Consider the following 144,179-nt stretch of genomic DNA (forward strand, 5'->3'; position numbering starts at 1 on the left):
TAAAACTTTTCACAAAAGATCCGGTCTCTGAAAAATCCTTTGAGGCACTCCTCACAGGGAGAGTGGCAGTCAGCGTTGTGACAGTCCGTTGTTTGGTGTTACAGCTGCTCTTTATCTAAAGCAGAAGGAAAGTGAAGAGTTGTAAATGCCTTTTGATAAGATCCCCACAAGGGCCTATTAAGGACACTTAATTTTGCTCCTCAGTTACTGTTGACAGAAGAGCCAAATAGGAAGAATCATTAAGACGACATCAACTATTTCCCAGGTGGAACAACCACATTCCAAATAGCAGCTGTGGAGCAGAGAAGAACAAGTGGACACCAGCTCAGCAGGCACTGGGCCACGCGAGGCTCTGTGCTGCACAGCTCAGTGCTGTCCTGCTGCTCCACCAGAAAACTGTTCGGTGTGATGTTAGGAGACCCAGCAGCATCTGAACCAGAGAGTTCTGCACAGGCTGGGACCTGTAGTGGCCAGAAAATCTCCCAAGATTTTCAACTGCAGCATCACTGGTTCCCACGTTATCATTGCCATGGTTTAATTATGTTTAAAAAGGGGCCCCAGAACTCACACTTTGTCCTTCAAAAGTGTTCCCTTATGTTACCATCAGCATCTTTCAAACAAGCCCAAAGTGACACAGTGGGGCTGCAACCATGGCAGATACCGAGGAAAGCCCCCCACCAAGCACTGTGTGCAGTAACAAAATGCCTGGAGGGGACTGGCTCAGGTTACTGCTCTGTCAGTGCCCACCTGTACATATTTGCCTCCTAAACAAACTACTCATTCCCTCTGTGGCTGCTTCCATACATTATCTCAGAACGGACTGCTGGTGTGTGATTCAAGACATTCTTCTCTCAGAGCCACCTCCAGGAGCTTTGTAGGTGGCACACCGGGATAGAAGACTGCATCCACTGACTCACTGCTCACTCTGAAGCCATATAGAAGTTACTTCAAAGCAGCAGAGGCAGGAGCAACAGGCTCAAGGCAAGAGAGTGAGAGGCCCTCGGTTGTATTTCCTTCCAGAATTGGATTCCTTCTCAAAGAGATGTTTGTTCTCACTGGAGTCCCCACCACAGGGCCACTGCCCCAGACTGCTCCCCTCTCTGCTCCCCACACCCACACTTTGTTTCCGCTTCTCTCTTGGGCACAGTGCAGGTAATTCCTTTCTCTGATCACACGTTCACCCCCAGTTTTTCTTTTTAAACATACATAAAGAGTGTGACCATATTTTAAAGCCCTCTGTCCCAAATTGCCACTTCTTGGGAGATGTGCCACCCAAAGACGGAATCTCTCACTCTTTACTGGGACACCCACCCGCTGCAGACAACGCTGTCCCCTGGGCAGGTGCACAGTGGGACCAGCTGTGGATGTCCAGAGCCCCCCACATGTTCTCTGCAAGGCCACATCTCCCATCTTCCTCAGCAGTGCCAAAAACCACACTCTTTGCTCAGTTTTCTTTGGATCTGCAGCCTGTCTGGATCAGAGATACCACCAAGGAATCAGGCAGAGCGCTGACAAACAACTCCAGAAATCCATCAGCCCTCCTGTTCCTTATCACAGCTCTGGTTATGATAAGGAATGACCCTGATATTGACAAGGAACACCACAGTGTTGCCGATGCCAGCAGTGTTGGGGCTCACTGTTCCAGGATGCGTGAGCACCTCCAGCCCATGCCGCCCCTGACTGCTCGCCCACTGCAGGGCACGACCACAGGCACTGATGCAGCACAGTGCACTCAGCACATACCCAGTCCCTACAGGAGCAGCGGGGTTTCCCCTGCAGAGCTGTTCCCTGAGCAGAGGGCTGTGCTGTGCCAGACATCGGCGGTGCTCTGGCAGAGCCCACACGTTCCCCTGGCACAGAAATACCTCAGTGTGGGCTGAGCTGTGTGAACACTCCCATCCAAGCCAGCACCTGCACTGTCACCAAAGGCAAACAAGGAGTAAAAATAGCGCTGTGAACCCTCACTGCTGTTTCTCTGCATTCTACAGCGGGGCTCCGGGGTGAGCAGTGCTGGCAGCATCACCAGGATAAGCCCCAACATCAGGCCCCAGCACCACAGCAGGCTGCTAATCTGGGCTATGAGGGGCTTATAAAGCAAAACAGAATAGAAAAGGGGGGAGAACTGTGTTCCAAAAAGCTTAAAAGCTGGCATTGCATTTTTGCTCAGAGGCAGAGTGCTGAGCCTGCCCAGAATCTTAGTGGTAAAGCAGCAAGGTCTGAAGCCAGAAGGAACGAGGCAACAATGCGGGACAACCCCGGTACCAAAGCATATACGCAGTCCTCTGCAAGTCTTTCTCTCGTGCCACCCCATTCCATTGTGACCTGCATGGTTTGAAGACATTGCCATCTACATCGAGACTTCCCTTTGCCAAATCACTGCCAGCACTACTGCTGCCCTGGCACCGGGGAGGATGGGGCAGCACCTGCAACCTCAGGGATGGGGGGAACCAACAGGACCCCTGCAGACCCTGCCACAGTCTCCATTCCTTGAGCTGGGACCACTTCTCCCTGGCGGTCAGAGGCAGGGGAGCAGCCGGGTTCTTCCTTGCCACTCCCAGTCCTGGGCCTCCTGGGCCACTCCTCAGCGCAGCATTTGCTGTGGCACAGAATGTAATGACAGCACTGCATTGCGTCAGTGGGGATACATCAGTGTATCCCCTCGTGCACTACTGGGTGTGGTGCTGCACGAGGCTCCTCATTGCAGAGGTACAGCAGCAATCTTCTCGACGTGCAGCTGGCACCAATGTCTCCGAAGATCAGTAACTGCCGGCACTGTTTGCTCTGTACCACGCAAACACTAAGCAGAGACAGCACTTCCTAGGCTCCATCTGCCACCATGCAACATCAGCTCCTGTTGTTGTTTACTTGGAGGGGTGAAGGCAGAAATATACAGCAGCTGGGTGGGTAGTCATGAAGGGAAAACGCAGTGGGAGCAAAGCAGAACCAAGCACGTGATGCCCTGCAAAATGTGTGCCAACTGTGCTGGGATAGCAGCAGGCAGAAGGGCTGTCCTGTCTTTGTGCCCCACTCAGCAGAAGGTTGGAACTCTGCTGCTGTGTGGGCAGAGGTAAGAAAACCTGAGCTGGTGTCTGAACAGAGCCCGCCAGCTGCCGCGCCTGCAGAGGTGACGGCCATGCCCACATCAGCTTTTGCCATTCCCTGCAGTGCTATCCCAGCAGCCTGACCAGGCACACAGTTTTCAGGGCTTAGAGGGGCTCATGTGCCATCCCATTTCACCGGCCTCGGAATGATAATCACAACGCCCAGGGTTAGAAGGGGCCCACAGGGACCATCCGATCCAGCTCCTGACTCCACTAGCACTGTGGAGTAATGGGAAAAAAGATACTGCACATTACATTTGTCTCTTACATGGGGCAAATAAAAAAATGCATTTCAATATCATTTAAAACAGAATTCAACACAGTTCCACATCATCTTAGCAGCATCACAGTAATAGGAAGAGCAACACTGCAGATTTCAAACCAGCATTATGGGCAGCATTACGTTCAAACCAGAGAGGCCCTGTGTCTGTGCTGTGTCACATACAGTCCCTATTTAATGACTGCAAAAGTTTCACAGCATGCAGCCAGCATGACATGCAGGTGGGCTGCACTGAGCTGCTGGGAGGGCTCTGCTGGGTCAGAGCTGGAGCACTCTGAGAAAGCTGCAAGTGTTTTGCTTTTGCTTACATTGTTACTTCGTTGTTTGTTTAATTACAAAATTAACATTCTCTTAGGTGTTCTCACAGCAGCTGATTTAGGAAAAATAAAAGCTCACTGCCCTTGAACTGCCCGGCCCCTTCCCCCTCAAGATGCGGAAGCAATGAGATGAAAGAGTAAAACACAGCAGGGTCACAAGAGAAAACCCCTCATTCCAGACAGGGAAACCAGAGCTGAGTAAGCAAAGCAGCATTGGTTTGGCTAGGGGAAGCAAAAGGCTTCAGGCTGCAGTTCCAGAGCTGAGTGCTAACCAGAACCAAGACCTCAGCAGCCATATGGCCTCCCCTCAGTTGGGGAACAACAGAGCAACATGAAAGCAGGATGCAGGAAGGTTGAGCTGTTTTCAGCTCTGTGAATCATCAGAAGCTTAAGTGCATGAAGTAGCTTTCACACCAGTGCACAAAACCACATTGCAATGGAGCTCTGTCTTCCTACAGTCCATTAATTCCCCAAAAACCCAGGAGCTGAGTTGCATTACTGTAGAGAGTTCTACTGTCAGTAGTTCCCTTTTATGGGGATAAGAGAGAATCTAAAAAAAGCTGTTCACAGAAGCCATGCAAAGCATCAGCACTAAATCTGTATTTGTCTTTCTCTCAGAGGAGGCTGCCCAGTCCGTATCTTGGGACAATGGCTCCTTTTTGCAGCCTCTCTTTTCCCCTCAGGGGAACAGATGCACACACACGTACACCTTTACCAGCAAGGATGGTCCCAGGCAGTCCAGCACAGCCCCACGAGCACACCCAAACACAGCTGTGCTGACTTCGCATCGTGCCAAGAGGTGCAGTAGCTGCCTTCTTTTATCCTTATTTCTCTGTCTGCAGCAGGTGCTGCTCGTTGGCTGGCACTGGGCTCATTGCACTTCGTTGCCCAAGCCTATCATAAAAACTACTTGAGATGTCTGCTTATGAGGGTTGTTGCTTTCTCCTTTCCAGGTTTGCCTTTCTTTTGAGGAGGGGGAGGGGAGAGTTTGGAGCCAATCTGTATAGCAGCACTTTGAGAAGGGATTTCACGGGTGTTTCTGTTGCTGTGCCAGCCCAGTTCCCGGGGTCTCCCAGGATGTTATGTGTTCGGCCCCTTGGCTCGCTGCTCTGTCAGAGCACACTACCTGTGTGGGCTGCACAGGGTAACCACGAAGGCTGCGGAGCAGTGTCACTGCTGGGCACAGAGCTGTGCTGCCTTGGGACACCCCAGCAGTGTGCCTGTCCTTCAGGGCAACGGCAAAGCTGCTTAAACTGAAATCCATGTGATGAGGGAGTGACTGAAACAAGAGGAGAGGTAAACGTGTTCTGCACTGTTCCTGATGAAGCAGCAGGCAGCAGAGCAGGTGGGGGCTGGACACGTGGAGTTCAATGAATTTTAAAATTCCTTCAGGTTCTGGGACTTTAAAGGTCAGACTTTTTTTAGGGATGAATACTCCAGACTGAGGAAAGAATGGATGTTTCAGAGCTATACAATTACTGTCATTTGAAAGTTTGTGCATAGATAGAGCAGTGGATACTGTAGCTTGAAAGGATGGCATTATTTCTAATATAACTGAAAAATAAGGGGCTGCAAGGTCATTAATCTGCCGTGAGATGTCTACACCAGGCACTGACAGCAGCATGCTGCATTCCTCCTTATCTCATGCATTTCTGTCTCTGTAGCCTCTTTGGGAGCATGTTTGACATCTATCATTGTTGCCTTGTGTCAAAGCTGAACCAATCTGCCTCAGATAGCATGTATATATGAGAATTTAGAGAACACTTCTGGAAAGTGTGTGGTATCTCAGAACGTGCCCAAGGGTTGAAGGCTTCCCACTGCCCCAGCACCGCTGCTGAGTGGCAGCACAGGCACACAGCTGGCAGTGCCACTGCCCTGCACCCAGCAGCCATGCTCCATGATGCTCCAGAAGAGCTCTGGGCCACCTCCCCTGTGTGCTGTCCATGCCTGGGAGCTGCAAGCCCTGCTGGGAATTCTCCATGTCTGCTTGGCTTTATTCCCAGGTCAGGCTGTTTTGTTTCTGCTTTTCATAAAATTGCCAATATTAAAACTGTGTGTTTGATCTCTTGGTCTTCATCACTGCAGGAAAAGGAGTTCCTTGTGTCTGGTGTCAGTGAGCTGCAGTTGTGGCAGCTGAAGAGCCACCTCCAGTGCAATGCAATATTGGGAACATCCACTTCAATGACAGCAAAAAAACATGGGGAGATGTTTCCACATTCCCATACTGTTCTCAGAGTTCTCATCACTCGTTTGGTCAAAAAGCACTTCTGGAACATTTTGAAGCTACCCGTGGCAAAGGTAGGAGGTGGTTCCTGCCCTCCTGTTCCCTCCTGGGCCATGAGCTGCCCCCAGACCCCTGCAGGGATTGCTCTGCTGGCTGCTGTGCTGGGGAGGCAGCCTGGGGGGCCACCTGAAGACCCCATGGCTGCAGCTTTGAAGACATCAGAAAATATAAAAAGAAAAAAAATGTCAAATGTTGTTCCAAGAGTCTGCTAAACTCAGTCTTGTTTAATACTAAGGAAGCACCCTCGACACCCACAGCTGCTCTCCTCACAGCTGTGTGCAGAGCTGTGAAGATGACGCTGTCATGGATGCAGCAGGACGGAGGCTTATGAGGAGGGGCATAAGGAACAGGAGGCTCACGGTGCACAGCAGTGCTCCCAGGGGCGCTCCTGGCCATGCTGCAAACCAGCCGTGAGCCATCAGGGCCTCACCATGGCAAGCAGAGCTGCACCCACTCCCTTGGCTGCAGCACACGTGGTGGGGCATAAAGGAAAGAAGGCCTGTGCCAATGCAAGGGTACGGCTCCAGGCTTCAGCAAGTGATGTGCACACGGCCAGTGCAGATAGGAATCCCTGCTGCAGATCTGCTCCAACCTGGGCTGCTCGCAGACAGTCCTGAGCTGCTTTTTCTCTGACTACAAATTTTTCTTCAACTCATTTTTCTCCCACTGAAAAAAAAAAAAATAAATAAAAACAAACCAAGACACAAAAACAGCTGAACAGGACTGTGGTAGGTCTGCAGATTTCTGTGAGAGAGGAGCTTAATTCCTGAGCAGCTCTCCCTGGTGCACCACTGGAGTGCAGGAGCTGAGCACAGGCACCAAGGCTGCCAGCGACCATCCTCACCGAGGGTGCTCTGGGCAGTGGTGATTGGGCTCACTCAGGGCTGCATGCTCATCTTTTCTACCCACTCTGATTTCCACTGCTCTTCGATGCCTGCAGATGCGCTGTCCTGAGCGTGTGCTACTACTGATGCACTCCTTGCTCTGCTGGGCACAGGGGTGGCTGTGAGCACTGCCCAGCCCTGGGGGACATCAGGGGTCCCTCAGCCCGTGTCCCACCACCCATTCGCACAACAGCAGATAAGGCAGCATTGGCCAGGGCAGCACCTGTTGGGTAAAGGCAATGCTGCTGGTGGCCCACTTACTTTGGGCTTCCTCAGCAGCCAACATTCGCTTGACTCTTCACTAAGCATCCAAATTCTGTCTTTCTTCAGCAAGTCATCTTTGCTTGTTGGTATGATGCTGTTCCTCCCCCCTTACTGTACAGATGGAATGCCATTAAGCCATCCTGGCTGAAGCTGTCCCGCTGTTGATCCAGCAGCAGACTGCTGATGACAGTGTGCAGCTGGCACACTCTGCTCCATAGACATTGTAGGTTTTTGCAAAACCTGATTCACAACCTCAGCGAATCTGACCACAGTGACACACAGATTTCTAACTAACACTGAGCTGACAGGTGGAACTTACCTTGACAATTAATTAAAAGGACATAAAAAAGAATCAGCAAGGGAAAAGCAGCTCCACTATGTGCATGAAAGCTTGAAATTGAAGTCATCAAATAAGAGTAATAACAGCATTAAAGGGAAACGAAATCCTGAGAGCTGATACAGACTTTGCAGGAAGAATGTTGAGCTTCTTGTTTCATTAGGGCTTGAACAGCTCTGCAGCCCAATGCAGAATGTCCAGAGGAGAAAAGCACCTCTCATTCCTTCCCTGAATCTCACTGCACATTGCTGGGTGTCCTGCAGCCCGTGCTGCCATCTGCTTCCTGGGGGAAAGGGCAGCGGTGCTGCAAGGCTGGGGAGGCACCTGCATCTGCAAGGTGTGAGCAGTTGGTGACCTGTTTTCATCAAACGTATTTTTGAAAAGTGGTTTGTTTTGGGCTCATCCTTTTTCGGAAAACCCGACTGCTCCGTGCATTACAATCACCTGCTGTGACTGCAATCCATGTAAATTCAGGCTGTGTGCGGTGCCAGAAAAACCTCAGACAACTAGAGCCTGAGTCCAACTCCTGAACACGCTGCTGGGTGTCCCCTTAGCACACCCACACTGCCTTCCTGCAGGGTCCCACCCCAACCACTGCCCCCAGCTCTGGAGCCCAGACCCGGTGTCTCCTGCACGCCCCCAACCCCAGGGTGAGCCCTGTGCCCACTGCTCAGCCCGGCGGCACCACAGCCCAGCCAGGGGCCTTCAACCTGCCCCAGACAGCCTCATCCAGAGCCCACGGTGCTCTGGGGGCAGCTCGGAGCAAGCTGGGGAGATGCGGTTGTCCCTGTGTGACAGCTGCTGCTGTGACTAGTTGCTCTTGGGAGGTACGACAGGGCAGCAGAGCATGGGCAGCAACATCAGTGGCCCCGCTGACAACACACACACACAGACCAGCTGTCCCACAGAAGCCATGCTGAAGCTGGCTGATGAGTTGTGGTGTTTGCAGAAGTGACAATGATGTCTGGAAGCCATAAAACTCTTAGTGAGAGGGAAGGAAAGCAAAGCTCTCGATCCTGTTTGAGAAGCGAGATGTGATGGGAGGACCCAGCAGTGCTGCACAGGACTGGCAGGGGCTGCAGTGCTATGGGGGGGAGGGCTGCAGCTCTCCGCTTGGCCCCTGGCTGCCCCCATGCTCCAATCCCACAGTACAGGGCATGGCTGGCACTGCAGGAGTGTGCGGTGCCAACACCCGGCCGCATTGGGCATCGCTGCCCCGAATCAGGCCAGTGCCAGCTCCGTTGTAGTAAAACATTTATTTGTTACAGTGATGTAAGTTACCATGGTTACAGTTTGTGAACTCACCACTGGCAACGTTTGACACAAGCGGTACTGCAGCTGTTGCCACCCAAGTTTTCATCGTTAGTTTTATAAAAACCTCAGACACCAGAAAAAAAGGTATTTAGACTGAATGTGGCGGATGGAAGATGGGGAATCTGTGAGCTGGGAAGGAATGTTTGTCCGACACTGCCGACCTCCACAGCCTCCTGGCCTCAGCTGTGACTTGAAGAAATTGTCTGGGCAGTGTGTGAGCGCGGCGTGACGTCAATCCTTGGTGCATTGGGGTCGCTTTGTTTTCTGCCACGTAACCACGTCGGGGCTTTCAGGGAGTGGAGCAGTGTGGGTGTCCTTCAGGTCAGCCCCAGCTTCTGTGCAAAGAGAGAACAGAGACAGTGAGGGTAGCCCACAGTGCCCAGCGCCGTGCTGCGACCACCAGACAGACTGACTGACACAGACTGACGGACAGACAGAGGGACAGCAACACCCATGGCAAGGAATGGGAACATTCACTTCTCCATAATTAGAGAACTCCCCACTCTCCAGACTTGCTCCTGACTCCCCGCAGGCAAAGCCCTTTTCTACGACAGTGATTTCACCTCTTTGTGCAGTTTTGGAAGCGTGCACAGAGGTGAAACACCAACATGAAGCAGTGGATGGGCACGAGCCCAGCATTGGCCCTTGCCAGGCTTACATGCAAGTGAAAAGTCACCATGCAGAGAACATGTAGCGTGTGCCCATCTGTCCCTGAGCAGCCACACCGCTGTCTTGTCCCACGGGAGTGTGGGGACCTGCAGCTCCACAGGGTGATTGCAGCCCTGCACCTCACTGCTGCTGGCCCCACGGCCCCACTTACCTCTCAGCACCAGACACAAACCACAAAGTGTGGCCATGGCTTGCTGCAGGACACAGCTCTCCAGCTGTCTGCAGCCCTGCACCGGGGCCTGCAGGACTCCCTGCCCACCACCTTCTGCCCAAGTGAGCATGGGGAGAAGGGAGCTGTACTGGAACCGTGACACTTTTTCTCATTTTCCTGTCCAAATTGAATTCCTGTGCAAGATAGGCACATGCACACATCCCCATGATGCAGGGAGACCCAGGCAGCTCCAGGTCCCATGCTCCCCTGGGCTGCAGTGCTGCCGTGTGTCCAGAACACAGCCCTGTGGCAAGGCTCTGCACTCAGCAGTTGCCTGTGTGGCTCCACAGTGTCAGGACATGCTGCGGCAGCATCTCCACATCACTATTAGCCCCAGCAGCTCCCAGCAGGTGTGTGCACGCCATACACAGTGCACAGTGAACATTCTCCTTGCCTGCCCCACTCTGGGTACCAACGGAGGCAGAAGCAGGAGAATGCCACCACTCTCCATCCCAGCACCACTCCTGAGCGGCTCTGCAGGGCTCTGCAGGCCAGGGGGACCCAGAGGTGCCAGCAACCCTTCCCAGATGCTGGAAGTCCCAGGGACAGCACTGACCTGTCCCTGCCTGCAGACTGGTAGCAATCCATATCAACTGATAACAGCTGTCAGCAATCTGAAGGCTGATACCAACCGAGTAACAACTTCCAGTGACCTGGCAGACATGGCTTGTTCCAGCATGACAGAGGCAGTAGAGCTCATTCTGTTTATTTTCATACAGACAAAGCTTCAATCTCGTCTCTCTGCAGCCAACAATTTGCCATGTTTGCTTTTTTCTTTTTTAGATTCTTTCCTTGCAAGCTAAGCTTCCTTTTTGCCACAGCATCAGCCTTCACGCCTGGCTCTTATGAATAAATCAATGGCATTAGCACTCACTATCAGCAAGATCAGAAAGCTTTGCCTTTTGGCTCACATTACTGATGCAAAGTGTGGGTGCTTTAACCCATTCCAGACTCCTTAGCCTGCACACTTGTGTTCCATCCATGCTGCCGTGAAAGCAATGCCACAACCACATCCAAGCAGAGACAGGCAGAATACGGCACATTTGTTCTTATTTCCAGCACTGCCTTTGTCCAATACTCAGAGCACACATGCACAGCGCAGCACAGCTTGGCAGCAGGCCTGGAGCCACTGTCCCTGCCTGCCCTGCAGTGCTGCTGTTCCTGCGTGCCCTGGGGATGTGCCAGTGGTGACGGTGCTGCGGCGCAATACTTACCTGGGGCTGCCTCTGTGGGTCCAGGCACCCCACACAGGTGAGGCAGCACAGCCACGGTGCTGATGCTCTTTTAGCAAAGCACTGATGCTCTGGCTGTTAACATTGGTTACATACAGGAAAAGGGTTTCTGCATACAGTAAGACCATTTTCCTTTAAAATGATGGTATGCGGCCACGTGCATCACACTGTGACAAAAGAGCACGCTTGTGCATCTGCACAGAGGGCAGGAGATGCTGCTGCAGCACTCAGCAAATGCAGGGGCAGCTCAGTGCAACCCTTGTATCTGTGTCACAGCCAGCACTGAACTAAAAGGCATGCAGAAAAACGTCTGCAAAGAGAAAGCATTGGATGCATGATCTCAGTAAGCAGGACCCTATTGCTTTTGCTGTGATTTGTTGTTCTTTTTTTCAAACCAGAACTTTGACCTACCTTAAAATTACTTCCTAAATTACCATGGGAGAGGCACTGTGTTATTCTGTTACTGCTGCTATTGTTCCTTTTAGAGGGTGAGTGCACATCACTTGTTACAACAGCACCTTAAAGGAACAGGACAGTACATTTTCTTGAGATATTGTAAGTCTGACAAATGCTGCCACTCTGCAAGCAGTACCTCCAAGGCTCCAGTTTCTCCCAATTAGCGAGAAGCAGTGGTAAATGACAGCAGCTGTGACCATCACTTCTCCTTGTTGGGTCAATCACTGAGGATAAACACCCACTGCCTCTCTGCATAGCGCCTGCTGCGGCTCAGGGTGCAGGAAGAGCCACGCTGTGCTTTTTCAAGGACACACGAGCAGTGTGTGCTGGCAGCAGTGGGACATGGGGACAGGCGGCTGCAGGACACACAGACACAGGGACAGCCGGCTGTGGCAGAACTGTCATCCACCACAGCTTGGGCTGACGTTACTCAGAACTGCAACATGCAGGCACAAGGTGGTGACCAGCAAAATTCTGGTGTACTCTGAGAAATGCCAACATTTCTGTGCTGCACGGAGCAGAGCTCAGCCCCCAGCAGCTCCACAGGGTGCAGTGATGGCTGCAGGAAACCACTGGGCCCAGCGCTGACGCCGTGCTGCACAGCAGACACGACTGCTGGAGGGGCTTCACCACAGGAGAATGGGAATGGGCCCCACCATCACCTGCTCTTCCTGCAGGGCCCTGTGGGATGCGTCCCTGTGGTGACACACAGCAAAGCCCCCGTGGGACAGCACTGCTCTGCAGCACTGGGGGCATCGCCCGCCCCACACTCGTCCCCATGCCCCAACGCCTCTTTTACTCATTACTGCAGATCTGCACTGGTGCCTGGGGAGTTTTCCAGCAAACCAGAGCACGTTGGCAGAAATAAAGTCACATTCGCACCCAGAACTGAACAGTACCATATATTCACTGTCAAGAACATGCCCAGAACATCAGCAGAAAGGCAGCACAGAGAACAACTAACACAACCAGCTTTTCACCCAACAAAACCCTGCTTCTCCAAACATAACTTGAAGCAGCCCTCTTTAACAGAAAGAGCGTGCTTTTGAAAAAGGGCTAGGAGTGGATTTAAGGAACATGTAAGAGAAAGCGTGTCTCAGAAATCTTAGTACAAATAAACAAATTTCCGATTTTTTTTCTCCTTGCCTGGTGCTTGTGAAACAGAGACCCTCCCAGAAGCAAAGTGTTGGTGACTGTGTTCATAGAGCACGAGCAGCAAGGTGCGGCCAGGGTGCTGCACACTGCCTCGGGGTGCTGCACACTACATCAAGGTGCTGCACACTACATCAAGGTGCTGCACACTACATCAGGGTGCTGCACACTACATCAAGGTGCTGCACACTACATCAAGGTGCTGCACACTACATCAGGGTGCTGCACACTACATCAAGGTGCTGCACACTACATCAAGGTGCTGCACACTACATCAGGGTGCTGCACACTACATCAAGGTGCTGCACACTACATCAGGGTGCTGCACACTCACTCGTACAGCCTAAAGGGGCTCATCTCAAGGACAGCAGCTCCTGGCTACCTGCTCTCCTCCCCAAGGCCTTCCCGGCATGACAGCACTGCGTGAGCACAATGGGGTAAAGCCTCATCTGGGATTCTTACATGAGTGTTTTGGTTTCCAAAGAATTAGAAAATTTCCAGCACATCACTGAACAAATATTTCAGTGTCACTTCTGATCAAGAGATACCTTGGCACTTTTTTCTGCATCTATCTGCTACAGCTCTGGTTTTGCAGAACAGAAAGGACAGAAGATTTCCCCCTTCCCAAGGCTTCCCACACTTGGAATGAACCAGGCCTGAACAAGATGGAACATCCCGCTGTGTGTTCACCCCCGTGGCAATGGCACAGAATGAACACCCCATGCACACCCAGAGGATGCTCCTCTCCGATGTGAGCAGAGCCCTAAAGCCACCCAGGTCTGCAACGTTAGTGCAGAGTTAAACAAAACACGGTGACATATGGTCCTTCTAAGCTGCTTATACAAACGTACTGCAGACAGATTACTCAGCTTCAGCATTTAGAAAATCGATTCCTTTGAGTAAGAAATGAAAAATATAAAAATTACCCCCTCCCCCCCCCAAAGCTATTAATAGTTCAGCACTTTCACAAAACATCAGACACACGTCCAGTTTTAGACAACACACAAAGCATTTCCATCTGATGTTTTCAAAACGCACAATTAGGACAAGTATCTCGGCAGAGCACACAGGAAGGTGCCTCCTTACCCATCGCAAGGTGAAGGTACCGGCTGCAGAGATCCAGCTCCTCCAAGGACCATTACCCCCCTTCGCCCAGATTCACCACGCCTTCATTTCCAACCTTCCACAACTTGGACAAACACATGGCTAGCTCTGACGGTGCGCTATGAGCTTATTTCTGTCCATATGCCCCCCTCCAGAAGATTGTGGTCTTCCAGAGAAATCTGGAGGGATTTTTTTTTAGCTTTTCCAGCAGGAAACGGGGATTCTAATTTTGGTGCTTCATTTCCTTTCTGGTCTCTGTACTTCCAAAGGGAAGGAAAAGGGCTTTCTAAAAAAGAAACTGCCTCTTCCTTCCCCGCGCTTTCCAGCACCGCCTCCAGTTACCGGCTCCTGCAGCCGCTGGAGCAGAGCACAGCCACGACCCACAGGCTCTGCACGCCCAGCCCTGAGCGCAGTGCCATGGGGATGCACTGCGTGTGTGTGTGCCTGAGAGCCAGAGCACCTGCACACAGCCGCTGGGCTGTGCTTCCTTCAAGCACAAGCAGGCAGAGTGTAAAATTTAACTGTTCTATCACTTTAGTGGTCGCAAAGCCCATAAAAAACCAGCGTTTAGCATCTGAGAATGCGCTGAGATGGCTCAGTTAAGCTGTCTTTGATTTAAATGTGATGACCATATGAGTTTAATTAGTATTAATTTTCAAATTTTCTTCAGAATGAGCAGAGCAGCAGAAGCACATTTGTCACCCTCACAACAGGGGTGTTTGAGTTGTTACCAGCTTCTGCCATATGCTCAAGGCTGACATTGTGACAGCATCCCAAGGGCACGGCAGCCAAGCAGCACACCACTGCTAAGGTGTGAACATCTCCCAGCCACTCTGCAGGGACTACAGATGCAAACCACACTGCTTACAGGAGATAGGCCCCTAAAAGCCTGGAGCGAGTGAGGTTACTGCCCCCAGCGCTGCCCTTGTCTCCGCACACTGCTGCCCCACACTCCCCGCTGTCTCAAGCTGCTGGCACACACAGGAGCTCAACACGTTCCATTCCCACATCGCAAAGCAGGGAGCCACCGATCAGGCACCGGTCTTGTTGGAAGGCAGCGGTGTTCCCAGTCGTGCACCGACACTGCGGCGCGGGACAGGAGGGGACCCTGAGCCCAGCATCCCCTGCACACTGCTGGGCGCCCCGGGCAGTCACCGCCAGGCTGGCTGGGTGTACCGAGTGAGTATTTTATTTTACACAAGAGAACAACACAGCGTTGTTGCTTCTGTACAGCATCTGCCTAAAAACAAAGGCAACACCATTATCACGGAAAAGAAATATACAGTCTGACCATTTTAAAAAATATCATTTTACTGATTGATCCAGAAGTGGTTATTTGTTAGCTTGGAGGAAATTTCATTTCCTTTATAAAAGGCTTTTTCTGTGAAAACTCTCTCTTGTGTTTTCTGCTACCGCAGAACCAGGAAGCCAGTCCTAGAGCAGGGAAGGCACTGGTGCTGTTTCATGCTTTTTTTCACCCTTTAACCTTTTTTTTTTTTTCCCCTTTTTTTTTTTCTTTTTTTTTAAACTCTGAATGTTGCCTTCTGTTTGGATACTAAATAAAACCAAATGGAAACTAAACAAAACCCTGTGTGCACTGGGTGGCTTATAGAGAACCCCGCATGGACAAACCATCACTCAGTGAGACAACGGTGGACTTCCAAATCCGATTCCCCAGGAGAGGGAACTTCACACAACGTTTGGCATTTTGTTTGTCAGAGAAATAAAAGGTAAACTTAAAAAAAACCCCAAAGGCAGGTCACACAGTGCTTTCCAATATCCACTCAGAGCTCGAGAACGTCGCTGTTCCGCCCTCCGCGCCGGAGCGGCCCGCCTGCGCCAGCATCCCATTCATGGAGAGGCTGCGCCGGGAGCACAGCCCCGCGTCCTGCTGGCAGCGGCACAGCAGCAGCTCGCCGCCCAGTGACAGCCTGCGCTTGGCTCTGGACGTGGTGGCCGGCAAGGTGAGGAACTTACTTGGCTTGGATTGTGCTCTTTTGTACGTGGGGACCCCTTTGTCGGAGTCGGGGGGACGGCTAGCTAGCTGCAGAGCAGTGGAGTTATTTCTGTTAGTGTTTTGGGACTCGATACTCGTGGCAGCTTCGCTCTGCGGCTCGCTGCTGGGCTTTGGCCCCGGCTTCCGCTTCGGCTTCTGGGCAGCGGAGGTGCCGGCGGCCCACGCGTGAGGAGAGGGCGAGGTAGTGGTGGCCTCCGGGCCGGGGCTGGGCTCCGGCGAGGGTCCGGCGCCGTCGCTGGCGGCCCGGCAGCACTGGGCGGCCTCCTCGTGCCCCACCGCCTGCTTGGAGGCAGACTGGGACAGCGCCCCGCCGCAGCCCTGCACCTGGGCCCCGTTCGTCTGCGAGTAAACGTTGCTGACCTTGGTGGCCTTGTGCTGCCCGTTGTTGTTGCACACCTTGTACCGGATCATGAGGATGATGATGAACACGAGCACCGAGGCCACGATGATCCCGCCGATGATGATAATCATGGTCCCGCCCAGGAACTGGGACTGCATGAAGTGGCAGCGCACGTAGTCCTGCTCGGTGGTGAACTGCGTGCAGCCCACCACCCTGGTGGCGGTCAGCGAGGTGATCCCATCGTCGTAGATGGCCAAGACGCACAGGTCGTACATGGTCCCAGCAGCCAGGTTGTTCACCAGGAAGGTTTTGCTCGTGGGAGGTATCATCCTGGGGGCGAGGACATCGGCGTTAACAACCCCGTGTTGCCGCAGCCCCCTCCCAGCCCTCCTGCTGGAGCCCTCCCCTGGCAGCGCAGCCCTGCCCTGGCAGCAGGAGGCACCACGCTGCCCCCACAGCTTGTCTGGGCAGAGCTCTTCCCGAGAGCAACCGTAGAAGAAATTAAGAAAACAACAGTTCTGAAAGGTGTGACAGTTACAGCCCAGACTCAGAACAAAGCCACCCAATGCACAGTCCATGCTCACTCCTCCCAAGCATCACCGCCACGCCAGCAGGGTGTGCTTGCAGAAACGTGCTCGCAGGCAGCACTGTCCCCGTGCTTTCATTAAACCGAGCGCGTTAAGATCCACTTAGCTCATCTAACTTCACAGTCCTTCTGCTAATCAGATTACTAAAGAGGATCAGAGGTCTGTTTTGGATTCTCTAGAAATAACCCAACCCACAGCCATTTCCCAATCTGCGTTACCCCCTCCACCAGCCAAGAGCCGTGCTGTGGCCAGGTGGTGCAGGCTGACAGCCCTCCAAGGAGTGGGCAGCAAAAAGCTTGCACCAGCAACCAGTGTGGAGCAACAGGGAGGGACTGGGCTGGGCTGGCTGTGCCATACCTGTACACCAGAGAGTCATCATAAGTGCCATTGTACTGGATCTGGAACATGCGTATTCCAGGTATGTTTCTTTGAAAATTGAATTTCAGCAGAGCAGTAGATGACGTCGCTTCAGCAACAACCACCTTCTTGTCTTGGCTGACTTTTGTATCCCCATTGCTGCTGCTTGCATTGGAGCCCGACTTGGTGGACGTTGAGATATCCGAGGAGCCAGGGTCAGGCTCGTGGATGTGGTTAGTGCTGTTCAGCAAGTGAGGGAGTTTGATTATGTGCAGGTCCACCGTCTGCGTGGCTTCCCCTGCTGGGTTGGAAGCGATGCAGGTGAAAGAGCCCGTGTCCTTCACCGTTGTGATGAGGATGTCGAGTGTACCATTGTCATACACCACAGACCTTGTTGCGTTAGAAATAAGTTTGCCCTCAGGTGAAATCCAATGAATTGCTGGTTCTGGATCCCCCCGGGCCTTGCACCTCAGCGCTGCCCTTTGGCCCTCCAGCACCCTCAGCTCGTGGGTGTGCCTGGTAATGAGAGGAGGTTCGCACAGGAACTCCTCCTCGGGGATTGACCAGAAGTACCGGCCCGACAGCAGCTGGGGAGAGGCACACGTCTCCAGGTCGTCTTCTCTGGAGAGACGCCTCAGCCACAAGAGCTCACAGTTGCAATGCAAAGGGTTTCCACCAAAGCTTAACGCAAAAGTAGAAGGGCTGATAATTCCTGAGGTTGCCAGTACCTGAGCTCGCTGAAAGAGAGGATCAGGTGGTAGCTTCTGCAGTTTGTTAGACGTGACGTCTAACCTGGTCATCTTGTGGAGGTGGGAGAACGTCCCCTTAGGAATATGATCAATCATATTGTGGTCCAGACTGAGGGTGTGCAAGCTAACCATCTTTTCCACAGCATCCCAGGGGATGGTTTCCAGGTTGTTGTAAGACAAATCCAATTCCTCAAGAGCTAAAACATCATCGAAAGCTGTGGAAGAAATGAGAGTCAGCTGGTTGTTGTTAAGTATCAAGTGATGAAGATTGGAGAGCCCACTGAACATGTCATTGGTGATCTTAGTCAATCGGTTGCTGTTCAAATGCAAAGCCCGCAAATTGCGCAGGTCAGCAAACGCGTGAGGTGTGATAAAACTGATTGTATTCCTGGACAGCGTCAGGTCCACGAGGCTGGTCATATTGGCAAAGTCTTTCCTCTTGATATTTGTAACAAAGTTGTCTGCCAGCCGTAATTCCACGGTCCTCCTGTCAATGTTTGGTGGAACAAATAAGAGCCCTTTCTTGGCACAAAGGGTCGCAAGGTTTGGAGACAAAATCTGACAAACGCAGCGCTTTGGGCAGATCTGAGCTCTCACTGCTATGCCAATGAACAGCAGAAACAAAAGCAGTTTTTCCATTGTAGATCAGGTTCACGAGCCTGTAAGGAAGAATAAATGTCTGTTAATGCCCGCAAGATTAGCAAGCATATCGTAACAGAAATCATAACAGAAGCAGAGGAAAACTGTCTATGATTAAATCACGAAACAGGTTCACAGAGCAGAATTTCTCTCTCATCTCATTACCAGATGTCTTGTAACTGTCCATATCCTGACAAGAAGGACAACTGAGATTTTTGTATGTATGCGTACACACACACATATATGCACATATACACATCATGTGCAAATAACAGCGCGGTTTGGAAGCATCTGGTGGCTCTGTGCATTGCAGCAGCGGTGCCTCCCATCCAGCACCTCCATCCCCACCACCGAGTTTTAAACCGACCCTTTGGCCTCATGATCTGGAGTTACTTTATGATTATGCCATTTACATACTGGAAAAAGGGATGTTTCATGTACGCTTTACTTGCTGAGTTGAAACCCTCAGTGACCTCTAAATCATGCAATAGCTTTATAACCATTTCTACTGAACATTTAAGCTCCTAATGCTATTTTCAGAATAAACCCAGAAGGGGCTAATTTTATGTCATTCAAAAACCAATAATGTGCACAAAGAAAAAAAATATCACGAAAACTCCTGAAAACAGGCACCAGAATAGTAGTGGAATATGGGCTAATTTTAGAGCTTTGCTGTTTCCCCTGATGCCACAGCAGCACCGCGCTCCTATCCCAGAAACTCTGACAGTTCAATTATCCTTATCTTCTACATTGCTAGATCCAGGAACTGCACAGAGTACGAAAACAAGGAAGATAACAGCCATGCCCAGAGAAGTTAAATGCAATCATCTATCAGCAACTCCGTTAAGAACTCCACGAGGGCTACACGGCCCATTTCTGAACACCCCTTCGCCACCCTGCCTCCACTGCAGCACACACCGGTGAACGGACACAAAGCTGCAGCCCGTTTGCCTCCCTTCCAAGAAGTGAGATGTGGGCGGGAGCTGAACAACACTGCGAGTTCTAGGAGGAAAGCTGTGCAGCAGTAAACACCTGGCTGCAGCAGGGCTGCACAATGGAAATGAAACAGTCAGCTCCCTTTGGGACTGAAGAACTGTTTGTATACAGAACACAGACACACCACAGAAACACAGAATCATAGAATCACAGAACAGTTTGGGTTGGAATCTTGGATCTTCATGGATATTTAATGTCAAAATAATAATTATTTCTCCTGTTGTCCAGCCATCCATCTATGCTGCCGTGAAAAAGTAGTTGCAGAAAATTGCTGTGAAAATGCCAGCCCCTAAAACTTGCCTTTCGGCACCACTTTTTTTTTCTTTTGCTAATACTTTTCATGACTACTGATCCTAACCAGTAAGCCCTCATTAAAAAAAATAATACAATAACATTAAAAAGAAGTCTTCAACCATCAGGTTTAACTTAAATAATGACTACGTAGACCACTGAAGGCACAGCCTATCATTCCTGTAGTTTTGGGAACCATCCCAACCCCCCTGGTGAAATCTCAGAACATATGGCTTCCTGATGAGTCAATCCATCCATGCTAACGTGCTGCAGGCTGCAGGCATTGCACTCCCGTGGCCCTACTGCCCACCAGCACTGCACAGCAGGGCAGGGCACAGTGCCACGTGGGGCTCCTCCCCGGGGAGACGGCAGTACCTGGATGGGGACTCCCACCATCCACCCCATGTCTGTCACATGCCAGCAACACTTGCTGAAGACAATCCGTATTTATCTGACAACTGGAAAAGGATATAAAAACAAATTTCCTTTTTACAGCCAGCTGAGAGTGCAATTTGTGTGCTATACAATCCAACACGGCATCAATTTATATGGGACTCCTTCAGCGAAAACTGGCCATCCTTGGGCTGTAAATGCACCAATTAAATTGGTTCCCTTCCCTGTTATCCTCACGGGAGGCAGCCCGCTCTTGTCAGGAGCTGTAAACTTTTAGAACGAAACCTTTTGCACCTCTGCTGGGAACAATTTTTTGCATTAATTGCAGCAGAAAGCAAACCTCCCGGGCAGCATTTACATACATTTGCAGGGTTACATTCCACACCTCTTGTGTCAGCACTGTACACCGCACGGTTCTGCAGGTGCAAACAGGACAGTTCTGACCCTGACCAGAGGATCCCTGCGCCCTGCAGAAGTACCTGCCCCAAACGCGCCCCGAGCCTGCCGGGACCCCAAGGAGCCACCTCCCCAAGCAGGTGCCACTGCTCTAGATGGGATTTTCTATCTCACCATACATTTTGTTCACACAAACTCAAAACAGACTTCACAGCTCAGGAGCATCCACAGCTGGACCACGGACCACCAAAGGCCCTGGTCACCCTGGCTTGGGAACACCACCCTCACTTAGGTTTGCTAATACAGTACCACTAATTTAGATTTGTAGCTGCGATTAAGGAAATGTGCTCAGCACTTCTCAGATTCAGCCAACACTGTTTTCAGAAGTAGGCAAAATTAAAACAAAGTCAGCAAGGCGCACTTTAGCACTGTAGAGGGCAAAGCTTCAGACAATTCTGTAAGACTCGGTTGACACAGTGTCAGAAGCAGATACAAATTCGCAGCCTGCACACAGTGACCTCCATTCCTACACTGCCCAGCACAGCTGCTGCTGGGCAGACAGCAGGGACCCTCCTCACCCTTCCCAGCACCTGGGCTGCCCACAACAGAGGGAACCAAGCCCTCGGACCTCCTCCCTCCATCCTCTGTAGAGCACACAGTAGCACACAGCTCTCCAGCTCAGTTAGTGGGACACACTGTGCCGGCGGCCCTCCATCACTCTTGGAGCTCATGACAATGCAAATAAAATGCTGCCCCCGTGCCTGACATTAGGAACAGGCACAGACCCTTCCTACCAAAGGCTTTTCACCCTTAATTAATGACTCACTGCTGGAACAAGGCTGTAGCTGCTCTCTGCCACTCTCTGGAGCTGGCACAGAGACTGTGGTGCTCCCTCAGGGAGCTGCCTTGTCCCTTAGCTGCAGCCGGGACCAGAACTTCCCCACGGGTAAAACCTGATGGAGGAGCGAAGGGTGACCTCAGACAAAGCAGAGAAGCTCCACTGACCTGTGACAGAATCCTCCTGGTAGGGCTGCCTGGTCAGAGAGGCAGCTGCAAGAGTCACAAGTGGATGGTACTTGTGGAGGGGACACCAGACCACAGAGCAACACTGGGGACTGCTTCCTTCTTTTGTATTCCCAGGGACCAGAGAGGGAAGCCCAGAGAGCATAGACAGTGAGTCCCATCTTGCACTGAGCAGCAGGCAGCACAGCACAGCACAGCACAGCACAGCACAACACGGTGCAGCACAGAACAGCACAGCACGGTGCAGCACAGCACAGCAAGGTGCAGCACAGCACAGCACAGCACGGTGCAGCACAGCACAGCACAGCACGGTGCAGCACAGCACAGCGCAGCACAGCACGGTACAGCACAGCATAGTACGGTGCAGCACAGCACAGCACAGCACAGCACAGCACAGCACGGCGCAGCACAGCACTGCACTGCACAGCACAGCACGGTGCAGCACAGCACAGCACAGCACAGCACAGTGCAGCACTGCACAGCACAGCACAACACGGCACGGTGCAGCACAGCACAGTACGGTGCAGCACTGCACAGCACAGCACAGCACAGCACAGCACAGCACGGTGCAGCACAGCACAGCACTGCACAGCACAGCACAGCACAGTACGGTGCAGCACAGCACAGCACGGCGCAGCACAGCACAGCAACGGTGCAGCACAGCACAGCACAGCACAGCACAGCACGGCGCAGCACAGCACAGCAACAGTGCAGCACAGCGCAGCACAGCATGGCGCAGCACAGCACAGCATGGCGCAGCACAGCACAGTACAGCGCAGCACAGCACAGCACGGTGCAGCACAGCACAGCACAGTGCAGCACAGCACAGCACAGCACAGCGCAGCACAGCACAGCACAGTGCAGCAGAGCACAGCACAGTGCAGCACAGCACAGCACAGCACAGCACAGTGCAGCACAGCACAGCACAGCACAGTACAGCGTAGCAGAGCACAGCACAGCACAGTGCAGTATGTTACAGCATAGTAGCAGAGCAGCACCCAACACCCAGTGCCAGCTCCCAGCACCCTGCACCCCAGGCAACCAGGTGTGGGCAGGGAGCACTCCACGTTCCGTGCTGCGCTCACAGTTCATACAACCATGGAATCATTAAGGCTGGAAAAGACCTCTTAAGATCATAGAATCATAGAATCACTCAGGTTGGAAAAGACCTTAAAAATCACTGAGTCCAACCATCACCAAACTCAACCCACCACGCGCTCTAACCAACAAGGGGAAATGGCTTCAAGTTGAGGGAGAGTAGATTTAGATTAGATATGAGGAAAAAATCTTTTACAATGAGGGTGGTGAAGCACTGGCACAGGTTACCCCGCGGTGTGGTTGATGCCCCGTCCCTGAAGACTTTCCAGGCAAGGCTGGATCAGGCCCTGGGCAACCTGATGGAGCTGTGGCGTCCCTGTGCACTGCAGGGGAGTTGGACTGGATGGCCTTCAGAGGTCCCTTCCAGCTCTAAGGATTCTACGAGTCTATGACTTTAACCAGGGCTGAGCTAGCACCAATATGATCATTTAGCACCCTGCCAGGTCTGTCAGCTCTCCCATGCTGCAGCCTGAGAAATGCTGTTGGCAGGTGCTGGGGAGATTGGAGGGAGCAGATAAAGGCGGGTGCATGGCTCCCCTCCAAGCGTGGCACCCATGAGAGGTCTGTCCCTGTGCTCAGATGGCCCAATCAGACCTGGAGGTGCTGCAGGATCCTGCTGTTGCCAAGTACCCAACCGCTCCTGTAAAACTGTTCTTTATCATTCACAGAGTTTTTGTTGTTTTTTTTTTTTAGGAGCGTTAAGTAAGTTGCAATATAAATGCGAGCAAAGCTTAAAATAAAGCTGTGTGTTTGTACAAGTGCTCACAAGCGCTCTAAAAGCTGTGTGTCTTGCATAGATGAACTGGTATTTGCAGCTGAAGCACAGCACATACATTTATTTCACTTAATAGGAACAGCCAACCCACACACGGCATTGCACTGCACAGCCTCAGCTGCCACCCGTGTGCTCCCAGCACTGAGCAGCTCACCTGGTTCACAAAGCACTGCCTAAATCTCACTGCTTGCTTAAAGCATCAAAAAGAAGGAAAAGAAAACAAAGGAGCAAATGCTATTTCCTACCAAGGTATGCAGTGCTTTCATCTAGTGCTTGGTGTTTGCAAAGAGATGAGGACCATCAAGCTCCTTGTGCGGTATGTGTGATTTGAGTAAAAAAGACTCTCAGAAGAGAAGTTTTAGATGAGTTCTGTTACAACGTTTTTTGAGTTATTCAGCGCCTACAAACATTAACTGTGAGTTACAGTTGGCTCCAGAACTCACTGCTGTGCAGATGCTACGATGGTGTCTCCCAGGAGTGAACAGCCCTGTCAGCCTCCAGCTCTCTGCTCTCACCAGGATCACAGCACCACTGCTTCCCTCTTAATGACCTGAAATGATTACATGAAGGAAGAGCCCCCAAATTACTGCTTGTATTTCAAAGCAGAGAAGTTCTCCCCTTTAATCACTTTTTCCAGCTACAGAGAGGTTTCTCCCTTTGATAAAGCCCATGAAGGAAGCCTTCATGCCCCCGTTTAGCACTGTGGGATGTGCACCCCAGGAATGGTCACAACAGCCCCATGCCTGGGACTGTCACACTCTCCCTGTCCCACACAGCTGGGGCTCAGGTGCCAGCAGCTCCCATGCTCGAATCAAAGGCCTCAATCAGCAGTGTGTTGTGAAAATAAGTGAGTGCCCAACACTTCACGTACCCACTTGAGGTCATGGATAGAGCTGGTGAATTTGAAATGTCTGCCTGGAGTTGAACCAGGGGACACAGGAGCAAAGTGACTGCACTGCTGTACTGAAATTGCTTCCCTTTTCCTATGTGTGGCTTACTGACTTTTTTTCCCCATCTTCCCTGGGAGCAGTAATACATTTTAGGATATTTAGTGCAGCATTTTGCAGATTTGTCCAATGCTAAAACGATTCATTTCATATTGAGAACTGTGTGAAAAAGGGAAGCAGCAGGATACAGGATGCAGTAAATTATTAGCAAACTACTTCGCAGCATCCATCCTGTTTGGATTGTAGGTGCTGCACACGGTGAGTGTGTGGGGAACCTGAGCACAGCACAGCGCTGGCGAGCTGCAGCCAGCTGCTAATGCAGTGCCTGCCTCACACATAATCTGTCATCACTAAGGTCATGGCAGAACCTGCTGACTGCATTTCCTACCCCTCCCGGCCTCTGGAGTAGCTGTGATTTTCAAGGACTTTGCAAATGCAATTTCATGGTGGGGAATAAATGTCCAGAAGCTGTCTGTATTCACCTGCTGCAGATGAAGGATGGGGAAATAACTGGCATGAGCCTCGAAAGGCATCTGGCAGCCACACTAATATGGGCGCATACTTAAGCGGAAAATGCAGAGCTTCAATTTCACGAAGGTCAATGGTTTGTAAACACGTCTGAGTGTTTTTCTGAAACAGAAGCACAGCACCTACAAACCAAAACACTCAGACCAACCCGCCATCCCTGGGGAACCCCATGGCTGCACAGCACTGCGGGACCACAGGCAGCTCCGCACCCAGGTGGTGCCCACTGCCCGCTCCCCACTGCCCATCACCTGCACCCTGAGAGGCCACGGCATGGTGGGCAGCAGCCAGGGCTCCTCCTGCCCACCCACTTGATAAGCCTTCCTCGTTTTCCTCCAGCCGTAAGCCTTAAACGATACAAACTCGAGGTAATGCATTTTGGGAGGTAATTTTTTCTCCCCATAATGAGGTCTAAACCTGCAAGATTAAAGCGAAAAATAATGTCTGTTTTAAAAGATTTCTAAGGAAAGCAGAGCCAGTATTTGTAAGACCAGACTGCACTTCACATGTGCTGACACCTGTGAGCACAGCACTCACTGTCTCCATAAGCAGAACTCAAGGCACGCAGCCAAGCAGAGGCTGTTGTGGGCTGGGAGGAGAGCACAGCCATCAGCCTTGGGCTGGGAACTGAGTGTGGCCACCGGCCCCTGACCCCGGCAGACCCTCAGCTGCGGGGCAGGGGCTCAGGAAAGGCACAGCAGAAAAACAGAAATAGGAAAGGCTCAGAGGAAGGCGGCAAGGGCGGCTCGGGTGCACTCAGAAGGGTATTTTGGTTTCTCTGCCCCTCCCACGCAGCAATCAGGGCAGAGACAGAGCACTGGGTGCTCCTTGTGCCCCTGGCACAGCCAAGGTCAGGATGGAGAATATCAGTGCTGTCAGTCCCTGGTTCTCTCCCTGTTATTGGGCCTACTCTGCCCAGAAACCCTTCTCTTAAGGGCATTTGCTCAGTGACTGAAGAAGGACAACGGCATGGGGCACAAGCCACTCTCCAGCTCTGCATTAGGCCTTTGATCAGCATTCCTGGGCATGAGTGACGTGGGACACCCTGCAATACCCTAATTCCTGTGCTCGCCCCTGCCACGTGGCAAACACGTGGCACTACATTTTATTTATACGGTTTTCAATTAAACACGCTACAGAAGAGTAGCAAATCGTACAGCAACAAGCGTTTCCACAGGGAGTTGGCCAAGTGCTGCCATTTATACACACACACAGAACCATGACTCCCCACCAGCTCTCCCAGCTGAACCCGCCATTTATATTCTCATGACATTCAGGACAGTGGTGTTCGCTCAGATCACAGCCCAACCAGCACAGAGGTCCAACCCCTCTGCTCTGAGCTGAGCAGAAACAAAAACCTGGCGATGGCGGGGTGATGAGGGCACCAGGGCAGCACTGCAGGGCCCTGCTGCCAGCACCATGCCCGCTATGCCCGCTGCCCACCCGTCCCCTCCTAGCACTGCCTTCAGCTGCTGCGCCCGGAGAGGGGCTGTGTCTTGGGCAGCATTAAAGGGAGCCGAATCCATTATTAATGTTCAATTTCACACAGTTCTCAGTTGTCACTCTGCTATGGAGACAGACAAGCAGTAAAAAGAGGTTATGTGCCAGCAGAGGACTGAGGTGTTGCAGCAGTTTGGCTTTTTATTCCCCAAAAATCTGGGGAATAAAAAGTTCATCTGTTTCATGAGCAACTCTATTTCCTTAAATTGTTTGTAATCTTCAAGACAATTTGCAAGTTGTTATTTTCACTTATTTTGCCCGCTTGTTTTACTATAACCCAAGAGATTGGTGTGTTCTGATAAAATACTTTGTTCCAAGACCTCATCAATGTAAAACAGACAGAGGATGCATCAATGATGCCAACGCAATGCACGCTCTCCCCCTTGCCAGCACCCTGGCTGTGAGCCCTGTGCCTGCTGCCCCCGGGAGCACCGCCTGCGCCCGGCTGCTGGATGGGGCTGTGGGATCACTGCAGGCAGCCAAAGCAAACACCGGCATCATGCACACCCCCACCCCTCAGGACAGAGCCACACTTTCTCAATGCTCTTAACTTAGCCCTCATCCTCTGCTGCGTGGGATGCGATTATCTCAGCCTGCAGTGCCACTAATGATTTTAAAATTGCTCATCATGCCTTAATTCCCAGTCTCTCGCTGGTCGCTGACCTCTTTGTGCAGGTTGTATCACTGCTCTGGGTAGGAAATCTCCCTGCGTCACCACTGTTGCTCAGGCTTACTCGGGAGATAATGGGAAGTGACGCAAAGAGTGATTCCCTGATGATCGATAAAGAATTGCCAGCAGCAGCCAGGAAAGAATGGACACTTTGGGGGCACTGAGCTCCTCCTGCTGCCAACACAGCTCATTCCTGAAGGAGCCAGTGAAGCCCCACAGTTTCTGCAGCAGTCCCGGTGTTTTGCCAGGTGAGGAAGATGGGATGTGGGGACTGCGGGAGCCCACAGGCACCGCAGGATCAACAACGCAGGGCTGAATGCTGCAGGGCTGAGTGCAGCAGAGGCCCCGTGCCATATGCATGTGGGTGACACCAGGATGGGAGCGGCTGAAGCAACAAGGCACAGAACCTGGTTTGCTTTCCCTTCTGTTCTGCTCCCCATCACTTGCTCGCTCTCTCCCTTGCACACATTTCCCAGCAAACTGATCTGAAAACATCCGAGAGCAGAGCTGCTCCACCAGCTGCTGCCAACTCACTAACAGAGCTGACAGGGACTGTCATCCTGGTGGCTCTGCATGGAAGCCATGTGGTTGCACCGCACGCTGCACAACTCTGTGCCACTGCTGCTTGTACAGCTCCAAGACCACGGCCAAGCACAGAGTGCTGCTCTGCCACCACAATCCCAGGCTGAAATTCATGCATCTGAAATTCAATAAATTCAGTGCTGATCGACTCATACAGGAAGGAAAGCTCAGGAACAATGTGCTGAAGCGAGGCAGCTCATTAGGCATTTGTAGCACAGAGAAGGAGCCGAGAGTGATACATGGCATGACTCAACACAGTGGTGTAGGAACAAGGCTGCAGCTATGTCAGTTAATAATAGCTCTGCCGTAAGAAAATCTGGCGAGGCAGCCGCCCTCGGGCTCCGAGCACTCCAGGCTCCAGAAGCGTCTCTCACAGCTCCATGACCGGCCTGAGGAGATGGGCATCTGACCTGCACACAGCATGGGCTGCTGCTGGGCAAGGTGCTGCTGAGCACCGCAGAGATGGTTTGGGAGGGCCCACTCCCAGCAGCCCTGCCTGCAGGGCTCTCCAGGTGCCCACAGGAGGGGCAGTTCCCTAGGGCACAGGGAGAGCAGTGCTGCCCACAGCCTGGGCACAGGGCAGCGCTCAGCCCAGCACAGCCCCAGTGGCGCAGTGTTGCTGCTGCCAATTTAGAGCACTTGCATCGAGCCTCGGTACCCTACTGCAAGATGCCATGGCACCCTGTGAAGCTTCTTCACTGCTTCATGTCTCCTGCCAGGCCCAGTTTTGTACAGGTTAGTAAATGTGAGGCCAACCTGTTGTACTAATTCCACCAGCTGAGGAACACCCAGCCAAGTGCCGGTGTCCCTCCTGTATTCCATCCCTCCAACACAGCTTCTGGCCTGAGATGCTCAACCTGCAGATGAAATGGCCTCTTGGTTTCATTCATCCTGATGAAAAACAACGGGTACATTTGCACTCCTGTCTTGCGCAGCATACAGCCCCATGAGCTGCTCGGGACAGCGCTGTTCCTTGGGTTCCAGCAGGCACAGCTGAGGGTTCTTCCCTTTGCATTTTTTCCTTCTCCTTGGAATAGGAAGCACCAGTAACACACCCAGCAGCGGTGCTCCCAGGGAGCCACTGACTTTCTGAGGCAGGTGTACAGGAATAGCTACCTGCAGGCAGCATGTCCCACCTGAACTGCCCATCACTCCTGCCTGGGTTTGCCTTTCTGCACTTATTGGAAGCAGTGTGCATGGATTGATGGCAAGCAGCAGAGATCTGCAGACGCAGCAGGCACAGCACTCCTCTCCCCCATGTCTGTACAGAACCTATTACAAAACCTTTATTTTCTTTGAGCCAGCAGTAATTATTCATGTGGCAGTATGCAACGGAGGAAGCAGAGCATGGTTTCTTTTATGACTGTTATAATAATACATCGTACTCAGAGGAAGTTCCCATCCCTTAGGTGGAGAAGGGCAAGGAAGTACATTCCCCTTAATGGACCCCAATCCGTATGGGAATTCCCTGTGCCTGCAGATGAAGCTGTAAGCCTACTTCTGCCACTCCAGAGCCACGGGTCCGGCCAGGACAGCATGGGGAGCCAAGGAGTGAGCACTGCAGAATGTCAGTGCTTCAATCAGGAACACACAGTGACTCCGTTCCTCAGCTGCTGAGGTGCCACCGTACAAAATGCTACAGAAATATGCTAGTGCCAACTGCGATATCTGCATTAATTGTGCAGCTGAAAAATGTGAACAGGCCTAAGCAAATACAGTGAATAAATGCTTAAACAAAACAGCTTTTATCTTATCAAAACATTTGTATTGAATCAGACTACGGCGGGATTTTCAAAACTAAGAGTTTTTGCAACATCAAAACACAACAGAATTGTGAAAGGACTTCCTTTGATGCTCCTCTGTCACAAAGTTTGCCACAATCGGTGCTCTGCCATGCAGTGTTCCAAAGGCCGTGCTGCTGAGCAGAATCCTGCCCCGCATTTCCTTCTGCCTGCACCGCCTCCACGGCACGAGCACCCTGTGCAGCCCCAGGGGCTCACAGCAGGGCTCTCCCACCCTGGCCTCCCCCAGACTCAGGACCTGCCCGGCTGCCCCAGGCACACTGCACCCAAGGCGGGGAGCCAAGAAACCCACCCGAATGCAGAGAGGCTCTGGATGGCGGCAGGCCGGGGGGAAGCAGAGCTGCCACAGCTGGAGATGGCTGAGCGGCGTCTGTTCCCCAGCCCTGCATGCAGCCTGCACGGACATGGCCTCGCCACGAGATCAGCTCTGAATCGGCAGGGCATGGACTCTCCTGGAATCCAGAATCGGCAAGGTTGGAAAAAGATCACAAACTGTCACACCATCCCCACCGTGCCCACTAAACCACGCCCCTAAATGCCACGCTGCCACGTTTTTTGAACGCCTTTAGGGATGGAGACTCCATCACCTCTCTGGGCAGCACGTTTCGATGCCTGATCACTCTTTGAAAGAAGGAATTTTTCCTGATGTCCTCTTGGCACCAGCTCACAGCACAAACCCTGGGACTGTCCCAGAAGGGCTCCTTCAGGGGGCCCTTCATTAGCTGGAGGTATTCTATCCACAGGGAATGCTTCAGCCCAAACACAGCCCAGACACTTAAGGTGCAAAATTATTACAAACTAATGAAAGTATAACATCTGGAAATGACTGACAACTCTTCTAAAAGCAGTCACGAGGCATTTCTGTAATACAAGACATTCTTGAAAAAAAAAAAAACTGTTCTTGAGAGACCAAAGACTTTTGTCAAAGCTGCAGATCAGTTCTGCTAGAATTTTAATTGCAGGATGCAAATTTCAGAAGTAAATTTAACTAAAAAGTCTTCAAAATAAAGGATGCTGTTTTTCTGAGTTTTTTTTCTATTTTAGAAAAGAAGCCTTTTGCCAAGCCCTGGGCCCTGGCCCCAGACACTGCTGTCTCAGCCCGGACAGCCCAGTTTGGGCATTTCCCACCTCAGCAGCTCTGGCAGCAAGCATCCTCCCCCAAATCCAATTTTCCCATGAGGGAAATCTCATTATTTTTTTTTAAAAAAAAACAACAACAACAACAAAAAAACCTGACTTGCCATTCAGAAAAACAAAACGAGAGGTTTGGTTTCAGCATGTTTTGACACTAATTGGAATATTTCATGCTGTCAAGCTCCCCTGGCACATCTGTCCAAGGAAGGCAGAATCCCAGACACCTATTTAGATGTCTCAGTGCAGCACTGCATTCCTGTGCAGCCGCACACAGCTACACACTGCTTCAATTGCTGGGGGAAGGCAGCACTCCGCTTGGTGCCAACAGTCCATGTGCTGGCAACTGATGTCCTGGAGAAATTTAGCGCTTTGTTACTTCTATAAAGCGCCTGAGCACGTGTGAGCAGCCTGCACCGCTGTGGGGACGGCTCCCAGGACAGAAGGGTAACGGTGTCCTTCAGCAGTGCTCAACAGCTGCCCTGGTGTCACAGGGTTCACTTTGAGTACCGAAAGCACAATGTGCTCCCACAGCAGCAGCCCAAGCCGTCTCCGTGCCACAGCAGATGTCCTGCCTGCCTTCTCCAGGCATGTCCTGCCTGCTGTCCCCTGTCCCTGCCGGGCACCAGCTCCCTCTTGTCCACATCACCCAGTGCGCAGCGCTGCGCTGCAGCTGGCAGACAGATGGGCAAACAGACAAGACGTGGACAGATGGACAGATGGATGGACATACAGGCAGACAGATACACAGGCGGGCAGGCAGGCAGACAGGCAGATGGACCGAGCAACAAAACCCTACTGGGCTCCACACTGCACCTGGGCAGGTTGAGGCGGCCACAGGAACACATGCTCAGAACTCACCTCACGGTACTTTTTGAAAAATTTGGCCAGCATTGATAATCAGTTGCGATTAATCAGAACACGTTCTCTATGCACTACACTGCTAAATGAAAAAAAAGAAAACCTGTCAATTATATTTATCTTTCAATAGAGAATGCAAGGACCCATGAGAAAGTGAGTTCCTATGCCTTAAGAGGAGGTCTGAGCACACAGCAGAGGCCTGGAGCGGGCAGCAGCAGTGAGGAGAAATCAAAGGATTTCATACACCTGGAGTGTGTGAGCTGTCCTGCCTGTGGCTGGGCAGGAAAGCGCTCCCTCAACAATGCCTTCAGCTTTGAACACCTGAGCTTCACCCTGCAGCTCCGCTGCACACGCAGCCAAGCTGTGCCACGTACCTGAGCTCCATCATGCACAGGAGCTCAGCTGGGCAGCCAGGCTCCAATGCAAGTATAATCCATCACATACCCACATCCCAACACACGCCTCAGCCCCATCACATAACCATGCCCCTATTCACGCCAGCTCCAACTCACAGCTCAGCTCCATTGCACACCCCAGCCCCATCGCCCACACCTGCTGTGCCTCACAGGAGTGTGGCACCGCGGCCTCAGAAGGGCCAGAAACGACCTGGGCTGTACAGATGACGCGCGCGGTGCCCTCTCCCCTGTGCCCTGGCCAAGGAGGGTGCAGGCACTACAGCACACCCGTCCCCAGGTCAGGGCACCTGCAATCACAAGGGGTGCCATCGGGCTGCCCCAGTGCTGGCTGCCATTCATGCTGGGTGGGATGGAGCAGGAGCCAAGGTCACCAGGACAGGACAGGACCCAGGGCAGACAAAGCAGCAGTGCCAAAGAGGGAGGTCCTTAGTGTGGTGCGGGAAAGCAAAACTGGGGGAGGTGGGTTAATCGTAATTGGATTTCCAAGCCTAAGCAGCCTGTGGGTTATATTAAGTGCTGTAAAAATAACTCATTTCTTCCACCACCTCACTTATGCATAATCTACAAAACTAAATGAAAAAGAAACTAACAGTGATTTACTCCAGATGGATGTTTATTATCTTAGTAATAATATCTCTCAATCGTCTCAGGATTAACTGAGGCCAACTCTTTTCTTAGTCACCGTACTCTTAGATGAACATAGAGTAAATTAAATGAGCCTCAACCAGATGAGCATTTATTAGAGTTGCCTCTACACGTGCCTCTATGTCACTTGAGGATACAAGCCATAAAACATACGCTGGAATTTAAGTACCAAAGTTTAACTTAACATTAACTGATACCAATTGCGAACTGCAAATCTCTGAAAGAATACCTATTCAGAATTCAGGTCTGTGCTAGCTAGTATATCAAAACGGATACGGTTAAATTAGCTGCTGAAATGATATGGGATGTGCCACGTCTACAGCAGTCTCAGAACTTCAAAGACAAAATCAGGGAATCTTGCAAAGATAAAACATTTTTATCACAATAAGGAACGATGTGCTCAGGCAGACCACATGTAATAAAAAAGGACAACAAGAGCTGAAATGGAAATTTGTTTTCCAGAAGCCAAGAATAGTAAATGATTTATATGCACTTATTTTAATTTATTTTCAGGCTGCGCACAATTTATCTAAAGTCATCAAAAATTAATAGGCCATACAGAAAGGAGTTTTAATAAATTCAAACTTAGGGGCATACAGCGAGTGTATCTCTTCTCAAGTGCTATTAGCACTTAACTATCTAATTAATCCATTGCGTTATCTTGCCTGGAAGTCCAAGCAATTCCCCTTCCCAGGAGCCGCGAAATCACAGCAGCGGCCCCAGCAGAGCCCTCCCATGCACAGCAGCTGTGGGAGCAGAGCCCGGCTCTGCCATGAAGCGGGACGTGCCGCAGGCACCTCTCTGTTCTGAAATAGCTCCACGTCCTGGAGGTAAAATCAATTCAAATGTAGTTCAGTGCTGAGGTGGCCTTAGGGCTTAGATCAATTCAAAGAGCAAGTGCTGAGAGCTCAATGCGACTCGCTGGCTGCTGGGATCTAGCAGTGAGCGCCAAACCTCATCTGGATCACCCCGGGACACCCCGTGAGCTTCAAGGCAACCAAACCGATTGTCCCCCACTTGCCTCAAGCCACTGTTCACAATTACAAACCAGAAGTGAGCTAAATCACCCAGGGGCTCCCAAGCACGCAGTGCACAACAGCTCCGTACAGCAGTGCGGGACACGGGGCACGGCCTGCACCCCCCGCACCAAGCAGCTGGGCGCTGCACTGAGGGCACCCAGGGACACGGGGCGAGGTGAGCAGCGGTGTCTGCCTCCACTGAAGGGAGGGCAGGAGAGAAATTGAGGGAATTTGGTTCCAAAGAGCTGATGCTTGGCTTCAGTCAAGCCCTTCCCTGTTCTGATGCCAGGCGCATGCACACCATATGCGCAGAGGAGTACAAGCACAGAAAGGCGGTGCTCAGATCTCCCAACAGCTCACAGGGAGCACTGAGAGAGGACACAGCCCCAGGAGCAGGGCCAGGCAGTGAGCCTGACCATGGAGCAAAGCACTGCCCGGCCACGGAGCACAGAACAACTTGGCCGTGGAGCACAGCACAAACCAAGCATGGGAGCTCAGCTGCAGCACGGAATGGGTGGGCCTTTGTTTGAACCTAGATCCAAAGGAAATCAATGGGCATACTAAAAAGAGCATTTTCCTTTATCTACCAAAGATGACAGTTTCTGTGAAATACTGGGACCAATATTTTTTAAAACTCCAGATACATCTGTCAGGTTGGGGAAATTTTGCCCAAAAGAGAAACTTTCAACGTGCCATAAGGGAGAAACTATTTTTGCAGACTTCCCTTTGGCTCCAAACCTGCTGCTGGGATTTTTTTGGGAGGCAGTGCTCCGCATGTTTGACAAAACTGATGGCTCTGAAATACATACTTACGGTTTCTTGAAATACAGAAAAGCAACAGAATAAAGTAAAGATGAGCAGCATGGAATATTAGCAAATTAGGATCACTGACAGATTTAGGGGAAAAGCAGAAGCAGAGAAATTGCTCAGGTACAGCAATTAGGCAACTCGGCAAAGAACAGCACGTGGCCACTGGGCTCACAAAAGAAAGAACTGACACCCTCGGAAAGGCTGAGGAACGAATCTGCAGAGGACACAGCACCCTCCTGAAAGTCGTTACACCCATCTCTGTAGAATAATCAAGAGATTATAGTGCAAGCTCGTCCTATCAATTTGTATCAGTTCTTCTGAAATTGATGGCATGCTATTCTAGCCACTGGAATAATGATGCCAAAGGGCTTAAAAACCTGGCAGACAACATATGAGGTCACAGGGTATAGGAAAATGTACAGGGAAAACTGTGTCAGATGGGATGCAGATAGAAAAAATTACTGAACTTTTGAAACATAAATTTTCCCCTCCAGCAAAGGCCTGCGAGCAGAGACCAGGGCAGGTGAGAACTGCCCAAAAGGCCCCCGCACTTCGGGACAAGGAAAAGCCTTTATCAGTGCCCTGCGCCTGCAGCGTGTGTGCAGCAGCTCAGGCCTCCAACAGGTTGCAGGCTCTGTCATCGTTAAGCAACTGTCAGTCAATCAGATGTGGAACTGCTCAGAACGGAGCTACGGCAGCTAAGGAAGGACCTGTTGTGAAAGGCCAGGGGGTCTGGACGTGCTCCACTTCCCGCTGCTGGCCCAGAGCTCAGGCTGGGTCCTCGCACCCAATGGGATTTTGTGCAACTGGCAGCTGCAAATCTCCTTCCTGAGCCTGTAAAAATACAGTAAAATCTAACTGTATTCAGAAAAAAAGGAAAGAGGAAGCAGAAGGAGAAAGGGAAGGAGAGAGGGAGAGGAAGAGGGAGGGGAAGAGAATGGGAAGGAAAAGGAAAGAAACAATCAGAGCTGCTACCAGGCAAACCTGTGGACCCAGACCCAATCAAGTGTAATTTTTTTTATCAGTTTTTTTCATTAGCCCTTTCCCATTCCACTGGATTGTCAACAGTGTTCCAGGATTTGTTAAAAATAAACCTTTGCTGTCTCAGCGAGCTACTTGGCCAATTATTTTAATACTCTTGGGTACCAGTTATCCAGCTCTGCCACTTTTAAATGCCTTACTTAAACTGTCACTTTTTAACCTTTTTCTTAGTTCCCACAGAAGTAGAAAATATCTCATTGTCACTGTGAGTTTGCATTTTTTTGCTTCTTGGCAAATGGCAAACAGAAATAATTACTGAAAAGTCCTTTCCTTTTTGCATCGCCATTGAGAATCTTCGTCATTTCTGTCAATTCCTGTCTTTGCCAAGAGTTGGGCCCAGTCCTGTGACAGGCTTTTATTGGCTTCTAAATGTAAATCTCCTTCTGCACCTGGTTCCTGACCAGGGAGATTTAGTATTTTAATTAAAGCACTTCCTCTGACGTCAGAAAGCACATCTATACGCATGCACAAAAAAAAAAACATACCCTCGGTGAACAGAAATTATTCTGGGATAGGAACAAGCCATAGAAATGTGGTCTCACAGAAATGCAGCTCCCAGAACAGCACTGGAAAGGGCAGAGCCTGGAGCAGAGCCTGAAGCAAGGACTGGGCAATGCCCCAGGGCTGCTCTGGGCAGGGGTGCCCGCTGCTCCCAGCACAGCCACATGCGGGCAGATGCTGATGGAAGCACCTCGTTATTTCACATGTTAATTGGCCATCTTGTCCATAGAGGTGGTGGATGCCCCTCAAGATCAGGCGGAGCACCTGATGGGGCTGTGGGTTCCCTGTTCATTGCAGGGGAGTCGGACCAGATGCTCTTCAAGTGTCCATTCCTACAGCGATTCTATGATTCTCTTCTTTCTCGCCATCCCAGATAGCTTCACATTAATAAGCCCCACTAGTCAGGATTGTGCACAAATGCTTACTGAATATTAGTTAACAAATAAAGCCTACAACTTAAATCAAAGCTAGTTCTTCTAATAACCCCCAACTTAGAATTTAAAGAGAAACTAGATTAGGGATTAATAGCATCACTGAAACACAGAGAAGCTGTACAGCGATTATTTTTGTGACCTTACCTCATCTGTGAGTTACAGTTTTGAACAGTTTCTGAATCTAATTATCACAGACCATTTTAATTAATCTGGGAATGGCTTACAGAGCAGTGCTGAATCTTTTTGTCTTTTCCCAAAAGACAGATAAGACATACTGTAGGATGGAAGACAATAATAATAATAAAAAGAAAACAAAGCAGATTTCCTTTCAACTGAACAAATTCAAAAACATTTTATAACAATTATTGGAAAAAGGGAAAAAAAAAATTCTTAGCTTGACTTCAGGGCTTCTAGCCCAGAAGAATTGTTCTAAAAAGTCGTTTCCCTTCTTTTCTGCATCTTAGTGCATAAAGAAGATACCATCAAATCTGCAGCACGAGATCAAGTAAATTTGCAGGTTTCAAGCTATATCTTCCGCGCCAGATAATTTAATGGGTCTCTTGGTCTTAATGTTCTTAACTCAGCACTGTGTCTGAGCATTTTAGATAAGAGACAAAGCTTTGGCAAGAAATTCAGATTTTAATTGCTGTTTCAAAAATTCATCAGCCATGCTTCTGCTGCAAGATTTCTGTTGGTCTCACAAAATGACCACTTAATAGACGGCCACCTACGACCCCCCAGACTCAAATCCATCAGCTTATCAAGGCAAGACTCATCCTGGCCACAGCCACCAGAAGCAACCAGCATGTGCATCAGGAAACCATTTCCCACAGCTTCCTGCCTGCCTCTGTGGCCTTCCAGCTCTATCTTCACTGCTTCCGGGAGTAACACAGTGGGCTCCAGACTGAAGGTAAAAGGCAAACACCCGTGCTGTATCAGATGTGAACAAAACTAGCTGGAATAGCAATGCAACTTGCAATTTGCCAGCTTGAAAAATGCAAGCCTACAGCCCCTCATGGCACCCTACAGCCCCTCATGGTATCCCTACAGCTCCTCATGGCACCCTACATCCCTTCATGGCATCCCTACATCCCTTCGTGGCATCCCTACATCCCCTCATGGCATCCCTACATCCCCTCATGGCATCCCTACATCCCCTCATGGTATCCCTACATCCCTTCATGGCATCCCTACAGCCCCTCATGGCATCCCTACAGCCCCTCATGTCATCCCTACATCCCCTCATGGTATCCCTACATCCCTTCATGGCATCCCTACAGCCCCTCATGGCATCCCTACAGCCCCTCATGTCATCCCTACAGCCCCTCATGGCATCCCTACAGCTCCTCGCAGGGAGCAGAAGGGCAGCACTGAGCTCTGCTCTCTGTGACAGCCGCAGGGCCCGAGGGAACACATGGAGCTGTCAGGGGAGGGCAGGCGGGGGTGAGGGCAGGGCTGTGCCCCACAGGGCGGTGGGCATGGCACAGCTCCCAGGGCAGCGGGCACAGCCCTGAGTTGCTGGAGCTCAGGGAGCGTTGGCACACTGCTCTGACACTGGGTTTGGTGCTGTGTGATCCTTGTGGGTTCCTTCCAACTCCAGACCTTATGTGGTCCTATGGTGACCTCACCACGCAGCTCCTGGTGGCCCTGGCACCGTGGCTGCCTGTAGCACCTGGCCCTCAGGAAAGCTTTCCTAAATCTCTGATATTTTCATGGAAAGAAACCCATGCAGTTCTCGAGCACCTCTGTAACACGTTCCGCATTACGCTGTTCTGTCAGTCAGCTGCAGAAATCCCAGCTGCTGCGGATGCCTGTGCCAACCAGTGACCATGCCAGTGATTGTAATCTGGAGTTTGGGCTGTGTTCTAATCTTGCTTATTTTGCACTGAATACACAAAGGTATAATCTGCTTCTATCTTAATTAACATCAGGAACATTACACCATTCTCTTTTCACAAAAGGAGAAAGAGAAGCATTATGCAGGAAAAGACTTGAAGAAACAGGAAACCTCAAACTTTTACTAGGGTAAATTAGCGTGACTTTACTGAAGCTAATTGAGTTGTCCCTAAATTATGCACAGAAATCAAGGGAAGCGCTTTGTTCTCCCTAGAAGGCTGTCTGTAAAAATGCACTGCTTTTTCTCTTTTTAAGATTTTCTGCAAAATTACTTCTGGGGAACCCGAATGTCTCCAACTGCCAGGAGACCACCAGCACTGACAGCTCCTGTGGCACTGAAGGCAGCAATGCAGCCATACAGCAGTGCAGCCATACAGCAGTGCAGCCATACAGCAGTGCAGTCATGCAGAAATGCAGCCATGCAGAAATGCAGCACTACTCCTTGGAGTGCTCAGGTGTGTGACACAGCAGTACATATCTGCTCCATGCAGAACCAATCATCCTAGGACAGGGTACTCAGAAAGTTGGCCTGAGTTAAGGAAAAGCCATTGAACTTTAAACATTTGGAGCACGGCACTTTGTATTAAAAAAAAAAAAAAAGCATTTTTAGCAAAAAAAAAAAAAATAATCAGAAGATTTCCAAGTTATTTCCTTGTACACAGGCTGCAGAGCTCACCTGGTTGAACCTTATCACAGAATCACAGAACGATAAAATCATAGAATGACAGAATTGCTCAGGTTGGAAAAGACCTTAAGGATCATCGAGTCCAACCACAACCCAGCCATCCTACCCTACCTCTAACAGCCCACCCCTAAATCGTGGCCCTGAGCACCACATCCAAACGGTTTTTAAGCACATCCAGGGATGGTGACTCAACCACCTCCCTGGGCAGCCCATTGCACTGCTTAACAACCCTTTCTGTAAAGAAACTTTTCCTGGTATCCAACCTAAACCTCCCCTGGTGCAACTTGAGGCCGTTTCCCCTCATCCTGTCACCAGTGAGAAGAGACCAACCCCATTCTGCTGCAATCACCTCTCAGATTCTGGAAGAAGCCATAAGGTCTCCCCTCAGCCTCCTTTTCCCCAGACCAAACAGCCCCAGTTCCTTCTGTCTCTCCTCATAGGCCACATTCTCCAAGCCCTTCCCCAGCCTTCTTTGCCCTTCTTTGGCCCTGCTCCAGCACCTCCATGTCCTTTCTGTACTGAGGTGCCCAAAACTGAACCCAGCACTCGAGGTGAGGCCTCACCAGCACTGAGTACAGGGCAGGATGACTTCCCTGGTCCTGCTCACCACACCATTCCTGATCCAAGCCAGGATGCCATCGGCCTTCTTGGCCACCCGGGCACAATGCTGGCTCATATTCAGCCGACTGTCCATCACTACACCAAGGTCCCTTTCCATCAGGCAGCTTTCCAGCCACTCCTCCCCAAGCCTGTAGGGTTGCCTGGGGTTGTTGTGACCAAAATGCAAGACCCAACACTTGGCCCTGTCGAAACTCATATAGTTAACCTTGGCCCATCGATCCAGTCTATCCGGGTCCCTCCGTAGTGCCCTTCTCCCCTCAGGCAGATCAACACGCCCTCCCAGCTTGCTGTTGTCTGCAAACTCACCGAGGGTGCACTCAATCCCCTCAAATCACAGAATCCCCACAGAATCGCAGAGCCCCACAACCACAAGGGTTGGAAAGGAATTCTGAAGATTCCTCAGTTCAACCCCTCATTAAAGCAGTTCCCCAGGGCAGGATGCACAAGACAGTGTTGGGGGGGGGGAGGAGGGTAGGATCTCGCCACAGAAGGAGACACCGCCACCTCAGTGCCAGGGCTCTGCCACCCTCGCACAGAGTTCTTCCTCATGGCCATACAGATCTCCCTGGCTCCAGTCTGTGCCCGGTGCCCCTTGTCCTGGCACTGGGCACCACAGAGCCTGGCCCCATCCCCAACCCCGCCCTGCAGATATCCACCAGCACTGCTCAGGTCTGCAGTGCTCAGCCTTCTCTCCTCCACCCGCACGGCCCCAGGGCTCTCAGCCCATCCCATAGGGAGGTGCTCCAGGTGTCCCTGCCATCTCTGCTCCCTGCTCAGGGCTCTCCCAGCAGTTCCCATCTGCCTGGTGCTGGGGAACCAAGAACTGGTTGCAGTGCTCCAGCTGTGGCCTCCTCAGTGCAGAGCAGAATGGAGAATGGGAAAAATTCCCTTGCTCTGCTGGCCACGCTCTGAGCAATGCACCCCAGGGTACCAATGGCCTTCTTAGACACCAGGGCACACTGCTGGCTTGTGGTCACCCGGCTGACAAATAAGACATCCTGGTTCTTCTCCACAGAGCTCCTTCCAGCAGCTCCTTGTCTCTTCCAGCTTGTCCTGAAGGCACCTCCAGCCACCTCTTCCCACAAGGGCAGCAGTAAGACCCAGGCTCTCAGGCAGCACAGCCACAGCTTGTGCCTGTGCTCATCCAAGGACACCTGAAGGCTGCTCTGTCAGCAGAGCCCATCCATGCCCCATGCGAGAGCAGAGGGCACTGCTCACCCCAGCCTCACATTGCAAGGTTCCAATGCACACAGCTACAGGGTGCTGTGAGGCACTGCAGAAGCCTCACCTTGGAGCTGATGGGTGCACATGGGTACGACAATGTCCCTGAAACGGGGCAGTGTGCAGGTCCCCAGACTGGGGGCCAGAGAGCCACTGAGAGCATCAGTCATAGAAGAGACCTTGTAAAGGTAACAACCCTCAACCAATGTGAAGGAACCCTCAGGAGGGGAGAGCTTCCACCCACGGTAACATGTAACATGTTGATGTTGTAACATGGCGATGGTGACCATTTCTGACACAGCACAGAGGCACAGACACAAAGCTGCATGTTGTGATAGTGTGAATGCATCGTTCCCACAGCTACCCTGAATGTACTGCCATCGTTTGCCAGTGTTACAACTGCTACTGCTGATTGCTGTTTGCTCCTTTTACCGTACTAAAGAAAGCAACAGAAATGCAAAAGCAACACTGCTGGTCCATCCTTATCACTCCCACTGCACTGAAGGCTCCAAGATATGCAAATATTTTCTCATACTGAATTTTTTGCTGCAAAGAACTGAAGCTAACTGACTTTCTTGTAATAAAAAGCCTTTTCCTGAAAATCAAGTTTTATTTTAAAGAATCCAAAACTTTCTTGCTTTAATTTCCAGTTTTGCTATCACAGTTCTCACTTTTCCATCTCTTTTTTTTCTTCTTTCTAGTCTTCTCGTTTAAGTTTGCAATTAAAAATAAGAGGGAGAAAGATGGAGAAAAATTGAGTATTTTAGAGTCCCAGTACTGGGACACATTAGACCATGGCAGCACTTCAGTGCTCCCACAGCTGGAAGTCATTTCCAACTTATTTTGCCACTCAGAAGTACTGACTTTGTGAGTATGCAGCTACAGCTTTCCCAGAAACAGGGCTTTTATGTCTTTGGAAAGATAAATGACTTCTATATATTGCAGTTATGCTTTCCTGCCAGGATTGCACATTTTGTGCATCAGAGACTTCTTGTGGTAACCAGTGCAGCTGCACTGCTGTCCAGTTACTGGCCATGTGCTGCAGTGTGGAAGGAAGATGAGCTCCTTCCTGGCCGGACCAACACATGTCTGTGCCCTCCAGGCTGTCAGGCTGAAGCACTCTGCAGGTCTGGGTGCTGCTTCAGGGCTGCTCCCATCTGGACACTACTCATGTGCCAACTGCATGTGTCTGACTTCTGTGTGCAACACGTGCCACGGTGGGACTCCAGTGTGTGAGTGTTCATATTCTGCTCTACATCAGCACATATATTTTGAGACTGCAAGTCTCCAAACCATGGACACAGCCCAGCCACAGCTCAGCACTGCACATCTGCTGAAGGGCTTCATCTCTCCGCCTCTGCCACTCGGCTGCACTGTGAGAGACTGAGTCTCTGAGCACGGAAACTTCCTGGCTTTTCTTCTCATCAGACAGAATGTGGGTGCTGCTTTTAAATGTCACCTCCCAGAGAGCTGACCGGCACTGGTGTGCAGCAGCAGGGGAAGCCACCCCCGGTCTCTCTCACTCCCACATCTAGCAGCCAGGCGTAACTGCTCTGTACCATGGTTCTGCTGCACCATGTCTGCTCCACACCACAGCTCCGCTGCACCATGCCTGTTCTGCATCACAGCTTTTCTGCACCACTTCTATCCTGCACCACATTTCCACTGCACCATGGCTGCTCTGCATCGTGGCTGCTCTGCACCATGGTTCTGCTACATCATGCTCCACTGCACAACAGCTCCACTGCACCATGGCCTCTTTGCATCACAACTCTGCTGCATCACAGCTCCACTGCACCACGGCTGCACACAGATCTGATGCACCACAGCTGCACCACAACTCCTCTGCACCACGGCTGCTGTACACCACTGCTCCTCTGCACTGTGGCAACTCTACACACTCTGCTGCAACACCAGAGCAGCACCACAGGGATTGTGAGGCCACAGCAACTGGAGGCGTGGGGATTTCATGGGGATAAGTAACTGCCAGCTGCAGCACAACAGGCCACCACAAGCAGCCACGATGCTCCCAGTATCCAGCAGCTCCCAGTAATGCCTTGACCCACAGCAGCAGCTGTGCAACATGCCACATCCCTCAGCCCTGGGACCTGCTCAGCTCTGGCAGTGCTGATGGGGGAATAGCATGGGTAGCAACCCAGCAGCACCCTGCTGGTGGTGAGCCTGGAGACAGCAACAGCATCTCCAGCACTGCCCAGCCACGTTGGTACCATGCAGAAGCTGCTGGGAAAGCAGAAACAACAAATAGGATGGTTAGAAACAGCAGAGACAGCAGCTGCCAGGATATCACCCAGACAATGGAATGGAACCTGTTGTTCTCAGGAGAGATGCCCTTAAGGCAGGAAAATACTCTTTTTAATCCGAAGTCAGCAAATTCCTGGAATCCTGTGACGCAACCACTGCCCCTGCCCTGACCCCCTCTGCAGACTCCATCCTCACCACGGCCTTCTCTGGGATCCAGGCCACAGCTGAGTGCTGATGGCAGTGCTTGTGAGCAGGCAGCCACACCATGACTGCATGACTGGCTGCATCCTCTCCATGGCACAGCAGTGGTCAGGGGAGCTCAGTGATGTGCTGAAGATATGGGAACGGCACACAGCCCTACCTGACAGATATCGTCTGAAGATGACGAAGTACGGAAATGGGTTTCACATAAAGCAGGGCAGTGAAGCCCCAGCATGAGACAGCCCACAGAACCAGGAAGGAATATAGCAATGCTTCACTCTATTCTACCCATTTAAATTAAGGAAATGTACTGCTTTGCTATTTGAAATCAGTTAAACTCCCATTTACATATGCACAACAAACAAACAAACAAATCCCAAAAGCACCGAGCAACATCTCCTCGTGATACCACGTCAGCCTTCTACTCAATCTGTGAATGAGATCTGACCATCCTTATTGCATCTTTTCAGTGTAAAGAGCTGTCTTTATGTGCAATTTCCTTCCGACACTCTCAGCACATGCACCCACCACAGCACAGCTGGAAATATATTGGAAAAGACCTTTTGCAAAGCAAAGCAATTCCATTTGGAAGCCCGGTGTCCCTCAGTAGCCAAATCTAATGAAACAGCGGAGGCAGAAGGGCTCAGCCATCAGCTCTGTCCTCGGTGATAACAGGCGGAATCCACTGATATAATCTGAAAAATTGGCACTGCATGGGACAAGAGCATAAACACTTGAGCAGAACCTACCAGCAACCATGACCTGACCGCATCTTCAGTTGAGAAAGGCAGCACTGTGCGCATGCTGAGCTGCACACCGCGCACCCACAAGATGTGCTCACTGCCTGCAGGCAGCACTGCTCTGCCTGTCTGCTCCTCTGCCCTGCCTGGCATAGGCCAGCAGCACGAGCACTGTTCCTCCCTGCTCTCAGCCTGCAGACAGATCAAACCACAGGATCACAGACAGTGGCCGAGCCTCTGCTGTCCCATGGCAGGATGTGCCACACAGACGGCCCCAGCCCACAGGAAGCACTGCTCAGAGCAGGACGAGGCATAGAGCGCCCGGACACCAGGCACAGGCAGCTCCACAGCTGGCTCTGGTTGGAGCTGCTGCTGTGGCACTGCAGAGACGAAGCCAACACTACAAAGATGATAAAGCCAACTTCAAATCACGTTGGTTCTGTAGGCAGGTTGTAGTTTCCATTCCTGTCCTCATTTGCAGAAGAACTGATTTTCCTTCCATCGTTTTTTTCCCCTTCATTAATTTGTAAAAGGTATCCTCCTTCCCCTCAGTCCCTCCAACCACCATTAACTCATTCATGTGCCATTATCTTTTCCATGCAAGTGCTGGCTGGTAATTGGGAGCGCTGCAGAGACCATTGTTCCAGGATGCCCAAAGGTGTAGTATTTGCAATTAATTTCCTGATGGAACAGCATCCGTGCATCAATATGGAGTGACATTTAGAAGTGTTTAGATACCATCTCACTGCAATGTGATTGTACCATATTAGCGTACTAAGTACTTTATGGGAATGAATGCCATGCCAAAGTTACAGCCTTAGAGGGAAGCAACAGGGCACAGGTAAATAGAAGATAGGACACTGCAGCATAACAATAAAATAAAAGTGTCTAGAGAGCTGAGCACTGCCAGCCCGTGACAACTCACACTAAGCATCAGGGAAGAGCTGCTAGGCTGTGACTGACCACAGAGATCCCAAGCTTCCACTTTTGCCCTCCAAGAAAACAGGATCAATCTTACAATTTTGGGAAGGATTTGTAGAAGCTCCTGGAGCTTCTGTGAGTGCAGCAGTGCAGAGGGAGGTGTGCAACATTTCAAGCACTGCAAGAGTAGGGGCACCAGACTGCTGCGAGTAGGGGCTGAGCGCCCAGGGCCCTGCACCAGACAAGGCTGGAAAGGCAGCCCCAGCAGGTTGGGGCTGCATGGGCTCTCACTGCTCCTGCAGCCTCGTCGCATGGGAACAGCACTGGAAGAATGGCACTGGAAGGATGGCATTGTGAGGATGGTGTTGGAAGGACAGCATTGGAAGGATCATAGAATGGAGCCACAGAATGGTTTGTGTGGGAATGGACCTTTAAGATCACCCAGTTCCAACTCGAGCTACAGGCAGAGACACCTCCCACAGCCTAGGTTGCTCACAGCCCCATCCAGCCTGGCCTTGAATGCTTCCAGGGAGGCATGCTATAACCTCATTGAGCAACCTGTTCCAGTGTCTCACCATCCTCATAGTAAAGAATTTCTGCCTAATATCTACTCCAAATCTGCCCTCTTCCAGTTTAAAACCATCTCCCCTCATCCTGTCACTACCCATCCTTATCAAAACCCCCTCCCCAGCTTTCCTGTAGGCTCCTTCAGATCCTGTAAGGATGGCACTGGAAGGATGGTGTAAGGACAATGTCGCACAGACAGTGTTGGAAGGATGGAGTTGGAAGGACAGTACTGGAGAGACAGTGTTGGAGGGATGGTGTTGAAACCATGGCATTGGGAGGACTCTGTCTCTGCTGGTGAAAAAGTTGGGAAACCTGTACCCTAACCCTTTGTCTTTGAAGCCTGGTTGCCATGGTTACTACACAAAGGCCTTGCAGCAGCTGGAAAATCAGCATTCATCTCTCCTTTCACCCAAAAAAGTGCATGCTTTTTCCCTGTGCCACATTTTTGCTACAGATTTTATGATATAGTACAAAGTGCCCGGACAGAGACGCACACTGTTCCCAGCTGCAGAAATCTCCATGCTGGGCTTTGGTGTCCCAGCAGCAGTGCCAGACCCAGCTCAGCAGTGGGCACCTTTTGCACTTCTTACCCTGGCAGGGGAATGGCTCACTGCCAGGCTCCCATTTATTTTACCCTGGGTGCCTCCCGTGCTACAAGGCCCTCTGCTCAGACACCGGCAAGCTGGGGTCTTCCTTCTGACAGAAAAGTGCAGCTGAGAAAGTAAGTGCCACAGAACACAGGGATGGCTTTGTGCCATTCCTCAGTCCTCAAAGTTGACTCTCCTGTGCTGCCAGATGCTTACATTAGGCCAGCACTGACAGGCTACACAAGTCCATTTTATGTCTGCATTTGCACACAGGTGTGTATATACACCCTACATTTGCAATTAACACATAACAAACTGGCCATTGCCTGATCTGTGCTGCAAATTACCATAATTTTGTCATGGAATTGCATGGGAAAAAAAAAAAAACAACCAAACAACAGAGTATGTTTTTGGACAGTGAAACGTTCTGGTCCTTCTGGAAAGTTCTGGCAGTGCAGAAACACCTTTTGCACCCTCCTGGCCCCCGCACACTCGTGTTGGGCTGACCATGCTGCACAGCATGGCCCTTCCTGGGAGCACATCCCCACTCAGTTTGGTCAGGCTGTCTTCTGAGCGTTACCCAGCTGAAACCACATCAGAAAGGAGTGCTAATAAAAATCTTAACAAACTCTGCTGTTCTAACTACCGCTCAGCAGCAGCCTCCATAGCTACGCACATGGAGCCGTGGGTTTGTCCCTCCAGGCAGCAGCAGGCCATGCAGCAGGGTTCCCTGGTGAGACAGCTGTGGACATGCTGGGTGCCCCACTGCCTCCGCACTGAGCCACGAGGGTGCTGAGCCAGCGGCTGCAGACAAAGAGGACAAAGCTGCTTGGGGCCAGGCTGGAGCTCTACCTGTGCTCACTCCATGATAAGGGCACAGCAGTACCCTGCAGGGCACCTGCCCCAGCCTTCCCCCAACGGGCTTTTGCAAGGCACAGTTATTCCCTTCAGCTTTTGTCATTTTGGTCCAGAAGTCAGAAAGCAGACTGTCGCTGAGCTGGAAAGCAGAGCTCAAGACTCTGACCTGGCTGGCATCCACATCTTGACATCGTCAGGTCAGCCTTTCACTAATTGAATTATACCTCCATTACTTAATAAACAAAGAGTACTCTCCACATTCTAACGATGTAATCCTTTAATTGGTTTATGAGCACCAAGTCCCACGGGGAGTGTCACAAATCCATCAGGATGCCCTGAGCACTGCGTTTCTGAGCTACAGAGATAAGGAGTGTCACGGCATCTCCCAGCCTGGGCTAAGCCTGCATGTGAGCAAGCCTGCACCCGCACCACAGCACCCAGCTCCAGCAGCACCCAGTTCCACCCGGACAACCCCCTGCTGCAGGGCTGTCCCACCACGGGCACCCAGAGCTGCTCCCCGAAGTGGCCGTGGGGCAGCACGCTCAGCCGCGCTCTCAACGTGCTCCAGTCTCTGCCCCCGTCCTGTCCATCAGCCCTACCAACGCTAGCCCAGCGCAATCCCACAGACACACACAGTACAGACATCACATCCCTACCCACCCAGTGTGTCACCTGAAGTGCCCTCCTGTTGCCCCCCTGCCACTCACCAGTGTAAACACAAACCAAGATGAGTCAGGGAGGCTGAGCGTGCTCTGCCAAGGCAGCGGTGTCTTGTCACAGGGAGGCTACACTCAAAGCACACTGGGCAGCCTCCCTCGTGGTGCCCTGCTCAATTCTAAGGTCAGAATCAGCCCTCCAATGCAAAAAATCTACTTTCACACCTTCATACTCGGCACTACTTACAATCCCTGCACCTCTGATCACAACAGGAGCTGAAGAGGATGCAGCGCACAGCAGCAGGCTGCTGTTCCCATGGGCTGACACAGCCTTCGAGGGGATGCGGCCCAACGCACCGCTGCCCTACAGAGACAGTTTGGGCGTCCAGCAGCAAAGGAGAAACACAGCATACCCTCAGAGCCCAATTCCTCTGATTTATGCAGTCATTGTAACGCCTGTGCCCTTCACTCTCCTCAGCTCCCTTCACATTCTCAGTATCAATCAGGAAAGCATTACTGACCGTCAGGGAACCATCTGGGAATCTGATTTCATCTGCAGCCTGAATCTCAGTCAGCAGTGAGGGTGCCCGCATTCCAAGAACCTCTCTTTGTGACTGCCAGAATTTTACTCCTAATTATTGTCATTTCTTTCTTGTCATTGTTTTAACTTCCCAATGCACACCAAATGCACTCGCGCTGCCTGTACACAGGTTTCTTGAACGCTTCTTGACTAAATTAAGCGTGTTGAGCTCAGCTGCCTGTGTCCTCCCATGGAAGACAACAGCAGGACGGACGTGAATGGCACAAGGCTGCAGTACTCAAACAGAGCTAACAACAATCACGTGGCTCATCAGTGCAAGTAATCAAAGGACGTTTTCCTAAGCAGTTTGTCTTCTACTCATTTTCATGTGTTTCACAAGGCTACCCTAGGAACATTCGTTTAGAAACTACTTTTCTAATTTCCCATAGAAATTCATACAACTGTCATTTGTATCGAGCAGTCAGCTGTGACTACCCACCTTGATCTACTCTGCCTTTTCCCATGGTATATATCACGTTTCCTTTCTATAAGCAAGGAAGGACATGGGGGTGTTTGCTTGAAGACTACTTCTTAAATAAAACAAGTCAGGAACAGAGTGTCTGACCCAGGACAGTAAGGGGCAACGAGGAATACAACAGAAATGTGAGCCTTGAGGGAAGCAGCCTCCCATTCCAACAACTGCATCAAAGTATCTACAGGTCAGGCCATCCCAACACAAAAGCAAACTGTAGTGTGCTCTGCTTGTTCGCTTATGGTCGAGCAACCAAAGCCCCTGCATGAGGTCACACGGCCTAAAAGGACTAACGCCTGGTAGCACAACTCCTGCACTCACCGTGGTGCCCTGGGTGATGCTGTGACCAGAGGAGGGCTCTAAGCCCTGTATCAGCAGTGGGGCAGGGATGAGTTCTGCAGGTGATCCCAGTATCCACCATCTGACATCCACAGGAGAGATCTCTGGTGCTCCGTAAAGCAAGCAGCCGGCATTGCCTCTTTCTTCCCTTGCACTCGTGGCCACGGGACTGAGACCAGAGCGAGCGCAGCCATAGCGAAGGGCTGAGCCCACGGCTCCAGGTCACACCAGTGCACCAGGGGCAAGTGGCACATGTCTGTCTTGCACACATCCCTCACTATAACTGTATCCTCACAGCACCAGGAATAAGTCACTGCTCCTCCATATTCTATGCTAATGGCCAACACTCATTTAATAAAACCACCATTTGAAGAAATGAAAACTCCTCTTAAGGTGGCAGCCTCTGCAGAGATGTATACTACTGTAAATCACCCCAGACTGCATGGCACTGTGATTTATTTTTAAAGACCAATATTTCACAGCATGCACAACTTTTGTACTGTTTCTAGGAGATTCTCTATGCAGAACAGGTTCAGGAAAGTCTTTGTCTGCTGCTGCTCAGGGCAGATGCCAGCTCCACACCGCACTCCAGCAGAGCACCAGGCTTGTTGCCACAAAAGCACAGTCATGTAGGGGATGCTGCACCTCCAGTACAGTTAAGCATGACCCTATGTCCCTGTAGTAACAAGGCTCACAACAGCCAGTGGGGTCCAGAGCCAGACAACCCCCCAGGCATTTGCTTTCTCTAGCCTTCAAACAGTCCCAACTACCCCAATCGCATTATGCATGAGCACCAGTCTGGAAGATGGATGATGCTGCTGACGCACTGCATCTCAGTAAAGGGTGCAACAGGACAAGAAACCGTGCTCAGCTCTGACACCAGCATAGTCTAACTTAGTTCCAGTGGAAGTACATTTTAGGTTTTTTTTGGAGCTGGAACATGAGAATTACGACTAAAGTGCTGAAGAGTTCTGAAAATTTAATAAATAAATAATATAAAATAATAAAAGACTCCATTCTGCCACAAGAATTGCTCTGAAACTTTTAATTGCAAAAACAGTTAGGGGAGCTGGACTGAACAGCCACGTACAGTGAGCTACTGATGGCTGCTCATTGCAGGAAGGGCAGCAGCGGGGGCACAGTAGCTACCTGTTGCCACACGCATGCATATCTGTATTTTCAACAAATGATGAGCTGAAACATCTTTCTTCTATCTGTAACGTCAACAAACCTCTTTGTCTGGAACAACCGAAGTCACACTTTGGGAGAATAACCATATCCCCATGGGCACTTCCACTAGACCATAATGGGAGGGTTTCTTGCTGCTTGCAGCCATAGAGATACAAAGATGGGGAAGCGTAAGTGAGGCATCAGTGATGTTCACCAGAAGTTAGAGTGAGGGCTCCATGCAAGAGAATAAGGAATAACTGAAAAGAAGGCTGTACCCCAGAACAGGCAGCCAAATTGCAACGATTGCCACATCCTTGGTGACAGAGTCACATTTGTTTGAAGCAGCTCAAACCATCACTGTTACAGCCAGGCATCGAATGATGAGGAGCCCAAAGAGCCCTTTACGTGACTGTGAGTCTACTCTCCTCCCAAAATTTCTCCCATAAGCAGAATCACAGAATCACACAATAGCTTGGGTTTAGAGGGACCTTAAAGCCCATCTAGTTCCAACCCCCTGCTGTGAGCAGGGACATCTCCCACTGGATCAGGCTGCCCAAGGCCCCATCCAGCCTGGGCTTGAGCACCTCCAGAGATGGGCGCTCACAGCTTCTCTGGTCAGCCTGTGCCAGGGCCCCACTGCACTCCGAGCAGAATTGCAGAATTGCAGAGTAAATAATGTCCCCTTAATACCTAACCCAAATCTAGTCAGTTTAAACAATGCAAAACTGTTACCCTTTGTCCTATCACTACATCTCCGAATAGAGTCTCTAACTTTCCTGTAGACCACCTTTAAACACTAGAATGCCACAACGAGGTCTTCCTGGAGCCTTCCCTTCTCCAGGCTGAACACCCCCTGCTCCATCATCTGTCTTCTTAGAAGAGGTGCTCCAGACCTCTGAGCATCCTCATGGACTTCTGCATCCCTCTGGACCCACTCTAACAGGACATGCACAGAGCCAAGGTACAGCGGTGAGTCATGGAGTTGCAGCATGACACTGGCTGTGCATAGAAAGCTTCCCAGGAACCCACTCCGTAACCCACTGGATCTGAATGCTGCAGCCCCCAAGCTGTACAGTGAGGAAATGATCCACGCGCACCACGTGCCCAGCCCTGCCACAAAAGGTCCCTGAGCTGAGCATGCCGGGTGTTACTAAAGAAATCCCATGTCTGAATCTTAGGACCAGCAGCATTGACACCTTTCTGGGTTTCCTATCTGTCTGACTTTTTCTACCACGCTGTTGTTTACTTGAAGGTCTTCTCCTTACTGCTGTACTGCTGGTGGTCAGCCTTCCTCCTGCAGCAGATACTGAGCTGTTGCACCTCTTGCCACAGTCTGTGTTCTCTCTGTGTCCCTCAGACAGGCACAGGGACTATGCAGAATCAGGAGTTATAAACTCAGGCAATACCAGATACGTGGCAACGTAACAATGCTTTGGCAATGAAAACAAGGCATTCAACTTTTAGTTAGCTAATTGTGTGCTCTCATGGAAATGATTTGCTGAGTTCTTGTTGAGAAACGTAGATGGAAGAGCAACCTCAAAAAGAAAGCATCAGACACAGGTTTTGCAGCACTGGGAACCAGCTACGAGCACTCCGAGTTTGCTGGCCCCATGCTATGCAATTAAAAAGGCCTTCACTGAGGTTTCCCATTAGCCACCGAATTAGCCATTTGACAAATCATCTTTTGCATTATTCAGCCCGCTCAGGACAAACATTATCTGTAGAGCGATTTAACCCACAAGATCCTGAGAGCTGCTACACCGCCTTAGGCCAGCAGAACAGCACCAGCCCCAAGCACAGTCAGCAAGCAAGGGAGGCACAGCGGGGCAGAGCCCTGTGGCCAGTGCTGCCATCCTTCGTGCCAGGCACTGCCTCGACGTGCACTCAGACAGGGACCTTCCCCTAGGTCTTACTCCCTTTAGGCACCACAGACTTCATTACACCCTTCTAAATGACAGGATGATTTGGCAGCTAAGACAGCTGTCACTGAAATCCGTGCTTCCGATCCATAACAGAGCACTGGGCTCCCCTGGCTAACATAGTCTGGACCTCAGATTGTCCACCTATGACTGTAGTAAGGCCACAGCACAGGCTGTCCAGAGAAGCTGTGGATGTCCCACGCCTGGAGGTATCCAAGGATGGTCTGGAATGAGGCTTTGGGCAACCTGGTCTAGTGAGAGATGTTCCTGTTACAACTAGATGATGATTAAGAGCCCTTCCAACCCAAACCATTCTATGATTCATGGGCTGGAGATGGCACAGTGCCTGGGCATCGGGGAACCAAACACCAGACTCGAGACCTTTTCTGAGAATTGTGCGTTCAACTTCTCCATGGCCCATTTCAACATCCTATAGCTACCAATTGCTCTCAATTCCCCTACAGCTTTTCTTAGTCCCCCAAGAACCACAAGCAAAAGATGCCACAGAGAATTACCGTTATTACTATTCCATCATAGCCTAAAGGCCATTCGGACAGCCACTGCCATTATCACTACAACCCATGGAGGGGATCCTGTTTCTTTTCTGGGAGCACATCAAAGGTTTCCAACCACCTTCAGGAGCCCTACTGGCACCAGAGAAATGCACGCATGGACACGGAATCACCAATGCAACTACTTTTGCAGCAGAGTTAACTGGGAATATTTACAACAGCCTGGAACTAGGGTATCATCTTTTACCCCTGGGTCTTTAATGCCAGTTCCAAAACTCTACCTGGACAGCAATTACTACTGCACCACAACAGGCAGTGAGATCAGCCCCTCCAGCAGCAATTCCTTCCTGGTGCTTCCTTTGGGGCAGCATGCAGCCCAGCTCCACTCACCCAGACCTCAGGAGCCCACAGATCAGCTAACCTGGGCAGGAGAATCCCACGCTCCTGTCCTGCTGCTGTGGACGAGGGGTGGCCCCAGCAGGAGCACCACTGAAACACTGCTGGCTGCCTGGGCCTGCTGCACACCTGCAACAGACAAGAAGGGGCTTCTTCCAGGGTTTGTTTCCAGAACGATGTCTCAAACTTCGGAGTACCAGAAGGTATATCTGATTAATCAGAAGCAAATCTTCCCATTTCACTGCAAGCTACACAATTATTTTATATATTCATGGAGGGAACGGCTCACTTTTAAGCAACAAAAGCCAGCAGTGGTTTGGATTTGGCCTTAGAGGCCTGAGTATGTCTCCAGTACTGCTTTGGTTCAACCATATTTCTTTTTGCTCTCCATCCGCACCAGCAACATGCTTTTACTTCCAAAGCATTTCAGGTAACTACTTCAAGAACAATTTTTATTTTAAACACACACACATATCTCTTAGCATAAAACTCATCAAATAGTGTCAGCAAGCACATTTTAATAGCATAATGTTGGAAAGTAATTTTACTACTAGCTAAGAGTCTGAAGTCTGCAGAGGATATATTTAGATGCATATAAATAGACAACAGTCAGTGATGTCTGGTCAAAGGAGTACAAATCTTTCCTAATGCATGGAATTTGCCTGGCCCCAAACGCTGCAGCAGCACTTAGACAAGCCTTTTCTACTTGGCTCAAATTCTGCCAGGCCTGTTAATAACAAAGCTATTAGCATGATTTTCTGGATGGGTTGCTTGCTCAGAGAATATTCAAAGATTGTTCTATTAAACTAGACCCGTTACCACATCTGAAAGCATAGGAAATATTGATCAACAATGGAAAGCCATTAGCTCTCCAGCACTTGACGTATCCCCATGCACCCCAACAGATGGACAAGCTCTCCAGGTACCTTCGGGCGCTCCATCTCCCCACTGCCTGCAGGCACCTTTGCTTGCCAAGACCACGCCAATGGGAACACCATCCCTATCTTTTGGACTTTCTGGGGAAAAAGCGCACACTAAGGCACCTGCAGCGGGAGCAGGAGCTCACAGGTTTGTCTGGGGAAGCTCTGTTTTTTTCTTTCTGTGCTGTTCTGACACGTTTCTTTTTGGGTTCCCATCTGTTTTGCCCCAGATACCTTGTCATTCTCATTCTTGGGCTGGACAGACAACACCTTATCCTCCTTCCTCTGCCTTATGGCCAATGCCTACCAGCATTCATAATGATGCAGCCAAATAGAAACCTCTTCAGACAAAAGAGTTGCACAAACAATTCAAAACCAACACTTAGGAAACCATCTGAGAACACTGCATCTCCTTGAGCATAAACAAAAGACGAGATTGGCGAGCCCAAGGAGTCCATTCCTGGACTCGTGTAGGTTTTAGTAAGCCACAAAACTGGTAGACCAGCTCAGCTTCAAACTCATGCTAGATGCCTCAAATAGGCAGGATTTATTCCCACTGACTGCATTGCCATGATAAAAAACTGGTAAGTGCTCTTTCTGAAAGAAGAAAAGCAAGCTAATATGCTATGGGAAGCTTCTTAGTAAGGTTTGTGACTGGAGGCCTAGCTGGCAAGCTTGGGTGTGCATTTTGATACAGTCTTAATGCATTTATTATGCATTTAAACAAATGCATAATCCCTTGAGTACAGTTTATATTTAGAAATGTAGATCTGAAAGGTGTTCGAGCACTGAGAGCATTCAGTTTCTGGTATGGTTCTTCCTGCAAAATTGAACCTGACTCCCAGACCTACAGAGAGGAATCACTGCCCCATGTTTTGCAGCACAGCAGCTCTGCCCCACCAGGAGAGATTCCAGCAGCACCACACAGCAGTGGGCTGACACCAAGGGGAGACCCGCACACAGCCCACAGCTCCAGGGATAACTCCAAGCTCATGGAAGCAGGCAGAGGCCCCACCACACCACGAGGCACACGTGGCCCCAACAGCCCGGGGCACTGCGCTCCTGGACGGTTGCAGCCAGAACCAGCCCAGCCTACGAGGAGCAGCAGCCCTCAGACACACGGCTATCACCAGAAGGCTCCAATGGCCCAGGGAGGATCCATCCATCCCACTGCTTTGTTGTCCAGCGACCTTTACTTGAAAAGGGCTGGATGCGCAGCATTCAGTCAAAGATTCTCTGAAGGACCGAGCAGACACCACCTTACTCTGGGGACACGTAAATGTGGATAGGAAAGATCAGTAACCAGCAGCACGATGGGCAAGGCATAGGTATCTTCTGCTCAGCTCCATGGGAGTCAGCCAGAGACCAGGCAGGGACAGCTCCAGCTAGAGGCTCCCAGCTTTCCCCTCCTCGGTTTGGGGGCTGGTCAGTTATGTTCACACCTGCAGCTAAGGCCAACACCCTCCTGTTCCAGATGCTCAAAGCAATGAAAAGTGCCTTCCCTGGAGACATGACAAACCAGGCTAGAGAGAGAAGACAACGGCGCAGAGAGCAAATACCGCTGCCCCGTATCGCCGAAGAAAATGACAGAGGGCAGTGGCAGTGGGCTGCAGACGCTGTGCCGATGCCAAGCCAGTGCCTGGCAAAGAGCAACACCAGAAGGGGCTCTGCGACAGCTTCTCGCCCGCCTCTGCCGGTGTTCCCCAGGTGTGGCAGCACCGAACTGCCCCTCGTGCAGCTTCCCGCCACGGCCCCTTCCTCAGCTGCGGCTGATCCCCGCAGTCGGGAGGTCTGTTTGTTCCCGACATCAACATGGCTGCAAGGTTTCGGCTGGCTCCTCAACAACTGCCGTGCTGTCTCCCCTAACGGGAGCCTTCCACCAGAAAAAAAATAAGGTTGATTGCGTCCTACATTTGCCTTCCCGCAGACCAGGAGCGCTCACTACACACGAGAAGGAGGGGAGGGGAAGGGACGGCACTGCATACAAATCCCGGGATCCCGGGGACAAGCGGCAGCCTCCCAGGGTAGAGGCGCAACGAGAGAGGCGTGTGCCGGGGCGAGGGCAGCAGGACGGCGCGGCTGACGAGAGCCTCCCGCGGTGAGGGCAGGCGGGAGGAGGGAGCCGGGATCCGCAGCTCTCTGCGCCCAGTCCCTTCCCTGCGGAGGAGCTCAGCGCTCCCCGCAGCCGGAGGAGCCGAGCCAGGCCCCGCGGGGAGCGCCCGGGAGGGCTGCGGGCACGGCCCCGGCAGCACGGGGCTCGGGCGGCACCGCGCAGCCCCGGCCCGGCCCGGCGGTGCCGGCGCTCCCCAGGCGGCGGCAGCACCGCGCCGCGGCGCGGAGGGGGCGGCGGCCGCCGCGGCATCCGCGGCCCTGCAGCACCCCCAGCCGCGGGCGGCCGCCGGCGCCGTCCCGCGGGCAGCGACGGGAGCGCGGCCCGGCTCGGCCCGGCTCGGGGCGCCCACCCCGCCCGCGCCCCGCGCGGCCCCGCGGCGACCGTCGTCCTCCCGGGAGGGGCGTCCCAGGCGCCGCCGGCGGCCCCGTCCCAGCGCGGGGCGAGCCCCGCACGGAGCCGGGCGGGACCCCGCCGCTGCCGCCCTCCCGCGCCCCTTCCCCCATGAATAAGTAACGGTGGCTGCAATGCGGCGGGAGCCGGGCACGGCCGCCGGCTCCGCGATTACCTGGTGCCTCTCGGGGAAAGACGGCGTCCGGAGCGCTTCCCCTGCAGCGGCGGCCGCGACCGGGCTCCGGTGGGGCTTCAGACTCTCGCGGCAGGCAGGCTGGCCGCCTCTCTGCCCTGTGCCATCGCTCACCAGCCGCATCCTAGAGCGGCTCCGCGGTGTCGGCTGCCGGCGGCCGGGGCGGGCAGGGCAGCCCGCGCGGACGGCCCCATGGAGCGCGGCGGCTGGGCTCCGGCTCCGGCGCGAGCAGCGGCAGCGCACATGCACACACGCACACACCGCGCCGGGCGGGCGGGAGGCGGGGGGACGGCGCGGGCGCGGGGCACGCAGCGGCGCAGCCCTCCGAGCCCGCTCGCATCGCCCCGCCGCGGGCAGCCCGCGCCGCTCCGCTCCGCGCCCGCCGACCTCGCGGTGGAGCCGAGCCAGGCGAATCCTCGCCGAGCGATGTCTCTCCGCGCCTCGCTGCGGAACGCCGGGGCGGGGGGGCGCGGAGCCTCCCCGGGGGGCGGCTACGGCGCGGCGGCCGCGCGGCGCGCAGGGGCGGCGGGCGGCAGGGCCATGCGGCTCCGCGCCGCTCCGCGCCGGGCGCGCTCAGGCGGAGCAGCCGCGGCGCCGCGAGATGCGGTGGGGCAGGGCGGGGTGCTCGGCGCCGGCGGCCCGGCCCTTCGCTGCGCCCATCCTCCGCGCCGCGCGCTGCCGCCCGGCCCCGGCCCCCGCCAGCGGCGCCGCGCTGCAGCACGGAGGCGGCCGCCGCCTCCCCCGCGCCGCGCCGCCGCGCCGGGGCGGGCCGCGGGAGCCGGGCGCTCCCCGCCCCGCCGCACGCACGGCTGAGCCGCAGCCGCCCGACCGCGCGCAGACGTGCCGCGGGCCGGGCACCGCGCCGCCGGGCGGGGCAGCGCCGAGCGGGAGCCCGGACGGACGCGCTGCCGGCCGGCCGCCGCTCGGGTCGGGCTGGGGGGGGTCGCGGGACCCCCGGCTCCGTCGGGCGGAGGTGCGGAGCGCCGCGGGCGGTGTGCGGGCTGCGCGGCTGCGGGTGCGCGAGGAGCGGAGCGGAGAAGACTGCTGCAACCGCTCGGGAGGGCGTTTGGGTTTCGAGCGGCTTTTCCGGTGAGGGTACCGGCAGAAACGGCTGCGGCGCCAGGAGGAGCGACGCGCGGATTCGAGGCGGCGTTGGAAGCCCAGCGCGGAGCTGCGCGGAGCGGAACGGGCTCCTGCCGGCTCGGCCCCGGCCCCGACACGCGGCTGGGTGGAGGAGATGAGCCCGACACGGAAATAAGAGGTTAGGTTGTCTCTGGGGTCAATAAATTCGGGAGACTTCAGGGTTTTAGAGGTTGTTACCTGTCTCCAGGGATCCTAACAGAGTGTGCATCTCTGACATTTTGAAACCTTTGTCCAGTTTTCTGAGAAAATGACAGCGATGTTAGAGCACGGTGTGCCGAGCACCACGACAAACACTGCCTGCAGAGCCCAGGAGAGGAGCCGCTGTACGTCGCCAACCTGCAGCAATCCTGTGCCTGGAAGGAGGCCCCGCACCACTGGCCAGGAACCCCGGCCCCTCAGCCACCCTCCTACGGGGACAGCAGTGGCTGCTGCTCGGCTGGCGCTATCCCCGCTCCCATGCTGCCTGCAGCCAGAGCAGCGTGGGGCCAGGATTGCTGCGTGCCATGTGGGGCACAGCCCATCGTTGTGCTGGGGAAGCCAGGGTGGATGCAACACTTTCGGATACCTTGTGTTGGGCATTTGCTGGGCACGCGCGTGGGGGGAGCACCGTTCCAGAAGAGGAGATCTGCAGCACCGCTCTTCACACCTTGCTCCAGGAGACCTTCCTGCCCTGGGATCCGGCACCTGGGGTCAGTGTGAGCGAGGAAAGGGAGTGCGGCTGTGCTCCCAGGCCCATCTCTGTGCAGCCTGAGGATGCAGTTCTTGCAACCTCTAAGGGGGAAAAGGAGCTTTGTTTCGAGATCTTCACTGCAGCTTGTGCCTGTGGCCCATCAAAGACTGCCCCTCCCAGAGCAGTGGCTGTCTCTGCCCTACCGGCAACCACTGCCTGGGGCTGGCAACCAGGCTTGGCACTCAGGGCAGCTCTCCTCTATCTATCATGAAGCCTCAGCTTCTGCTCCGTGGATCAGGCTCAAGCTGTTACAGGGGCAGAGAGGCCCAAGTGCTGAAGGAAGGGAGTGACTGACTGCTCTGCTCTCCTAAGGGAAAGGCCATAGCAGAAAATTGGCTCTGCCAGGGTTTTCTTATACATCTCTAATTTTCAGTTCTGTCATTGCTGTCCTTTAGAACAGGAGGGAGTGTGTGCAGTGTTCCTCAGTCCCATGCCCAACCCTGCTCAGCCTTAGCAGCGTGCTCCCTGGAGGGAGCAAACAGACAGGAAAGCACTCTGTGATAATGCATCTGCAGTCTTGGCTGACCTCTGCCACATGAGACAGCCTCCTCGAGCCTCTCGTTCCCAGCATTTGCTGCCTTGGCACTCCGTTCTGGGCCAGGAGCAGCAGGGCTGGCACAGTGGCAGTGCCAGCTGTGCACTGGTGCCAAGAAAGGAAGCAAATATTTGGGTATGACTTTCTTGGTGAGAAGAGAAGCTTGCTCTGAATCGGGCCCATACTGGAGGCTACCATCCAACGCAAATAGCAGGACAGGGTCAGACCCACGCTCTGAGCTGGTACTGTGACAGCACCGCCCAGCAGCTGCCTCCTCAAAGACAGCTTCAGGAACGTCCTGCACCCTTTGTTCTCAGGGCTGTGCAAGGGCTACTGCCAGTCCCAAATCCATGCTGGGCATGGGCCTGAAATGGCCCCACTGCCTTGGTAACATCGCCGGGGAAAAATGCTCTTTTCCAGAGGGTCTGGGAGCACTGAGAGGCAGGGAACTGTGGGGCTTTGCTCCCTACTGGGTGGAAAGAACTTCCCATTAGGTCCCTGTGTGTGTCAGCAGTGAAGGCTGAAGTCAGGTACTTGCAGCATTTCTTCAGCACCTGGCCTTGACTCTGGAGGGAACCATTAAAAGTCATCCAGTCCATCTCCCCAGCAGAGCACAGGGACACCCACAGCTCTGTCAGGAGCTCAGAACCCATCCCTGACCTTGAGTGTCTGCAGGGATGGGGCACTACCTCCTCTCTGGGCAGCCTCTGCAGTGCCTCACCACCCTTCTTGTAAAAACATCCTTATATTCAATTTAAATGTCCTACCTTTTAATTTGAAATCATTTAACCATTGGATGCATTCTAACAGGTCCATGTCTCTCCTGAACTGAGGACTCCACATCTGGACGCAGTGCTCCAGGTGAGGTCTCCCACTGCAGAGCAAAGGGCTGGGATCACCTCCCTCAATCTCTGGCCATCCTGCTTTTCATGCAGCCCAGGGTACGGTTGGCTTTCTGGGCTGTGGGGGCACATGACTGGCTCATGGCCATCACCTCAGTCTTTTTGAGCTGAAATAAACATGGAAGTGTTTTATACCAAATAGTACACAGAGCTGCTTTGTGAACATTCCGACCCTAACTTGGGTTAGATGTAGGGCACAGTGCTGGGGGCTGCAGCTGGGTGCTGTGCCCATCGTGCTGCCCAGCTGCTTCCTTCACCCCAGAGCCACCACTCAGCCCCAGGCAAAGTGGCTGTTTGTCCCTCATCGCTTCACACAATAACGCCACACTGGCCTTGCAGCTGGAGAACATGCCATCAGTTAGAAGAGCTGCCAAGCAGCTGGGCACGCAGGCACTTTTCTTGGGGAAAGAAAGGAGAAATACTTTCCTAAAGTTGTGTGCAAGCCCGAGGAAGTGACAAATTAGGAAGACGTCATTCTGGATTGAGCAAAATGCTTTAAATTGAAAACAAAACAAAACCACTTCGGAGTACTAATGCAGTGTGCTGTGTACACACCCTAAAGGAGACCAGCAGCAGTGCAGGGTGGCAGTAACAGCAATGGATGGGCGGCTGCAAGGTTTAGCATCCCTGCTGAAACTTTAAAGCAAGAGGGAATAAAGGCTTCTTTTTATGATAGTCTGTTGCGGCTAATCTAAAAGTGTTTGGGAACTGCGGTGTTTACTCGTCTTTACAAGAAAGCTCAGTGCCTCAGTGACGGAGATGGCAGTGCGAGCGCTGCGGGCATCGCGCTCGGGGGTCGCTCCCTCCGGAGGCAGCAGCGCGGTACGTCGGGTTCCTTGGTGTTGGTTTCCCACGGCTGAAGGTTTTTTTTTCAGTTTTATGTTCTGCAGTCCGTAAGATGGGGGAGCTGTTGCACCGCACAAGGACCGCACAAGCGGCTCCTCCCGGCTCCGAGCGGTGAGAGCCTCCCGGGCGGGGCTCACCCGGTCCGACACGGCGATGGGTCCGCGAGAGCCCTGCGGCAGCCTGGCCTGAGGAAGGGCTTGTTGGATCAGCCTCTCCCTTAGTTAAATAGCCTTAGCGCTATCAAAGGTGGGCTGGCGTTGCATGTTAGTCCACGGTACGCGTGTCGGCGTGCGGCGGCACAGAGTCACTTATTGCTCCGCTGCCCGGAGATGGCGAAGCAGTCCAGTTTTCAGGTCAGCTCGGTTCCTCGGCTGAAACTAAGCCAGGTGAAACAGATGCTTGGTTGCTGATGTGCACCTTGGGTTTTTAGTTCTTTTTAATCTTCTAAAAATCTTTTCAATTTATATTTATGATTACAGTATTGCACTGTTTTATCTTTAACAGTTTTGCTTTCTGAGAAACAAGTAAAATAAAGCACTGATGTCTTTTGGGGTGTTTTTTAAATCTCGTCTGTGATAGAATGAAGATTTCTACCAATTGGTGCCTGACTTTCAAAATCATAGAATCACAGAATCCCAGAATGGCCTGGGTTGCAAAGGCCCACAGTGCTCACCCAGTTCCAACCCCTGCTGTGTGCAGGTCGCCAACCAGCAGCCCAGGCTGCCCAGAGCCACATCCAGCCTGGCCTTGAATGCCTGCAGGGATGGGGCATCCACAGCCTCCTTGGGCAACCTGTTCCAGTGCCTCACCACCCTCTGGGTGAAAAAATGCTGTTTATACATCTCAGCACTTTTTATTTTATAGATACCAGCTGGCAGACCACCACTGGCATAAGGCCTTCTGCTGGCACAGCACCGTGGCCCCAGCACCATGCTGCATGGGGGCAGGGGGGATGGGTAGAGCACCTCAAAGTGCCTCCAGCAGCACTGGCTGTCTTTCCAGCCTGCTCACCACCAGGTGAATGCATTCCCTCTGCATTCAGGCAGGCAGAGCTGCTGGGTGAGGAGTGCATGGGATGGGATGGGCTGCACCCAGCCGTAGTGCAGCACCTCTGTCCTGCACCACTGGGCCTGCAGCCACCGCTTTGTCCTGGAACAAAACCGAGCAGGTGAGCTAAGGATGCCCTCCATTGCCCATCTTCTTCTCCCTTCTTCTGGCAGTATTTAGGTGTGCCCTTGACAGTTACTAATGCGCTCCCTTAACACCTGTACTCTTTGTGTGTTACTGCTTGCTTGGTTGTTTTTATTTTTTAATTCTTTCTTCTGCACATTCTTTCTTATGCGACTTATAGCTTCCTTGTGGAGTGACATCTCTGTAGGAAGTAGCAAAGTCAGCATCACAGCCCTGCGTGAATTGCCTGAGCATGCTTGCTGCTTCTGGAGCAGCCAGGTGAAGGACTGGTTTACAGCATGAACTGAAAATCGTTTGCTTGTCTCCCAGCTGCTAATTTAAGAGCTTACCTTAGGCCAAGACTTGCGTGGAGAAGGGTAATTCGAGCCACTTGCTCCATCTTCCTCCTGGTGTCCTTCTATTATACCCACCCAGTCAGCTGAAGGCTTTCAGTCAGCTGACAAGTGGGAGAATAAAGAACCATTTATGCACACAAGTTAAAAAAAAAATCACTTATTTCGTTTACAGTCTTTGTGTTCTTTGTGGTCACAGTTTAAAGCCTACAGAAGATCATCACTGGCATAACTACACTTCAGTGTCAAAGCTGCACCAAAGCGAGCCAACTGTTTCTCCAAAATTACTCATGAGCACTGGCTGGGTCTAATTCTTCTGATGATTTTCTGACCGGAGAAGGGATGCAATATTCCATTGGGCAGGAAAAGGAACGAGGTAGAATGACTGTTAGGCAGAAACATCCCAAATAAGTAGAAATGGAAAGATGCCAGGGTAGCTAATATTGTCAGGAACTCTCCAACGGGAAAAAAATGCAGAGGCACGCAGGCAAAAGAAGTCTTGTAATAATTCTTCAAAAGAGAGGGAGCTGGAATCTGGCATGGATCCCCATAGCTTCCAAGCTTGTTCAATTAAAATCAACACTGAATGGGTTTTCTTTCACTTCCATTACTCAAGCTGCGTTCTTCAAAGGGATAGCAAATGAGTGATATGCATATGAAAGAACCATGGAGTATGAAATTACAAAATGATACAGGGTTTGGATATTTGCACTTTGAGATATTAAATCTTCTGAAGGAAAATATTTGAGCAAATTCTGAATAAAGGACCCTACAGAGGAGGAAGGAAGAGCTGTGAGATAAATCTAATGAAGAAGGGACTATGCAATTTCCAAACACTCTGGAATTACTGAGCTTAGCCATGACACAGTGTTTCCAATGGAGGATTCACTCCCATCTAGTCAGGCAGCATTTTGAAGCCCACTTGAGCCTATTTTTCTATTCATGGCTGCCATGGGGCAGTCTGTGTATGTCACAAAATCAAACCAGAGGGGTGGGAAGGGACTTCTGGATCTCCCTCAGCCCAACCGTCTGCTAAAGTCCAAGTGACTTCATTATTTTTATTGTTAAAAGCGGACATCAGAAGTTTACTTTTTTCTGCTGTCACTTCCAGATGTGTATATATTTAAGACCGGACCCACAAATGTGTCTCAACCACTGTGTAATATAGAAAGACAGATGATCCTAGTAATATTAAAAAATAAAATGCCCTTACAAATTCAGTTCAGCACATATAGGAACATGAAATTGTACATGAAGTAGGAGCCAGATCGCAGGATATCCCCTTCCCAGAGCAGTGACCACATTTCAGAGAGCCAGGAGGAACAGCAGCAATCCGTGTGCACAGAGAGAAGGCAGTTCTGGGATCACCCTTGCATTAGGGATAACAGTGACAGAAATACCTCTCCCACTGCAGCGTCTGTGTTGCTGAGCCCCTGCCTCTCTGCTTGCAGAGGTCTGTGTGCTGCAGCTCAGCACAAATTCTGCACCACCAATGGCAGATACAGCCAGGGCAGCAGCTTCCTTCTGCAGCAGCCTCAGCATCCTCACCCAGTGAGCCATGCAGGAGCCCTTTGGTGCTGACCTGAAACGTGTTTCCCAGCCTTCTTCCTCTCCTGCTTTGCTGATCCTCTTCTCTCATAGTACTTTGCATACTCCATCAAAACCTCTTCTTGCTTTTCTTTTGGAAACCTTTGTTTCTCTGTGATTTTCACTGACTCCCAGATGTATTTCCCTTTGGTGAATAACCTTTTTTCCCCACTTCTTGCAAGTTTTCTCATTTCTTATGGCCTCTTTAAAACATTCATGCATTTGAGGCACGTTTACTCAAATTTTCCCTTTTGTGGAGGAGCTTAAATGTGCAGCACACAGCTACATGTTAGTAGGAAGGCATTTTTTGAAATCCAAGTGGGACTGTCTATACACAGTAAAGAAATAAGTACTACTGTCTCCATTTAGTTTGTTCTCTCGTGACTTCGCTCTCAGATTTCAGGCTGGATAGCAAAAGGGTGAGCTGCCAGAAAAGCTTTTTACCTTCTGGAGAAGTGCAGATACTCATGGATAAGATGTTCTCAGTCAGTGCACCCAAAAATCTTCCCACTGCAGAGCCGCACTTCGCCCAGGGACCGATTCACACAACTGTATGCTTTCTCAAAAACAAACAGAAACAAAAAAAAAAAAAAAAAGAGAGAGATAGAGGGAAAAAGTCCTCTTTAACCACACTTACCTGCTTGGAAAAACATTTCTAGGGATTTTATTAGCTCTACCTGATTCTGGAATCATTCTTTAAAACAAATTTACCATTGCAATTCGGTAAGCCTATCTACATTTCCAGCAGAAAAGCAGAGGAGAGTTTTGCCATTCCTGGTTTTATCTCCAAACATGACAGCACCAAAAGGCACAAAAGAGCACCCACGCAAAATGCATGCTCTCATTTCTGATGTAGTTCCATAAGCAACATGGATTTAACACAAAATGTGTACAGCTGCCCTGCTGGGACACATGCAGCTGCCCCAGCCCGCTGTGCAGCACATTCGGGGTGGAAGCAGACTGAGGAAGAGGAGGGTGAGGAAGGCTTCTCAGTTCAGCACAGATCCACTTCACCTTGGCTTCACCTACAGACTCCTCTGGGATGCTGAGCCATGCTCTTCCCCAGCCCTGGCTTTATTACAAGCCTGCATTCTGTCGAAAGCCAGTAATTAGACGCGTTCTTTAAATCGCTGAAGTGTTTGTATAGTAAGCAATTACCAAATTCTACATTACAATTCTACAATTAGCAATTCTACATTGTTAATAATGAATTTTAGGCTTGTGCAATAACTCTCAAGTGCTTGGATTCCCCCTGGAAGGACCACGTCTGCTCTCCAAGCACAGGCTGCACACCAGCCCGCCATAGCAGCCAGGTTGGTTGGACTGTGCTGGTCCCTCTGCCCAGCCCGAGGGCCAAGCAAGGCCAGGGAACAGCCTTGTGGGGAGTGGGGAGCAAAGGGGAAGGTGTGTGAGGCTCTGGTACTTGAGTATGGCCAGAAAGACAGGATGTCCTTCCGTAGGGGAGGGATGTGGGGAGACGCTGCAGACAACAAGCAGCCTCAGGGGTTTCCTACCCTCCCTGCTCTCCATCTGACCCAGACGAGGGGGATGTGCCCCTTCCCACAGCCCCAGCACCCATTCCCAGACAGAGCTGGTGCAGCTTGCTGAGTGTGGCACCCACATTGCAGGGGGCTGTGTGGGACACACAGGTGAGAACACCTGAAGTTATTTTCTGGTTCTGTTTTCTCAGATTTCTCAGACATTTTGAAAAATCTTCAAGGGTGAAAAACACCCGAGGGAATCCTGCTTTTCCCAGCTTCAGACTCCAACTCCTCTCGTGGCACAGTACAGCTATCCGCATGGATTTCTAGGACCTCGAGCTCTGGGGGAACATTGCTTTCTGACTCAGCTCGCAGTGGATAAATGTTACATGGGCTTTTGGTTAGAACTAATTGCATCTTCTGCTGCATCTCCCAACATGGAAAATGCGGTTACCTTTCCGTGCTGCAGAAGTAAAGCAATGACAGCCCTCATCCAAACACTAAAGAAGGTAAAGGATATGTTGAGAGGTTTTATTTTTTAATAGAACCACTGATACGGTTGGTGATGTTTCAGATCTGAAGAGCTTTTGTTTCTGAAACATTGCCAGTGTTCTTCCAGTGCATCAGGCATCAAAGCACAGGATTCTGCCTCTGCTGTGAACGTTCCTTGCCTCTGCCCTCACAGCATCACAGCCCCAGCGCTGTGCTTCAGATGGGCAGCTCTGTTTCCGACCTGAGGAAGAGCACAGCCGGTGGGGAATCCCAGTTGGTGGTTTCTACAACAGCCTCACAAAGCTGTCTCTTACACAAGAGTTAATTTGATAAGAAATCCTCCATAAGACAGAAACATTTGTGTTCTCTTGCTTTAGATTTGCAAAACAACATGCTCGGGAAGAAGTCCCTTTCACCTTGCACTGAGCTGCTGATAATGCATCTAAGCCTTAAACGTTAGGGATTGCTCTGGCTGACTACGTACTTCACACTCGTTTTAATTGCAAGGCAGGATGAAAAGTAAAAAGGCCAAAAATACAAAACGTTCCTGCGATTTTCAAAACAGGGTGCTCTAACACAGGACCTGCGACAGCAGTACACTGCACACAGAAGGGCAGAAGAGCTGTGGGTGAAGCTCAGGGAGCCTCATGACCCAGGAGCCAACACTTATTGCTGCACAGGTGTTAATTCCAGCTTTCAGTTGCTGATACAGTTAATGTAATACAAAGCACACTTTGTACCACGTAATGCATCAAACTAGATCTGATGTACTACAGACATTACATAAACTCTTACTGAAAACTTGTCCTCCATGTTTTCCCAAGGCTCACGTACCACTTTATGAGCCTCAGAGTTGTGTGTTTTTCCCATTCGGGTGTCCCCCTTCTGATTTATCTATTTTTCCCAATTTTTATGCATCTATTCAGTCTGCACTGTACAGCAATTGTTATTTATCACTGCTCCACATGCCATGACCTCTGCTTGGCAGCACCGAGCAGTTCCAGAGGCCCCATTTGTCTCACGGTTGCCTTGAAAGTTCTAAGCCACCATGGCCACTCAGAAATACACACTATTTCTTTTCTGCGGGATAAATATATATTCCAGCAAAATGAAGCATAAATATATTTCATTTTTTCCCCTCAAGTTTTGCTTAAATAAGAATCAAGCATTTGGGAAGGTTTTTTCTTTTTATGGAAAATGTCTCAATTCTAATTCCATTCTCATCTGCAATTTCAGGTCACCATTTCCCGCTTCTCCCAGTTAATTTCCATCTTTCTTTACTAGAAAGGGGACGAAAAGAGAATGGAGGGAACCTCCATCATTTCTGCCCTTTGTAGGACAGAAGGGACTGACCCAAAGACAGAACAGGTGTCTGTTTTACTGTATAACTGCCCTGAGTAAAACTGAAAAGAATTATTTCCTTTCTTTATGCTGCATTGTCAGGTGGGAATTATCGTCTGTTGGTTCTCATTTAAGAGCACTTTCTTACAGCTGTCATGAAAGCAGGACAGGTAGACAACTGATCAGCCAGAAACTGCTGGTAAGCTGTCCTCCATTAGCACTGCAAAGAGCATTAGAGTTCTGTGTCCTGTCAGATTTAAGGCACAAACTGAACTGAGAAATTGTCTATCATTGCTGAAACAGAAAGACACAAAGATGGCATGATGTTTTCATTCCTGAGTTCTGTGGGATTCAGATGTGACGTTTCCAGTGCACTGAGTGCAGTATATATATGTAGCCTGAGCTGTCCCTGGGGCCAGGCTGCTCTTGCCAGGGCTCCGGGAGTCACACAAGATACTGGAGCCCGGCTGTGTGCTCCATTCACGCGGCCACACCTCATATATAACTAAAACCACAGCATTACTGAGCATTGTTGAAATCTTCAGAATCAGATCCGTGCTAATCCAGATGTCATGGCTGCAGCAGGAGCTCACCTGCTCATTCCCACTACTCATGGGGTGAGCATCTGCAGTGCCATGGGAAACAGCAGGATGCCCACTGCAGCTAAAAACATCGCTGGGATCCATAGGACCGCAGCACATAAATAACATTAACCATACACAAGCTGTGTTATTTCAATGGTACTTGTTACTGGAGCAGAAATGCTACATCACGGCCTGAAGCAGTGATGGAGCACCTGGTGGGAAGGCAGAGCCAACCCAGGGGAGCTCAGGTGCATGTGATGTACTGAGTGATGGAAGGGCTGGAGCCAGGATCCTCCCCTTCCCAGACCTCATTTAAGGGTTGGCAGTGCAGATGAGGGCTTCTTGTTGGTGACTCCTGCCTACCTCAGGCCTTCTGAGGGTAAGCAGATTCTTGTCTTTGTTTCTGCATCCATGGCTGCTGCATTTGAGTATATCTTTGCTTGCTGCAGCCTAGGGTTTTGCTACAAGCTTTAATAACTGCACTTTCCCTCACATTACAGTTGCTGTAACACAAACCATGATTTTCCTCTCTGAAGTTGGTACCCACTATGGAGTGTTCTCCCTTTTGGAAGGTGGTGATTAACCTCAGTCTTCAGGTATTACATTTACGCAGTCCAGATCATTGTGATGCAATTCCTCACAGAAACGTTACTCATTTCCAGGTGTGTTTACCCCACCCTGTGCTGCTGCTGCTCAGGGATACCCTCACTGCCTGGGATCCCATCCAATCCAATGCCACCCCCTGGCCCCACAGACAACACCTGCTCCTGCTAATTGCAGCCATAAAGGCCTGTTGCTGTGCTGCTCTCTGCTCAGCTGGTGCTGTGGGACAGATGTGCTTTCCGCTCTTTGCAATTTGTTGTCCTGTGCTTTGGGTCCGAGTTCTCCCCTTGGGTCTATTCATAGCAAACTGTGCTGCTTGGTCCTGTGGGCAGGTTGAGCGCTCTGGGAAGTAAAAGCTATTGCTTTCCTTGCATTCAGTGCATCGCACTCAGCTGCGGGGCGCAGTGCTGGAGCTCAGGGCTGCTCTGCTGCTCCTGCTGCAGTTGGCAGGAGCTCTCACCAACTCTTAATGCAACACTTCCTTCAGTTTGTTTTTGTATTCTTAAGGCACTTTTATGTTTGATTGTTTGCATGTTGTGGTGATTTGGGTTGGGTTTTCGTTTGTATTGTTAAAAACATAAGCCTAGTCTGCAGTACAAAGCACAAGATAAATGCAGAGTTTCCCTGGAGTCTTTGGCCACAGAGACTGCAGATCATGTTTCCTCTCACAGCGTGTAGGGATGCGGCAGGGCAGAGGCAGTGCCCAGCATCACTCCTCCCCCCAGGCTGTGCTCTATGCACAGTCAGTGTTTTGCTCTGGGTGACACTGGTTGGGTGCTGAAGGAAGTGTTGTCTCTTATCTTTACTGATTAATAAAAAAAAGTTCCCTTGAGAACTTTGAGATACCTGGTTACTACAGCATATTTGGATTCCAGAAGTTTTTGATAAACTCCTCACCAAATGTTCTCTGTGAAGTAACAGTGCTGTGGGATGTGTGGAGACAGCATTTGTTGTCTTTTGTTTCTACTTAATATATTCAGTATATATTGTTCATAGATGTTAGGAAAATTTCAGCTTCAATAAGCTTGCTCAGTCGTCTTTTATCCCAGAAGAAGAGACTGAAGAGAGTCTTAATCTTTCTTCATTTGAATAAAGGAGAGTCCACAGGCCATACCCTTGTGGGGTCTCGAAGTTCTGGGGAGCACAGCGCCTTTGTTATCCCTATACCCCAGCACTAATGAGCCATTCCCCCTTTCTCCATTGGCTGAGCTAATTGGGGTTCACATTCTCCTCGATTCACCAGAGTTTGTTGCTTTGTCCAACTAGAACCATATTTGTATTCTGTAAAGTCGATCGCTCTTTGTTTTGCCCAGTGTCATGGTTTTATGCAAACAAGATTTACACGCAGGTGCTAAGCTAGCATCTCCTGCCATATACTTACAAGATAAGTTTGCTTAACCAAATCCTTGGGACTGAAACTCTTCTCCTCTTTTTCTTTATCTTGTTTTGCAGGGACCCCCTATCCTTCCTTTGCTCTTCCCAAATTTATTTTGCAAGTACACTTTATCCTTGTTTATCCTTCGGTAGATAACCTGGAAAGCTCAATACATCTGGGGACACAAAGCCTGCAGATGATTCAAACCTATGCTGAAAAACATCCACTGCTAGCAGGCTTCATCACTTTCCCTCTTGATACTCAGTTGTGTGAGGTCCTTCCTTCAGGCCTTTGTAGTGAGCTTTAAATAATCAGGTATAAATTCACCCATGAGTTCATAGTGCTGCAACAAAAGGCAGAGGGTTACAATGAACTGTTCACTGTGCATAACTAGGTATCAGCTATTTCTGCTAACAAGCAAATGCAAATGACATCACTGCAAATATCTGATATTGAATCGGGTGTGGGAGATGGCAAAAGGTGAAGTGAATGCTCAGTTTGAGGCAGTGCTGTCTGGTTTGGCCTCTGCCCTGCTCTATGCAGCCACGATTCTGCCAAGCAGAGCATCTGGAAAATGTGGTGGTGAACTTCACAGAGGACATAACCAAATGTAATGGAGTTCTTCAGCACAAGGAAGGTGTGCCTATGCAGAAGATAAGGTATTGGAAGAGGGAAGGAAAACAATTGAGAAATATTCTTCACTGTGTCTTGCAGCACACGAACAAAGCAGTGGCTCTCCTTGAAGCAGTCTCTGCTGCTTGCCTGGGAATTCATTGTTAGAAATACAGATTCCTCCTCTTCTGGGCAGGGCTGATAAACAACCTCGATGCGGATTCCTTTTCTCTCATTAGGCCTTGTTCTTTCTGCTACATTATTTATGACTTATCTGAAAGAATAATAATTGCAGGATTGTTCAGTGAATTATGTGTTGCGAGTAATGCACATTTACTGTTTCCTTTGTCCTTCCCTCTTGCTTCACTGGAAGAGCAAGTTGTTCTACCCATTTTAAATGCAATCAACGTCGTGCAGCGGCACAGTGTGTTGAGGCCTGTTGGCTGAGCACATCCTGAAGTCACTGCAGGACAGCAGCCCTCAGCCTTGCAAAACCCATCTGAGCACTGGGATGGCTGGTGGGGCAACCCAAGGACTTCTGTGGAACTTTTCTCCAGAGGTGATGGAGCCTCTAGAGGGGAAAGGGGGTGAAGGTTGAGTTGGGGTCCCATTGGGAGCTGACCCCTGCCTTCCCTGGGCTGCCCTGTTCCTTCTCAGGGCTGGGAGGGGGCTGAGGGTACGAGGTGCTGGGGGCCAATCTTCCTGCTACCTCCCACAGTGCTTCTCTGTGAGCGTTTTGTGGTGCAGCCCCAGCACAGGCCTTCCTCTGTCCCTGCAGACGTGATCAGCTTAATGAAGGAGATGCATGTTGTTCCTGGCAGGTACCATTAAGCAGTTACCAGGAATCAAAACCTGCTGTTATGGTATTTAAAAAAATAATAATTCCTTTTTATCTCACATCTGCATCCTATTTCCTGCCCCACAAAAGGCCCTCTGGTTCAGTGTTGATCCCCAACTCCAGCACAGTGCTCCCTCTCCATTAGAGCTTTCATTTATTTTTCCATTTCAGGGACTTCATAAAGATGGTCTCAGGCTTTTGTAACAAGATAAAGACAGAAAGAAATGTGGCTAATAGGAAATAGGAATATCTGAATAGAAAAAGCTTGATTTCACAAACTTTGAGATAATTGGAGACTGCATCAGTAAAGTTTTAGGCCCAGAATGTGTTGTTTTTGCAACTAAATTCATTTTTCCTGAAAAAGAGGCAAAATTGGCTGACTTTTTTTTGTGCAGCATCATTAATACTTGAATGTTACACAAATCTGGAAGCATCATGCTCTAATAATGGCTTTTCAATTGCTGTAGCAGTGCAACAAACTGCCTGTGACTGAGAAGTGGGCCTCTGACTGTGCTTTCCCATCCCAGCAGCTGTGTGTTGTTCCAGCACTGGGTTTGTGCATTCAACTCCTGCAGCCCATTAGTGGCTGCCACACCCTCCCCACCACCTCACAGCCCCATCCCTGTGCTGGCAGCGGGCTCCCTCCCTCCCACTGTTGTGTAACTGCAGATCTCCGCGTTCAGAGGTAATGAAGTCACGGGGTCACCTGTACAGAGTGCAATTGGTTTTCATAAATACAATTCATTATGCAAATTCTGTATTTGCAGTCAGCATTAAGGTGAAGTGAATGTGAGGAGCAGAGTAATAGGAACTGTGCTTTTGATATCAGGCAAAAATATTGGACTGAAATGAATTGGTAAATGATACAAAGCTGTTTAGAGAACGGTTGCATGGCCCTTTTTGGCTGAGAAGTGCCACAGCCCTGAGCAGAGCGGAGTGGCGGCGGGTGGGAGTGGGGGCTCTGCTGAGGGAGGTCTGCCCCCCCACCCCCACTGCTGAGCTGCAGGGGCCGGACCCTCCTGCATCCATCCAAGGTCACACATGCCAGTACCCACCTCTCAGTGGAGCAAATGTATGAACCGTTCAACTAATGTCATTGCAGGGATCCTGTAGCTTCATGGTCTAGAATCTTAACTGTGGACTCCACTCTTTAAACCAAACAAATGTACTGTTCTGGCTGTGGGCTTTTATTGTTGTTGTTGTTTTGGCTCTTTATCTGCTGTCTGTGGAGGAAACAAACATAACTATTTACTCAGTGCAAATGGATCAGCTGGAGCCTTGCAAAAGTGAGGCAAGCACTCCATCTCCCTCATGGCTGCCATTAGGTGTGGCTCTGGGTTCCAGGGTAGCCGTACCTCTGCACACCACTGGCATTAGGGCAGGACGTGACGTGGCTGCGGTGCAGCTGCTTGGTGGTCAGTGCAGGGCTGCACGCTGTCCCGCAGAGCCGTGTCAGCGGGGCTCTGTCCTGGCAGCCATCCAAAGGGCTGTCAGTGGGGGAGAGATGCCAAAGCCATCCCCCTCCAAGAAGTGCCTCCATTCCAGGCCCTCACTGTGGGACATTTGCAGCCATGGCCAGAGAGGGGTGGAGGCCCCGATGTTCCAGCTGTGCCCCAGGGGGCTGCCAGGCCTTTGTTCCCCTCTCTTGGAAACTACGTGGAGCTGCCCATAAATCCCACTCTGGCTGCAGTGGTGCTGCACCATCGCCTTCAAGCCTCTGTGGCCTCGAAGAACCGTGGCTGAGGATTAAAGCTACCTAGAAATCTACTTCCCGTGTTCACATATTTTTTGCCTGCAATTACAACTTCAGGCCTGACATATAAATTACTTTTTATCACTGGAGCAGAAAACATCTCCGTTCATTTTGATATAGTATAAGTGCAGGCAAGGTGGGTGCGATTTACAAAATGTGATTTTGTCCATGAGGTTTAAAACTACAGTAGCACCTCTGGGCTTTATTTAGCAGCACTGAAGTCAGGGTGTGATGGAGGTGAGCATTATCTTTTCCTCCATCAGTGAGCATGTAGCCTGAGTGCATTTCCTTACCAACCCCTCCTAATTTTATTTTAGGAATCCAAAAATACCAAACCAAAAGTGCCATTTGAAATAATGGTGGTTTTAAAACCGGAGCAGGGTTATTCTCTGTGCAGTTACCGACATTATTTCTTGCTGACTTCTAACAAAGGTGGGACTAAGAGAATCTTCTCATCACCTTTGTGGGGGATGTAGGAGCTGAGAGCATACAAAATTTTCTGTCCTTCTGACATTGAAACTGACTGTAGTTTAATAAAACTATTAGAAGTTGCACCAGAAATCATAAAATTTTTGCTTTTCTCATTTGCATTACTGACCTGGCTTTAGTAATCCCCTGAAGAGGGTTCTGGGATTTAGCATCTGCTAGGCTCTGCCTCAGCCTCCACCACTGTGGCAGAAGCTGTACCAGCATCCACCATGGCTGTTGGTCAGACAGGAGGGCGTGAAGTGACTGATGACTCAGAAATGTACATGTTCATCATGCATAGCTACCTCACAGCTACCTGTGTGGAGCACACTGCCTTTTCCCTGGGGCTCTATCTGTAAGATCCTATCACAATGAAGCAGTAAGAGAGCAGAGCATGCTATCTACAAAATCTCTAAATATAGTTCAGCGATAATGCTGCTGCTTTCCGCTGATTAAAAAATGGACTGTTCAATCTGTAACACTAATACAATCAAGCACAATCATGAGCAGCATCATTTACGCTGACTTGATTAGTGAAAAACAAAGCAGAGCTCTAATGAGGGCTATGACAGCATTTGTCTCTGTGTTTGGATGGGACGATGTGTCTCTTCTGCACTGTTTACCTCTTCTGGACATGAGGATCTTGGGAAGACCAAACCCTCTTTCTTCTCTTTGTTCGAAGAACAGTGGAAAGATGTTATGAGCAACCCAGAAGGTTTCTACTTCCGGAAAGACCGCTCCAAAACATGGAGCGGGTTAGTGGAATCATGTTCTGCTTTATGGTTCTGGAGCAGGGTGGATTGGGGCAGTTTGGAAGTAGGTAAATGAGAGCAGCAGCTGATGGTGGGGTGCGTGGGAGGGCTTCATGTGTGATCACTGAGCAGCCTGCAAACAGCTGGCACTGATATTATCAGTAGACAAATCCTCCTGTGAGGAAAAAAGAAAGAAGTTAAAAAGTTAAAATTGTAGAATTGTAGAATCATGGAACCACCAAGGCTGGAAAAGACCTCCAAGGTCATCCAGTCCAACCATCCATCTACCAGCAATATTTCCCCACTAACCCATGTCCCTTAGTACCACATCTACATGTTGCCTCCAGGCATGATGACTCCATCACCTCCCTGGCAGTCCATTGCCGTGCCTGACCACTCTTTCAGAGAATATTTTTTTTCTGACATCCAACTTGAACCTGTCCTGGTGCAACTTGAGGCCATCCTCTCTCGTCCTATTGCTAGCTACGTGAGAGAAGAGGCCAACCCTCACCTGAATCAATTAAGTTATTTGCTGAATCAATTAAGTCATTTGATGAGATGTACTAGAACAAAGTAATTACCCCCAGAAATAACTCACCTGCTGTAACCAGCCCAGCAATAGAGGCACATGCTTGGGACTGATGACAATAAGGTCAAGACAGACCTCTCCCCAGCCTGCAGAACACTGCACAGCTCTGCTGTGGGCACCGCTCCCTGGGTCACTCCTGCACAGTGCCATCCCCACTCACTGCTCTGCTCACTCAGTGCCAGGATCGCACCGTGCACCACTGCTGTCACAACAGAGTGAGGCTTCAGGACTGATTTTGTGGTGAGGAAGCACGGTGCCTCGCTATGATGATGGCTCCTCGCACATATGAGTGGCACTTCCCTGTGCATTCGCTGCCTCAAGACATGGCTGTTGTCCTTCCCCGGCTCCCTGAGAGGGGAAATGTGTTTGCCCACCAGGCTACAAGAGGCGAGCTCCTTCATGACTCACAGCTGTTGGCTGCTGAGGGCACGGCACAGCTTAACATTTGACACGTGCCTTCCCTTCAGCAGTGTATGAGCAGCAATGTGAGTGTTCTATCAGCCCAGCTGCGTGCTTGACACAGGCAGTGAGACATGGGGGGGTTCCATGGCTGAGGGTGCAAACTATGTAACCTTTGTGTGTTCTCCAGGAAAACCAGCTGGCCTGTGCAAGACCAGCACATGATGCTCTGGGCTGGAGCTGGGCCCTGAGCAGTGCAACTTGGGCATGCCCTGTAACCAGCTGCCATGCACGGTGTTTGTCCTGGCAGAGCTCATCTCTCAGCTATCACCCAGTGTCTGGTCTTCCGCTGAGGGCAGTTCTGTTTACCCACCCACAAACCTCATCTCAAGCACACTGAGCTGCCGACAGCCCTCACGTTGGCCTCAGACTCCATTGGGACAAGTGTGACTTTTTTCCCTTTTCTGAAGGATCCATCCAATTCTGTCTGCCCAAAGTCTTGATAGCAGCGCAGATCAGGGGGAGACTCTTCCCCTCTGTTAGTGGGATTTTTGCCTAGATACATAGGTCAGGATCAGTACTTTTCACCCCATTGTCAGTTGTATTTCTCAGTCTTCACAGAATTTACTATTTCTCCTGACTTTCGAAATATTCAGTTTGTGCTCTTTTCCCTTCATATGATTTTGCTCCTCTGGTGTTGTCTTTGCTTCATTATCTGTCTGATGCAGACACACGGTACTGGACAGTGGTTTACACATGGTCCAGAACTTCCTTCAGCCACTGAACCCTTCGCTCAGAACCCATCTGGGTTTGTCAGACACTTCCATCACACCACTCACATGTGCAGTAATAACAGTCTGGATCCTTTCAAGAATCAAAACTGACTCCCACTGGAAATCAATCATCAGACAGACAACAAGAGACAGGCAGGATAGCAGAGAACTGCCGCTAACATTTTTTTTTTTCTATAAAAGCTCATGAAAGCTGGCAAAATATAAATGACTTGTCAAAGACAGCTTAAGGAGAGATACTGAGAATACTGAGAATATAATTATGGCCACACAAATTGCACAGATTTCTGCCATGTGTACAAAGAAGGATGTGTGTGAAGTACATGCTGGGGGTTAGAGCTCTGCTTTGCTCCCTGTCCCCATGGTACTACTATCTTTTCATTTATATATGAATTATTGAAATCTTTCATTATTAATATTTTAATTAACATTTATGTAAGTTTTTTTTTTTTTTAATCATCTTTTTCTCCCAATCTTAGGCTATTTTCATAAGGTGTTTAACTACCTACTTACTTTCCTGTCACTTGCATGAAGAGAGAAAAAAAACCTTTAACTCTGCAGCACGTTTGGATGTCCTCAGAACAACCACTGCTGAAAACCACAGCACTGACTCTTCCTCCAAGTACTCCTACACTGGTGATTTCTGCCACTGCTAAGTTCTCTCTTGGGAAGCTTAGTACACTTTGTCCTGTCATGCTGCAATGTCTCCCATCTCCTATAGCCACCTCTTGCCTGAAGGACTCAGATCACTTTCCTTGGCTCTAAATGAGAAACACCTGAAACAGCCCCTTGCTCTGGGGCAGACCAGGTGAGAGCCAGTGGATGCCCCCCTGCTGGGGCTGAATTGTTTAGGACATCATTCTCCCAGCACAGACCTCCGAACAGTGGTAACATGTAGAAGGCTGAAGGACTTTGTCAGTACAAGCTTGGATTACTATATTTTTTCTGAAGGGGAAATAAACAACTACCATCACCAAAGCCCTGTGATTGGGAGGACATCAATGAACTTTTGCCGCACTGCAGCTCCCTGTGCTGGGGTGGCCGTGCAGCACTCCTACATCCATCACCATAATCATGCAACACCTGACCTCCTGCTTAGAAAAGCCACCTACTATCTGCAGGCAGCTCCTGCAGGTGATGCAGATGAAAGCAAAGAGAAGAGGTAAGATGGACAGGTGTAAACACCTGCTGCAAAGTAATCCTCTCTTCTCTGCTCACCACTTTACTAATGCCCCTCCTACCGACCCCAGGGTATGTCTGCCAAGCAGACACTGGTGTGGGCACAGCTGGCAGCAATGTTGCCCAGCAGAGCGGTGGGACTTTGCTGACACGTCCTGTTTGCAAGGTAGGAGCACAAGCTCACTCACACTTCCCCCTTCTGGTCTCTTTCACATCTGTTTTGTTGTGAGCTGTGGTGCAACAAGCAGAAGCTAGACTTGCATTCTTCTTGTGTACCAAAACCTGCCTGTTTTGTACCAAAACTTGCCTGTGCAATCACAAAATACAGTAGTGTGTGTAACTGAGAAAACTGTCACCAAAGAAAACAAGTGCAGTCAGGGAGCTTTCCTCTGTCTATCTGGCTGCAAATGTTCCAGCTGATAGGAAGCTTCAGACAGTGACATGGGCCCATGGTTGTGGTGTTTTTCAGTTTTTCAGTGGTTTTCTTTCTTTTGTTTGCTTGCTTGGTTGTTTTTTCTTTTTAATTATTATCTTATGGGAGACTCCATGCACTTCAATTCTCCCTCCCATATGTTGACTTCTGCCTGGAGCAGTGCAGGTGTGCCCTCCTCACACACCTGGTGCAGCTGCTCCATCAAGCAGTGGGCTCTGTTATCCCATGTTGTTTGCAGTGAAGGACCTTCCCTAGGCTGCACGTGGCTTTTATTCGTTTCAAACACTTTAATGACTACAGAAAATAATGAGTAAATATTAGGTGTCTACCACCTGCACTAAAGCAATTTTCTTGCGTACAACTTAAATTTTGTCAAGTGACAATGGTATGCTTGCTTCTGGACTCAGAGCCAAAGGCAGAAGAGTACTGCCTAACTGGGAAAAATAACAGGAAATGAATTAAATAATAGGGATGAGGAAGATATTTCATTAACTGATCACATATGCCAAGCAATTCAGCTTCAAAATTTGTCACTGTCACTTTTCCAACAGGAATTTTTAAAAAACAGTGCTTTATCGAATGTGTGAGGCTCTTCCAGAGCGAGCAGTGACTGACCACTCACAATACATTCATTAAAGCAGTTTCACACTCAAAAGAACAAATGTTGGTGGAGATTAATCGATTTCCTGTTAGCGTATAATCAGTCTGAATGATGTAGTGGAGATGCTTTAGTTACAACCACTTCATTTAAAGCAGTCTAAAGAAGTGCAGCCTTCAGTATTGTATGGGGCTGCTGAATCACGGCCTGAACCTCTGATTGACCACCTGAGGCGAGCAGTGAGTCAGCCCTGGGAGCACAGGTGAAGGCAATTCTGCTGTGCTGCAGGAAGGAGTGGAGCCTGGCTGCACCTCTCCTAGAGCCATTGAAGAGCTGACTGCCAGTGGGGAAGGGTCTCTTTTGGAGGTCTGCTCTGCTGGAGTTTATTTTGCAAGTCCAGGATAGGGTGAGTGTTTTTCTTCTTCTACTCCAATATAACAATTACATCAGCCAAGCTCGTGGATATACTGTACCATCTGTATATCAATTGATTGTACAAGTATGCTATTCATTTATCTTTTACACTAGTAACTAGTGTTAGAACAAAGTTAAGTATTATAACTGTCCAAGCTGTGGCTCCAGCTTTTCCTCAGCTTGTCCCACAATCTTCAGCTAAGAGCTGATCTTATACTAAGCCACTCCTGGTGGAAGGTACTGATGGTTCATTCACATTTCTCTGTCCCTTCAGCTCTGCCAGTTACAATTCCTACATCCCCATCTCAGCACTGATTCTCATCACTGGATGATTTCTGATGGCAGAAGAGTGAGAGAAAACCTAAGGAAGCTTTCCTTAGAGCACAATACCTCTCCATCCCCAAATGTAGCAAGTCAGGAAAGGAAGGCAGGAGACCAGCATAGCTGTACTGGGACCTGCTAGTCAAACTGGAGAGAAGCAGAAAATGCACAGGCAGTGAAAACTGGGATGGGTCCTGTGGAAAGAGTGTAAGGAAGCTGCTAGGCTGTGTAGGGATGGGGACAGAAAAGCCAAGGCCCAGCTTGAGTGAGGCCGCACCTCGAGTACTGTGTCCAGTTTTGGGCCCCTCAGAGCAAGAAAGACATTGAGGCCCTGGAATGTGTTCAAAGGAGGGCAACAAAGCTGGTGAGGGGTCTGGAACACAGGCCATATGAGGAGAGGCTGAAGGAGCTGGGAATGTTCAGCCTGGAGGAGAGGAGGCTCAGGGGATACCTCATTGCTCTCTATAACTTCCTGAAGGGAGGTTGTAGTGAGCTGGGGGTCGGCCTCTTCTCTCGTGTCATTAGTGATAGGACCAGAGGGAATGGTTTCAAGCTACGGCAGGGGAGATTCAAGCTGGACATTAGGAAGTATTACTTTTCAGAAAGGGTGGTCAGACACTGGAATGGACTGCCCAGGGAGGTGGTGGAGTCACCGACCCTGGGGGTGTTCAAGGAAAGACTGGATGTTGTGTTGAGGGACATGGTTTAGTGGGAGCTATTGGTAATAGGTGAATGGTTGGACTGGATGATCTTTTAGGTCTTTTCCAACCTTGGTGATTCTATGAACTAAACTTGCCATGCAGTGACAAGAAGAACAAGAAAGGCTTCTACAGGTACCTCAGTAGGAAACTACTTCTAGGCAGTACTAAGGTCCACAAGTCCATGGGACCTGATGGGGTGCATCCACGTGTGCTGAGGGAGCTGGCGGAGGTCATTGCCGAACCGCTCTCCATCATTTTTGAGAGGTCTTGGATAACAGGGGAGGTCCCTGAAGACTGGAGGATAGCCAATGTCACTCCAGTCTTCAAAAAGGGCAAGAAGGAAGATCCGGGTAATTATAGGCCTGTCAGCCTCACCTCCGTCCCTGGAAAGGTGATGGAACAGCTTGTGCTGGATACCATCTCCAGACAACTGGGAGAAAAGGAGGTTATCAGGAGTAGTCAGCATGGGTTCACCAAGGGGAGATCGTGCTCGACCAACCTGGTGGCCTTCTATGATGCTGTCACATGCTGGGTGGATGGGGGAAGAGCAGTAGATGTAGTCTACCTTGATTTTAGAAAGGCATTTGATACTGTCTCCCACGACATCCTTATAACAAAGCTGAGGAAGTGTGGGATAGACGAGTGGACAGTGAGGAGGGTTGAGAACTGGCTGACTGGCAGAGCGCAGAGGGTCGTCGTTGGTGGTGCAGAGTCTGGCTGGAGACCTGTAACCAGTGGTGTCCCCCAGGGGTCTGTGCTGGGTCCGGTCTTGTTCAACATCTTCATCAATGACCTTGATGAGGGGATAGTGGCCACCCTCAGCAAGTTTGCTGATGATACGAAGTTGGGAGGATTGGCTGACACGCCTGAAGGCTGTGCTGCCATTCAGCGAGACCTGGACAGGCTGGAGAGCTGGGCAGTAAGAAACCAGATGAGGTTCAACACAAGCAAGTGTAGGGTCTTACACCTAGGGAGGAATAATTGCATGCACCAATACAGGCTGGGGGATGAGCTGCTGGAGAGGAGCTCTGCAGAGAGGGACCTGGGCGTCCTGGTGGACGACAGGTTGGCCATGAGCCAGCAGTGTGCCCTCGTGGCCAAAAAGGCCAATGGCATTCTGGGGTGCATTAAAAAGAGCGTGTCCAGCAAGTCGAGGGAGGTGATCCTCCCCCTCTACTCTGCCCTGGTGAGGCCCCATCTGGAGTACTGTGTCCAGTTCTGGGCTCCCCAGTACAAAAAAGACAGGGATCTCTTGGAAAGAGTCCAGCGGAGGGCCACAAAGATGGTGAAGAGCCTGGAGCATCTCCCCTGTGAAGAAAGGCTGAGTGAACTGGGTCTGTTTAGCCTTGAGAAAAGACGACTGAGAGGGGACCTGATCCAGGTTTATAAATATCTGAGGTGTGGCGGCCATAGTGGTGAGGCCAGTCTCTTTTCAGTGGTACGTGGAGACAGGACGAGGGGAAACGGACATCAGCTGCAGCATAGGAAGTTTCGCACGAATGTGCGTAAGAACTTCTTCACAGTGAGGTGATGGAGCACTGGAACAGGCTGCCCAGGGAGGTTGTGGAGTCTCCTTCTCTGGAGATATTCAAGTCTCACCTGGACGCCTACCTGTGCGACCTGGTGTAGGGAACCTGCTTTGGCAGGGGGTTGGTCTCGATGATCTCTAGAGGTCCCTTCCAACACCTACAATTCTGTGATTCTGTGAAAAGGAAAGTCCACAAGGATGTGGTGTACCCCCACTAGTGAGTGACACACACAAGCTGGTAACAACAGGCCGGGAGAAGGCTGAGATCCAGTGAAATGGCACATAAATTCAGTCCAAATAACTGTGAGCTTTCTGCATGGGAGGGGAGTGTGTTCTTGCAGTGCTCCTCTATTCTCTTTGCAGCTGGATCCCAAATGTGCTGCTTGCAGCTTGCATTCACTTCTGTCTGCTCTGGTCTTGTGTCTCTCTGTGCATACGCTTTGCACTCTTGGTAGGGATGGCCTTTGGGCTGTTCTGTTCTGTTTTCATTTGAAGAGAGAAGTGAAACTGTTTAATCTCAGAGCTCCAGCCTTCAGGGAGCAGGCAGAAGGGCGAGAATTTGAGCAGCATGTCTTCCCATCCCACACAGCCGTGCGCCAGTCTGCAAGAACACAGCACAGCAAGCAGTGCAGCTCCAGCGCCCCTTCCGTATGGCTGTACCAGGGTCCTCTCTCCTTTGGTTTCTGATCCCAAGAACTTTACACGGCATGTCTGGGACAAAGCTGCTATCTTAAAGATTATTAGGGACCCTTCAGTCACCAGCTCAATTCTTAACTCTGGATTGCATCATCTGAAGGGGGAAAGTTCTGCTAACTCCCTAAGCAGACAGTCCATTGTAAGCCCTGGTATCTAAAGACCAGTTTGGAGGGGAGGCAACACAGCCTGCATCTCTGGTACAAACTAGTTTTGTTTTGGTTTCTAGTGTGCAGGATTGTAAATATTTTAATTGCATTAAATTTCTCCTTTAATGAACAAACAGCTGTATAATTACAGGAGCATATTCACATCTCTGCTGTAATGGTTGTTTAAGTATTTTAATCCTGCGCTATGTTTGCAGGGTTGGACTGCTCTCTGAGAAATTAGCTTTGGGTGCAGAAAGTTCACAAGCCCTTAGCTTAGGAGTGCATTTTCCTCTAATTTACCCAGGAACATTGTGAAAGTTTGGGTGTTTGCCCAAAGCCGAGCTATGTCTTTCTGTCATTTGATTACCTTCTCTGCACCTCCCTAAAGCCCAGCAGTCTCTGCAGGTGGCCAAAGCAAATTTCCACCTTCACAGAAGGCCTGTGGCTGTAAGTTCTCTGCTATTCCTTGGTAAATGACATCATTTGGCTTTATAATCACCAAATTAAAAGCACGTTGATCTGGGCATACCAGTGCTGGGCTCTGGCCCAAGATGGGCTGTATGATTTTTCATTGACACGCACAGCCACCACCACCTCCACCTAATGCAACTTCCTTGTGTCTCACCAAGTAACAGGCTGTCCTTGTCCAGTAATGTCTTTGTCTTCCTTTGCTCCTGCTGGCCTTCCAGCAGTGACCATTACACACAGCTTGCCTATGAGGGTCTGCTACATCTTCAGTAGTGCAGTGTGCTACAAACTGCACTTCAGTAAGAACGTTCTCTGGATGTGCATCCTTTCATGCCAAAACCAGTTTTAGTTTTCTCTTGTGTTTTCTTTAAATACTACATATGATATCTTTAGATACAGTATTAACCTAATTAATGAGTGTGAGAAAAGAAACATTTATCCAGTGACTCTTACTACCATAACATACACCTTTCAGCAGTTTCACATACGGGGCTGGAAGGGATCAGTGGCCTGAGAGCAACCCACATCAACAGAAAACACATTATTGCTCCATAGGTGTACACATAGAGCAGCGAAACAAAAACAGGAGCTAAAGCACTGAAGCTTATTTTTCTCTGTGGGTTGATAGCTTAAAAAATGAATGAATAAATCACCACATTTTGGAATGAAATGATGCAAGTATTATGCCATCTGTCTCAGCAAGGAAGTTACTCACAGCATCTGTTTTAAAGTGAAAATTGCAGTGACTGTCCACAAGCAGGGATAATAGACAGTTTCAGAAACAATTTGTATCTTTAGATATAAAAAAATGTTAGCCCTTCATCCCACTGAAAATGTCAGATGTGCACGTGTTGAGTTTCTTGCTCTGTGAATCTGATGTGACCTGCTAGACTGTCACAGACTGAAGCTTGTACAGAAGGAATCCCTTGCTGCCAGGTCCAGTTATTGTCAAGTCCACCAAAAAGCCTTGCTGGGCATTCTCTTGTACTACTTCTGAAGTGCAGGAATTCCCAATTTCCTCAGGTCCTGTCCAAAGCACCTGGCTCAGTTTAGCAGTGATGGTCTTTGCCCAGTGCCAAGGGATCTTGTATGCATGAGGAGCAGATGGATGCTGAAACTGGTAGGGACAAGGGAAACGGCCCCGGCCTCCTGCTATCATACTGGAGTAACCATTTATACTGCCAAATGCTGCTGAGATTTAGTAAGTGCTTAAGTAAGCAAATGACAGGAGGCACTTGCTAATTCTTCTAAAGCAGAATTATTTTCCCTCTGACTCAGGAAGCTGACATATGAGCCTGACTTTTCCCTGCTAGTTTCATCAGATTCATTTTGGAATAACACATCTAACTGAAATCAGAAATAGGAACACTAGCCATATTTCAGAGAATCCTGTGTCAGTTTTATCCTGTTTTGTTTTTTGAAAAACAAAACTTAATTTACTCATTTGGCTTTTAGATTCACGGTCAATATAACAGAAGATGGATAGGAGATGAAGTGTGGATTCATCCAAGGGGAGTTTTTCAGATATTTTCATATGAGCAGTTTCAGTGGCTGATGGAGTTACAAATAATATCTCTAGGACTAGGTTAGTGTAGGTGTGAGCATTATAAAAGGTCAAAGTGTGAAAGTAGAATGGAGACCATAGGGCAAACGTGAAGCAACTTGCTCAGGTGGACCATTGTAAGATGAAAATTCAAGGCAGTAGCTGGATCTAAACACATTCAGGCGCACTCTGCAATGACAGAATGCAGAGGTGGGTACAGAAATACTGAGATGTAAACAGCTGATGGCATAAACAGTGCTAAACTTGATTATTAGTTGACAAATACATGGGAGAGATGGGCTGGCAGGGAATCAATTGCCCATTCATTCCTCATGCTGATGGGCTGATTACTCTCGGGGCTTTTGTAAGGAATCCATCCCTCTCCATCATGCTCTCTTTTTGGGGAAACAAACTAACGAACAGGTGGGACAAAGTCTGCAAGTGTTTGGTCATTGGTATAAAACAGGTGAAAAGCAGTCTGTATAGCTTGGCAAGTAATTTTCCAGCTGGAGGCAGTATGAATTAGGATAGGAAAGGCAAATAGGATCAGTGATAGGATTATACTTAGAATAAGAAGGATTAATGCATGTAATTTTGATGTAAAATAATAAACCAGACAGGTGTGAGAGAAGTTGATGACCATTAAAGATCCCTTCCAACTCTAAGGATTCTATGATTCTAAGACCCTGCATTCATATTTATTGAACCTCATGAGAATTAATTTCCCATTATAACTATCTGGCGTGACATCAAATGGAAATTTGGGATTAAGTATTAGTTGGCATGATTTGAAACAGCATTCTTTGCTTTCTTGTGACTAATTTGACATTTTTGTGCTTTTATTGCTTTTTGTGAAAGAGGAATATTGATCCCTTACACCACGCTGCTGAATGCTGCCCTTTCTCAGGGTGATTCCTGCCACCCCCCTTCAGTGACACGTGCTTAACTTGTGCATGGGTTCACTGAGCTACTGACTCAACAAACTCCAGGAAAACACACTGCTGTTAAATTTAGATACATTTCCAGGATGGGGGGCCAAGCAGCTGGGAGCTGTGTTGTTCAGAACCTGCTGCACTGAGGTGATAACAAAACGAGCCTTTTATGGGAGGTGGTGAGGTCCTGTGCCCCTATTCTGGCTTCTGGTGGCTCCATGTGAAGGTGAAGGCAGTGAGATGTCTCTGGCAGGCACAGCAGGGCTCCCCATTGGCATAACGGCCTTCTTTGTTGTGAGGGAAAGGTTTGGGATCAAAGTGTTTGCCTGCCTGAATTTTTTTGATCTCATCTGTTGCCTGTAGCCTTGCCAAATAAAGCAACGCCGTGATTAGCCTGTGCAGGCAGTTCCACCCTGCTGTCAGGAGTTTCTTACCAGTGAGATCAGAGACAAAGATTTCAGCAGGTCTTCCCACAACAAGGTGGGAACCCTAAACAGAGCCTCTAACACTGGGAGACAAGAATTCTGACTCATCTGAGAGCTGAGTCTCATCATTTCCCAGATTGGACATCTTGTAACTCTAGACCCATTTTCAGGATTAATTATGCCAAATTTGCAAATCACTGTAAAGCGATTTTCATCTGCAGAAAAGATATTGTGTTATTTCCTCTTCTTCTCTGAGCTGGTGAAAGCAAATTTTCACATCCTCCCTCTGAACAGACATTGCCAGGAAAACACTTCTGAATGTGATGTGTGTAATTCTCCCATAATTCAATCCTGTAGCCTGAGTGCCACAAGTGTCTCTGTTATTTTATTAGGCTGTGAACTGAGATCACAAATAATGTCTCCTCATGCACTTGCAAAATACCAGAGGAACCAATGACTGCACTGTGAGTGATGAATGTGGAGCTCACTTGACTGCAGGCAATGTAGGCCAAGGGCAGTTCTAAGAAACAACTGCCTGATGCAATACTCGTCTTTCTTTGTGGAGCTGAGTTCAAAATGCTGTATAAGAACCAATGGCTTGGAAGAAAATAAATATTTCTATTCTTCATTTGCTTCAGATTTAGGAGAGAGTGACCCAAGACTTCAATTAGGGTTCCATCTATTCCAGAGCCAAGAACGAGCAAAGAAAATAAGCAAACAGGCCTGTGAACAGTTTTCTCGGGATAATGCAAAGATAACGCACATAAGTCTTACAGGAATAATGTGTCCTAAGACGCTTTCTATTATGATGAGTGTAGATTAGGTATAATAATGGGAGATTTTTAAATGATGGAGTCTGATGGAGACCTTTATATTGCATATATTTACCTCCATATTCCTTGCTCTCAAATTTCCGGTTATAAGGTTAGTTTCGTTACGTACTGCTAGGATTCTTCTGCTTGATAATTTCTCTGGCTCGAATATCCTCTGCAGTTACAGACTCAGACTTATCTGGAATAAACGAGTCCTATTTCTGTGATTTCACTTTGTGTCTTCATGAAAGAAATATGTACCGGTCTTCAATTTGTTTTAGTTTCTGCCTACAGAGGACTTTCAGAACCCGTTCTCAGATACAAATATTTGAGATTATCAGTTCTGGATATCCTGTCTCAAAAATACCCTGCAATATTAACTTAAATTTCTATGCTTCTATGAGAAGCTTTGTGTATACCTGAATTAACTGAATACTCATAGAATCACAGAATGGCCCGGGTTGGAAGGGACCTCAAGGATCACGAAGCTCCAACCCCCTGCCACAGGCAGGGCCACCAACCTCCACATTTCAGAGCAGCCCAGGCTGCCCAGGGCCCCATCCAACCTGGCCTTGAACACCTCCAGGGATGGACGGGGCATCCACAGCCTCTCTGGGCAGCTGTTCCAGCACCTCACCGCTCTTTGAGTAAAGGACTTCCCCCTGACATCCAATCTAAACCTTCCCTCCTTGAGCTTAAAACCATTCCCCTTGACCTATCACTGTCTACCCTTTTAACAAGCTGATTGTTTTCCTTTTTATAATCACCTTTTAAATACTGGAAGGCTGCAATGAGGTCTCCGAGTTACTCAGGATACGAGGACTCATACAATCTCTCCCTTACACCAGACTAGGAGAGTTTTTACTATTTATACCCACGTTGCAAGCAAGTAAGCCTCAGGTTACGCCTGTCCCACCACCTACCGCAGGGTGCCAGCTCACCAGCCTCCATTCTTCCTTTGAGAGAGATTAGAAAGCTGACGCGTACAAAATTCATCCCGTGAATTACACAAATGTTACCTGAAGTGATCCTCGCACAGTGACTTTTACATGTACGTTACCAGTGCTTCCAATAATGTGATTTACATTGCGATGGTTTTATTGGTCAATTTTTGCAAATTTGATCTTTTTTCGTGATCAAAGATTTTCCATTTTTTCTCCACAGGAGAACAGACACATTGAAGACTGCTTCTGTGTCTTAAAGATATATTGGATCGAGCTAGCATAGTATTTTCTGGGTAAATTAAGCATGAGAAAAAGTGATCTTGTTTTTTGTATTTAAAATCAGGCACATGCTCATGAGCTCTGGTGCTGTTTCCAAGCACAAGAGAAATAGTTTTATTGATTTTAGTGCACTTGATGAATTAGGAACATGCTGAGAAAAATGCTCCATTCCCATGAGTTTGGAATTTAGTTTCAAAACGAAGGGAGTGTTTGCTGTGCTTACTGTGGTATTCAGGCACCGGGTTCCTTTCATCTCTCTGAAGATCCCGCTACGTACAACTGGAGGATACAAAGGCTGTGAAGCATTTGTTGTTTGTTTTGTCTTTGCATATACTGAAGGTCTTATTTCATCACCCACTTTCATGGAAGAATAATTCAGAATTAGTTCAGAGTAAAGGAGGCCTGAACTCCTTTCCTCTATCTCAGAAGAAACCATCATTTTTGGAAGATTTGCAGAGGAAGCAGAGCGATGAAAAATGATCCCACTGAGTCTGCAGTACAAGTTCTGGCTGATACAATTCGCACAAAAATCAAAGCCAACCTTCCACAGACAGCATCCTTCGACAGAGATGAGCACTACGTGCAGATTGAGGAGCAGACCTTCACGCTGGGTGATTACATTGCTCTGGCTGTGATAAAAGAAGGCATCACCGGGAGGGATTCCCTCTGCCGGTCCTGGGGGCTGCAGTGATTCTCAGAAGAGCATCCTGCCTCGCTGCTGGGGGCTTGAGAGTGCAGGAGAGGAGTGCAGTGCAGATGAGCAAACCTATCTTATTTACCATTTCCTGTTTTGAGAAGGAATGAAAACAACTGAAAATCCGTCTCCGCAACGTTCTCATATAAATTATTTATATCAGGATTGTTTTCAGCCCTTAGAGACTGCAAAGCATGGAAGTTCCATTTGAACCCATGGAGATGGGCTGGCGGGGCGCTGCCGGGGCTCAGCTCCATGCTCCCCCAGCAGAGAGCAACTCATGTTAGACTATGAGCACATCTGTATATTCTTGATCATCTTTTTAAGAAAACTAAAAGAAATCCTACTCCTGAGTGCTCCACTAGAAATAGTTAGCAAATGAGAGGATTCAGTGTTCAGGGAAGAAACTTCTATGATCTCTGAAACAAGTTAGCATAGCACTGCAGCCAGCAGCCAGTGCTGAATTTACACGGAGAATGAGAAAAGGAAAATCTGAAATTTCACACAGCACTGAAAATAAAACTATTTTTGATATCTTAAGGCAAATACTGGGTCATGGCCTGAAGTGCAGCAATTCGGAAATAAAACAGGTCTTTAAAAGGAACAGCAGCTCTCTTTTCTCTGGAGGAAACGTTCGGTGAATCCTTTCCATTTCTGAAGGCACAGGGGTCGGATTGGCTCCTGCCCTCACTGTGTGCTTTCGGCGTGAGGCTGAGATGACTTACATGATCTCATAGGTATGGGCTGCTTTAAAGACTGCTTTATGCAGTACATTCTGCCTGGAAAAGCAAACTTTTAGTATTCCTTCATACATGATTTTGCACAGAAGGCTTCCCAGGGAGTTGAACTCGGCCTGCACTATGAATGGTTTGAACAATTTCTATTATTTAAAAGTTCTATTGTCAGAACTAAACCTGAACTGTTAATTTAGAGTTTCAAACAGAATGAACCTCAGCCACAACCGAGCATAAGTTCAGCAGAAAGAATTGCTGGCCATCTCCCCCGTTCTTGTCTTTTAAAGCTACAATAACAATGGAACAACAATAAAACGCTTTCCAAGCTTGGGAGCACTTTAGCATCAGTCTTACTGACAGGAGCACTTTCCTCAATTATATTTTCATCATCAGAGAAACTATGAGCCCACTGTAACTGGATAAAAGCCCTTCAAAATGAGAGCTTTCTTCAGTGCCTCATTCCCGACCAGAAGTGCTTCATATGGCAGCCTCCAGACCTCACAGTTGATAGCAATATAATGTCACTTAATGACATTTCTCATTGCATTTCTGTCTCACAGGGGAAGTGCATCACTGGGGGGGATGCACTAGGCTGTGTGTGAACTGACAAGAGAAGAAGAGGAAATACATCGTCACTGTTCCGTTTAGAAAAGTGCTTCTGACAAAAAAATCACAGGCTGCTTTGCTATGACTTCATAGAAAAAAAGATTTATTTAAAAAATATGAAGTAAGAGCTGCATAAGAACTTGGACAAGGTAAGCATGATTTTCAGGCTAGTGAGAATCAGGCACATTAACAGGCAGCTTCTGGTTACTGCATGCAGAGTTGATTTGCTCTCCTTTGTCTCACTTCAGGCAAATTGAGTAATAAATGATAAGAGCCAGTGGGGAGCATCTTCCCTCCAGGGCTGCAGAACCCAAACAACATTTGGCTCAGTTGTGCACACAGTCTGCCTGGATTCACACTGCTGTGAGTGCTCACCTGTGAGTGCGCAGTTCAAGTGCTTGTCCAGCTTTATTTCTTGGTGGTTAATGAAATGCTCAGTTTAGTTATTTACTTGCAAGTGCAAAAAGTAGAGATTGGAAGTTTATTGCCAGAATAAGTTTTTGAACAAAACACTGATGTTCTGAGTTAGAAATTTGAAACCATTGAAACTATTTGGAACTACTGAACTCTCGCCCTGCCTCATGTAGGGCAGCTCTGGGGCCTCGCAGCCAGTGGGGAATCTGCTGTGGAAGGAGAGCAGCTGCATGGTGTTGCTCGTCCCTGGGTCCCCCTCTGTGCTCCGTGTGCTGGGGGTACAGTAGCTGTCAGAGCACACTCCAGACCTTAACAACACAAATTACGTCCTAAACCAACAGCCAGCATCCCCCTCATTTGCAAATACAAGTCACCAAGCCCTGACTTAGCTGAGTCAGGGTCCTGTTCACAGCACTACAGACTTCTATGGAGTAGGCATATTCTTTTCTCTTTTTTTCTTCCTATTATAAGTAAGTTTTGAAAAAATATCACTTAACCCAGAGCAGAACAAAACCACGTGTTATTAGCTGTGAAGTAAATGACACCATTAAATTCACAAGAGTTTTGTTTTCTGCTTGCTCACAAGCACAGCACTCAGCACAGGATATTCATCTGCAATAAGAAAGGAACACATCCTGCACATCAGAGTCCTGCTGGGACTTGGCAGTTTATTTCCATGAGCTGATTGTCAGCAGTGGGGGAATTAATGACCGCGTTAAGAGCAATGTGCATCTGTGCACAAGCTTTTATGTTTGGCATGTATAATATCACACGTGCAATGAAATTAATTACAGAATTATGTGGAATTATGGTTATAAGTGTAGCACATTAAGCAGTCTCTTGGCAACTATTTAAGGTATGTCAAAATCTCAGTAAACTCATTTCTTCAATTTAAGCAGTTTGTGGAGTTAAAGTGGTTGACTTGTGATTGGTTCTCTGCTGATAATGGCATTTTTTTATTTTCACATCCTTTTAAACTGTTTATTGTAAAAATTTCTCCCCATTGCAGTGTTTATTGTGTCACATTTTCTTGCTCTGTTCCCTCATTACTTAACTGTCTTTCCCTTTGCATGTCCTGTCATTATATGCACCCAGAACAAACAAGGTATGGAACAGTGTCTGTGGCTAAAAATGGCTCCTGTGAGTGCTCAGGTAAGAAGTGCAGAAGGCAAGCAGCACTTGCCTCACCCAGCATCCCCACGTCTTATGAGTAAGATGAACAGTTATCTAGTTCAAACATATAGCCAAATTTAATAAAGAATTAGGTACAAAATTACTCATGGCTGCTTAAGACTGTTAGGATTTATGGGATGTCACTGGTTGTGCTACATCATCCAGCACAGCTCTGTCATGCACAGCAGTCTGCCATCTGTCTGTGTCTTACTGTGTTATGGTTGGGTTGGGGTTATGCAGGTGAGCAGATCCAGGATCCCAGCCCTCCCCAGGGGCAGCTTGGAAAAGAGATTTAGGAAAGCTTTCCTGAGGGCCAGGTGCTACAGGCAGCCACGGTGCCAGGGCCACCAGGAGCTGCGTGGTGAGGTCACCATAGGACCACATAAGGTCTGGAGTTGGAAGGAACCCACAAGGATCACACAGCACCAAACCCAGTGTCAGAGCGGTGTGCCAACGCTCCCTGAGCTCCAGCAGCTCAGGGCTGTGCCCGCTGCCCTGGGAGCTGTGCCATGCCCACCGCCCTGTGGGGCACAGCCCTGCCCTCACCCCCGCCTGCCCTCCCCTGACAGCTCCATGTGTTCTCTCGGGCCCTGCGGCTGTCACAGAGAGCAGAGCTCAGTGCTGCCCTTCTGCTCCCTGCGAGGAGCTGTAGGGATGCCATGAGGGGCTGTAGGGATGCCATGAGGGAGCTGTAGTCTGAAATGAGGAGCTCCCATGAGGGAGCTGTAATAGTTTTTCTTATCATCATAGAATCACAGAATCCTAGAATGGCCTGGGTTGCAAAGGCCCACAATGCTCACCCAGTCCCAACCCCCTGCTGTGTGCAGGTCGCCAACCAGCAGCCCAGGCTGCCCAGAGCCACATCCAGCCTGGCCTTGAATGCCTGCAGGGATGGGGCATCCACAGCCTCCTTGGGCAACCTGTTCCACTGCCTCACCACCCTCTGGCTGAAAAAATTCCTCCTCACATCCAACCTAAACCTCCCCTGTCATGTGTAGGATTACAACCTCCCTTCCTTGCAATTGCCCTAGAACAAAGATTCTCTGCTAACTCCAAGCGAGCCTCAGCGTGAGTTCCTCAGATCTGAACTTTACTTGAGGATAATCAGGGTTGTTTAATTTCTGAGCAGCAGTTTCGCTGAGGTAATTGATTTGTTCTTGAAATCACAGTTTCAGGGAAATGCTCCTTGCAATTTCCTCAGCTGATATCTCCTTGTGTAAAATTGCAACTGTCACACTGCTTTGTATCACAATATGGTTTTCAATATCACCAGCTACAAGTGATTGTTGAAGGAGAGTCTAAAAAAGGCAGAGAGAAAGAGAATTGTGGAACTGTGTATTCTGTGAAAAGCTATGGAAAATTTCACGGCAAAATACATTGAAGTTTCCCTGAATCTTCAATATACGTGGACAGCTACTGTACTAATTGAAGTGTATGGAAATAATCTTTTTTTGATGAATCATTATTCATGTACACAGAATGAAACTTTTCCAGTACAGATCATCCTCTAAGCAATGTCTGCAAAGATATGACAAGCAGATGGAGAGATCTTTGTGGTGTGTGCTAGCCACGAACACAAACTGCCAGTAAGCAACTAGGGAAACAGCAAATCGTCCTTTACCTTACAAAATCTGGGTATTAAAAAACTCACAAAAGGCTTAGCTGGAGCTCTGCTAGCCAAGTACCAAGTATCGTTACATATTTTCAACATGTATACCCTTGTGTATTTTCCAAAAGCTCCTAATTTGAAGCACTTAGAAACCAAGGCATGATGGGCACTGGGTGGAGAGAAGCAAGGCTGCGTGAATGAGTGTTGGCAGCTGGGTGAGAGGAGCAGAATGAGCATTTTAGTCCTCCCTCCAGCTGCCCTCTGGGATGCCAGGCCCTTGGCAGACGGACATGGAAGGACAAAGAAGAGACAGTGGGCACAGCTGAAGTGAGGTACATTTTGAGCACGCAGAAGGATGCTGTTGGTGAGAGGGTGGTCAGGCACTGTGCCAGAGCCCAAGGAAGCTGTGGGTTCTCCATCCTCAGTCGGAGTCAGAGCTGGATTGGCCCAGGTCTGCATTGGAAGCAAACCTCCAGGCTGGCCACATCCTAGCAGAGGACAGGAATTGCTTGCTTCCAAAACTGTTCAAACTATTTTTTGTGTGATTTGCTGTTCTTAAATATATGTATATATTACACCTGTTTTATATAACTATTTAATTATTTTGTATTTATGTATCTAGAATATATCATAGAATCACAAAACATTTTGGGTCTGAAGGGACCTTCCAAGATCATCTAATTCCAACCTCTTCAGCACGGGTTGTCATCCAGTTGTGTGTACACACATGTATACAGTGCTATGTAGTTGCTTATTTCTCATAGGACACTGTGAGTATTCTTGAACTGAAAATGTATCTGCAAAATGGAAGTATGATTGAGAACCACACCTAGATCTTTTGAATCCAGTGATGCTTCTAATAAAAGAACTGAAAGAAATCAGGCTTGCACGTCACCCACAATCTAACAAAATATGTTTCTGTCATATAAGCATCTCTAATTCTAGGGTTTAACCAGTTTCATTTAAAAGCCTGTAGCTGTAATATTTTAATACTTTCACAAGTGATCTCTTGGTTTGCTTCATTTTATCTCATTCTATTCCTCATTTCTAAACAGCGACTATAGCTCAGAATGTTTCTGATTTTTCTGAAGAGAGTCATTTGTACAATCAATTGATATACAGATGGTACAGTATATCCACGAGCTTGGCTGATGTAATTGCTATATTGGAGTAGAAAAAGAAAGTCACTCACCCCATCCTAGGCTCACAAAATAAATTCCAGCAGAGCAGATCTCCAAAAGAGACCCTTCCCCACTGGCAGTCAGCTCTTCAATGGCTCTAGGAGAGGTGCAGCCAGGCTCCACTCCTTCCTGCAGCACAGCAGAATTGCCTTCACCTGTGCTTGCAGGGCTGACTCACTGCTCGCCTCAGGTGGTCAATTCGAGGTTCAGGCCGTGATTCAGCAGCCCCATACAGTCATCATTTACTTACAGAGATTTCTGACAAATGTTTTGTTGTACAATTCCCTTTTATGGTGATTGTATGGAATGTGCATATCGCCATGATTTCCTTTAAACCATTTTGAAGAGGGTTTGTTTGAACGTAGACAAAAACTGTCAACCTCAGCTTTCTGAGTTTTGGTTGCATTTTCCTTGCTTTATTTTTCCTTTTAAGGATTAGAGTGATTACTCCCTGTTTAACCAGCATGGAAATAGCACAGAATTTGGAGGTTTGTTGATGTCTCTAATAAAGAGCATTTGTGCCTGTGTCATGCATTGCATAAAATGGTAGAAATGGGAGATGATGAATGACAGGATTTTACAGCTGATGTACCAGCTGTTTCTGCGATAGAAGGCAAAGCCATCTCAGTCACTCTTTAATATGATTGGGCATAGCAAGGTTATGCACTTGAGGAACAACTGACAGAGGGAGCACTCTTAATAAAAAGACAGCTGAATTGTTGTGTATGAAAGAAGTACGAAGCAGAAAGAAAGCAGCAAGACTGAGCCAGAGGAAAGCCTGGAGCCTGAATCTCCAGAGCCTCAAATCCCTTTTCCAGGAATGCAACTCATTTGTAGCAATCCATGCTCCAATTCAAACCATCAGCAGACACAGATGCCTTAATCACGGAGTATCTTTTCCAGACATTTCTGCAGTAATGGGACACAATTTCTGTTCGTATTTTGATGGACAGAACAGTACGTAGAACAGTCATCCTATTTAAATGAATATTTATTGTTGTATTTGCCATTATTAAATGCCAGGCAGACATTATTTTACTGCTAGATTTTCAAAAAGATGCACAAATATTCTGCAGATTAATGCAATTCAAATATAAGTATTTCAAATGCATAGTGATATTCACAGTAATCAGCAGGAAAAAAAAATCAAATCAAAATCAAGCATTACTTCACTGTTTTCACTTACTGAGTTTTCTGCTAAGGATTACAGTGTCAGAATATGACAAAATTCTTTAAAAGTCCAAAATGAACAGCCACTTGTTTAATTGCTGTAGACTTTTATGCCAGGTTAGACCTAGATTGGGTTCATAATACAGGAGCACTCCCATTCAATCTCAGACAACCATTTCATTGTGGACATTGCTCTGCATTGCAAGACCATGTCTATGCCAGAGGCACTTGTTTTCTTCCTACACATGAGCCACCTTTGGCAGTTGGGCAGTATTGACACCAGAGGCTGCTGGGCTCCTTTTTACCACAAACCACCTTCCTCAAGAGAGGCTGAAATACAGTCTTACTCATCAGTCTATGATACAATGCACAGAGGAAGAGAACAAAAAGGGAGAAGAAAAAAAGAGTGAAAAAGAGAAAAAGAAAGAATATTCTACGTGTGAGTTCTGCTCTGTGTTGCTTAATAGCACTGCTTTATCTGCATGACAGTTACTCCCAGTGTGAATGGGTAGATCATCCAGGGACAGTTTGAAATCTTACCCAACCCAGTTACCGTTAACTCATAAACAAAGCATAAATATTAATTAGTAATTCCCAGTTTTACAAGGTAAAGGACCCATCACAATCTGGCAGCATGGAGATTTCATTTAGAAACACCTGCTGTCTCTGACCAGGCTCCCATAGGCAAGGCTCAATGTGACAGCAATGTCTTTTGCAGCACTGCTGGAGGCCTGGGAAGCAGCAGCAGCAGCACTTCTGTACCAAAGTGTTTCCCTTTCCCTTTGCGTGCTTTAAATGAGGTGTAAGATAATTTGAACACAATGTATGCAAAATTTCTATCAGTTTTCAGTGAAGATTAACAGCAAAACAACATGCTACTGGCATAAATGTAAAGCAAAACTGGAGAGGGAAAGAAAACTCTTTTCAAATCCATATTGTTCTTCCATGTGATATTTGTATATTGAAAGGATTTGCATATGGAAATGTAGGCACAGAAAGAAGGTCTATTAACCCTAGGAAATAGCAGCACCCAAGCAAAGATCTGCCCTTGGATTTCAGCACAGTGAGTGGGCACACGGTTGTAGGGGCTGTTGGAGTTACTGCAGAATCTTCCAGGTCAGTGACTTGAACGTGGCCTGTCACTCACTTACCAGCTCCATCAGCTCCTTATCTTAGCAGCTAGTCTTGCTGCAGGTAGTCAAAGAAATACTTCAAGCTATTAAGTTACTACTACAATGCCAAATTCTGTGGAGTCTTGAAAAGCGAATGACTGTATAGCCCCATTCCAGCTAGAGAGATTGAGTTTGGTGTCCGCTATGAGCTAAAAGATTCATTCTCCAGATTGGCTAATTCCTTGAGTGTTGAATGTCCCAAGAAAGGAAGCAAACATACTATTAATAGCTCTAATGGCTAAAAAGCATATTATTTTCAAGTGGTTTATTAATCAGCATGAGCTCTGCCTACAGCAATTGCAATCAGTCATCTTTCACTAGTAGTAGCTAGTGTCTCAATAAGGAACAACAAGGGATTCGGAGGAGCTAAAATTGTTCAGGCTTGAAGGAAGTTAACAGAAATGATTAACCAGCTTTGCAAAAAGCCACTGAGCAAGATGGGAATACTACTAGAAGGGCAGATCGTAAAGCCTTGCTGCAAACAGATAGAGCCAGAAATGAGCTTGTGAGAACATCTGTTCTGAAGATGCTTCCCTCTGATGAAATTCTCATCCAGAGTTCAAAATGGGAAGAGGTATTTTCTTTCACAGGACATCAATAAGTATTTATGGCTGTGGCTGTGGGAGGGATCCCAGATTTGTGGTTCAGCCCGGGGAGGGAAGCTGAGCCTGGAGCCCCCTGCAGTGCTCAGTCTGCCAGGCAGGCCCAATCTAATTTGTTTGAAGCTTATTGGAAACATTTTACAAATAACAGTGCAGAGGGTTATAGATTCCCGGTGCTCGGGTGATCTCCGCACACCATGAGATGCAGGCAGTGGACAGTAGAACTCCTCTGGGCAGTACCCAGCACCCACAGCACGGGGCTGCCTGGGGCTGAGGGGGACAGCCAAGAACCAACAAGGCCCCATTGCAAAGCACAGATGGCTTTCTAGGATGCACTTTTTCTTCTGCACTTTTAAATTATTTCTTTAATTTCGGGTCTTTTTAAAGCAAATCGGAACACTACATTACCATTTTCTTTTTTTTTTTTAATTATTATTAAATTGCTTTTATTACATTCCCTTTCCTTTATTACATTCTACTACTTTCTATAGAGTAATCAAAAATAAAATAAAATAAAAAGCTTAGATTAAGAAACAGCTTTACATTTATTAGATGAATGGCATATATGAAAATGAGATTTCTTCATGAAATTCCATTAATGAACCCACAATAAGTAGAGGACCGTTTTGATGCCCTGATGTACAGAGGTGCCTTTCCAGCAAGTGGCCAGCACTGGCATTTCTGCAGTGATTGATTAGCTCAGGTGTGCAAGTACAGCAGTGATTACTTCCTATTAAATAATGCTCCAAACATTGCATTTGTTTTAATTATACAACACAGGACAGCTGTTGCCAGCAAAGAATTCCATAATATCAGACATACTGATGACTTGTCGTTGTTTGTTTGCATTTGGAGCTGAGGACTCGGAGCAAACCTATGCAAATGGCTGTGAGGAGCACAGGCAGCGTGCTGGGCTGGAGGAGCCGGCTTGGGTGGGTGTATGGGAACTGCTGATCGCGGCCTGAGCCTCTGATTGACCACCTGAGGCAAGCACTGAGTCAGCCGCAGGAGCACAGGTGAAAGCAATTCTGTGCTACCAGAAGGGGTGAGCCTGGCTGCACCTCTCCTAGACCCCATTTAAGGGATGACTGCCACTGAGGAAGGGTCTCTTTCTGGTGATTTCTCCTTGTGGAGTTTACTGCAAGCTTACAACATTGGTGAGCGTTTCCATTTATTTTGATTATCTTTCCATTGTGATAATCTTACTAAGCCTAACTTTGTACGCCTATTAATTATACAGATGGGTCACTGGGCTTTATGATAAAGTACTGTGAACAAAGGGGACAGTCCTCTGTAGGGCTAAGCGCAGGATCCTGCCCTGTGCTCCAGGTGGGGGCACAGCAGCTCAGAACAGGCTCTGTGGAGGCAATTCCAGCTGGGGAGGCCTGCACTGCACACCCAAAGGTTGATTTAATGTAGGTGAACACTGACACTGGGCCTTGCATTGCTCACGCAGTTTTAAACACACACATCTCCAAGACACTGGAGTTCTACAAGGCCACGCGCACAGGTAAAGCACTCCTTTCGTGATTCTGAGACAAAGGGAAGTTCTGTTCTAAAAAACTGACAGCTATTTGTGGCTATGTCTTTCACCTGATTGCTTTGCATCATTTCTGTGATCTCACTTCAGGATGCATTTTGATTGGATATTTGTGAGAACTTCTCTGGTGGTGCCATTCTGGGACTGTGTCCAACCGAGACCTCTGAGGAACCAAAGCCCTTAAAAGTCAGAAGTCTGGGGAGGAGATGCCGTATGCAGCGAGTGGTGGAACATCCAGAGTCAGAGCCATCATCACAGGTACAACAACAACTCCACTGCTGTTCTTACAGCCTAGATATGACTGGGGGGGAAAGGGAGGAGCACACGTGCCTCATCATAGCAGCCCCACCATCTGTACAGGTTGGCCCAGGCTTGAGCCCCCTGAACAGTGCTGGGTCTGCTGGCCTCTGACACACTCCTATCCAGGGTTGAGTTCCAGAACAACTCTGCATGAACAGGAGCCTGCCCTGGGGGCAGTGGCACCCAGAGCATCAGCAACACAATGAGAGGAGGGGTTGCTCTTCACCTGATTCTTTTTCTGGAGAAGTCTTTTTGCCATCATCTCCCAGTGTGCATTTTTTTCCACCAAAGCTATGATCTAAGTCTTCAAACCTATGGCTCTATGGGAAGGCAAGGAAGTCCACAGGCTTCTGGACCCTCCCATGCCTCCAGACATCAGCTTCTTGGACAGTCATACATGTGGCTGGGATCCTTGGGCCTGTTTCTACGGGAGGTTGCAGCACTACATTACAGAGCTGTGGCCAAACAGCTGTTTTAGGGAAACTAGCTGGGAGAAGCAGTTAACTAGTGATAGGATGAGAAGTAATGGCTTCAAGTTGTGCCACAGGAGGGTCAGGATAGATATTAAGAAAAATGTCTTCTCCAAAAGAGTAGTCTGGCATTGGAACAGGCTGACCAGGGAGGTGGTAGAATCATCCTCCCTAAGAGATATTCCAGAACTGTGGAGATGTAGCACGAAATAGGGACATGATTCAGTGGGCGTGGTGAGGATGGGTTGGCATTTGGACCTGCTGATATTAGAGACTTTTTCCAATCTTAATGATTCTATGACACGATGATTCTGAGAAAGCCTTTCCTGAGAGAAACAGCAGCCCCAGTAGTGCACTGCCTGCAACAGAGCCCTGCATGGAGGGGATGAGATGCAGTAAGTGATGCAATGAGACATTGTGTTGCAAAGCTTATGGCAGTCTTCAGAAAAGAAGCCCACTGCACCATCCGCCCCAGGGCTGTGCTGAACGGCTCTGCATGGAATGAATATTTTAAAATCACCTTTCCCTCAGTGACACAAAGTATTTGTCTGACATTCTTCGCACTCTTGTTAGCCCAGCCTGCTTCTGTACAAAGCCGTTAAGGAATTGCTCAAGACTCAAATTCTGATACGTTTAGGAGAGCAGCTCCCTCCTGCTCCCCCCAGCATGCCCCAGCCACCTCTGCTGCCTCCAGAGCTCAGGGTAGGGGCAAGCAATGCGTTGGTGAAAACTCAGCTCCACTGCCTGACAGCGGCCCTTGGCTGCTCCCTGCAGCTAGCCCCAGTTGCCAGCTGATAGGAGCCCAGAGCTTGGTTCTTTTTGTTTAAAGCCAAGATTCTTCCCTTGGTGCTCTGAGACATCACAGCAACGTGAGTATTGCTTCAAGTCATGTGGAAAAGGATTCAACAGCCTTACGAAGTCCATTCTCCTGAACGTACAAACAGGGAAAAGACCTGCAGAACATTCAGAGCCATACCAGTGCTGCGTGGTGCAGGGCAGCACGGTCAGTGCACTCAGCATGGTCAACGGGCAATTCCCAGCCCAGTACCATGGACCCAGGCTGTGCCAGTGCTCTGGGACTGTGGGAGAGGCACTGCAACGGTGGGAGCTCTGCAGAGGGGCTGTGCTGAGGGGTGTGCTGCAAGGATGGGGGAGTCGTACAGCCTCACCACATGTTGGCAGCCATATTGGGGGGAGGAGGGATTTGATTCTGCCAGAGGCATCATAGCAGGGTATAGCCCAGGTATGAGGAGACAATAAGGTGTGTGCTGCAGAAGACCCCAAGAGTAAGAATCCATCAGTAGCCATAGTAATACATCTTGCTGCACAGATTCATTTCCCAATTTTAAAATGGCATTTGTTTTGTCATGTTTCTCATCACCATTAGTGCATAATGGGACACCGTACATCAGTTTAAATGAATTCATAATGAGTGCTGTAGCAAGTCTATTGAACAGGAGATAAATAGGTGATTACTCTGACTCTGCTCTGATGAATAGGATTGCCTACAGAGTTATGTGCCACTTCCACAACCTTTTATGGAGAGAGATACCGTAAATCACAGCAGACTGACTGACCCTTTAGAGGCCATAACCAATAAAGAGGAGGACTGACTACAAGGAGTAAAACTGAAAGGACTGATAATGCCAGATGCCAGCTAGCACAGAGCAAAGAATGCAGGTGGAGTGTGAAGATGTAGTGTGGAGACGTGGGTGACCAGGACCCTCTTAAGGAAGTAATGTAAGGATGCAATGAGAAAAGGAAAAGAAACAAAGGACTTGAGACTGGTAGAGGGCAAGACTGAGGATAGTTATGAGTGCATTCACAGAAAGGTGCATCCTTTCAGCATTTGACTCTGGGCTTCAGAGTAGAAAACAGAAATGAAATTAGTGCTGGGGAAAGGAAGGGAAAAAGCACAGAGACACTGTAATCAGTATGTTCAGTTTCATACACAGGTAGAAAGAATGAAGGAGAATTTAGCAATGGTACCTAGAACATTGGAAAGTAAATGATGTGAAGTGGCCAGAAATGCATGATCACTTCCTGCGAACAGCAGTGAAATGGATGATGGATACTGTTGCCCAACATTTAGAGAGAGGGTGCAGGCTGTAAAAAACATGGGAATTTTTGTGCTGCTGAGAGAATATCAGAAACAGGGGAGAAAGGAGGACCTGAGGTCCTGGAATCAGAGATGAGAGCAGGTACCTTAGGTGGAAAGAACACAACAGACAAGGTATAATGACCAGGATGCAGTCTGACCTGCTAGCATTAAGAGAAGATGGCATGAATAGGAGGAGTGCTGGGCACAAACTGTGTGATATGTACCATGCAGGATAATAGTTCTGAGAAAATCACTTCACAGGGCGCATGTCACATTGCAAGGCATCACAGGAGACAAGTAAAGCTGCCATTCAACTACTTACAAAGAATGACAAAGATAAAATAATGAAAAATATTCCAAAGTACCCTCTGAAAGCAAAATAAAACTCAATTTCAGACAGCTAACAATATTTCATTGCAATTTCATGGGCACTGAAACAAGATCAGAACTACAATTCAACTTGGTTAAGACATGAGAAGAGAGATGGGAGTTCCTAGAAAGAGCCTGGCTGACTCACTTGCACTTTGATGCTGGAAAGAGAGTTGATACCAATGTCCAATGAGCACTTTGGGCACAACCTCTGGAGAAACAGAAAGATCAGCTTAGCTTTGATGGCAAGGACGTGCCCCAGGGAACCACCATGTGCCAGGGGAGGGAGGACTGAGATCAGGGGATGAGGCCACTTCCCACTGGGGGAGACTTGTTTCCCTCATTTGAAATATTTGAAATATTTGACATTTGAAATATTGTAATAAAAACACTAAAGTTTTTGCTGTGCTGTAATGCTCTCACACATCCCCCTACAGTGCTAAGGTTCTGCTTGCTTTTTCTGTTATCTCTGTACACAAGGAGTCCCAACAGGGTGGCACAGGAGCCCTTCCATCTCCACTAAAGACCGGCACTGGAAATCTGTCCAGGAGGTGTAGGGTGAGCAGTGGTGACACTTGGCTGTGGAGCAAGGCAGGTGCATGTATGAAGAGAAATCTTTCTCACATTGGCAATTGTGACATTGTGAGAAACTTCTAGAATAGATGGGGAATGGGTGGTCCAAATGGCAGCGTGGACTGGCTGCGGGATATGTAGCATAATCTCTGGTCCAAAAAGTATTAGTGACTAGTTGGGAAAATAGTGTGGGTGGCATGGAGAACCTGAAATTATAGAAAAATACTGAATCATGAATAGTAACTATAAATGACTGAAATGAGTGTATATAAGTGTATGAGTGTATATAAGGGAGAATTCATAAGCACATGTTAAGAAAACATGAGCGTTACTTTACAGGCCTTATTGACAATGAAGTTTGGTATATAATGCTGAAATTTCAAGTTTGAGAAAGAGATTCCCATAGGTATAAAAGTAGAGAAGGGTCACAGCTGCAGTCAGTGACTGTCTGGACTTAATGAGCCAGAAGATAGGAATGGAAGATCATCTGCATCAGCCTGATGAGCTACTGGTCAGACTCAGTATGGATCAAATTTGAGTCCCAAAGGCACCGGGCAGTGTGCATTCCTCTGGTGTCACAGGCTGGGCAAACAGCTCAGGTATTTTCTTCTGAATGAATATCAATTTTCCAGCTGCAGGATATTTCCCATACTTAAAGAGTCTGCCTGGTATTGTCTCTCACAGCACTTTTGACCAGAGATTCTGTCCTTCCCAAACACTGCTCTAAATATATGCCTGGCTCCTGACCTGCAGAGCCAGAGTGGGTCACAGTCAGACCACAGTGACACGTCCCCAGCTGGAGATGAGCAGGATCTCATGGGCACAGCAGGCAATGCCCCAGCCTGCTGACACCCTGAGAGGCAGAAAAGATGTTCAGGCAGAGATGGACAGACAGTGAAGTTGCCCCCTCAGAGACTGAATGCACGTCCCAGGTGTAAGGGACATCACAAGAGGAGCACAAGAGATTGCTTGACAAGTTGGCAGTGTGGTGCTGAAGACTGCTACCATGAACTGCCTGAGATGGAGCTCACATCTCCTTTCTGCAGGAGTGACAGATAGGATTAAAAAGAGTTGGAAGATGTACACTGACTGTGCTTTAGGGTCCTAGCAGCAAAGACTGTCCTTATTTCTGTTGTCAAATGCAGACATGTCCCCAAAGGCAGCTGGTATCTTACATACACCAAGCGCTCAAGAACGCTGCTGTCACTGTGTCATGGTCTGGGCTCGTGGAGGAGTTTCTTAGACTCTGCCTCTCTATTCTTCAAAGAATAATTCCATATCATTTACAGATGGCTTAGGAATGCCACGTGTAATGTGTGCTTTAAGTATTTGTTTATTCTTACTTGAGTGTGGCTTTTGATGTAGGTCTATCCATTACATAAAAGCCAGCAAGTTGGAAAAGGATGAAAGGAAGTGAAATGGTCTGTATCATATCATTCTGTACAGTATTTGTGTATGCTGAATATTTCATTTATTCTGTAAACTGCAGATAGTTTGAAATTGAAAAGCCAGGCTATTGCACTGGCAGCCCTTTTGTTCTTGGAATGAGTTTGGCTTATTCAAGCAAAGCAAGTGAGCACCTGATTAGAGGCAATATCTATCTTTAAGGAAAAAGGCTGTCATTTCATCAAGCTGCTGTGCAATTCCCAAATGTCTTTAGTATTGCTCTGTACATGGCAGGAGCATGAGTGGACTTCTTCCTTCTGGTGAGACACAGTCACATCCATAGCAAAGTCAAGTCCTCACTGCCCTGTTTTTGGGAGGAGCCCAGGAGCAGTGGGGGATGTGAGCACACAGAGCAATGCCCAGAGCCACAAGAATGGGGCCCACAGGGTAGGAGAGCCACACTTAAGACACGGATCTAGGAAAAACCCAGATAGTGATGTGCTGGGAGAGATACCACATGGGCAGATGAGTGCAGCCTCAGAGTGGTAATCGTCAGGGCTGGAAATGAGAGGATCTGTGTATGAAATGCCCCATCCCTGGAGACAGCTCTGGGCAACCTGATCTAGCTGTGGATGTCCCTGTTCATTGCAGGGGAGTTGAACTAGATGGCCTTCAGAAGTCCTTTCCAACTCTAAGGATTCTAAACAGAAGGACCAAGTCACAGAGAAAACAACACAGTACACAGGATGCTGGATGGGCAGGACCATAGGCAGCCCAGTGCCTTCCGAGTCTGTGGTGGTAAGAAACCCTTACTCACTGGAACATTCCTGGAAATCTGGTGCTATTTCTCTTGTTTCTAAAATGCAAAGCATGGCTGAGACTTCCTGGAGTGAGAGGAGAGAGTGCATGTTTGGAGAACAAGTGGTGCTTCCCTCCTTCCATATATACATACAAATAGCTTGTGGCCCTGAGAAAGGCAATTCAAGAATAGAACTGAAGATACATAAAACCCTTTTAATCTTAGTGGGAAAAATTGCATCATGGAGAACGAAGGAGTGTTTTTTTCCATAGCAAGAGCTTCTATTTTATTTACATATTTTGGTTTAAATGAGAAACTTGTTGCTTTCTTATTTTGTGACAAGATACAGAATTCAGAATTATTATGGGGATCAGAAACATGGTTAAAATTCAGCACAAAAATGCAGAAGATGATTTTTTTTTTTTCCCCATTGAGAGAACTTTGCACATCCCAGCACTTCACTGGAGGTGCTAACCCTGCAGACAGTCCCACAGCCAGAGTAGCACCAGCTCCTCATCTGCTGGGAGGGGCACTTCAAAAGCTCTCAGATATGGTACTGGATGCTGGGGTACAAGTAGCCAAAGAGCAACCGTCCCCACCTTCAGGATCTTCACACCCCGCACAGGGCCAAGGCACTCTGGGCTCCTCTCTCCACTCGTTGCTTCCTTGGCAGCTGGAGAAGCCAAGGAGAGTGACAGGGAGCCACATGGAACTCACTACGGCATCTCTCCAGCCTGTATGCATCAAATTCTGCGAGCTGAACCCAAGAGTAAGGCTCTGTGCAGGCAGAATGTGGAGTCGGGTAGTCGAATAGAAAAAGATGGACCATTCAGGATTAGCACAAAAGAAACTGAGTTGGGGTAACCGGGATCCTCATGAGAACCAGCAGAGTCAGATCTGGCACATCCAGTCCAGCGTGGTTACAAGAGAGGGAAAAGAGGCCAGAGAAGTCTCATTTTTAATCTCACAGGTTTTATAGGATTTTAGGCAATATCCATGGGATTTTACTGAGCAGAAAGAATTTTTACATCTGATTGCCACAGTTTAAGAGTGTTCTGCTCATATCTCATCAGACCTCTGTGTTGAGAAGTCTGATCACTTTCTGCAAGCAGATGAACTTCAGTAAAGTGAGAGTACAAATGAGAACAAACATGTCAGCTAATGGACAATGGAGCCAGGAGTCTTAGCAGCAATCAAAGAAAAGCACTGCGAGCAGCGCAGGAAAGTGACATACCCCTCTCAATATTATAGATCAGCTTCTACTGAACTTGCAGAGCTGTCCCTAGCTTTAACTCTGCTGATTTCTGCAGAGCTATCACTACTTTAAGAGAAAGTGTATCTTTCAGTGAAGGTGAAACAAGGTTCACAAAGAGTACAACTCCAAAGGGAAAGGCTGGGCAGACACTTGCCAGCAGCACTGCTTGGCCCCACTGGGTGCAGGACTGGGCCTGCAGGCCAGGCCTTGCATATCTGGCTAACGTGGTTCAGCAGACTGCTAAAGGAAAGCAGAGCTGCCCACTACACGTTCTCTGTTGTGCTGTAAATATAGAAAAAGGAACATGTAAAGCAATATCACTATCAACTAATTTCCCACTGGTGCTTTTTTATTTATATAGAGAAAACTGTCTCTAGAGAAAGGAGAAAGAATGTTTAAGTATTGACTTAACATGGAGAACAGTGGGATGGTAATACGTTTTCAGAAACACTCTTACTGGAAGGCTCCATCACAGTCAGACATCGCTTCTAACAAACAGTTGGGCAGAGTGCATTTCTCTCAGTCCTGAGGTATGAGCACACAGAGCAGACAGAACAAGACAAATTTCTCTCTAAATCCATAGTCAGACTATGTTCCAAGGCTGCATCTGACCTGTGGATTGTGTATTTGTTGTTCCCAATCTGTACTTTATTTAATTTCACTTTACCTTATATTGCTCCTGTTTCTGTAAGATATCCCAGATTTTAAAATATCGTGCTTGCATCCCTTAGTTTTGGTGTGAGAAGAAGCTGGAACTGGAGCATCTCCTCTCACTGAAGTAAGGCTCATTTAACATCACAACATATTTCCCTTCTCCCCATACACTGCACACCCACAGCATTACACAGCTTTTTTTTTTCCTCCAAGAGAGAGCACACCCAACTCACACCTCCACACCTGTTTCAGCTCCTGTATCCAGACTAATCAGAACATGCTCCACAGAAGCTAAGAGAGCAGTCAAGCATCCTGTTTGCTGATTTACACATCACACAGCCTAGCTTTGTGAAAGCAATGTTGAAGAAATATAATCAGTTTATTCGCTCTGTGACAGCTGTGTAAACCACAGAAAGGAATGTGACAAACGAAGGCATCAGTTGTGCTGTGCAGGGAAGTGTAATGTATTCACTCCAATTAACAGAGTAGCTGCTACGTTCCTTAAATAGGCTGGTACTGAACCCCAGAGCCATTGTCACGACACCACTGAGCATCCCCAGCAAGGTACTGGTTGTGAGCGCTTCTTCTGAGGACAGGCCCCAGATGAGGCAGGAACTGACAGCCATCCTGGGCCCACAAAGTGCTACCACAGGGAGGGGGCTGGCACCACATGTAGTGGTGGCAGGAGAACAGGAGCTACAGTGCTCATTACTTCTGGAGCAGTTGGGGCTGATGTAGGAAGAAACCTTTCCTCTGCCCTAGGCTGTGGGCTCTACGCCCTGAAGGGTGCTGAGAGCTGATGGGGTAAAGCCCTGAGAACCTGATCCGAGTCCAAAGCTGACCCCACACTGAGCATGGGCTGGGACACCAGTGGTCCATTCCCAGCCCTGGATCCCATGATCCTGATATCCAAGATACTCTTGTAGCGTTTAATCTGATAGGACCCATATATAAAATGATTCAGGCAGCTTTTGCTCATTAAGAGACATACTGTGGTATACAGCAGCCCTGAAAAATCTCTGCTGCCGCCTAGAAACACTAAGGGCCTCTGAGCCACTAATTTGATTGTAAAGTTACAAAGTTAAAGCATAGCACCACTTAACCTTGCTGTAAGTGGGAAGACTTCAGGCACCTCAGGAATCACGACCTGTGTTACAGACCTCAGCAGCAATGCTCCTTGGTGCTGTTAGTGAGCCCCATGACTATGTGGTGCAGTGGGCACTACGTGCCTGGGGCACTGGCTGCTGCAGCAAGAGCCCTGACCTCCCAGCAGCCACTCCCTGCCCCAAACCTCTGGCTCCTGAACCCCTCTTCATACTGCACTGTGTTCCTTCAGCTGGGACCCACAGCTCAGAAACTGTGGCCAAGAAATGACAGAGCCACACAGATTAGAAGGGACCTCAGGACATTCCCGCTCCAGCCCCCCTTGTAGAGGCCAGCAAAAGTTCTGCTCCCAAAGTTTCCATTTGCTGTGGGGAGCTGAGGAGTGGGGGAGCCTGGGCAGTGTTTCTAGAGACAAGCAGTGTATTTGAGCTGCTCACAGCAGAGAGGACCTTAGAGAGACTGAAGCTATGCAGACTCTTAGCTGCTCATTTCATAACCCATTAACTTTACAGACGCTGTCCAGACTGCCTGCTCCAGATGAAAGGTCTCTGATTATCTTTCCAGGTAAATTAATGCCTGACATATTTTGTTATTAGATTTTGAAGGGCCTAATAAATAAATTTACTAGGCAATTTCTTCATTCAGTATTGCAGTTTAAACCAATAGACAACAGCAGAGAACTGGTTCACTGAAGCTTTCTCGTTGCCATACAGCTGGTGTCACGATGTAAGTCATCCCTGAACAGTGCCCAGCAACGCTTCTTGGCCACCTTGCAGCACACAAACACAGCTCCTCACACTGCTGCCTTGGTGCACAGGCTGCTGCAGCCTCTGTGCAGCTGAGCAAACGCTCAGAACTTCTGTCCACTCATACATCAAAGCCTAAATTCCCATTAGCTGTTGAAAACTATTTAATAATTGTTCTTAAAATACTTCTTAGTTCAAAAGTAGATGAAGCAGATATTTTAGATGTCAGGGAAGACATTTCCTTATTCCCAGGGGAGATGTTATTTGTGCCTTCTAAACACCAAAGCTATTACAATAAACAATTCCATGCAAATAGGAGGTATTTATAAGCAGAGAGGCACTCATGGGAATGAAATTATGAACACAGTTTCTTATTCCTACTCTTAAAATAGTCCCTATTTTACGCAGATTAAAATTCTCCCTTGAACTATTCCTGTCCCTGTTCCGACCCTAGCACAGGTCAGGAGGAGGCAGCCCCAGGCCTCACTGCCCAGCCCCTGCCTGGCACAGCTGGGCTCCTACCACTGGATCGCCAGCTGCTCCAGGCTGCCACCAAAGCTGCTGCCTCTGGTGTGCCTGCCATGCTTATCACAAGTTAACAGGCCAAGAGAAGCTGATGAACCTGTGCTCTTGGCCAGTCTCACAGTGATCTCATGCCAGTCTCAAGTAGTAGCAGCCATAAATTATTCATTTTCAGCAATATCAGATACAGGACTCCATCTGCGTTGCTCTACACCGTGGCTGTTACTATATTCCATAAGTGCCAGAACCTACACAATTTGGCATTAGCTTTGTGTATCTGTGAGAAAGATACAAAAAAAAAAAAAAACCACCACAAAGGACCACTTCTAACTCAGAAGCTATGATTTTGAAGGATGAGTTTTAACATGCCATTGAAAGTTTTTAAGAAAACGGAACCCTTACAAATACATCATTAAAATGGACCAGGAAGAGATACTTCTAGCCAACGATTCCATTTGATTGCTTTGAATTTGGTTCTGCGTGGGTTTTTTTTTTTTTTTTGGAGGGAGAAACAGAAAAAGAGAGAAGGAATATTTAGATGAAATATCTTGAGACTATGCTTGGAAGGAAAAAAAAAAAAAAGGTACTTTGAAAGAGTGACCTTACAGCAAAGTTGCCAGTAACAGTGGTACTTCCCAGGAGACCAGCACTGCACTTGCCCCAGCTCAGCCCTGAGCAACAACTGGCACAAACAGGTCCGAAGCAGGACAGGGGATATCTGCTCTGCTGGGATCAGGCTCCCATCCGAGGGTAGCCTTCTGTCCCTCTGAAAGGGTTTTCAATTGGGCATCTGTACCTGCACTGCAGAACATGTGCTCAGCTTTGAAGTCTATGGGACAATGACTTTTTCTGCAACACAGCCATAGCCTAAAAGTGAGCATAATGTAAATAACCACGTGATCTTTGTTCTCTAAGACTTTTGGTGCTCTCAAAATTATGTTACTCACAAATAAAAGCACAGGCGACAACATCAAATTCCCAAATTGAATGAGCTCTGAACATAAATAGAAGTTGGAGGACACAAATACATCTTGATATCTAAGGACATTCCGTACAGGCAAAATAGCTACATTCCTGGGACTTGGCCATGAAAATTGCCTTTACATGGTCAACTACAGCTTTGTATTCACAGATGGAGCAACTGGACACTGCATTTCATCATGCTGGAGTGGACAAGCTGTTCTCCCTCACTGTATGCTCAGACCTTTCTACTATCGCAGTGTTGCTCATCCTGCTCTTCTCTGCTTGCCTTGCTACCCCAACACCTTGCCAGCCTGGAGATGTGTAAGAAATACTCCTTGGAGACAGTTAATAGAAGACAGAGTGCTCTCCAGTCTCACCTTCAACTTGTCAGCTCTTCCCTCTGGAAAGGGCACAGTGGGAATAGCACAGTATCTCCTGGCTGCAGGGATGCTCCTGGGCTCAAAGGGCCACCTTAACATCCAGAGCCCCAGAAAAAGGCTTGGAAGGGTCTGGCACCCTGCATCCTGTATGGGTGTTCTTCCAGGGGCAGAGAGGTGGCTTGGTTGGTGATGGTACTGCCAGATTAAAGCTCACCGGCCTTACACTGCACCCGATATGAGCTGGGGTTCAGGAGGGCCAGCCACGGTCCCCATCTCTGCCAAGTGGTTTTCCCCATTTATCTGAGCTTGACCTCTTGTATCAAGAAAACAGCAGACCTATACTGCCATGCACAGGGATCCATGAAGAAACAACGCTGGTTATCAGAAAGACACAAATGCTCTGAAGTATGTGTGCGAAATGCTAGTAAATATTTTAATAAGGTATTAGTGGTTGACTTAAAAGGCATTGTGCTAATCTACACATAGCAAGGCCGACGTGTCTGCTTACAACATAGGATTCTATGCTCCTAATGGTCCTGTAATTTTCAGCTAAAGCCTGTTTCCAGAGGATTATTAATTGTCTCTCATAGGCATTATTTGTAGAAAATTCTCAGGAACACTATGCATATTTTAGCAGAGCCTGAATTATGCAGAGAACATGCCTTGTTTTCATATCTATAGGAGTAACTGGCTTATAAGCGCGTGTCACTTGAGAAATTGTGTGTACAGGTTTTAAATTGTGGATCATCACATCAGTACCCTCCATGAGCCTTAAATGCTTGTAAACATTTTATTTAGTAATGAATCCGGCTTTAATATAAATGTTCTTCCTGAAGTTTATTCTAGGAAGAACAGAACAGGAATTCTCATAACAAAAAATAAATTGTAGGTAAATTATATCCTTAAATTTTATACACTGTTATATTTTATAATTTAAATCCTACAGATCATGTATCACATTAAGCAAATTAAGAAAATACAGATCAAAGCAGAGAATACACAAATCAAGCACTTGTAGTTATAGCCTGTGAAAGTTTAACAGCTCTCTCCTTTTTTCCTTAAGGTAGTAAACAACCATAAAAGCACTGCTTGGAAGGGCTACCAGCCTGTCCAGCTGCTCACACAAGGGTACTTACGAGCCCTCAAACAGGTCTGATAAGGCATTGCCCAGGCTCCAGGCATTCAGACTGCACTGACCTCCAGCTCCTCTGGTGAAGAGCTGGAATCACAGAATCATTTAGGTTGGAAAAGACCTTCAGGATCATCAAGTCCAATCACTAACCTGACCTACTGGGTTCCATTACTAAACAACAACTACTGCCATGTCCACGTCTCTTAAATGCCTTCGGAGACAGGGACTCCAGCCCTTTTCGGAGCAGCCCATCTCAGTGGTTGAATACCCTCTTTGAAGAAATTATTCCAAACACCCACTACAAAAAAATCCCCAGTGCAGCATGAGTCCATTTCCTCACACTCTCACTTGTCACCTGAGAAAAGCGACTGCCGCCCTCCTCAGCGCAACTCCCTTTCCGATAATTGTAGGTCTCCCCTCAGCCTCATAGAGTCACCGAATAGCCCGAGTTAGAAGGGACTGAAAGGATCATCGAGGCCAACACCTTTTCTCCAGACTAAACATCCCCAATTCCTTCAGACACTCCACCTCACAGTGTGCAGCGGCACCCCCTCCCACCAGCCCCCAGCTCCGCTCAGCCGCCCCGCCTCCGGGGGCTGCCCCTTTCCGAATGGCGCACGGAGGCGCCTCGCCTGTAGACCCGGAAAATGTCTCCAAATGTTCCAAGCAATCTGACATAGGGATTTCACAGCCAATTTATGGAATATCTTCACAGAATCAAAGAATGGTTTGAGTCAGAAGGGACCTTTAACGGCCAACTCTCTGCAATAAATAGGGGCACCTACAGCTCGGTCAGGTGCTCAGAGCTCATCCTGAAGCTGCGCGCTGCTGAAGCACGGACCCAGGACACAGAAGCAGCCCCTGTGAGAGCACAGCACCTGCAGAAAGGGATCACAAGACACGTTACGGGCACGTAAAACCATTTTGGGGCACGGAGGTCAGAAGCAACTTGCCCAGAAGCAGACGATCCATATTAAAATACACAGACTAATGCCATTGGCACGGCTGCGCCGAGCGCAGGAACCAAACCCAGCCGTCCTCCCGGCGGTGAGCGGAGCCCAACCCCGAGCCCCGCCCTGAGCGACGGGATTTGCGCCTCCATTGAAAGCTCCGGAGCTGCTGCGTTCCACCGGCGCCATCTGCTGGCACCGCTGCGCATTGCCCGGGCAGCTCCGGCTCCGCTCTAGGGGAGGTTGTTGTGACCCCCCCGAAAGACATCTATATTGGTGGGATAATCACCGCTGCGATGCCATTAAGAGGAATTTTGTCATCCAGCTGCACGTCTGTTATTCTCAGAGCACTGGGAAATCTCATCCAGTGTAATTTAAAACACACACACACACACACACACAGACCTCCACACACATTTTATCTGCAGAAGAAATCAATTTAGAAGGCTAGAGAAAATCTAGAAAAACTCTTTTATTATGCCAAGAAACTAAAATCCGTTTTGGTAGTCCCCGCTTCAAAGTCTTCCAAGAGCTGAATATTGTGGAATATTACTGCCTTGAAATGGGAAGATTCAGAAAGCCTCCAAGTTACTGCACAAGGAATACATCAGTTAGAGGATTTCCTGTGGCAGTTGGGCTCTCAGATACGCAACATTCAGGCAAAAAATACCAGGAGGAAGTGTCATTGACATACATACAGACAGCCAGAGTAATAAGAATGTTTTCCGTAAGAAGAAAAACTGCTGTAGAAGGCAGGTAGAATAGTGAAAGAAAATGGCTATGTTCATGTCAGTAGATTTGAACAAATTACACTGGATCAGGCTCAACAAATTTGTTAACTCATTTCTGTTTCTGTACGGAACATCTCAAAAGGTGTATCCAAATCCAGAATTATCTTCTCAATGCTAGCTAGTAAACAGCAAAACTATTGCATTTATCTTACTGAAAACACAGATGCAGTGCAAGTCAGCATTATGCTGTACATAGTCAGGAGATGCTACATTTGATTTCCAGCTTTTCCCTGAAAGTGTCCCCACAGATGCCCAGAGAATGCCACACTCGTAACATCAGCCATTATCCCCTTCTCCTCTTCTCAGCATAACTCAAAACAAGACCTGGCTTGATATCCTCTGCGTTCAAATAGAAACACGCTGCCTGAGTAGCGTATTTGTAGACTGTAGTCCATGATCCCCCACCCCTTTCTGCACATAAATGACAATGTCTGTTAAGATGAATGTAACCAATTAATCACTGAAAGGAGCCTCCTCCTTTACCCAGCTGCTTCTGAGAGCATCTGTATGTGAAACTCCGTGCCAGAATAACTTCATCTCACTTTATAGCGTACCTGTGCTGGGAAGCAGATGGCACATGGAGGATGTGCTGCACTGCACCCACAGAAATCCACTGCCTGTGAGCAGAGCAGATTAATGACCTTCCTCAAATTATGAGTACATCCCCATTTTCAGGTGTCAGATAGATGCCTGAAATTTTATTGCTCTAGAAATCCAACATCTATTCTATTTCCTTACACGTTATTTCTGACAAAATGTGTGATTTATGTCTTCCAAGCCAACTAAACAGCAGTGTATTGACAGCCAGCCAAACAAACATGCTGGAAAGCAGATGCAAACAGACACAGCCTTAATATATCTAGAGTTAGGAAGAAAGAGGTCAAACAAAGCCAACTGTTGCACAAGATATGCTTCATATTTAGTTTAGAAAAAGCTATGAGGAAGTTTTACTGTCACTTCATTAACTGTAATCTCCTGGGCCTCCTGAGAAATGTGAAGGTCCATAAAAGATCAGGTAAGAGCTTGCTCCTTCAGTCTTCCTGTCTCCAAAGGAAAAGTAGAAGAACATACCAAGAGACCTTGCTGAGGAAAAAATAACCAGCTGGGATTTCAATGAAAATTCTCAAGTGTACCTCAGGTTCAGGATCCTGGGCATTACTCAGATGGAATCCCAATTTAGGCAGATCACAAATCATCTGAGTTGGGAGGAACCTTTAAAGTCCATCCCGTCCAACTGCTCTACAGCGAGCAGGGACAGCTGCAGCTCAGTCAGACAGATTAATGGGCACTGGAAGAGCAAGCACACCCTGAGCAGTGGCCATCTGCAAAAGCACCATCCCAGCAGATTCAGAGTAAAACCATGCAAGACCTCCAGCTCCAGCCTACATCCGCCCTCTTGCCCTGAGGGAGGTCCAGCAAGACAGAGACCTTCACAGGCATCAGTTGCCTGTAATGTAATCAAACTTGCTGCCAAGCAAAGTATTCCAAATCTCTTAAAGTATCACTAAACAAAAATCCATCAGCACTCCATTATATATTATTTTCAGTAGAAGATGTTTTCCACACTTGACTTATAAACTCACCAGAAAACTTATGAAATATTGTTTTTCTCAAAGAGAGAATTATACCTAACACATTTGTATTATAAACAAAACAAGCTGATTGCTTGGAAATTGTGTTCTAGAATCATCTTCCAATATTGTTTGTGTTACATTTCTTTTTGCTCAGCTACACAAATACAGATGCTATTTTAAGGGCTTCCCTTCCTACTTTTCTTGTCCCCATGAATGAGCTACAAATACCTAATAATTTAATGAAACTGCAGACCATACTGCCCACAAAACACTGCAGCAGATAACATTTCAAGTGGTCACTATTGATTTTTGCTTGCAGTTACCTCTGAAAATACCTGCAGAAGCACTGCTTATCAACACACATTTGTGGGAATATATGATTTATACACTGGACTAGAAGAATAAGGTTAGAGCAATTCCAGAAAGCTAATAGAAAATCTAATAAACATTATATGAGGACAGGATTAATTCAGTAGAGGACCATTCATAACATGCAGTTTTAGAATTGCGGGTTAAGAAAAAACAGGAATAAAAACAAATTCAACTTCTTCACTGAGATCCTTACACACAACCCACAACAATTACTCCACCAGAGAAAATTCAGCAGGACCTCCAAGTGCAGAATGAACTGGGGCAGCCCCGCAACCACCATTGCTTTGCTGCAGCTCTGTTAACTCACAAGAAATCTGGTCTTGCTGACAGCTCATTGAACAAGTGGGACCAAATAAAAGAACTCTGCTTAAAAATTAAAGAAACAAAATTAATCAGTTGTAGAATATTTATATTTTTGCATTTTAAAAGGCTTTTCTATGTCATATTACTTTCATCTTATTGGTGTATGATATTCTTGTGCTCTATTGTCTACAATGATCCTTTAAGGAATTAAAAAAACATTTTCTTATTGGAAACTACAATTAAGGTCCTCCGTTATTTTCATACTACTTCCTGCTGCACACTCACCTGTAACATCCAGCACCATCCCCAACACATCCACCTATCAGCTAAAAGTACCCCAGCACTGAGGGAACTTAAGCAGTAGATCTGGCTCTTAAGTGAGCACAGCTGTATCTTAATTAGAGCTTCAGGTGCTCTACCACAGCCTTTTGTCCATAAAAGCTTCTTGCTGAGCACTGCAATAGCCATGTAACAAACACAGACTTGGCCTACATTGAAGAGAAAGGGACAAGTAAAATCCTTTTGTCTTCTACAGCATCACATAGAGACAACCCACAACAAAACCTTCTGCCACCACACAGCCAGGGCAGACAGCAATACAGCACCTGGCTAAACACATCGACCTTCCTAGTGCAAAATCACCACAGTTTTACTAAGGAAAATGCTGGACTACAAAGCTGCTGACAACAGCAAAACCACGTTTTAAATACTTAGCCTAATACTACCTGTTCTCCTTCATTAAGACAAGAAGTGTTCATTACTGGAATCAAGAGAAAGACAAGAACACTTCATCAGAAAAGCAGGGAGAGGTAATGCAATGCTACAGTGGGATGGAAAAATATCACAAAAATAATGAGGTAGCAAAGCCTTATACTACAGCAAACAAGAACAAGCCCAAATCCAACAGCCACAGAACTGAAAGAAAAGAGCTGCTTACCTTTGGAAGGCTTCAGGTAAGCAGGAATCTCCATCAAAACCCCCTCACTGCCACTGCCAACCTTAAATGAGGTCTGGGAAGGGGAGGATCCTGGCTCCAGCCCTTCCATCATTCAGGTACATTGCATGCACCTGAGCTCCCCTGGGCTGGCCCTGCCTTCCCACCAGGTGCTCCATCACTGCTTCAGGCTGTGACAGCATTTCTGCTACAGCTGTATTTCAGGAAAAGCTCTAGGATAAATACTGCATTTCCAGGGTGGATGAGTGTATGTATGCACAGTGTGTGATTCACCACAGCCACTTATTGTAGGCCTGAGCAAAGAAAGGAGCTTCTCTTGGGATGAGGGATCAGTTCTACATGGAATTTGCATAGTGGGTGCTGGTACAGCCCACCCTGGCCCCAGAAAGTGCCAGGTCCTGCTCAAGGCAGAGTCAGCAGCCCCAGAGCCAGCGCTGGGCCAGTGGTAGGAAAGGGAAACGCCCAGAGGAAGACACCAGGTCAGCTGCCAGAGTGACAGCAGCGACAGAGCGCAGCCAGCACCGCCACATCAGGGAAAAATGCTATGTGAGATTATACAGAACATTATACAGAAGTGATTAATTGAAGAACTGAGCTTTAGAACAGTAATAGTTCCTTTCTCAAAGCGTTACACTGATCATTTGATTTTAAAATCCTTATTGAATTAAATGCTTGGTGTGCCTTTATTCAACTTTACTTTTCTTCGCATTAGTCTTTGATCAGTTAACATATCTGTGCCAGAGTGAAAAGGAAAAAAAAGAAAAATGATTGCTCTGTCACTTCAAGCCTTCAGCTTTTCATTTATTCATAAACAAGTGAGGGTAGGAAAGACCTTTCTCTCTCCTCGTGTCTGATCTTAGTTTCTGCTTTTTTGTAGCATCTATTTAATTTACATTCATAGATGTATAACATATAATTCATAGATGTATTTATACATCCATGTAGCATGCTATTTAAGATGGAAAATTAATGCATAAATGCCATAAACAACGATATGTTAATTATTAAGCATTTTTAAAAGCCCAATTCATTTGCACTAAGTGAGCATAAATTATATAATAACCCTTTGACAACAAGTCATTGCTTTTCCTCAGCTTTCCTTGCATATGTTTATTTTTCTATTTTATGGCTTTACTTAAGAAGTCTATCAGTGTATTCATCCCTGCTCTTTAGATACGGAGTAAACGACATTCTCCAGAAAGCCCCACACTGACACACTTCGGAAGCACCCAACCCACAGGTAGCAGGGATCTGGGAATAAGCCATATGCAAAGCAGAGTTATCAGAAGAGTTTTAGTTTACAGATCTTAACATATTTAGAAGTTCCTCTCCTCTCCTCTCCTCTCCTCTCCTCTCCTCTCCTCTCCTCTCCTCTCCTCTCCTCTCCTCTCCTCTCCTCTCCTCTCCTCTCCTCTCCTCTCCTCTCCTCTCCTCTCCTCTCCTCTCCTCTCCTGTCCTTTCCATTTCAGAGAATGTAGGGGTCAGAGTAAGATGTTCATATAAAGTTATGTGAAGATCTTTGGGAGTTGTCTGTGAACCATAAGCAGACACCAAGTAGAGCCAGCCCTTCTGAGCTCCCAGAGCTCCCCCTGCATGGGTGCTCAGCCCATGGAAGTGGTGGGGACTCACCTCACCCCGAGCCCTTGCAGAAGGGAAGCCCAGGTCCCCTAAGCTGGGGGAGGATCAGTGCAGGGGCGATGCCTGATCGGGTCAAACAGGATCACAGATCCAGCAGCTCAGTGTCACAACATGGGCAGCAGGAAGCAGGTTTAGGTCAGCACCGAGCGCTCCAGCTGTGAGAAAATGGCACAACTAATGGCATTAATTCCTCTACCACAAATCTTAGGGAATGTGCCCTTCAACTTCTAAACAAGATCTGTTATGTAATTACAAATACCAGACTATGGTTCAGATAACCTTTTGTTTTGTTCTAAGGCTGAAGTTTTACTTTCCATAGGCACAGAAAATTCCAAAATTATTTTATACTCCTTTTTTGTGTAACAAAAAAATAATGTCATTCTGTTAGCTGAAAAACTGAGGTCTTTACCTTCATGGCTTCCTCTGTTCTTTTTCTCAAAGACGTGCCAACTGGTCAGTAACTGTGGCACCTTTTGGACAAGCAGAGCTAACGATATGTGTGTGGACACACAGTATCGTCCTTCACTTTCCAGATGAAACTAAGTCAGAATTCCTTTCTAATTTCTATTCCTATCCAGTTATAATCATATGCACACTTACTAAAATTAAATTGAATGCACTTGCTTACAACTCCAGGCCTGAATCATCTCTGCTTCACGTCAGACCTCTTCGGCACAGTACCAGGGGGTAACCAGCACTGTAGCAGCAGCACATACGGGCGAGGAGTCCAGGACACTGAGAGTGTGACCTCCCCGACTGCTTGCTGTCCCGTTACAGTGCTGTGACCTTCCTGCTAGCATGAAGAACTTCTGAAACAAGAGAATAGCTTCATTGCGTGAATAATAATCATTACACTCCTTTTTCCTCACATATTTTCCTCCAAGCCTTTAGAAATCTCCAGGCATATTTTTAGAGCATCAAGCCTAAATTCATATTTGCACAATCCATCTGCTTCAGCCAGGTTTCTTCTGTAATTAACTGAAAAGCACACAGAGCAGTGCTGACAACCTGAAGTCTTCTGACGCTCCTGTCCCATTGATCTGGACACTAAACAGGGGAAAGCTACTGCAGATATTAGTGGATTCACAGCTGTATACTCAAATTTGCCTGTGCTCAAACTCATTTCTTTGTTTGGGAAGTTGAAAAGGAATTGAAGAGCATGAGTTAAATATTTCATATTGTGCTGGAATGTATAATTCATGATCAAATCCTTCAGAAAGGAATGGATAAGATGGAGCTGCAAAAGCTTTAAATGAAGTATTTTCTTTTTCTAGCAAACAGACTGCTGAAAAAGTGCTTTCCTTCTTTTCTGTTGGTATTATGAAGAGAATTAAAAACGTGATAGAAGTAAGAAATGTGCTAAATGGATTTGAGAAGTTATTCGTTCACACACTTTGTTGATTAATGCAATTAATGTTTTATACATGCTTTTCCAAAGGTACCCCGTTGTGCTGAGTTCTTCCACATATCACAACCTCCCATAGGAATGGGATGCATTGGCCTCAACGCTTCAACAGCTCTATACATTGTTTGTTTGTTGTGCTAAGCTTGAGGAGCCAAGGGGGCAATTTAGCAGTACAGAGCTTCTGGAACCGGCTCACTCCATTAAAGCTGATGTGGTGCTTTCCAAAATCTGAACTTTCCTCCCCTTCTCTAGCTGGAAAACCCACCTCCCTCAGCCTCTCCTGATAGCAGAGTTGCTCCAACCCCTGCATCTTTTTGGTGGCCCTGCAGTGGACTGTTTGCAGCAGCTCTGTGTCTCTCTCACACTGGGGAGTAGAGGACATAAGCACAGTACTCCAGATATGGCCTCCCCACTGTGGAGCAGAGGGAAGGAGCTCTTCCCTCTGCTTGTTTTGAGCATTGAGCTTAACAAAAACATTGGGACGTGAACATTTCTTGTTTTCTGGTTGTTGGGTTTCCTTTTTGTTTGTTTGTTTGTTTGTTTGCTGGTTGGTTGGTTATTTAAAAGTTTACTTTTAAATAACAGACATTCAAGGCAATAACCACTTAGAGCGTGTGTGTCTTTTTCATACATCTGGTGGCAAACAAAGATATTTGATGAGAGATCTTCAGCTTTTTCAGCCCATGGTTCAAGAAATTTCCAGTGCAAAGAGAGCCCTGTGAGATCTGCCTGCAGCAGGTCTCTGAGGAGACAATTTGCTCTTTGAAACTGCAGATACACCTGACATAATTTACAGTCTCTCCTCTCCCATTTCTCCAAAGCATGCGGAATTCCAAGCACACCCTGAGAGCACCAGATGCTGCTTAGCTTGCCAAAAGTGTTTTGCTTTGCTCTGTTTCTATAACAGAGATCCAAATTGTCCACTGGTAGTTTACTTTGAGTTGCAAAAGCAGCAAGTTAATGCTGAGCTGCATTTGGTTTCATGTGGGAAATAATCACAGTGCTTTGACAGTGGAGCAATAGACAACTGTTTGTTGTCTCTTTACTTTCTTTGAAGAAATCTGTACCAAAAGAACACCGACAAGGTTTCCACAGACAGTTAATCATGCCTATGAGACACTGTGAAAGATTTTTAAATTGGAGTGAGTTTAGGATGACTTGATCGTGCTGCCATGGCAACAGATGTGTGCTGCATACCAAAAGTAGCAAGTAGTTGTATGGGACGTATTTTAAAAATGCATAAAATAAGGGAAAACATCAGAGAAGAATTCAACAATTAGGAAAAAAGAATGTGAATTAATTAAAAAAAAAACAAAACATTAACAACTGTGACAAAGAAAGTGTACATGAAATCCAAACTACTTGAAATAATGTGCACCTTAGGACAGGCTAAGTTAAAATGCAAGCAAGAGCATTTATAACACCAAGAGAAACAACGCGTTTTGAAAAATGTTTATAAATGCTTATAATGTTTACTGAAGTGGAGAAATGATACCCAATCTTATTGTGCAACATATCATAGTAAAAGGTTTCTGTCTCCCTGTTTGTCAGCCAGGCTCAGCCGTGCTCTCTGCAGCCACACAACGTCTCTGCGCTGCTCTTCGCAATGTGGGCAGCAGCTCCATCCATCGCTGGGTGAGAACCAGTGGTACCACGAACACAAAATCTGTACGATCGATGCAAACCATTTTTGTTTCCTGACTTACAAATTGTATGGGAACTGCTGACTCACGGCCTGAACCTCTGATTGACCACCTGAGGCGAGCAGTGAGTCAGCCCTGGGAGCACAGGTGAAGGCAATTCTGCTGTGCTGCAGGAAGGAGTGGAGCCTGGCTGCACCTCTCCTAGAGCCATTGAAGAGCTGACTGCCAGTGGGGAAGGATTTCTTTTGGGGATTGCTCCTCTTGGGGTCTTCTCAGCAAGCCCAGGACAAGGGTAAGCTTTCCTTCCATTTTTCTTTAGCATGACAACCTGTTTAGCCTAATAGCTTAACTTTTCTGTATATTTCTTAATTATAATATCTGTGTATTCACTGATTATACACAAAGCCATGATATTTATACATTTTGCAGTGAAAAAACTTGTTCACAGAAGAAATTGTAGCAAGAAATATTTTAGTAGAGTAATGGGAAGATATTTGGGAGGGTAGACTTTATTGTCTGTGGCAGGTAAGATAAGATAAAGTTTCTATCTGTGGCCAGCAGGGTAAGGGAGGTTTTGCTCCCACTTGCTCTGCCCTGTGCCAGGCACATGTGGAGCACTGCTCCAGTCAGGTGGAACTACTAGGAGAGCCCTAAGGAGGGTACAGAGATGGCAGGGGCACATGGAGCACGTTCTTGTGTGACAGGCTTAGAGCCTAGGGGCTGTGCATGTGGAGAGAAAGCTGAGGGGATCTGAGCAGTGCTGGTGGATATCTGTAGGCTGGGTCAGGAGGTTGGGGCTGGGCTCTGCTCCGTGGTGCCCAGCACCAGGACGGGGGCACTGGGTGCAGACTGGAGCCTAAGGGGTTCTGAATGGATACGAGGAAGAACTCTGTGCTGTGATGGTGTCAGAGCCATGGCACTGAGCCCAGAGAGTTGGAGGAGTCCCTTCTCTGCACAGATCCAAACCCACCTGCATGCTTTGTGTGCAGCTGCTGTAGGGAACTGCTTTGGGAGGGTGAGACTGAAGGAATTTCAGAGGTATTTCTGACATCTACAATTCAGTGATTCTGTGATAAGTTCACATAAACATATCAACCTGGGGGAGAGCAAATGAGAGAGGAAATCGTAACTCTTAGAATACCTGAATGTACCCACATGTTGTCTTTGTTCATGTCTGTGTGACAGCATGTGAGACAGATTTGTAGGGTCTTTACTGGATTTATCGCTCTACTTTCATGTTTTTCAACTTTCAGGTTTTAAAAATTGACTCTGACTTTTGAAACAGGATGAAAATCTCTTATTAAGTTATACTAACAAAGATTAATTCATTATATTGCTTTGCATTTGCCTTCTGCTTTAAATCACCCATTTGACAAGAATTATACAGTAAATGAGGTTAGTGGTATTATTGAGAGAACGTAATGAATACGTCTGCATTGCAAGACTACTTCATTGTCTGGTGTCCACACTGGAGAGTCTGGGATGAGTATAATAGGGCTATCAGTCCTGTGCTAGTCCTATGCTCAAGCTGCGTAAACATAGGAATAAACTTTCTGTTAGAATAAAAACTTAGAAGGATATCCCATTCTGAAACTGTAGAGTGCATGTGTGTTACTGCTTACTCTCTGCCTTCTGATTTCTTTTCTCCCCTATTTCTGCAGGACTGGCAGGTATCTATAGGAATACAGCCAGGAAATTAAATGTGCTCAGACATGAGCTGGTGCTGTTTCTAATGCTAAGCTGTCATATAGGGGCTACATCCTGAGTAGGGAGGCTTTATCCAGTTGCAAGCTTGGACTTCTATTTTCTCCCAGAACATCTGTTCCACAAGGAATGGATTTCATCTTCATTTTGTTCCTATTTTTACACCTGCCTTGCTGTGGCAGAACAGGTCACCCCCAGCCCAGCAGGACCAGCAGGGTCTCTGGGAGCCCTCCTGCTAACTGCCTGCTAGAGACAGAGCCAAAGTCAGTGGCCCTTCATAAATTGACCTGATGAGGATATGAGTAAATTGCCACCTCTGGGCACACGACAGCCCCTGAGTGTGACAGTGTGGTCGTTGGTGTGGCATGCATCAGAGCAGAGACTGAACGATGCCATCTGTGATCATCCCAGCAGGCTCAGAAGCAAAGGCTGTCCTAAAGTAGTGCTTCTAAAGACCCCTTCTTAATGGCATTTCTGTGCATTAATGAGCTTCTGCATGAGTATTGTCCAGGATAAAGGAATTCAGATGAAAGGTAAGACTTATCACAACTTGCCCATAGTTTCAGCAAAATGCTTATTGATGCCCGCTGTCAGACTTTTGCCATAGCCAGAAGAAAATCTTTGGCCAGCCGTGGCCCTCATCCCAGGCTTGGGAGCCAGTGCTGCCCACAGTCTCCTCTGTTGCATGCCATGTGGCGATGGGTGCTGGGCTCCAGGAGCAGCTGTGGGAGCTGTTGGATCTCTTGGAAAGAGTCCAGCGGAGGGCCACAAAGATGGTGAAGGGCCTGGAGCATCTCCCCTATGAAGAAAGGCTAAGTGAACTGGGTCTGTTTAGCCTTGAGAAAAGAAGACTGAGAGGGGACCTGATCCAGGTTTATAAATATCTGAGGTGTGGCGGCCATAGCGGTGAGGCCAGTCTCTTTTCAGTGGTACGTGGTGACAGGACGAGGGGAAACGGACATAAGCTGCAGCATAGGAAGTTTTGCACGAATGTGCGTAAGAACTTCTTCACGGTGAGGTGACAGAGCACTGGAACAGGCTGCCCAGGGAGGTTGTGGAGTCTCCTTCTCTGGAGATATTCAAGTCTTGCCTGGACGCCTACCTGTGCGACCTGGTGTAGGGAACCTGCTTTGGCAGGGGGTTGGTCTCGATGATCTCTAGAGGTCCCTTCCAACCCCTACAATTCTGTGATTCTGTGATTCTGTGATTCCATCCCATGGCAGTGCAGCGTAGCAGGTTGGCTGGGAACTGCTGCTGTTTTCAAGCTTCATCGGTTTTGCGTATTTGTCTGTCCCTACTGTGAAACAGAAAATGCATTGTATGTGCTCAGTTTGGGGAGCACTTCCCTGCTGTCCAATGAATGGGCTCTCTCCTACTTTTTCCTGTATTCCTGCTTTTGAAGGCGCATTATGTACATTGCCCCATGTAGATGCTTATTAAGGATTTAGTCTCTGTACGTAGCATTGCGAGATGCATACCATGTCTGACTCTTCAGGAAGGTATGGCCTTACGTGGCAGGGTCAGACTGGATGATCTCCAAGTCCTGTCCAGCCCCTGCTATTCTGTGACTCTGTGATTATTATTTTTCTGAACATTTAAGTACTTTGCTGTACCAAAATTGCACTGAAAGTTGAATAGCCAGGAGAAGTCAGTGAAAACAACTTTTAATTGCTGCAGCTATTAAGCATGGCTAAGCAGAGCTGTATGTAAATGAGGAGTCCCAGGTTTATCAGCATTAGGACTGAGCTGGGAATTGTGAGTGGGAGGTAAAGCACAAAGAACAACATTAATCAGCTTAGATTCTGACTCAAATGTGATGATAAATAAGAACATTAATCATCACCTGAGAGGCAAAAACAATGAAAATAAAAAGGCAAGTCTAGCTTCACTGTTACAATACTTTAGGAAACTTCAACATGACAAAAATGTCTTAAGAAATAATGTGCACAGGTGTCTCAATTACTGAGAATTTTTAGTGTAGTAAACTGTGATAATGAACTGATAATGTAATTACCAGGATTTATTCAGCAATCAGAACTGTTTTCAAGCATTTGTGCTCTGTTTGTATCAGAAGCTTGATGAGGAAATTGCTGCCTTTGTGAGGAGGTGAAACAAGGTGTGCACAACTATCCGAGCACTCATCCTTCATCTGCAGTGCTCAGTCAGAGCACACGAGGCCATGAGCACTGCATGTGCTGCTGAGCTGGCCTCACAACTCTAGAGGAAATACTTCCCGAAGCCTGCAGCATTACAGTTTGCCAAAATATATTATCCAGATCTGCGTGTTGAGAACTTGCTAGCTTAAGTGTATGCTTAAATTCCTGTGCTGCTGCTTTTTCTTCCATTTACAAGACCTGTGGGTCTGTGGCTGATAGACCAGGTAGATCTTAATTTGAGATTAGCAGGAAGAGACAAATGAGGGAGCAAAGCCCAGGAAGGAGGTTCTGATCCATTGTGACCAAAGAGTGAAGTCCCTGCCTTCCTCTAACAGGAACAGAAGAAAATCTGCACGCAACCTCTTCACCTTTGCCCTGCCCCTCTGCAGCTGTGTCTGTATGGACATATGGAGCATTAAGGTAGGCAGAACACACTATGAAAGCATAGCTTGTTTGCCTTGCTCATGCTGTTCATTTCTTCTTACAACAGTTGCTTCTTCATGGAATATTTTTTATTAGTACCCTGCTGTGCGTGTCACAGAGCTGCCTTTCTTCCCAGCTCGCAGTGAGGTTCATGCCCTCTGCTCTGAGCATCAGCGACACCACGTTCTTCCCTAGCAACCCCATGCCCAGGGGCTGGGGCTGCACACCCCACAGCTTTGCTGCAGAGCACCCACTGCCCTGTTGCTGGCTGCAGAAGCACTGTGGGCTCCATGTCCCAGTGTTGGAAGCAGCCTGCAAATCGACAGGTACAGCTGTGACTGCCACCACCAGAAATATGTAAATCTACTTAATGGGAAATGCAACAATCAAATGATCTAGGAATAAGAAGGGGCTGTTTCCATAGCAATGGAAAGCAAGAGGAAGGAAAGAGTAATGAAAATTCAAGCACTCTTTCCCATGTTAAACTAAATTTTCTCAACCTAGACCAGCTGCAAACTTGTTAGTGCCAGAGAATGGAGAGGAGATCCTTCCCATCATAAACATTTCTGAAGAATGCACATCTCATGAAGTAGAAATGTTTGCTAGCTCAAGTCAACAAAAAATGTGCCTTCCTTATTAATAACAATAAACAGGTGGAGCCTATCACTGTAGTAGGAGACAAATTAAAATGAGTGCTTGGGATTAATGAAAAGACTGTAATATGTTGTTGTTTTTTTTTTTTTTTTTTGAAGGGCAGTATAATCCAAGATAAGTAAATCCAATAAATGAAGAAATTCTAAGGAGTTTGAGTTCAGACCACTTTCACACAGGTCTTGTTGCTGTGCATGGGGTGAAAATGATTTTCTACACGAACCTGCATTAAATTGTCCCTTATGTCTGTGTAGTTATGAAGCCCTTGGTGGGTGTATTTGGTGATCTATACTAAGACCATCATAAACTTCTTTCCTTTGAAAGTGACAGCACACTGAGCTGCTGAGAGCAGCTGTCTGGGTTTGCTTTTCAGGTTGGACAGGAACTCCTCTGGGCTCTGCGTTCTGACCAAGTGAGTAACTTTACCAGATGAGTGTATGGCATAGATGCTCTCTTTTATTAAATCAATATTAAATTTCCAAGTAAATCATAGAATCACAGGATGGCTGAGGTTGGAAAAGATCTCCAGAATCATCTAGTCCAACCAGGGATGCAGTGATGCTGCCATCTGCTCTTGGGTCAGCAGCAAGGCCCTTTTGTTGCTTTGTTCATTAGCACAGGTAGGCTGTGCAGCCATGGCATTGTTCTCTTACTCTATCCACTCTATACATGGAGGAAACAGGAAGGTTTCTGTTCAGTATGAGAAATATTTGATTATCAGCGCAGATATGGAGGAAGAATCCTGCCTGCTTTGTTTCCCAAGGTGGCTGTTATTTCTGTAATTAGCCATGATGTGGCTGCCTCCATCATACCTGTATTCAAGTACTCTTGAGGTGATTTATAGGGGCTCTATTTCCTCCAGCAGCATGCTAGTGCCATTTGCACAGTCCATGCTTTCTGCAGCTGCTGTGGTCCTGCTAAGAAGCAGCCCCTGCTGCAGCCAATGGCCCTGGAAGCACATCAGCCATTTGACAGCTGCCATCTCTGGAAAGTTGTTTGTCAGGTACTGCCCTGTGTTAGGTTCTTGATGCTTTTACCAGAGAAGCAGAGCAGCTTCCCACCTCATCATTGCCCACAGCCCCTCTTCAGCTGTGGGCAGCAGCATTGCTCCCACAAGTGGCATTCACACACAGGTGGAGCAGCTGCCTCTATTGGAACAGAAAGCTCCTACAGCTCTTGTTTCTAGCTAAAAGGGAAATCAACAAGGGTTTCCCACGTGGGAAGCTATTGCTACCACTGCCCATAGAGTGAAATTCATTTGGGAAAAGTGTTCTTCTGTTTCACATGGGGGGGAAAAAATTGCATAACAGGAATGTTCCTGGTGTTTGAAAGTGCCGCTGAGAGGGAGAGGGCATGGCATCGCAGGGAAAGCTGTGCTCTGCACACACTGCAGGAGCCTCTTACAGTGAGCCCTTGTTTAACAAAGCACTGGGGCTTCTGCATTTATATTGTCTGACATTACTTACCTTTGGCCTCTTATGTCATGTTTAGGTCTTTAATGACTGGACGTTCAGTTTGCCAGAATTGCATCTCAAGATGTGGCCAGGACTGGTTTCAGTCCATGGGCTGAAGACTCAGTTCCCCAAGGAGAGCCCCAATACTCTGCATGATCTTCATGCCACCGTTGTTTACTCTCGTAATACTGCGTAGGCTTTATGCCAGCGAGGAGATGAGGTGGGAAGGAAGGTTTACCTGGCCGACCACCAGAAGAGCTGAGGACCTGCACAATGGGGGTCCTGGGCCCTGCCTTCTCAGGAGCTGGAAGAGCAGTGCTCATGTCATTAAGAGCACTGAACTTTTGAAGGTGAGTCTCCATGGCCTGTCAGCAATGTTCATGAAGGAACCAGTGCAATGCAGCCATGCAGGAGATGATGGTACCTGTATTCACACTTCCATAGAAACAGAATAGCACAGAGCAAGAGCATTTGATTAAAAATGCAAATTGTCTGTGGTCAGAACGATCTGATGTGGAAATAAATTGAAGAATCACATGATTTTGCTTATGTCTGTGACCTACTGAAGTGCAAAGATATGAACACATACTTTTTATTATAGACAAATGGAAACAGCTTGATACACTGTGAATCAGTCATGTTCTTTAAAGTTCAAATCTGTTTTCTGCTGAAAATTTATTAGTTCTTACAGCAATAAACACTACTCTTTGACATTTCTAGCTGCTAGACAAGAGAATGAGTTGGACAAAAGGAAATCATAGTCAACAAGAAATGTAATATAGCACTGACACTACTCTCATGGTTCCTAGAACAGTTGCAAGCATTCATAAATGAGAGCACACGTGTACTGGGCTTGAAAAGCATGAGACACTCCGCCTAAGACTAAGCAAGTATCAGAAGGTTGCACTTGCCCCTGAGGAATTTGCTCCAGCCCATTCTTGTTCTTGCTGTGAAGTGAATGAGGCCTCGTTAAGGCAGTTGTGGAGTCAGGTAAAGCAGCCCCTCCCCTGGCTGCTGCCCCCATAGCTCAGCATTCAGGGTCTGCTTGCCTCCTCCCAGCCCTGTGGAGTTGCTGCTTGCTGGCACGCGGCCGTGGCCATGAGCAATTGATTCTGCACCCTTAGACCCCAGGTGCTCTGAGATACCTCAGTTGTGGCTGTAAATGAGAATTTCTCAATGGTCCCCAATAGTCAGACGTCATGCTTCTGACAGATAATGATTATTCCCCAAATTACATTAAGTAGAAGAGTTGAAGTGTCTTTTGTGTATCTTGTCACGCTCTATTAACTGAAAAAGACAACAGGAAAAAAAACCAACTGCCCAAATATTAACCATTATCCATCAGCACAGATTATTAGCACCAAGCTTCATTGTGCAAATGCCTCCTAATAAAACAGCAACGTTCCTTATGTGAGACCTCACCTTCGTCTTTATGCATTCTATAGCTGTGCAGATCGCCTTGCTTCAGTTGTCAAAGCTAACCAGTGCCCCACCTTCTGCTAAAAGCATGCTTTTTAAGTAATACTTTGATAGGCATTTGTCTTATGTAAGCTTCACCCTTCCATGCAAAGATCAAAAGCAGTGCGCTGACGAAGGATTTGTCTGAAATCAAAGAAATACTCTGGCTCTCTGCTAAGTAGCTTATTCTGAGAGTTCATTTCACTTTCATTACACTTTACTCATGCAGATGCTGCTACCAGGAAGTAAGAGAACTGGGAATTCATCTCCAGAATTATTCACTGAAGTGAGATGTCCAAGTAATGGAGTGTGGTTGTGCTGCCCAAAGGGGTGCACGTGCCCTTGACAACTTGTCTATAGAGATGTACTTTTGCTCAGCTACTCTCTGATGTATTTGTCCATGTGTTGGCACACCATAATTCGTAATAATTACTCATTCCTGTCAAAATCACTGAATTATTTTTAAGCACTAAAGCTGTCACTGAAGGCAGAAGCAGGATGGTGCCATTAGGTGCAACTGTGCTGGCAGCAGGAGAGTTCAGGTGTGAGGCAGCTCCAGCCCCAGATGTGCAGCCGTGCAATTCCACCAGGCTGCAAACACTGGAAGGAACACAGGAGGAAGAGATTGCAAGAGAGTTCCAGTATAGTAAGCGTTAGAGCCAAGGCAGGGGAGCTGCAGTAATGTCTAAAGCAAAGAGAGGTGTGCTGGTGTTTGAGGAGGAACAATAGCAGTACAAGATGACAAGAAAATAGCTACAGAAAGCAGGTGCCTACTAAACTGCAGCTCCAAGAGGCTCAACCCCATGAGGTTCAACAGCTCATTTCAATTCAGAATAATCTATCTGAAAATTTCTAAGTGTCCCATATTGCACTTTGTGAGATAACAGACAAAGTGCATTTTCAATTTTTGTCCTTTCTTATGCACTCAGTTTATCAATGCTGTAGTGTATGACCAAGAATGTTGTATACACACATGCCTTTGCTTCTATATCATCTGTAACTTGGGTGGCTCAGCTGCCAGAAGGTGTCCCACTGGTTTTCATCATCCAAACTTTTCTGATTGAAACTAATAGCTCTTAAGGTGTAAATTCCCATTTGCTATGCATGTGGATCTCAGTATCAATGGTAATGAATAATAACACTGATTCATTATGGCTATTAATGGTAAAAAGCCACTGACTATGCAGGCTGCCAAGACCAAGGCTTATCAGGCTTTCTTTGACATAGATGTGATGATGAGAACTAGGGCTAGACAATCATGTCCAATTTAAGTTACAATGAAGTAAAAATGCAAGTGAAATTGGAAACAAGGATATAAATACATATTTCCCATTTAAAAATAGTTTCTGCAAGTGATGTCTGAGCTTGTCACTGCACAGAAGGGCCAAAGGAGTGATTGCAGCCATCCATAACAGCAGCGCCGAGCGGTTTTACTTCAGCCTCTTGCAGAGTGCACACACTGTGAGACTATGTAGCACTGACAACGGTTTAATCGAGTTAAACTTCAGTCATTTCTTTCATTATTATTTCATCTGAAGAACTGTGCTGTGAAAAAAATAATTTTCCTTAATTAACATTTTGCTCAATTAATTATTTTTCTCAGTAGAGATATGAACTTTATTAAATTATTTGAAAGAAAAAAACACATCTTGTTATGGATATTTCATTACATCAAAGCAAACCATAAGCTTCTACTTTAATAACTATTGTCTTCTGTATTGATCTTTGCAAAAGTTCTCAAATCAATCATCTTTTCTAGGGGTTAAATTTTGCCCTGAGACAGATACCTGAGGAAGAGCCATACTTCAACCTCCTGGAATATATCGCAAGCATAAAATGAAATATGAAAAAGAGGCAGAGAAGAAGCAAAAATGCACGGGGGAATTCTGTTGATGTTATTAGCTGTGCAGATTTGTAACTTTAACCCTGTAACCTGTAAGACTGCCGGTCACCTCATGCCAGCCCGGACCCTCTGATAGCTGGAGGCCTTCAGCCTCCCGTTCCGCCAGAGCTCCCATTTCCTCCCGTCAGGCATCATCCCGAAGAACGGCCATTTGCCACCTCCTCTTTACCCACGCTTTTGCTGCACGCTCCTCCCTGTGCTGCCGCTCGTGGTCCCACCTCGCAGCGCCTGCAGCTGGAAGCGGCCGCGTGCAGCAGTGCCCGATCAGCCGCCGCAGGGCTCGGGCAGGACCTCACTGCGGGCTGCACGGGACGCAGGGGATGGTCCTTGTGCCTCTCTGCCGTGGGCGCTCCGGGAGCCGCCAGAGCTGAGCAGTTCAGTTCTCCGTACTCCTCCAACGCATCCCCTCGCTAAATCATCTTTGTGCTACGATACTGGCCATGTCTGGAGAGGAATTGGGCTGGGAGTCGGCGGGTCCCAGCCGTGAGAGCGATGTGCAGCAGAGGCAGCTGCCTGCGGTGCACCGCCCAAGGATGCAGGACTCCCTGGGCTTCCCTTCTCTCTGCAGGCACGGAGCATCCATCAGCCCACCGCGAGGAGGTTGTGTCCAATTAACCAACATGGGCATTTAAGAAGAGGAAGTAATATTCATGCAAAGTATCTCTGAAACCACTCCCCACCATAATTATGCTCAGTTTCATTGGCAAGACTATTAGAACTATTAACAGGTTCCCAAACTTGCATGAGCTCAAGAAAAAAAGAGACCTCTTTTTATAGGAGATTATGATTTATGAGGGGTTATGAGGAATAGCTGCTGTAGTCACCAACAACGAGGAGGTAAAATTACACCCACAGCATTGTCAATATACTACTTAATAGTTTTGAGACCACTTGGGACAGTTTTTACTTTGGTTTCTTCTGCAACATCCTGGCATAAAGTGAAAATTTCATACCTGACCTCTTTCTTTTTCTTTCGGCCATTGGATTGGAAAAAATCTCACAGGATTATCATCTTACTTCTACTTAAAATTATTCTTTTTTAATGACACATAATGATACATAGACAGCATCTTACAGGATTCAAAACCATAATTTTATTCTGGGTAACTAGACATAAAATGTCTTTTAAACAGTAATTGCTTAACTGTTGCTTCAGTAGATCTGAAGGATGTACCTTTGGTGTGAGTTACTGTAGATTGGCTACCTCCAGGGGCTGTCTCTATTTAATATCTGAGAGACTGGGATTTGGAATAGGAAAAAGCGGAGAAAATGTAGAAGGTATTGCATGCAAAGTCAAATCTGTCCATTCTAGTCTTAAAAGCCAGCATACTCATTCCAAAATCAATGCTTTTCCGTTTATTTCTAGCATATATGATTCCATCTCATATCCTGCACCACTTTCAAATTCACGTGAAGTCAAATAATCTGAAGTTGAGAAGCTGACGATGTAGACGCAGTAGAGAAACCAGCAGGACGAGTGTCGGAGTGGGGCCGGCAGCGCTGCAGGGCACGGGAGACCTGCGGGACGGCGCCGGTAACGCGGCGCAGCGCTGCGGAGCCGCCGGCAGCTCGGCTGAGCAGAGCGCTGCCTGGCACGCCGCACCTCGGAGCTCGGGAGCGTCCGGGGAGGACAAGGAGAGGGGGGCAGCCGTCCTCGGGGTGCGGGTGACCAGAAACACGGAACGGAGCGGGCAGAGCCGTCTTTGCGTCTCCAGAGGGGTCTGAGCCGACCCTTGTCTGGGCCGAAGGCCGCAGGGACAGCGGTGGCAGCTGCGTGAGTTCCGCAGTGGGAACCGCCGAGGCAGGGAGCGTTCCCTCGGCTCTCCGGCTGCAGGTGCAACCCGGCTGCACCCCACCGCAGCAGAGCTGTACCCGCTGGAAAGCAGGACGAAAATCCACGGCAGTGGTAGCCCTTCCTAGCAGCTCTGCAGCCACTGTGAGCTTTTATCTCTGGGACGGATTTACGGCAGCTCCCACGCCGAGCAGACTTCCCTACGGCCTCGTGCTGTCTGCAGCCGGCTGTCTGCAGCCTGTGCTCCTGGAGACGTGCGGGAGCACCGCCGGGGCTGTGCCGTGCCTCCACCTTTTGTTCTAAAGAAGTAAAGCAGAGGCGTCTCGGAGAGACAGGTCAAGGACTGTTGGAAGTTAATTGTTTTCTGCTCTTCTCTGATAATGGCAAACGGAGAAAAAAAGATGCTGAATATAAAAACTCAGATAAGGAAAATTTTTATTACTGTGCATGCGCTTATAGCCTGTGATGTAAATAACCTGCAGTTTGTACATTTCTCTTCACCTGAGCTATAAATGTGTTTCAAACGGGGTCCATTTTTCTGCTTTCCTTTCTGCTCTTCAGATATATTGGTTATAAACATGAGAATAAGCATAAGGTGATTCATGGAAAACAAAAATTGCAGAATGCCCCACAGAGGTAACCCGTTATACCCACTGGTAGTTATAAAACGGGGAACAGTAAATCTTAACATATTCACTTAACATTTTCAGGGACGCTGCATGTTTTTTCAAACAGCTGTGAGAAGTTTTATCTGATTTAGCAACTTCATTATTAGTGGGAATAGGAAATAGCAGGAAATGCATCCCTCTGTTCTCTGACTGTGGGATGTCACAGCTGCTGTCCGATGGCACAGCTGAGACAACGCTCCCTGAAAATGAAATGGAAGGAAAAAGGAGATGCGGTGACTGCAAGCTCTGTGCTGGAGCTCAGGCGCCGATGAGCAGCATCTCTGGAGGCCCTATGGGAAGTGCAGCTGGCAGTAACCCTGCACACCTCCAATCCACCCATCCTTGCCCTAACCAGACCCGCAGGTGGGTGTGTGGAAGAGCTCTGTCACTCTGACCTGCTCACCTCAATGAGCTCCATGTAAGCCAGGACTGCACCTCAGCTAAACTGCATCAAACAGAAAGAGAGAGAACAGAGTCCCTACAAATTTCAGCAGCATTTCCAGATGAAAACTGTTTGAAGGCAGCAGCACCTTGTTGCTCCTAATCAGACCAATTCACATATGGTTAAGGAAGGTTTATGCAAAAAGACAGGAAACTGTACCAGGAAGAGCAGAATTCAATCTCTTTCTCCTCTAATCGTCTGGATTTTTCTTTTCAATCTTAACTAAAAGCAAATTTTAATCGTGGTGAACGGAGGGCAGAGGTGTGAATGGGAAGCACTCCCATTTATTGCAGGTTCTAACATCCCTTATGTACATTCACACATTTTCTCTTTTAACTTTCCCACCTGCCTTTACACGTCACAAAACATTCCACAAACACTCCTTAACCATGCATGCAGACGCTTATCCAGTCAGAGCTGTGAGTCGTTCCTGGCCACGCTCCCTTCCTTCAATTAGGTCACTGTCACACAGCATCATGCAGCTTATTTGACTTTGTTTTTTCCTCTTCTAGATGTGTCCTTGGCTCTCAGCCTTGCTTTCTCCTGCCATTACGTCATTCCAGAGCTTCTGCTCTGAATATTCTTTCTTGTATTCCCACACCAGGCACAGAGCAACTCCTCTGGTCCCTTTCAGATGATACTCTCATGGAATATTTCTCCAAACCAAGGAGCTGCACACTTTGCCAGGGCCACTAATACACCTTTTTATAATGTTTGTGCAGTTGCACTCCGGTGATAAACAGTATTTTCTCAGCAAGAAAGAATATTCAGTCAGACCCACAGGAACATCTGTGCAGAATTCTGGGACAGAGGTGCCAGTGGTCTACTGGTCACTGACAGGCACTGCCTCACATTATGTAGTGCTCACAAAACTAGGATTCCCTCAAACCTAAGCATAACATCATAACATTGCAGCATTTGTGTTAAACTGACAGATGGCTTCTAGAGATATTTCTCTGTCATGTTTGCCACTCGTGACTTTCTGGAAGCACAGAGGACTGACTGCAGGGAGCACAGGGCCACAGGGTTCCTGCACCTTCTGGTCCTTGGGGTGCAGGAGTATTTGGCTCACTGCTGCTGCTGCTCCCTCTCTCTCCTGCTGCCTGAAAAGCTCCTTTCCCAACCACTGTCTCCATGACCTCCACAGAAGGAGCAGCGCGTGCCCTGTGGCTGGTCTCAGTGAGAGGCTTTCTTCCATTTTATTTTTTATGGTTCATATAACTGGTATTTGTTCTGAAAGTCTCTGCTTATATACACACGGTATATTTGATATATAAACCCACATAAATACCACTGGCATATAATGAGGTACTGAAATTAATACAGACTATGTGCCTAGTGCTGCTGGATCATATTTAATCAAAGCTCCAATTTTACTGGTGATAAGGAAGAAATCTTTATTGATGGGGACATAAAATATGAAAAACTGCCTCTTATAAGGAGGCATTAAAATCTAATTCACAGAAAAATCTACCTTAGGAAGTGTATTACACTAAGAAAAAAGAGAAAGGGAGAGAGCAACAGGGGTGGAAACGTGCACAGATTCACAATGTACTGCAGAAAAAAATACTCTGCTACATCGGCAAAGCAATGCTCTACAGTATTTGCTTCTAAAGCTGTTCTTAAGTGATGAAGCTGAATGAGCAAGTGTTGGTGAATAACGCACTCACTACACCATGCTCTGTCTCTGTTTGCCTCGTGCTCACAGCCTGTCGGTGCCGCTGACCTGGGCTTTTCGGGAGCAGCACATGCAGGAGATCACTTCAGAGTGCCGTGCAATGCGGGCAGTGTGGGAGGGCTCTGGGAAGGCATAACATCACAGTGCATCCTTGTGAGGTTTGTTGTGTTGCACTAGTATCATTCCACTGAGGAGATGATAGGCTCTGGCTCAGCCCCACTGCTGTTGGCACTCCCTGTGAGGTTGGAGTTCTGCAGAACAGCAGAGGTGCCCAAAGTACTCTTGTGCCACTTGTACTCGTGAGCTTTCACTTCAAATTCTCAGCTCCTGTTGGTCTCCTGTTAGGACTGTAACATCACCTTTCTTTCTTCTTAGTGAAGGTTCATGCTCACAGAAGATCTGGGTTTAATTTTCTATTAATGGATCACGGTGTTCCCTGTGCTCAGAAGTACCAGATCCACACATGCATCCAAGAATCTTCAGGTATTGCATTTTGTATGCAGAGCTAAATTATCCTGCAGCATTGGCAGTTCATTTTGGTGCTCCCACAGTTCCTCCTTTATTCCAGCCAGCCGGGTAATTGCAGTGTTCTCTCCTTTCTGCCTGAAATGCCATCCTTGACCTTTTCATTACTACCACCAAGATTTGTTTCCCTCTCTCCCACAAAGCTTCCAGATCACAGAACAGTTGAGGCTGGAGGCACCTCTGCGTTCACCTGGTACAAACCCCTGCTCAAGCTGGGCCATCTAGAGCTCACAGCCGTTGGCTGTGTGCAGTCAGATACAGTTGTCTCCAAAGACAAAGGCTCCAGTGTCTCTCTGGACGGTTGGCATCAATGCTCAACCACCCTGACAGTCTCTCCATAGAGTCCTTTGCAACTCTGCCACACTCTCATGAAAGAGCAAGTGTGTGCTTTGTTCCCAGTACTTTCTTATGATGCCATTCCTGGGTCTTAGCACAAAGACTTTAAATGACAATCTAAAGATACCCATATATCCAAGTGCTCATTTTTCTGCATTGACTATCAGAAGTGGAAAGGTCCCACCTGCTACTCACCTCTGTGACTACCCAGAAACGGTAACCCAACAGTCTGTTCCATGAAACCGATCTCTCTTTAGGTGATGCAGTGCAGATCTTTATGCAGAGAAAGCATAAAACATTATTTCCCATCTTGACATATTTTTCCCACTCCGGCCACGTAGCTCATTGCTTCTCCAGTCAGAAAGCACACAAATGTGGGCCCTGCCAATGTGGCCCATGCTTTGCAGGTGGTGGTACACCAAGTCCACCGTTGGGGTTCTCGTTGCAGCACAGCAGAACACAGCTGTTGAGGAGCCTGAGGAAGTGGAAGGAGAAAGCCTACAGGCAGTAGAGAGTGACAGCAGCCGGGAAGAGGTCTTTGGCTTGCTACCAAAGAAAGTGTGTTATTTATCATTTCTGCAGTTTCTTCAAACAAGAGTGCCACTGTTAGAGGAAGAAATAGACACCATGTCCACCATTCATCCACTAAAGAAAAATCACAAGTGGTTTTCTGTGGTGAGCTCTCTCACTGTGCCACAGCTTTTGTGGGATTCAATGAATATTTCTGCATGGCTATGCAGCTTCACTGTCACAATGTCTCTCTTAACAGCAGCTTCATGTGGTGCCCCAACTATTGCCATTGCTTGCCACAGGAACCTTTCAGAGGGCACTCTCCACACTGTAGAAATGATAACCTTCCACCCTGTTGGTTTCTGGATAGCCAGCTCAAGACTTTGCACACATTCATAAATCAAACATGACTTCAAGCTGAGAGCTAATATCTCTGGGTTTGTGTAAAGCTGCGTTTCCTTCAAATCAAGTCATTCTCTATATTTTCCCATTGACATCTTTGGTTGCACCAATGACTATTGAAAGGAAAGTAAAATCTGACTCATTAAGAGATAAGGCACCTTTTCTTAGACCAGGTAACAGTGGATAAAATCCACTTTAAACTGATGTCTTAATGTCAAGCAGAGTGAAATCTTCTGTGTCTTCAGGATGTTTTGTTATACAAAAACGTTGATTCAGAACAAAATGCTGATGGTCTCCAGTTGTTCAGTGTTGCTTCGCTATGTCAAATGAAAATTACTGTTCAAACAAATCTTGAAAATAAACAAAATGAACAGCTGAATGAATAATTAATAACACTATACCAAGTATTACAGGTGTTAGGCAGAGTTGTTCTTAGCCCATAAATTTATGTGACTTACTTTGTATTGCTGAACTAACGTTAAATGTGTTTGTGTATATATGCATGTGTTAGTGCATATTCCAGCTTCTTCAGTATTATTGTCAGCTTGAAATAGGCGACAGCTTTTGTGGCAGGGTACAAAGCAGGAATGCTCCTTGCTCATATTTTTGTGACACTGAATGCAACAAAGGGTAAAAATATTAAGAACAGAAAGATTATTTTAAAAAGATTTTATCTTATCACTATATGATAATTAGCTTTTCAGTGATAAAGATGTAGTAATGCAAAGACTGTTCTTTTCTTCCTTACTTTGCTGTCAGATTTTCCAAACTGCACGATCTCAGGGAACAGTGCTCTTTTCCTCCCAGGTACTACAAGAGTGCTGACTTCTGGGATACATTTTTCTATCTTCAGGGGCTCAGGAGACAGAACACGCATTTCTATGTTACAAGAGATCACACACTAATTAACAGCATTAAACATTTATAACAAATTATCATATTTACTCAGAACAAATGCATTCTACATTTAATTATAATTTAAGATCTCATAAAAATAAGCTTGTGATTGAAGAAAAGTCCAGTGCACCCTATTAACATTTTGCAGCTGAAAGTCAAGACAGTTTGTCAAGTGCATTTTGTATCTTCCTTTTCTAGTACTATCCATTATATTAGCAGTGTTAAGCCCTAAGCTGTGTAATAAAGTGGCTGATTTGCCCTCCTCCAGGAAATGCTCATTTTCCCCAACAAGCTTTGCTCAGTCGGCACCATTCCTCACTGCTGGCAGCCCTTGGCCAGGCACACTTATCAAATACACGGCAGAATAACCACGACCTGTGCAGGCTATCGAACAGAAAATAAATGCCATGTATCCAGATACCATGAAACTACCAATTTCAAATACTGCCTTTTTATTATAAGCACAGTCTTCATTACCACAAAATCTTCAGGTAAGCAGGAGACAAGGTTATTATCAATCTTAACTTTTTAAAATGTGAAGCTGATGTTCACATGGAACATTGTTCTCTTTGCATCGATGAATATGAATACTGAGAGAGCAGGTGTTATTTGCAAGGCATTTCTTCTTCTCAGGATTTGCAGCAATGTCTCGGAGCTGAGGCATTCGTGCCATGCAGTCTGCTCTGACCACTCACGGAGGTTCCTCTGCTTTGGCCAGCTGTGACATGTGCCCTCATCATTTCCTTGATGTCATTCCTCATGGAATGATCTTTTCCATGAAAATATCATTGTTTAGCTAAACAAACAATTTAGCTCAGATCTAATTATAAATTCACAGAAAGTAACTTTTTTCTGAGCCAAGCTAGTCAGAATAATGAGTAAAAACAGATATTCTCTGGGTAGTTCTTGATAAAAGAAAACTAAAATATGTATTTTCCCATCTAGAACAAGAAATTGCTAACTACGTTTTATGGATGTCTGCTGTATCCTAAAGCACTCTTTTGGTCCACATTTTTTCTCACAGTGTTAATATTAAGGATTTCCAACGTTACATGAAGAATTGCATAGCTGCAGTGGGAAAGTCCCAGAACTATGCAGCTCAGCATCCCCATTTGCCTGGGTATGGGCATCAGGTGCTTCTAGTTTTTAGAAGTCTGTGCATTCAGTGTATGTTTGGTAGAAATATTCACCAAACACACCTTGCTTAATGGTTTCAGCCTTTTTTTCCCCATTTACACAGTCAATTCAATCAATTTGTCCTTTGAGAATGTGTGAAGATATTTTGACACTTAAAGCCATAACAATGGCAACTTTTGTTCTGAAGAAAAGTTTGCATCTACAGAGATACTGTTGGAGTAGCTGGCATGGCAAGCACTTAGCAAAGCATTATAGCCTTCTGAAAGGAAACAATCTGAACACATCTATTGGATACCAGGGCACCTAACACTTACAGTCACCACTTTCTATGGATCTCATTGCAAGTGAAAAATTTATTTCTACCAACTTGACTGTGCTATATGATAAGACTCATGTTCTGCATATTTGTTCACCCCTGAACAAATAGGGCAGATGGAGCACGAGGAGCAGTGTCAGCGGAGCTACTGATCTCCCCAAGGTACCTTGGCCATCCCTACCAGAGGGCATGGCCAGCACAGGGCTCAGACACCTCACCTATCACCTGACCATTTGAACAGAAATCACCGGAAAGCAACTTTGCCCCTAGAGAGCAAGGTCTGGGGAATTGCAGTGCCCTTGCACACGGAAGCCTTGCAAACACCATCACAATTAAAATAATCTCTGTTTAAAGCACATCAGGTTTTGTCAGTGGCACCAGCACAAGGCTGCTCCAGAGGGTTAGGTCTGGTTTTCAGCCTGCTTTCAGGAGCTGAGAGAGGTCAGAATATTTACATCTATGAAATCCATAATGACAAGCTTCTTACCTGAATGAGTAGCTTTCTTATCCTGGCTGTGTTGAGGATCTGGGAACCCAGTCTACTGACTTTATTATTTCTTAGTGCCACTGCCCAACTTTAACTCTTTTTCGAGTCCTTTTCATTAACATGCTAATCCAAAATATTTTGTTCCCTAAAAAGTGGTGTTCCATTTTTATTCCACAGCCACTTTTGCTACCCAACTGCAAAGAGTACAGATGGCATATGATCTTAAGTCTTTTAAAACAGTCAGAAAAGAGTCATTCAAACTGATAGTGTGTCCTGGTTTCAGCTGGGGCAGAGTTGGTTTTCTTCTAGTGTCTGCTGTGATGCTGTGTTGTGGCTTTAGGAGAGAAACAACGTAGATAAAAACTAAAACACTGATGTTTTAATTTTTGCTGAGCAGTGCTGCACAGAGCCAAGGTGTATGGGGCTGCTGAATCACGGCCTGAACCTCTGATTGACCACCTGAGGCGAGCAGTGAGTCAGCCCTGGGAGCACAGGTGAAGGCAATTCTGCTGTGCTGCAGGAAGGAGTGGAGCCTGGCTGCACCTCTCCTAGAGCCATTGAAGAGCTGACTGCCAGTGGGGGAAGGGTCTCTTTTGGAGGTCTGCTCTGCTGGAGTTTATTTTTGCAAGCCCAGGATGGGGTAAGTGTCCTTTTTTTCCTACTCCAATATAACAATTACATCAGCCAAGCTCCTGGATATGCTATACCATCTGTATATCCATTGATTGTACACAAGGATGTTTGAGTTTTTCAGCTTCTTGTACTGACCTGTCAGCAGTCTTCTGTGAGAGAGCAAGGAGCTGGGAGGGAGCTGACCCCAGACAGCCAAAGGGATATTCCATAGCATATGATGTCCTGTGAAACAACCACAGAACTGAGGGGAGCTGCCAGGGGAAAGCAGCCTCTCTGCAGGGACTAGCAGGGCATTGGTTTGTGATGAATTGTATTAATCACAAACCAACTCGTATTTGTATCCATAATTATGATAAATATTGTATTGTACACCAATATATATATATTATTACTATTTCTGTCTTAGTAAGTTGTTGTTTCAACCTCTCAACCTACAAGTTCTGCTTCTCCCCATCCCACTGAGAGGGGGAAATGAGTGAATGGTTGTGTGGTGCTGAGCCACTGCTTTGTTAAACAGCAGCACGGTGCCACAGGGGGAAGTCTTGTGCTCACATATATCTGGAAAATAAATAGGTACCTGGGAACAAAACTAATCATAATATTTTGTTCAGATTTGCCCAGAAATTAAAAATACGTTCTTCTTCTGCTATACCTGTTATTGAAATATATTGTTACATTTTTAGTAATTCATGGATAAGGAATGAAACAACTTTCTTTGAGGCAGCTTGTATGTTTTAAAAGCTTTATAAACACAAAATTTCCAAAATACAGCTGTTGTTTCTGTAGATATTAATGCAGAAAACCATGTAATAAGGCTTCAAACACCAATAAGAAAACTGAGAACTGCAAGTTGATAACAAACAACCAAAGCCCAAATAGCTATTAGCATTAAAAATAAACCCAGGTTTGTCTGGGATCTCTGTGGAGTTTTGTAGCTTCCAGACCATAAATGAACTTCCATTTTGGCTTTCAAAAGTAGTTACTAATTATGTTGCTTTTGCATGTATAGAAGAATCTTCCCTGGTAGAGGAAGTTAATAGGTTTGCAGACCTTCAGGTTGGTGATATCCTTGAAACACCAGCCCAGTACATTTTGCTGATTTATTACTCTGATTTGCTTTTAATTGAATACACTGAGGGAGGGAGGGAGGGGTGGAAGCTGTAGTAGACACACAGTGAGAAGGCAGGGCCAGCCCAGGGGAGGTCAGGTGCAGTGATGGAAGGGGTGGAGCCAGGATGCACTTCTTCCCAGACCTTATTTAAGGATTGACGGTGGAGGAAAGGTTATCTTTCTCAAGATTCATGTCTATCTAAGGCCTTCTGAAGGTAAGCAGCTCTTTTTTTTCTTTTTTTTTTTTCTTCGCCCCCAATTTCTGTCTCTACTGCTGATGCATTTGAGCAAAACCTTTCCCTGCTGTAGTCTGGGATCTTGATGCTCTGCTGTTTTGTTTTTCCATTGCATAAGTTAAGCAGTAAGACACTAAACATAGGGGAGGGTGAAGGAAATAGGAAAGCAGCTGTTAACAGGGCAGGAGAAAGACAGTAGAGGAAGGGAGCTACTAAGGCTTGTTCAGTGTTGCTAAGCTGTTAATTTGGAAATAAAAAGCACCTTTACTATTAACAGATTGCAGGAGTCAGAGCTGATTTATGTGCAGCAGCACCTCATCCAGGTATGGGATGCTGTAGCCAGGGGATCCCCTTTAGCAGTCAGTGTCAGTGACACTGGGGCACTTCTCCCTTGAAGCACCCCCGCATTGCAGGGGGGCTGGATTCTGCCTGTAACACAGTACTGGAGACACTGAGATGTTGACAGCCATGCCTGTCTGCTTTTCCTTAGGCAAAGCCTAAGCTTATAAGCTGAGCTGTAGGTTTGATCACCTACTGCACTTAAAATCATAGAATTGTTTAGGTTGGACAAGCCTCAAGATCACTGAGTCCAACCTTTAACCTCATGTATCACTAAATCATGTTCCTTAGTGCTATGGCCACTTGTCTCTTAAGTACCCTTAGGGATGAGGACTCCACCACTTCTAGGCAACAGTTTGAATGCTTGAACACCCTCTCCACAAAGAAATTCTGCCTAATGTGCAATCTAAACCTCCCTTAATGCAACTTGGAACCATTAGACTTTAAAAGTACTTACTCTAGTTTTTCCCAAAGAGTAAAGCTGCTATTTACAGAAGCATTTTAATTTGCTTAGAGATATCAGAATTGTCAGAGCTTTTTGCTCTGTGACTAAATCTCCAAGAAATATCACTTGTGCTGATGGCTTTTAAGATACTAATGGGGATGTCTGCCCTGTTCCCTCTGGCACCTCTTTGCTGAATTCCACACTATTGTCATAAGAATTATACCATGACATGATGAGTAGAAGTGTTACGTAGCTTCACAGAAGTGCTTCCCCTTCTCCCCTCTTCCCCCCTCCCCCCCCCGAAAAAAAAAAAAAGAATAATCTGCCTCTTGTGAGTATCTTTTGAGCTGTATTTTAAACATTTTCTCAAAATATTCAACATGAACTGCAGGAACATCGTTTGTTACAGGTGCTGTTGGCAGCTGGTGGTGAAACAGGGTTATGATGTTTACTGATTGGGCAAGAGTGTATTCTGGAGAAAATTGCTTCCTTCACAAACAAAAGCAGAGATCCCTAAATTTGCAGACACCCTCTGAAAGTTTAAGGTAACCCCTAAGAAGGACTACTTTCCACTAATTTGAGATACCATGGTTTTTACAGGGATCTGGTCTAAATACCAGGCGTGGGGATGGGGTGCACTCATGGCAGATGTTAATGAAATTAATGCCCAGGTCACTGTCCAAGAGTCCCTCACACTGCTACAGTGGAGGTCCCGTTCTGTGCCCTCTCAGTACCATGTCGGAGTGCCGTCCAGGTCACTCCCAGAACAAGGCCTGAATGCCTGGGGACTGTCCTAAGTACCTTTTGTGTCCTAAGCTCTTTTGAAAGGCCCGAAGGACCGAGCACTGGTCCCATGCCCACGTGCCTGGTTTAACTGGGGCAGAAATTGCAGGAGATGGGCTGGGTGTGAGTGCAGAGCATGGGGCTGTTCCCTGGGAAGACCCAGTGCCCTACGGTGCTTCAAGAGGCTCTCTGGAAGATTCCATGGAGTCTGACAGAGACATGCTTTAGTTTTTAGATGGTTTTTAAAACCATCGTGCCTTGCAGTAAAGAGGCCATAAAAACAGCGGAAGTTGTTTTTTCTTTCCATATCTGGGGGAGTTTGCATCAAACACTTAAGTTTGAAATATTGTAATGTTCTCATGTTAGAGGAGTATGTTGAGCTGGGTATGAAGTTCAGAGTTGTACCACCTCCCGTTTCCCAAAGATCGTGTCAATGAAATATTAAGGACTTGAATGCAGTGAAAAGGGAGCATAAAGCATCCAAGTTTGCAAACACGTTGAGTCTCTTTGAAATGTTTTATGGTAGAAAGCTAGGAAAAAGCAAAAGCTGGAGCCACAAAACCAAGAGCTATTCAGCAAAACCAAATGCTCTGATGGGAGGATCTGCAGTTGTTAATTCATACTATGTACAGGAAAAAAAATATTCCTCCATACACAAAATCCTAAGAACAAAACAGTGGAGTCTTTGGGTTGGTCACTTTCAAATTTCACCTCTGTGTTTATTTGTTATAATTAGGAAGGATCTTTAGGCATTATCAAAATCTAAAGCATTTAATTTGCATATATCAGAAATGGCTTGCGCGGTTTTTCAAGGAATGGGAATCTTGGAAATTGTTTTGATCTGTCTTTAGGATTTCAGTATCTGCCTTTAGGCAAATCGATCTAGCGAGTTGTTCCTGCCCATGACAGAGGGGTTAGAATCAGATGTTTTGTAATGATTCCTTACAACTCAACCTATTGTATGATTTTTCTGTGTATTCTAAAGAACTGATGATGTTAGAGGAATATGGGGTGAAATAGCAAGCTATTTGAATGAAAGATTCAGAAGATACGCTTTAAAATTTGGAGCTTCTAAAAGTAACTCCAGCTCTTCGGTTTAATTTCATGTTCTACTCAGACTTTGCTGGGCAGAACTATACATTATTGATTGACAAAACTGATGTTTTTTTTTCTTATTGCAAGCCATGGATTAATGATAGAGACTTGGAAGCTAGCAGATAATGTCACCATAAATCAAATATCTTCCAAAAAAAAAAAAAGTGACTAATGTAAGTTGAAATTC

The 144,179-nt window shown here is 47.9% G+C and overlaps 1 protein-coding gene across 2 annotated transcripts; it reads right to left on the reverse strand.

Annotated features, from left to right (window-relative positions):
- Positions 1-8,708: 8,708 nt before the first annotated feature.
- Positions 8,709-56,493, reverse strand: LRFN5 (leucine rich repeat and fibronectin type III domain containing 5). Of its 2 annotated transcripts, XM_085225985.1 has the most exons (4): positions 56,352-56,493; positions 16,907-18,314; positions 15,583-16,292; positions 8,709-9,116 (listed from the first exon to the last, which is right to left on the reverse strand). In XM_085225985.1, exons 2-4 carry the CDS (start codon positions 18,292-18,294, stop codon positions 9,013-9,015), a joined length of 2,202 nt encoding a protein of 733 aa, XP_085082111.1. In that variant the 5' UTR covers positions 18,295-18,314; positions 56,352-56,493; the 3' UTR covers positions 8,709-9,012. The 2 variants fall into 2 exon arrangements, with proteins under 2 accessions (XP_085082111.1, XP_085082110.1); XM_085225984.1 differs by lacking the exon at positions 8,709-9,116 and having other exon boundaries at positions 14,773-16,292.
- Between the last annotated feature and the right edge of the window lie 87,686 nt (positions 56,494-144,179).

Source organism: Meleagris gallopavo, chromosome 5, assembly GCF_905368555.1.
Source record: "Meleagris gallopavo chromosome 5, MGAL_WU_HG_1.1, whole genome shotgun sequence".
Taxonomy (NCBI): Eukaryota; Metazoa; Chordata; class Aves; order Galliformes; family Phasianidae; genus Meleagris; species Meleagris gallopavo.

Coding starts and splice junctions, on each gene's coding strand:
- LRFN5 (XM_085225984.1), bottom strand. CDS start 18,294: ATGGAAAAACTGCTTTTGTTTCTGCTGTTCATTGGCATAGCAGTGAGA. Junction 16,293..16,906: donor GATGACTCTCTGGTGTACAG/GTATGGCACAGC, acceptor CCTCGCCCCCAG/GATGATACCTCCCACGAGCA.